At 34.3% G+C, this 142,665-nt stretch overlaps 9 protein-coding genes and 3 long non-coding RNA genes across 16 annotated transcripts; 6 read left to right on the forward strand and 6 right to left on the reverse strand.

The window, feature by feature from the left end:
- The first annotated feature begins 689 nt into the window (after positions 1-689).
- On the forward strand, positions 690-13,490 carry LOC147406889 (serine hydroxymethyltransferase, mitochondrial-like). The gene is made up of 16 exons (XM_086435227.1): positions 690-869; positions 1,003-1,053; positions 1,186-1,272; positions 1,521-1,642; positions 1,819-1,895; positions 2,405-2,529; positions 3,098-3,190; positions 7,652-7,744; positions 9,104-9,301; positions 9,497-9,601; positions 10,110-10,175; positions 10,315-10,392; positions 10,526-10,637; positions 10,751-10,861; positions 10,973-11,144; positions 13,262-13,490. The coding sequence occupies exons 1-15, from the start codon at positions 780-782 to the stop codon at positions 11,119-11,121; spliced, it is 1,557 nt and encodes a 518-aa protein (XP_086291353.1). The 5' UTR covers positions 690-779; the 3' UTR covers positions 11,122-11,144; positions 13,262-13,490.
- Positions 13,491-15,315: 1,825 nt separating this feature from the next.
- LOC147406890 (pentatricopeptide repeat-containing protein At1g11290, chloroplastic-like) lies at positions 15,316-19,567 on the forward strand. 3 transcript variants are annotated; one of them, XM_086435232.1, is made up of 3 exons: positions 15,316-15,496; positions 15,799-18,143; positions 19,201-19,567. In XM_086435232.1, exons 1-2 carry the CDS (start codon positions 15,404-15,406, stop codon positions 17,992-17,994), a joined length of 2,289 nt encoding a protein of 762 aa, XP_086291358.1. In that variant the 5' UTR covers positions 15,316-15,403; the 3' UTR covers positions 17,995-18,143; positions 19,201-19,567. The 3 variants fall into 3 exon arrangements, with proteins under 3 accessions (XP_086291358.1, XP_086291359.1, XP_086291360.1); XM_086435233.1 differs by lacking the exon at positions 19,201-19,567 and adding an exon at positions 19,010-19,190; XM_086435234.1 differs by lacking the exon at positions 19,201-19,567 and adding an exon at positions 18,557-18,986.
- Positions 19,568-20,616: 1,049 nt separating this feature from the next.
- On the reverse strand, positions 20,617-24,665 carry LOC147406891 (ABC transporter G family member STR2-like). The gene is made up of 3 exons (XM_086435235.1): positions 24,012-24,665; positions 22,258-23,003; positions 20,617-21,855 (listed from the first exon to the last, which is right to left on the reverse strand). The coding sequence occupies exons 1-3, from the start codon at positions 24,507-24,509 to the stop codon at positions 20,865-20,867; spliced, it is 2,235 nt and encodes a 744-aa protein (XP_086291361.1). The 5' UTR covers positions 24,510-24,665; the 3' UTR covers positions 20,617-20,864.
- Positions 24,666-31,062: 6,397 nt separating this feature from the next.
- On the forward strand, positions 31,063-42,369 carry LOC147406892 (endoribonuclease E-like protein). 2 transcript variants are annotated; one of them, XM_086435236.1, is made up of 6 exons: positions 31,063-31,358; positions 31,643-31,944; positions 32,088-32,253; positions 40,878-41,122; positions 41,481-41,668; positions 41,774-42,369. In XM_086435236.1, exons 1-6 carry the CDS (start codon positions 31,133-31,135, stop codon positions 41,976-41,978), a joined length of 1,332 nt encoding a protein of 443 aa, XP_086291362.1. In that variant the 5' UTR covers positions 31,063-31,132; the 3' UTR covers positions 41,979-42,369. The 2 variants fall into 2 exon arrangements, with proteins under 2 accessions (XP_086291362.1, XP_086291363.1); XM_086435237.1 differs by having other exon boundaries at positions 31,667-31,944.
- A 2,566-nt stretch (positions 42,370-44,935) lies between these two features.
- On the forward strand, positions 44,936-50,551 carry LOC147406893 (heat shock 70 kDa protein, mitochondrial). The gene is made up of 6 exons (XM_086435238.1): positions 44,936-45,160; positions 47,403-47,479; positions 47,566-47,644; positions 47,725-48,291; positions 48,381-49,001; positions 49,605-50,551. The coding sequence occupies exons 1-6, from the start codon at positions 45,089-45,091 to the stop codon at positions 50,232-50,234; spliced, it is 2,046 nt and encodes a 681-aa protein (XP_086291364.1). The 5' UTR covers positions 44,936-45,088; the 3' UTR covers positions 50,235-50,551.
- A 1,359-nt stretch (positions 50,552-51,910) lies between these two features.
- Positions 51,911-58,804, reverse strand: LOC147406894 (CBL-interacting serine/threonine-protein kinase 8-like). 2 transcript variants are annotated; one of them, XM_086435240.1, is made up of 14 exons: positions 58,450-58,802; positions 56,506-56,568; positions 56,287-56,358; positions 56,089-56,196; positions 55,932-56,006; positions 55,775-55,828; positions 55,555-55,680; positions 54,801-54,890; positions 54,162-54,284; positions 53,874-53,993; positions 53,663-53,779; positions 52,887-52,943; positions 52,667-52,741; positions 51,911-52,437 (listed from the first exon to the last, which is right to left on the reverse strand). In XM_086435240.1, the coding sequence occupies exons 1-14, from the start codon at positions 58,606-58,608 to the stop codon at positions 52,342-52,344; spliced, it is 1,335 nt and encodes a 444-aa protein (XP_086291366.1). In that variant the 5' UTR covers positions 58,609-58,802; the 3' UTR covers positions 51,911-52,341. The 2 variants fall into 2 exon arrangements, with proteins under 2 accessions (XP_086291366.1, XP_086291367.1); XM_086435241.1 differs by lacking the exon at positions 54,162-54,284 and having other exon boundaries at positions 58,450-58,804.
- A 12,476-nt stretch (positions 58,805-71,280) lies between these two features.
- LOC147406895 (uncharacterized) lies at positions 71,281-72,439 on the reverse strand. Its single transcript, XR_015175798.1, has 2 exons — positions 71,686-72,439; positions 71,281-71,568 (listed from the first exon to the last, which is right to left on the reverse strand). It is a non-coding gene; the product is annotated as an uncharacterized LOC147406895 (long non-coding RNA).
- Positions 72,440-84,802: 12,363 nt separating this feature from the next.
- On the reverse strand, positions 84,803-86,053 carry LOC147406896 (uncharacterized). Its single transcript, XR_015175799.1, has 3 exons — positions 85,821-86,053; positions 85,189-85,276; positions 84,803-85,058 (listed from the first exon to the last, which is right to left on the reverse strand). It is a non-coding gene; the product is annotated as an uncharacterized LOC147406896 (long non-coding RNA).
- Positions 86,054-91,982: 5,929 nt separating this feature from the next.
- Positions 91,983-95,204, forward strand: LOC147406897 (uncharacterized). The gene is made up of 3 exons (XR_015176630.1): positions 91,983-92,297; positions 93,101-93,201; positions 94,936-95,204. It is a non-coding gene; the product is annotated as an uncharacterized LOC147406897 (long non-coding RNA).
- LOC147406898 (phosphoglycerate mutase-like protein 1) lies at positions 95,155-103,799 on the reverse strand. Its single transcript, XM_086435242.1, has 10 exons — positions 103,573-103,799; positions 102,053-102,114; positions 101,801-101,908; positions 101,428-101,507; positions 100,310-100,472; positions 97,965-98,039; positions 97,755-97,843; positions 96,695-96,814; positions 95,624-95,668; positions 95,155-95,510 (listed from the first exon to the last, which is right to left on the reverse strand). Exons 1-10 carry the CDS (start codon positions 103,715-103,717, stop codon positions 95,387-95,389), a joined length of 1,011 nt encoding a protein of 336 aa, XP_086291368.1. The 5' UTR covers positions 103,718-103,799; the 3' UTR covers positions 95,155-95,386.
- An 8,891-nt stretch (positions 103,800-112,690) lies between these two features.
- Positions 112,691-114,898, forward strand: LOC147406899 (transcription factor bHLH93-like). Its single transcript, XM_086435243.1, has 4 exons — positions 112,691-113,600; positions 114,102-114,269; positions 114,378-114,545; positions 114,672-114,898. Exons 1-4 carry the CDS (start codon positions 113,025-113,027, stop codon positions 114,756-114,758), a joined length of 999 nt encoding a protein of 332 aa, XP_086291369.1. The 5' UTR covers positions 112,691-113,024; the 3' UTR covers positions 114,759-114,898.
- Positions 114,899-127,429: 12,531 nt separating this feature from the next.
- On the reverse strand, positions 127,430-129,063 carry LOC147406900 (hydroxyproline-rich glycoprotein family protein). Its single transcript, XM_086432800.1, has 2 exons — positions 128,638-129,063; positions 127,430-127,889 (listed from the first exon to the last, which is right to left on the reverse strand). Exons 1-2 carry the CDS (start codon positions 128,866-128,868, stop codon positions 127,695-127,697), a joined length of 426 nt encoding a protein of 141 aa, XP_086288926.1. The 5' UTR covers positions 128,869-129,063; the 3' UTR covers positions 127,430-127,694.
- Between the last annotated feature and the right edge of the window lie 13,602 nt (positions 129,064-142,665).

Raw genomic sequence — 142,665 nt, forward strand, 5'->3', positions numbered from 1 at the left:
TGTAATTACGTTATTGATGCTTTTATAGATGATATATTGTGTTCGTGAAAGGAATACTTTTTTGTAATAATTTGTAAATGATATTTTTCTATTTTATGTTTAAATAAAGTACTTGCATACAAAGAAAATAGAATACAATCATTAGGCGAATTTTTATTTTTTGTATTATTCATTTATTGAGACCCGTAATCAATAAATACTTGTGATTTTTGGTGGTTTCGATTCCATTAATTTTAAAATCAAAATCCAAACTGAGAAGAATCGGAACTGAAAAAAATATGATGATTCCAGTTACAAAAACCTTACGAACCGAAAGTCCGAACCGGAATTGCCCCCATTGAGACCCTAACTGTAATATCATTGTCGAAATCATATAAATAAATAAAGAAATTTGGAAAGGTTGGTGGGGGTAATGGAAGTTCTCTTATTTAATCGGACTATCTGGCAAACTCAATCGACTATTCTGACGTGACAAGTTTGAAAACCGTAGATCTATGTTCATCGGGATACGTAATGCACTTCCGAATAAAAATGTGTATCTCGAGGAAACCATTTAATCCGAGGAATAAAGATCTACGGTTTTTAAAATTGTAATGTCAGGTAGTCAATTGAGTATGCTACGTGGGGTAGTCAGTTATCACGACTCTTATTTATTTATCAAAGCATGACGAGTGGGAGTGGGAGAAAAAGAGAAATTTCAGCGCATTTTTTCCCTTTTAACCACCAACCCACAGAAACAGAGAGAGAGAGAGAGAGAGAGAGAGGTGGGCGAGGGAGAGATGACGATGGCAATGGCGCTTCGCAGGCTCTCTTCTTCCATGAAGAAACCTACTGGAACTCTCTTTAATGGAGGTTCTCTCTATCACATGGTTTGCGTTTCTCACACACTCTCAGATCCACCTTTCTTACTGTAACGAAAAACCAGATCTCCAAATGCCTCTTCAATGAGATTTCTTCTTCTAAAGATTTCGTTTTTTTTTTTTTTTTTGTTTCTATTTTCAGTCTTCTTTGCCGAACGAAGTTGTTTACGATAAGGAGAAAAATCGTGCCAATGTAAGCCAATTGTTTTTTGTTTTTCCGTATCTGATTTCTGAAATTTGTCGATGTTTGTGATTCATAGGTTTTTCTTATTAGATTTTATGATCTTTTTTATTTGGAATCTTACGTGAAAAAACTGGATTTCAGTGGACAAATCAATTAAATGCTCCACTTGAGGTCGTCGATCCGGAGATTGCCAATATTATTGAACTCGAGAAATCAAGGCAATGGAAGGTAATCTCTCATAATTCAGATTTCGTGTAGATTTTGATCTATTTGAGTGATCAGATTCTGAAAATCGTTGTGAATTGTGATTGCTCTTGTAAACTTCAATTACTTATCTATGGATTTACATTTTGAATATCTTTAGTTTGAGATTTTCAATTTGATTCTATTCTGTTTTTTATGGATCTTAAGTTGAAGTTTAGTTTAAAAGGCGCAATTTGTTTTTACTATTGGGAGCTCGTTTTGTGATTTTAAAGGGACTTGAACTCATACCTTCGGAGAATTTCACTTCTTTATCGGTGATGCAAGCTGTTGGATCTGTCATGACTAATAAATATAGCGAAGGATATCCGGGTGCTAGATACTATGGAGGAAACGAGTACGAACCCACCCTTTTTTTTACGTTCATTTTAATACGTCTTATGGTTGATTTAATGCAGAGTGACTCCCTAATGTTTTTTTACTCACTCATAAAGGTCATCCTTCCCTTCTCTTTGTTTTTGAATTTCGTGGCTAAAATTCCGATACAAAACCATGGGACTTTCATTCTTCCAGGTACATTGACATGGCAGAATCCTTATGTCAGAAGCGTGCTTTGGAAGCTTTTCGGTTGGATCCTGCAAAATGGGGAGGTAAAGAAATATGATATATTGATATATGTTCTTTTGTGGGTTGATTTTCTTCTTCATTCTTTGTTCTTGTTCTTTTGGAGGTGAGGGGCTTTTGCTGAAAATATGTCCACAAGTTCAATTAAGACAGTCAGGATTTTCCTCCCCTTTTGAAGTTTTGCTGAAATATGGTCCAACCCATTAGCTTGTTAGTTAATTATACTTGGCATATCAATGTATATACTTGGTAATTAAATCTGAATGCTTAAGAATTTTTGAAATATAATATTTCTGGAGATTCAAAGGGTGAAAACAAAGAAGTTAAAAGGTATAATGTGTACAGTTGCATGATATTGAGTAAATCTTTGGCATTTTTTTAAAAAATAAATGGGGTCTCATTTCTAATTTTGGAGTTATTTATTTTTTAGCCATATAGAAAGAGTTGGTTTTCTAGTTTTCTTTTTCTTTTTTTTTTTGTATCAATTTTAATCCACCCCATTTGATAGGAGTGTAATTAATCTGATTTCTTGCAGTGAATGTGCAGTCGCTGTCTGGATCTCCTTCTAATTTTCAAGTTTACACTGCACTGTTGAAACCTCATGAGAGAATCATGGCGCTTGATCTTCCTCATGGTGGGCATCTTTCACATGGATATCAGGTGCTTACAATTTTCCTTGGTCAAAATTATTGCTGCTAAATTGACTGCTGCCTTCTGCTTATCGATAACTGACCAAGACCGATTCATCTTATGCTACATATGGCATAACTGTTCTTGTACCGCCATTTGTAGCTTGGAAAATTCAGTCCTCTGGGATTTCATGGTTTTATAAAATTAAGTATTTTGTGTACTTTGGTAATATCCCATCAGTAATGGTAAGTATCAACTAGTTTGAAAGTCCTTATTTTTCCCATTATATTTTACTTTCCATATTTATACTCAAAACGCCCTGTCTTGAAAAAGTTATCAAGCTACCCCATTGGTAATGCTTCTAGTGCATCTTTTTAAAGTTGTGACACCAAGGAAATCAAAAATTGATGGCGAGGACTGAATGGTAGCCATGAAATGATTGTAAATCATAGAAGGTTGATTATCTTGTCTTTTGTTTTCCTGCTGCTTTCAATTTGGATGTGGGAACTGGTTTCAAGGATTGATTTCCACAATATTGACTCTTCCTACTCCTGGACTAAAATGTTGTAGGATTCATCATTTCTTTGTTGTTGTGCAGACTGACACCAAGAAAATATCTGCTGTTTCTATATTTTTTGAGACAATGCCATATAGATTGGATGAGAGCACCGGTTACATTGATTATGACCAGGTACTGTTTCATTCTATTCTTTTGGTGGTTCTTCCAGTTAACTATAATATTGTTAAATGATAGTAAGTAAGATCAAGTTTTATTGATAAAAAAGAAGTAAGGTCAAGTTTTTCTATGATCATGGATATCGAGAAGTAAAAGAATCATTTAAGGAGAAGGAAGTGTAAGCCAAACTGTATAACATTCTTGAGATAATGTCAGAAAAAAAAACCACATCATAATTTGATTATGAGAGCTAGAGAACCCGTTAAAATTATTTTGTAATTTATAGTTTTTGCAGTTTCTAGAATGTGATACTATTTTGAAAAGAAATTATAAGCTAACACATGTGACATTCATTTCTCCTTGCCTTTGTTCAGCTAGGATTACCTCCTGGAGGTGTCTCTTCTTCCTCCATTTGACATTTGACTAGCCTCACTGGCCCTATCAGTTGATGGGATGCAGTGAATCAAATGAACAGCAGCTGCCTGGTTTCGAGCTAGCTAAGGCCCCCTCTAGGGTTGAGGTGGCTTCTTGAGAACTGGGGCAATGTTCAACTTATCTTTGGCACTGTTTGTTTTCTTCATTGTGGCATACCTTTTTTGATGGCCATGCTACATCAGGTCCTGTGTGCGATTCTTGAGTGCCAACTATTATTAGTTCTGTGGACATAAACCCTGTGATATTGAGAGTTCCCCTTTAGCATGCGAAGGTGATATTGGTGCCACCACTAGAGATAGGGCTTGTCTTGGTCGCATAGCTGTCCTTTGTCTTGCTCAGTCCACGTGCTTGCTTCTCAGTTGAACTTTTTTCCTGGATGATTTTCCTTCCCCTTTTCTTGGCTTTGGACGCCGTCTTCTAGTTTAGGGCATTTTTATCCTTTTATAACTATGTCTTCAAGTTGATTGGGGCTACTACTCTTCACTAGGGACTATTACAAAAGAGATTCAAGGGGAAGGACATTCCTAAAGGCTAATATGGCTGTCTTATCATCGCAGTTTTCAATTGTTATGGTTTGCCTCCTTGTACCAAAAAGTGAAATTTCACACCATCTTTCCATCTTCACGTATGGGTTGACAACGAATCAATATCCACACTTCGCCGATTACATATATTTTGAACCATAAAGATTGTGTTCAGGTCGTCACAGATTCATAGTGTCCCGGGTGAAAATTTTTAAAACCAGCTTAAGACTTCTCCTTCAAGGCTGGAAGGGAACAAATGACATAATAGCGAGTCATTATTCTCCAATAGTGTTAACATCTGTGTATTGGAACATATGCTCTATGGGATTCTTCGCTCTAGTGCAGATGATGAATCTAGGGGGCATAAGCTTTCGAGGTGGTTTCTACATCAAGATTTCTGAGGCGATGGGCGAGTATTTTACATGGTGCATGGTAGTAGGGGTCAATTGACTTTCCTTTCACCAAAGTTGTTAGGCTCTCATTCTCCTTCTGGGTTATGGCTCTAACATCCTCCATAATGAGAGTCATCTGCTCCTTGCCACTTATGCCTGAAGTTTCCTCCTAACTGATCTCCAACGCCTTAGGTACCTAAGTGAGTCTCTTTTGGACCTTCTCAACCTGTTGGCGGAGATTGAGGTTCTCCTGCGTCATCTCTTTGAGATGGCTCAAGTTCCGTTTTGTTGTTTAGCCATCTATCTCATCTGGTCCATCCATTGTTGGAATATTTGAATTTGCGGAAGTGGTTTGCAGTAATCTTTCCATATGCTTCGCACATCTTGCTATAATGTTTGTCATAGACCTTACAATTCACACCATCTCAAACTTCTTAAATCGAATAGTGTCCCTCAGATGACGCCAAATGCCCTGGTCTATGTGCAAGCTACCATTGCCAAGGTCGTCTTCTCTATATCTCATACTAGTATGCTACTTACCAATTGCACTCTAAACCCCAAGTTCCGTCACGCGCATAGCAAGAAGTATACACATAAGTACCTTCAATTTCTCTTGACTTGTCCTCTCTTCAACGGAGAGATTGGCTCCTTATTTATAACTTTTCCAAGGGAAATTCTTGCCCCTGATTTCAAGGGACAGTATTTGCATGTTTCCTTTGTGGAATCGTTCCAATTAAATATTCTTTAGGTCTATGCCAAATCCCTTCTCTTTTTGGGTCTAGGACATTTACCTTGCCTTTGTTGATTTTTATTCTATGTTTTTGTTTGAGAAGTTCGCATGAACTAGGAATCCCAGTCTAGGTGAGATTTATCCTGAAAATTTAGGAAAAAAGAGATCGGTTTGGTTGATTTGTTAGAAAAAGAGAGGTTTGATGTTCACCACCCCTAGGTAACACACGACACTTAGTGGTGAAATGACAGTTTTTTATCCCACACTTGGCTATTAAGAGGGACAAACTTCCTTTAGCTTTTGCAACCACTCAATGAACAAAAATAATTTCTATTCTTTTAGATACCTAAGTCACCATTCCAAATGTCCTCCCCAAATCTAACTTGGGCCAACCCCAACTTTTTGTCTAATCTTGTACACCAATCATGCCCCCCTTAGGAAACGTCTTCCATGTCAGATCTTACTACTCTTTGTACATCCTAGATAATAGCGTAGCTCATGGGAGTACCACACAATGATATAACCAAAATCAACACTTGTCTCCCACTTTTTTTTCCTTTTTAGTAATTGCGCTCTTCTACAATTTATGGTACATGCGTCATCCCTTTGAGGTACAATTATAGAAGTATGTCCTCCCAGTGTTGTTATGGGCGAAAGGCGCAAAGGCCTCCTAGTGCCTGAGGCATAAGGCAAGGTGCATGCCTGAGTAAAATAAGGCACAATAAAATTAAAAAAAAAAATAGTGAAAGGTGGGTTCTAGATATTTTACAATTATAACATGTATAAATGTGAGCTTTTACGAAGAAGTTAAAGTATTCAACACTTCTAGAAGAAGAACGATTAATAGTAAATGAAAAAGTAGAGAGGAATAAGGAGAATAAAAAGAAGGGAAGAAAAAGTAGAAATAGAAGTAAAAGTAGGCCAACAACATGTGTTGTTGCTACGACAGAACAACAACTATGACTATCAGTGGGCGGGTTCTAGTCAGGCTTGGTTAAGCAATAATCAGACCCTAAAAAGGCAGGCTCAACCTTAGACTAGTCTGATACCCTTATCGGGCCTAAGTCAACTAAGTCCTAACGGGTTTGGGATGAGTAAAAATCACCAAATGTAAAATTCAATATTTTTAATTGTAAAAAATTGAACTTTCCAAATAAATTTTATTTTTTATGTAAAAAGTATAAAATCAAATCTGAAATTAGTGTCTTAACTAAATAAATTAATTCATTTTTAATGAGGTGCACGTCTGGTGCTCCTTGTGCCTTGACCGAGGCATAGTCAAGGCGCGCGCCTTGGTGCGCCTCACTTATACTGCCTCACCTCACATGTATTAAGCGCCTTCAGTCCGGCCAGCCTTGAGGTACGCCTGAGGCACTCGCCTTGACTACACTGGTCCTAACAAACTACTTATGTACATACACTTTGCACATTGGCACATACCACTGATATGAAGAGGAAAAATTCAAGTTTCTTTACCGTGATTTGAAATGATTTTTCTTTCAACAATTTTATTGAAAGAAAAATTCTGTTTTCTTCTGTTCAAATATGATACCTCCGGTTCTATTAAAGCAATTATTCAAACTGATTACAAACAGTGTTGTCAAATGTGGTCGCATATTCACATGTGCTATTTTCAAAGTGAAAATCACATATGTTACAATCGCATACCCCTAAAATGTGCTATCTGTCAATATGCGATTGCATACTATCAAACAGTCAGAAATATGATTGTTGGACACATAATTATTATTATTTTACTTTAAACGTACTTTTCTCTTATAAATACCCCACTTCTACCCCCATACTCATTTTACAACATCTCTTCTACTTTCTAATCTCTTTCTTACTCTCACAACGCCTCCAATTCTTAAATCTCATTGCATTTTCAGATTTTCTACTACATAATACATTCATTTCTCATATAAATATTCTTTACTCTACATTATTACAAACTTCATGTCTCAAGTCACTCTCACTCTCAACTTTCAAGACTTGAAGACAAAGAAAGCTACTAAAAAATCAAGATTTAACTATTCAAATCAAGAATTAAGATTCAACTCAAGTTCAACCTTCAAGAATCAAGATTGATCAAGAATTCAAGATTCAAATTCAAAGAGTTTTTTAGCATTTTTTTCTACATTTCCCCCCCCCCCCTCCTTTTTTTTGTGTGCAACATATGCCATGTGTGAAATCACATATGCGAACAACATGTGCTGGTCACATATGCTATTTAACAACATTGACTATAAATAATCTTAGTGTTCCCTTTTTGCATGTCAGATTGACCACCAGGTTTCTTTCCATTTTTCCCTTTTCTTTTCAGTATCTTTTAATTGTCTAAAAAAAAGTAATCTTAGTAAAATGTTAATTTGTGTTTGGAAATGTTAAATTGCAGTTGGAGAAAAGTGCCACACTATTCAGGCCAAAACTAATAGTTGCTGGTGCGAGTGCTTATGCACGCCTGTATGATTATGCACGTATACGCAAGGTAAACTCCATTAGACTAAGCATTCAACCGCATCATCCATTAAAGTTTTTTTTTAAAGGTATAGTTCTGCTCAACTTTTTTGCTTGTTTGTTTATCTATCTAATATTGTTTTTTACTGAATGAAGAAAGTAAAATAAAAATTCACATTGTTTTGACATTGTTCAACAGTTGTAGTAGTAATTCTGGTAATTTGTGATACATGGATGCTTCAACATGCCGCACAACACTTCCCTGATTCTACAATTCACCTCTATATTACCATATTCTCACTGTTGTGTATGTGAAGACCTTTGTGAAGCTCACTTAGTATCAAACGCCTATTGGGTATTTCACCAAACACCTTGTATGCCACACCTTCTAAGACCTTGTTTGATAATGGTAATGAAGGATGACCCAACTAATAGTAGCAAATGCAAAGAAGATAAACAACCACACAAAGAAAAGAGTAAGAACACAATACCCACAACACGAGATCTTACGTGGTTCACCCGAAGGTTATGTTCAACAATAAGACTACTAGTACGCATGCAAGTTTCTTGGAGATCCTAGGTCTTTTATACCTTTGGTCCAAGCAGAACATAGAATTCTTGGGAATTACTTTTGACGATTTTGTGTTTAGATGGAACTCTTTTTGTAATCATTGATGTTGTAGTTTTCTTTTCGTTGCTCTTTTCGAGGCTTTCTCGGCCTCCTTGTATCTTTTTTTTTTGATTCAATATATTGTACTTATAAATAAAAAAAAGTTATGAGCGTTGGAGCTCGATTTCACTATGAATAAAATAGGGAAAATTGATACAAGGAGTCACCTCTATCACTTAACTTCACCTTCTTCTAGATCTCAATCTTTCCAAACCTCTCAACCCCTCCTCTCTTTTCTCTAGAAAAGACTTAGACTTGGAGTTAGACTGGCAACAAAAGAAAATAAAACCCATTTTAAAAGCACCACATAAGTGGGCCACTTGCATAAGTTACAAGCCCAACCTAAATTGCCTTGCTCCGACCAAAAAACACACATACTTGGATCATGCTTAATTGTTTTTGAGCCATACTTCAACACTCACTTCATATTGTAGTATTCGTTGTCTTTTCAAATAACTGTTAACTTATTTGTTTTACCTACAAAACATGTAAATGATCATCTTATTGTAAGGTGCTTCATAACAAAAGGTTTCATTACATTTGGCATGATATAAATACTATAAATTAATGCTTGAAATTAGTAAAAGTTAAATCAAGCAACAATATCCTCATGTCCTAGATGTTTAGAACTGGAGAGTTTTATCCATGGTCCTGTGCATTTGCTTGTAACAGCATATCTTTCCATCAAACTAATAGTAAAAAAATTCATGTATTTGCTAGGTCTGCAACAAGCAGAAAGCTGTCCTGTTGGCAGATATGGCACACATTAGTGGGTTGGTTGCAGCTGGCGTCATCCCATCTCCTTTTGAGTATGCAGATGTAGTAACCACCACAACCCACAAGTCACTTCGTGGGCCACGCGGAGCCATGATCTTCTTCAGAAAAGGAGTGAAAGAGGTTAACAAACAAGGACAAGAGGTGAGCTAAACCATTAAAGTGCCACTTTCTCTTAACCACTTTAGACAGACCTTTTCCACTACAATCACTGTTTCTGGGCATCTTTTGTTTCGGTTATGAATTTGAGACTGCAATGGTTGACGTGTGCCACAAGAAATACTTAAAAAGTAATTTTGTTGCTACGAGAAAAATTAATACTTTCATTCTGTCCTGAAGGTTTTATATGACTATGAAGACAAAATCAATCAGGCCGTCTTTCCTGGGCTTCAAGGTGGTCCACACAATCACACAATTGCTGGCTTAGCAGTTGCATTGAAACAGGTTTGCATATTGGCCCTGTAATGTTCAGCTTCTTTTGGAGATCTATGTTAATGAAGAGATAATTTAATGTGTCATTGCATTTTTTTCTTTTTTCTTTTTTTCTTTTTCATTCTTTTCCTGTATCTGTGCAAAAGACAATTGTTGACCCCAACATCATGTCTGCCTCCATCAATGAGTAAAATCCGACAACGGTTTTCCTCTGAACCAAATGGATTGACTTTTGTAGCGTTAATACTATGCATATAGTTTTGCCGTGTGTACAAAGTCCATTTTTGAAACTGACCTCTGAGATCATTGATAGGCTACCTCGTTTTACTTGCATACACTAATACATGTATGAGCTATCCGTCATTGATGTCCAACATGGTTGGTATCTCAGATAGAGTGTTTTTGTTATGTAGGTTGGTAGCATATCAGCTTAAAATGTTATTATGTAAGAAATGGAAATCATTATGAGTATGCCGTTCTGGAAATTCACCGTTCACTCCTTTCTGACACATGAATGCAGGCTACAACACCAGAATACAAAGCCTATCAAGAGAAAGTCCTCAGTAATTGCTCAAAATTCGCCCAGGTAGACCTTACAGACACGTTAATGATGGAACAATATGCTACTGATGGCATGGATACTTTTTTCTCTTGGTCACACATTTGTAACTAAATCTTCTCTCGTTAATATAAAGGTTAACTTCTGAAGCATACTGGTTTTGCAGACTTTGTTAGAGAAGGGCTATGAGCTTGTTTCAGGTGGAACTGAAAACCATTTAGTTTTGGTGAATCTGAAAAACAAGGTGAGTGGAAACCGTTTCTTCTTTCTATCACTGTTCTTAGATATCTCTGCTTCAGATATTCCTGTCCGGGAAATTTTTGAATCCCATCACTGAAATAAAAACATCACGGTTTCTTGGGATTTTCATTCTACAGGGTATTGATGGCTCAAGAGTTGAGAAGGTGTTGGAAATGGTTCACATTGCTGCCAACAAGAACACTGTTCCTGGGGATGTGTCTGCCATGGTTCCTGGTGGCATCCGGATGGGTAGAGGCTTCATACTTAGATTTCTGATCTGCTCGTACATATTTGATTCTCACTGGGCTAAGAGTTGACTAGTTCGGTTTGAGGAGCTTTCTTTGTCTTTGGTGATGATTCAGGTACCCCAGCCCTCACATCGAGGGGATTTGTTGAGGAGGATTTTGCAAAAGTAGCCGAATTCTTTGACAGTGCTGTGAAGTTGGCTTTGAAGATCAAAGCTGAAACCAAAGGTAATCCATTACTATTTTTAAAGCATACATAGATATCTTTACATACGTATGTTGTACCATTTCATGTGAACTTATGGAACACATGTACATATTTTGGTTTCCATAAATCAGGAACCAAGTTGAAGGACTTCTTGTCCACAATCCAGACTACAGACCACATTCAATCTGAGATTGCAAAGCTCCGCCACGAGGTAGAGGAGTATGCAAAACCATTCCCAACAATTGGGTTTGAGAAAGAAACAATGAAATACAAGGACTAAGGAGAAAAATCTCATTATGCAAGGTATATGGCTTCCGTAACCGTAATATTTGATCTCATCAGATGTATGAACCATCTTTCTTTAACGACAGGCCATAACACGCAGTACTTTATATTCAATTCTCAAACTTTTGGATGCTCTCACATTAGCAATAAATAATCTTTGCAGATGGGTATGATGTATCTATTTATCAACAACTGTATTCTTGGGTTCTTAGATGTAGGGCTGCAACTTGGGTGGGCTAACCCGAACTCAACCCGATTGATGGGTGAGCCTGGGTTGGGTTAAATGGAAAATGAGTTTAGCCTAGGCTAGGAAATCTCAACCCGAATTGAGTTCAGGTTGAGGCTCCGGGCAACCCAACTCAACCCAAACCCAATGCTATATATTTACATATAAATAAGTTTTTTTTTAAAATATTAGTTTTCTCTTCTTAAATATATTTATAAAACTAAGGAAAAACATTTTAATATAAAAATTAATGGATTTGGAGGTTATGTGCAAATTTATTTACTAGTGATTTTGTTTTTTTATATTATATTATTTTTTTAAGATATAAAATAAAATTTATGTGTTGATCAAAATGAAATTAAGCTTGTTCAATGAGCTCAACCTGCCCAAAATTACCTAACTTGGGCTAACCCGAGCTCATCCCTATTTTAGAAGCTCAATCTTGGGTTGAGCTTGAGTTAATGAGCTCTAACCTGATGGTCGGGTTGAGGGTTTACAACTTGGGTTGACCCTCCAACCCGCCCAGGTTGCAGCCCTACTTAGATGTCATCGAGAAAAAATAATTATTTTTCTAAGTGACCAGAAGAAACCCAATTAAGTCATCATCAAAGCCTTATCCCTAGGTATTTGGGTTTTGCTGAGTGATTCATGTTCCTCAACTTGATTATGTCTAAACCCATGTCTTTTGTTTGTTTAAGTGTGTTCATATCTACTTGCACTACCTCAATCCATGTTCTTTTTGGTTTTCTTCTTGCTCTTTTGGTGCTGTGATCAGATCAACTTCCAATCCGCATGACCAAACCATCTCAATTGACTCTCCCTTGATTTATCAACCATCTATTGAGACTACTATTATATTTTCATGAAGGGTTTTTTTTAACATGTGCTCTAAGGGCACACATAAGGTGCATTAAATACACCTTGAAAATTGAATTTCCTACAAAAAATACCCTCAATTTTTTTCTTTTTACCAAACTACCCTTAAAAGCTTATTTCCGAGGTGTATTTAATGTACCTTAACGTGTGCCCTTAGGGTGCATGTTAACAAAACCCTTTCATGAATGCATTAATTTATAATTTTTTTAGTATCCCCACTCATACATCTCAGAATCCTCATCTTTCATACACCCAATCTATGAACATTTTGTTTCTTGATTGCCCAAATATCATCTCTATAACTTATACCAGGTGTTCCAACTTCAGCTTAACTATAAAGAAAGGTTCTCTCTATATATCATACCAGGTGTTCTGCCATCTTACTAAATTTTATTTTATATTATATTTTACTTTATTATGGAGATACATTGCTCAGATAGCACTCTAGAAGCACACCTCCACTTTAACCATCCAGCTTTAATTTTAAGTATAACATCCTCGTCAATCTCTCCATCTTTGTGGATGTTAGAACCATGGTAATTAAAATGGTCGTTTTTTGGGTATTTTTCGTGTATTTATTGAAGTTGCACTCTGCATTTTCTATCTTGTTTCTACTTATTCTGAAGCCCTTATATTGCAAAGCGGTTCTCCAAAGTAATGATTTTGTGATCCTTTCCAATCACATCAACTAATATGAGTTAATATTTGTTGGTGAGACTAGAGGAGGTCAACACACAACTGTACTTTTATGCTGGTCTGCTTTAGAGTCCAAGGACTTTAAAATAAAGCATCAGCAATCAAGTGGAAATTATAATCCCTTTGTAGTTTGTTTAATTGCTAGAATGTATGTTTTCATGAAATGCTATCAAATATGGTGTTCTTTCTTAAAATGACTGCATTTTAAGTTTTCCTAATTTTATATGGTAAAATAATATTTGGATTTCTGTTGCTTTGCATCATATATTTTGAATGATTTTGTTGCCTTCATTGTTTTCTCTTTGTTTGCAATAATTTGATAGTTTGTGTGGAACAGGCAGTAAAATAGTGGCTTGAAGTTCCGAGTAAATGGATACGAAGCCTTACGATAGAGAACATGTGTTTATCAAAGATGAAAATGTTGTATATCTTACAATTTCTAAATCAACCAAAACCTTTGGTTTAAATCTTTATAATCCAAGTGCTTATATGTAAATTAAGTGATTATCTGCAAAATAAAGCTCTGAATAAACTGTTAATTGATGTTGGGATTGTGATTTTGTCAATTCTGCGTGTGATTGTTGACATTCCTCAGCTTCTTTGTTCCAAAATCATCTAGGATAACTCTTATAACTTAAAGAGAGATTCTATTGGCACACCAATTTAGCTAATGCCACTCCAATTCAAATGTAAATCACCCAAGTTATCACACATCTTGGGGTGGTGTTATTGAAAATTGGTGTGGCAATAGAAGCGCTCGACCAAAAATCAGCCATGTGATCTCTCATAAACTTTCCTTTTTGACTGTATAAAAAGATCATATAGACATCAATGATCAACATGATTTTAATATTCTGGATTCGAGATCTTATGCTTCAGGTTTTTTTTTTTTCTTTCTCGTTTGGACATCTATAGTAAAAAAGCCATTTCAGTATTGTTCATGGCAGACAAAATGTAATATTGAGATTGAAAACCGTGGAGTGATAAAGTGGGGTAAAATTGTTTTTGCTTAGCAAACAAGGGATTAATGGTTAATGAGGTGAAAGTGGGTTCAAGGGGAGTTGAACCTGGGTCATGGGATCAACTCTCCTCAAGCCTTCACCACTTGGCTATGTGGCACATACAAAACTTAGCTATGGAAGCATACCATAGCTCGTGCACGAACACAAAGCTGAGCTGCTCTTATTTTAGAGCTAAGTGCCTATTTGTTAGCTGAAACTTTGTGGGAAAATCAATTTCAAAGGGACTAAAAAAGAGAGCTGCTATTGGTACCCCAATTTGTACTTATTACATCCCATTTTCTAAAAATTTTCACATCCCAGTTAAGATTAAAACACACACTCAAACATTAAAAAGTTGGAAAATGCTGAAATGACAAAAAGTATTTACTAAGATTCTCACAAGTCTGACGTGGGATGTGCACATAATCATAGATGTGTTTTCTCGCGATATGAGTAAAAACCATCTATGGTTATGTATGCGTGTCCATGTCAGACTTTTGAGAATCACAATAAATCTTGTGTCACCCTAGCACGACTGAGAAAAGTTTTGGCTCAAATCATTAGGTCTTCACTTTAATTGCTCAATTGGCAATTTTATTGGATAAGTATTGGCTGTTGGAGAGTACTCACGCTCACGCTCACGCTAACTAGTCTCGCAACATTATAACACTCGTTCAAACAATTTCAGTAGTTGTTTATGGTTATGATTATGATTTGCTTCATATAAAATTTAAAAAAGAAAAAAAATCTAGAAAAAGAAATGAGAGAAATTCTATTGGCACCCCAACTTTTACTTATTCTCAATCATTACTTATTTTCTTTACTTTTAATTGGGATGTAATAAGTAACAGTTGGAGTGCCAATAGCAACTCTAATAAACAGGAAATTTGAAATGTTTGGTTTCCAAAAAAATTGATTTGTTACGAGAAATTTTTTTCTTACCGTCTTCCACTTGTTAGCATGGTTTTAAAATATGCTAGATATCGAGTCTTCTCGGATGAATTTTTTTTGATATGTTTGAGATGTCTTGTTCAAAAATTTGAAAAATGTATGTGAACTATTAAATTTCATTAGAAAAATTGGCTTGTCTGCCCTTCTCATTTATGCTTGATACCAAAATGACTCGGGTGACATGTCTCGGTCTCGGACGAGTTTTGAAACCATGAGTTGTTAGGCCGTGGGATGAGAAATTTGAGCTCAACTGTCGCGTGTGATCAAGCCGCCCTTTAGTAGTAATTAAAATTTAGCATCAATTGAGGTTTTTACATTCGAACAACAAGCGGTTTACCTAAAAAAAAAGTAAAAAGTCAAAAAATAAAAGTTAAAGATGAATCAATCAACAAATTCCTTTCCGTTCACAATTTTATCCAAGAAGATAACAGAAGATAACGTCATAACAGATAAAATATAGAAACCAACCAAACAAAACCCACAATTTAACTTTCTCTTTCTCTCTCTCTCTCCCTCCCCCTCTCTTCATGGCGTCTCTTCCTTCTGTTGCAGTAAGTGGTACTCTGAAGCTCGAACCTGAATTCAGAAAAACCACCCCAAATTCTTTTTCCACAGAAAAGGTAATCCAACTTTATTTGAACTCAATTCAATTTGATTCTAATAACAACCAAAATACTTATGTTCTTGGTCTAAATTCTGAAGGTTTTTGAAGCTTATGATATTTAAATTACAACTATGAATTAAGGATTTTTTTTAATCACATAATCATTTAATGGGATCCAATTGAGTTTCATTACCTATATGTTAGAATTTTTCTGTAATTTGAATCTCTCTCATTCTTCTGTATTAATGGGTTCTTCTTATATAATTGCTTCTATAGTTCCATCATCACTAATTCTGTGTATTTTATATCAAATATCAGAGTGCAAGCATCTCCTATCAGAGAAGTTTTACTGCCACACCATCAGATAGAAATTTGGATCCAAGATGTTTGGACTTCCGAGAAGCGCTTTCTATCCTAAACGAAGGCAACAAGTTCGAATCAGCCTTTTATGTTCCCCTCTTACAACAATGTATAGCCAAGAATTCAGTCTCAGAAGCTCAAATAATTCACTCTTGTATTATAAAAACAGGAACCCACCAAGACTTGTTTCTTATGACTTCCCTCGTCAACGTTTATGCAAAATGTGGGGTAATGGATTATGCCCGAAAGATTTTCGACAAATTGCCTCGAAGAAATGTTGTCTCCTGGACCGCTCTGATGACGGGTTATGTTTACAATTCGCAGCCAGAGCTCGCTATCCAAGTTTTCCAAGAAATGTTGGAATGCGGGGCTTACCCGACAAACTACACATTGGGAGCTGTTTTAAGTGCGTGTTCTTCTATGTACACTATCAAATTAGGGAAGCAAATCCATGGGTATATTATTAAGTACAAGATTGAATCCGATACTAGCATAGGGAATGCCCTTTGTAGCTTATATTCAAAATGTGGTGGTTTTGAGTCTGCATTGAAAGCCTTTCGGAGGATCCCGGAGAAGAACGTGATCTCGTGGACTACGGCCATATCTGCTTGTGGTGATAATAGTGATGCTAAGATGGGTTTGAGATTGTTTGTAGAGATGCTTTCACACCACGCGGAACCAAATGAGTTCACTCTGACTAGTGTCTTGAGCTTGTGTTGTGTAATGCAGGCTTTGGATTTTGGAGAGCAGGTTCACTCCTTCAGTGTTAAATTTGGATGTGAGTCCAACCTACCCATTAAAAATTCTATTATGTATTTGTATCTGAAATCCGGAAAAATTGAAGAGGCACGGAGATTGTTTGATGGAATGGAAACCATTAGTTTGGTTACGTGGAATGCTATGATTGCGGGCTATGCCCAGATGATAGTTCATGCAAAGGATGATCTTGTGGCTCGCCATAGTGGAACAGAGGCACTTAACATCTATCTCAAATTGAACCGGTCAAGCATGAAACCGGATCTCTTCACCTTCTCAAGCGTCTTAACCGTGTGTAGTAGTCTAGTGGCGTTAGAACAAGGTGAACAAATCCATGCCCAAACCATTAAAACAGGATATTTGTCAGATGTTGTTGTCGGAAGTGCATTGGTCAATATGTATAACAAATGTGGAAGCATTGAGAGATCAATCAAAGCCTTTGTGGAGATGCCCACGAGAACATTAATATCTTGGACATCAATGATCACGGGTTTTTCTCAACATGGTCGATCTCAACAAGCGTTGCAGTTGTTTGAAGATATGAGATTGGCAGGAGTTAGGCCAAACAAGATTACCTTCGTGGGTGTTCTTTCAGCTTGTAGCCATGCCGGCATGGTTGATGAAGCAATGAGTTATTTTAAGATGATGAAGAACGAGTATAAGATCAAGCCAGTGATGGACCATTTTGCGTGTTTGATCGATATGTTTGTGAGGTTAGGCCAGTTAGATAAAGCTTTTGATTTTATCAAGAAAATGGATTACGAGCCGAATGAGTTTATATGGTCGATCTTGATTGCTGGTTGTAGAAGCCATGGGAACATGGACTTGGGGTTTTATGCCGCTGAGCGGTTACTTGAACTAAAGCCTAGAGACACGGAGACTTATGTAATGTTGCTGAACATGTATCTCTCGGCTGGGAGATGGAAGGATGTATCAAGGGTGAGGAAACTAATGAGAGATGAGAATATTGGACGATTGAAGGATTGGAGCTCTATTAGCATTAAAGAAAAGGTTTTTTCCTTCAAACCCGATGACAGATCACACCCTCAAAGTACAGAGATGTACACATTGTTGGAGGACTTGATTGACAAAGCAAAGAATTTGGGTTATGTGTCTCTCAAAAGCTTAGAGATGTCCGACGAGGAGGATAAGGAAGAGACATTTTCTTCTATTGTCCATCACAGCGAAAAGCTGGCTGTTTCTTTCGGTTTGATAAACTTGTCCCGTGGTGCATCTGTACGGATTATCAAGAGTATTAGTATGTGTAGGGATTGCCATAGTTTAATTAAGTTCATCTCAATATTGACTGGAAGGGAAATTATCATTCGAGATAGTAAGCGACTTCACCAGTTCAATAATGGGCATTGTTCTTGTGGAGATTTCGGTAGTCTTCTTTGACATTGGGGATTTCTGTTATTTTCTTTCAATTTTGGCTCCATGAGATTGGATTTGGAACCTTAACACTAGGTCCCTCCAACCACTAATGCGTCGAGAAAATTGTATTGGACCACTTTCTGCAGACAATCCTTCAGTATCTAAAAGATCAGGTAACTTGTTTTAGAAATTGAGATTGATTATTTCAAAATTCAATCATGTCTTGAAGCTAAAAAGGTGCTGACTTCACTAGCTAAAAAAAGAGTGCTTTTTGAATTCCTTTGACGATTGGTCACTCTTTATTCCTGATGTAGCTTGTGTATAATTTTCTTATATAAAATTATTAATCACCCAAAAGTAAATGAACTGTTTGGAGTATTGAAGGTTATATTGGCTTGAAGATATAAAATATTTTTCAATTTAATGAAAGCATCAAAATTGGAATTAGTAACAATCATGCAAGTCTTAAATGGACTTCTTGAATTATTGTAGATTCTATTCTGCATGGATAAACTGGTTTAAGTGTGCAATTAATGGATTTTTATTCCCGACCACTGTCGATGTTGTTTCTTGTTGTTGTTTGTAGATCAATTAGATTTTCTAGAAAGCAAATAGTTTCTCAAAGTCATCATATTTTATGGAAGTCCAAAGTAGATCACAGATACCTTCCATTGAGTGGAGTGGATTTTGGTGGGATCTAGAGAGTTTCCAAAGAAGGTTAGTTTTAGTTAAAATTGTGGTTTAGGGCTGTCGTGCAGTTTACACTCGCTTCCGATATGTGCAGCCAATATAATGTCAGAACTTAAAAAAGGGTCTAAATGGATTGTTGACAATGATAAACTTATAGATTCACATCAAATGTTGAACTCCCTTTTAAATTGATTGATGCTTAATTTAATTGACGATCTCTCCCTTAATATGGTATCAGCATCCTTTATCTCCTTATAGAGCATAGTTTTCTTCTATGTATTTATCTCTTATCTTTGTACCTAATTTTGATGGTTGTGATCTTGCACATGGATTCATGCAATCTTATCAGATATCTTGTTTACTTTATAAATACAACACCTGAAACCCTACAAAGGATGTGTTCGATTCTTATTCAATCTCGAAACACTTCATGGTATTAGAGCATTCAATCAGAAGATGAGCCCATTTCACCCCTATTATTGCTTAGACTCCCCTTTCTTTCCTTTCTGTTTTCTCACCACTTCACAATAATCTTTACAGTCTGGAGATCACCCTGCTTCATGGAGATTAAGGGGATTACTCAGCTTCATAGTGAACTTCACAAATATTTCGTGTCATCGCACTGTCTTCTGGTTGACCCTGCTTCAAAGTGAACTTCATAGAGATTTCAAGGATTCCCCCACTTTCTAGTGATTTTGGGGATCACCCTGACATAGGCATCATCCGACTGAAACTTAATGGGAGAATTCGGTGATGGATTACCTTTTTCATCATCCAAGCAAAACTTCTTTGGGTACCATCTATTATCAAAACATGTTGATTCAATAGAAGATTTGCATCCACTTCATGGAAGAGTTTGCTGCAAATCATCCATGGTTCTTGATTATTTATTTATTTTTAGTATCTATGTGAAGAGTTTGTAATAAGGGTGAAACTTGGTTTGGGTTGGTTCGGTTTAAAGCAAAATCATAACCAAACTGACCAAGGTCGGTTCTATTATATGTGAACCAGAACCGAACCAACCCAAACCAACTTTAATTCGGTTTGATTCGGTTCCATGGGTTAGAAATACTAACCTCTTTCTCAAAGATGCTTAAGAATTGGGCGAACCTTATCGTATACAAACGGCAATCCTGTCCAACCATTCTTCCCACTCTCTGGTCCAAACATCGGATGAGTACTATAATCAGTAAAAAATCGAAACATGAATCTAACCAAATTCTTCAATTTCAAAAATTACAGAAATGGAAAGAGGGATTCGAGTTCTTCGACTTTCGATGATTCGAATATTGAAGATGGCATACATAGAGATTGTCGAGAAGAGATCGTTCTCCTGGAAACCTAGTGAGATTTGGAACAACTTTAGATCAAGATTTTGAAGAGCGATCGAGCAAGGACGATGAGAATGCGATGTGGGATCTTCTAATTTTTCGAAGAAAATGGATGTTCTGCCAGCCGTCGGAGTTGAGAGGCAGCCAACAACACCTCAGCTTGCTTGCAAGAGATGAGAGAGAGAGAGAGAGTAGAGGAGGGAAAGAAGAAAAGAGGAGACGCCCTTAGGGTTTTAAAAAATCTTTATTTTATTTTAAAAAAACACGTTAGTTCGGTTCTCAGTTTGGTTCGGTTTTTTATAAAGTCTGAATCGAGAATCGAACTGAATCCATTGATTCTTCATTTTTTAAACCTAAAACCGAACGGTTACTAGTCAAAACCGAACCAATCAACCCAAAATTCATGATCTAATTCGATTCTCGATTTGAACCGAATTAAGTTGCACCCGTAGTTAGTAATGTCATCATGAGCTCAATTCATTGATACAACTAATGCATTGCATTATAATTTATAAGTAATGCAGTAACCTCACAACATTACACAAGTTATGTTCTTAATCCATTGATTTAAGAGAGAAACTTTAATCATTAGTACACCTCAGAAACACCACGGAGCCACGGGCCATACATCAAGAATAGGGAAACATATAAAGCAATCTTTCCGTTTTTTTTATGGCCTTGACAATAAAAAAACATACATCAACTGAGTCAGCTAATTACAGCAAATATCATGCCAAACACTACCACTTCATCCCCTCTACTAGTACCACCCTGCATGTATCTATGTAATTGCGGAAAAACATTAAGAAGCAGAGTTTAATAAACCAAAACAATACTTTTATCGAGCAATTCAAACTCATCATCCCCAAATTTTCAGGTCCTCTGGTTCTTGGATGCGAAGCGAAGGATTAAGTAAAATAGCACCCTATATAGAACTGCCCACCCTAACATTATAAGAACCTTATTCCACTTTTCCGACTCATCGGTGTCAACTTTGAACCCCAACCCTTGTAAGATCATAGTACCGGTAATATTATTTCCATTAAGATCTTTCCCATAACAGTTTGTATTCTGATATTGATTTAACAACAAACCTTCATATGGGTATGTCATTGTTGAGATCTTATTCATCCAACGCCAGTATGGTGGAATGTCATGACTATTCAAGAAATACCCACAGAACAAGAAGAAAAGGGCAGTAAAGGCGATGACTGCTGCGTAACCCAGTATATAATTGGGGACTACTGAGCTCACAAACACCACAAAAGAGTTTGTAGTAAGGAGAGAGACATATAGAACAATCAATAAGTATTGGAATTGGCCATCTAATCTCAAGGCGAACCAAACGATTCCAGAATAAGTTGCAGCCTGGACAGCAAGGAAAGGTAGGTAAGTGATGAGGCCAGAAATTGTGTAGGTGGAAGCTCGATAGGCATTGTGGGAGGTCTCGCGGACAAATATGAAGCGTTCTTGGATGAATGCTGGGACAGCATCATTCGAAGAAAAGAAGAAGAGACACACAGTGAAGATGAAGAAGCTGAGGCGATTCGTTATTCCTTGCAGGTCGGCTTTGGGGTGCAGGAACATGGTAGCCATCATGACGCCCATAAATGTGAGAACCATCTGCCTTGAAAGGAAAAGCTCTGGGGTACGTCTGATATTGGTGAAGTTGCGACGCATGAGGATCCAAGTTTCAGTCAAGAAAGAGTTCACGAACTTTGGTCCAAGGTGATGATGAGCCAAGGAGTTCGGATTGACATTGGGTGTAAGGTAGTCATTCTCGTTGACCGTGTAGTCACTACTATGAGGTGTTGGTGTGCCTTGGAGTATCTCGTTGGAGTACGTGTAGTAGCCCGGAGATGAGCTGCACAACCGATAACAAAAAACATAGAGGGACACGACAATTATAAATTGAATGTATACTTGGTCACAAGTCCTACAATTAACGTTCAAAACAAGTCCATTTTTCCATGACTACCCCTAAAAAACAATCATATTTTGCTTTTTAATATCACCAAAATAGGTTTATTTTTCATCCTAGTGGAACAACATTTTGTAAATATCATAAAGTCTTGAATAGTTATTTACAAAAAATTCATTGCAATAAAACCCTTATCTTTTGTCACTAAAAGATGAACTAGGATTGTTGTTTAAGGGTATTTTTATGGGAAAAATTGGTATGTAAATTGATGGAGCATTGCAATAAGGTGTGTATGCATGAAACATACTAGTCTCATCAAGATTAAGATTAGATTTAGGATTTTACCTCACTGGATTATGCATTTTCCTATCAGTCCGAAGCCGTGAAGGTGTAAACCTTAGTGTCTCCATGACCACACTCTGACTTGCAGTCCAGGACTTCGACGATGACCAAGGGCTCCTTACACTGTGATCATAATCACTAAGCACCTTATGCACACCAGCTGCAGTTGATAGATGGAGACGCTTAACATTAGTTCCCTTGTCACCAGGTCCTTCGATCTGACGACGTATTTGAGGATGTTGTGGTGGTGGTGTAGAAGAAACCATCGAGACTGACAGATCCTCATCAGATATGGGTGGTGGTTTCATCCCAGTAAGTGCAAAAGCAGCGAGTGCCTCAACACCGACCTCCGACTGATCGTACTCTTGTATCACATCCAAGAGGAACTCTATTGGGTTTTCTTCTTTCGGGACTTTTCGACCCATGCGTGAGAGGTGAAGGGTTACATCCCTAGGTGAACCTTGGAACATGAGTTGGCCTCGCGCAAGTATGATGAGATGGTCAAGAAGCATTAGGATTCTCGACGAAGGTTGGTGGATGGTGAGGACTACAGTGCTGCCAGATCGTGCAATGTCGTGAACTCTGTCTATTACACTGTGGGCACTTGTGGAGTCTAGCCCTGAAGTGGGCTCATCAAGGAAGAGCAATGCGGGTCCATGGATTATGTCTACACCGATTGAGACCCTGCGCCGCTCACCACCGGAAATTCCCCTGGTCCCTTCATCACCTATGTAAGTGTTCTTTGATGTCTGTAACCAATGTGGAAAGAAAAGCAGCCAATAAATCATCTAAATGAGCAATAATGTTTCATCAAAAACACCATACTCAATAAGTAAAATTCTATTTGATATATGAGAGAATAATGGCCCTGGCAGAGTTTTTATAGAGATAATAGAAAGAAATCCTAATCAAAGGCAGAATATAAGGTATTGTTTGGCTTTGCTTTTGAAGGTGACTATATATTAGCTTCCTGCCCGGCCCCAAAAACACTTTCCGCTTGGAAAATTTTCGCACTCCACTTTCTGATTCAGCCAAAGCCAGAATCCAAAAGCTGGTTAGGAGCCGTGAAGCTCTCGAGTACACTAGTTGGAAGGTTAAAAAGCAAGGTTTTTTTTATTTATTTATGAAGATGTTCATAATTTTTAAGCTAATGATAATCAAAGTACCCTCAAAATGTTTGTAGGATCTTAAGCTAATGACCAACATATTCAAAAAATTTAAGTTTATTACCAAAATATCCACAACAGTTGTTTTTCACCTAAATGCCCCTCCACAGCTTCTAGGTCCTCAAAATCACTTCCCTATACAGTTTCACCAAATAATAGATGGGTCTTATAGAAGTTATTCAAAGATAAGTGATTCATATAAACACTTCTATTGAAATTAAAGTTATGGCAATGATTCCTGATTAATCTAATAAAATTCTCACTTTCATCACGATCTTCATGAAGATAATCGCTAATAAGAATATGATATGGTTCAAGTCAAGAATCATAAATTTACCTACACTTAAATAAAATAAATTAATAAAACTCTTTCATTACTAGCTAATCCATGCATATTACTGATTAATGTACCAAGATGTACAATGGAAAAATGATGGTCAGATTTGAATTTTGATTATCTTTTGAGTTCAACAAATCTCTAAACAGAATCAAGTGAAGATTAGAAAAAAAAAAAAAAAAAACAAGAATAGGGAGTTCAAGTTGCTAATTAAAAGAAAACAATATAAACAATTAGAGATTTGAATCACATACCATCAAACCAAGCTGATCGATCAACTTCTCAACACGTCGCTTCTTGTCAGCCCTCGATATAGACCCTAGACGAAAGTCTGCGGCGAACATCAACGTCTCATAAACTGTAAGCATTGGAAAAAGACGATCTTCTTGCATTATGTAAGCCGATGTCCTCTTAATCAAGCTAGGATTCATATCTGTTCCATCCAAGGATACCCTACCCTTCAGACTACCACTTGCTATCCTTCCAGCCAAACCATCCAAGAACGTTGACTTCCCAGCACCACTAGGACCCATAACGGCCGTGACACATCCCTTTGGTGCATAACCAGTGATCCTGTGCAACAAGTCCACTTCCTGACTCGTCCACTTCCCTTCAATTTTCTCCTTCTTTGTGACTGTGTAAGTTATGGTAGAGAATTCGAGCCCACCCGTGAAATTCGATGGTGACTTGATTATGTCGATCACTGCATCGGGTTGATGATCATGATTATGATGACCGTTATGATTATTCATTTTTAGTGTGTAATGATGATGATGATGATGATGAAAGGAGACTATTTGAGGATTTTTTTTTTAGAATCTCCTGAGTTGGGTTTGATGGGTTGAAGGTGGACTTAAAGGGAGGGAAGAGTATGAAAAGAGAGGACCGTACAGCTGGTGGTTCCAAGGTATTTTTGTTTTAAGTAACGTTCATTGAAGAATCCGTTTTTGGGGTCGTTTTGATCGAAAAGCTAATAAGGTTTCTTGTTTTCTTCATCGACTGCTTTTAACGTTAAGTCTCTGGCGCAGTATTACTGAATTATCCTAAAAGAATACTTTGACGTCCTTATTGCTTTTTCATGCAATATTAATTAATAAGTATGCATGGATTAAGCCTCATACAGTCAATATGTCCATTTCAACTTAGCTTTCTGTTTAACATATTTTTAACTCCATTATTTCATCAACTGTACGGACTGAATTGAGTCATGAGTTAACTTGAGAAATCATAAAATATAGATCTGCTATTGGCACCCCAAGTTTTATTTATTACATCCCAATTAAAAAATAAAGAAAATAATTGAAGAGATATTTCTCAAAACGTGCGCAACTTATGACAAAATTCTTGTACACTGTTCATTTTAATTCCCAAAACATGTTTTTCTAGTGAATTCGTCACTTTTATGATCAACGAATTCATTGATAAATTATTGGCAAGATCACTGACATGAAAAAATCGATGATTTTTTAGCAGTGAATTTATTGATTATAAAAGTGCTAAATTCACTGAAAAAACATGTTTTGGGAAATAAAATGAACAGTGTACCAAACTCGATAATTCTTCAACGCATGAAATGGAGATTCACTCATAACTCTCCAAATTTCATCCAAAAACTCATATTCAAAAGAAAAAAAATATAATAATTTCTTTTGAGTTTGATCCAAGGTTTTGAAAATGGACGGCTACAAACTTTCACATAGCTCCCAAACTTAAAATTAAAATTCAATGGTGAAAAATATATATTTTTTGAATTTTTTTTTTAAATTCATAGAGTTTTGTTCTCTACAACCCATTGAATCATGTTTTTAGATGCCACAAGGTAAGCCCAAGGACCCTAAGTAAGTGAGAAATCCTTACTAACTTAGTAAGGTTAGTTGGACTCTTTTTTGGGTTTAGGATTTTGCAAAACACTTTCCTAACTAAGATAGCAAGATTTTAAGCCTTATTAAGGGTCATTTTGCTCAAATGGATTACCACAGCAGCAATCCAACACCACTGTCTACTAAATTTCACAGAAAAACTCATATCCAAATAATTATTTTTTTTTCAAAAAATAATTTATTTTAAACTTGATCTAAGGTTTTGAAAATAGACGGTTGCTGAACTTCCACATAACTCTCAAACTTAAAATTAAAATTCAATTGTAAGAAATAACTTTTTTTGAATTTTTTTTTCTTTCAAAGTTCTTAGAATTTGGTTATCTACAACTCTAAAGAACCCTTTTGGATGCCACAAGGTGAGCCCAAGTTGGGCGGAGTCAAGATTTTATTGTAGTGGGGGAAAACTATATTTAGAAAAGGATATTTAGGTTTTTCCCAATTAGTCAATGAGAGAAGGCCTGGTCAAGAGGCAATGTCAAAAACTGAATGGAGAGAGAGAGAGAGAGAGAGAGAGAGAGAGAGAGAGAGAATTGGAGGGAGGTGAGGGGGTGGGGGCAATTAGGGAGGGAGGTGATGGAGTGGGGGCAAATGAGACATGTTGTTAAGTGAAAATACAGAGTTATCTCAAAGTTTTGTGAGGGCAATTTCCCCCACAGGCTCTCTACCAGCTCTTCCATGAGCCCAAGCACCTTTACTAAGGGTCAAATCCTTATTTAGTAAGGCAAGTCGGATTCTCTAATCATAATCAGAAACAACTACTGAAATTTTTTGGACCGAGTGTTATAATGTTTTGTAATTTTTAGATATAATTTGGGCCAAACCTCTCTTGTAATGTTTGAAGAATTGATTTTAATCTTTAATTAGTATATGATAAATAATTTTAGACATTGGGGGTATGATATATAAAAGTTTAGGTTCCAACATTAACATCATCACCATCAACGTTTAAATATATTCCAAAATTTTTTATGTTTACGGATGAATCAATATATATATATATATATATATATATATATATATATATATAGATATTTCGAAAGATAGTTGCCATTGCCACACCAATTGTGTGCAATTCTTTGAGTGATTTATATTGGAATTGGTGTGACATTAGTAAAAGTTGGTGTGGCAATAGTAACTCTCTCTTTCTTTTTTAAAATTATAAGTGGCTTCATATCCATTCTTACTGGCTCACCCACTTTTAAAAAGTTTCGCATTTTAACTTTCTTTTATCAACTGTATAAAATTAGTAAGGTATAAAGATGTTTACAATATATTAAAATTATATGGTTTTTCATTTTAAATGCTTTAATTGTGTAGTGTTTCCTTTACAATACATTGTCAATTCCAATCCCAAATAAAGGAGTGTTGCCAAGGGGCATAGTCAGGACTTTGCCCTTGCGGAGGCAATCAAGAGTAGAAATTTTTTGTGGGGACAAGTAAAAGTGAGAAATTTTTTTTTTGGATCCACTATTAAAATTTGTCACACTAGCTCACTAATTCGTAGAATTAGAAAATTCTTGAGAGGGCAAGTGCTCCCATAGTAAATCTGCCCATGTGTTACGTTAGGTTGGCAATCAATGTTAAAATCTGCTACCTCCTAACATGAATGTGGATCGGATAGTACATTTCATTAATGAATAATGTTGAAGTGACCTCAAGTTGGAATCTTATATCACACTTCTTGACGTTTTACAAGTCAAAAATCATCTATAGATCCTATTCACTTTCACATCAAAAAGTGCGATATGAGATTCCAACTTGAGGTCACTCTAGCACGATTCTTCATTAATTTCATGTCAGGGCAATACTCCAATGAGATGCACCCTAACACATACGAAAGTGATAATGGGAAGTGGGAAAGGGTTGGTTAGGGTGTCATCGTGAAAAGATGACATAGCTTTGGTCATAATTAATTGGAGAAGCTAACCCCAAATCCAAATCTTTAAGATAAGACTTTTGCGAGAGGATGATGATTGTTTACCAAAATTGACTATAATAGACATAGATAACTCATCAGAGAATTTTAATTTTTATCCAATTTGATATGTTTCTAAATTGACTTGATAAATTAATCCTTTAAACATTTACATAAAATTCCTCAAGTTGAGTCAACTCAGTTGAGTTTGAGGTGACTCACCTTAGTTTTTTGAACTGTGGTTTGGATATTTCTTTGTATTACTCCCCAAAAGAAAGGACAAAGATATTGTATTTTGGGTGGCTTGGCTGGAGATGGTAAAGCTTCTTGTCAAGATGAAAGGAGTCCATGGAAAAATCCAAGTGAAATAATAAAAATAATGATATTCTCTTTTTGGGATTATTCTTTCCACAAATCATTCCATGGACTTTATGTACAAGTTAAAATTATTGAAATTGTGTATCATCATTCATGATGTATTATTACTCCAAATTTATCGAAAAATAAAAATTGTATGTTACAGGGGTCCCTCTCACAATGATTATCATCGTCAATTTTATGAGGAAATCTAGTATTGTTGGGAATAATGTTCAATGTAATATCAAAGAATAATCAAAGTAAAAATATGAATAATCAACTAAAATAAATCTCAATCACAATTATTATTTAATCAAATAAGTATTACAATGAGTAACATAATTGAAAATGATAAAATTATGATTAGCAAGAGAATAATGATTTTTTGACACCCCCCTTGACGTGGCATGCGCTAAAACCATAGATTCTCTTCCTTGAGATACACATCTGCACATATTTATGATGATGTATAGTTGTGTATCCTGAGGGAAAAATCTATGGTTCTAACCCATGCCACGTTAGGGGGGTGTATTAGAGGGGGTGTCAAAAAATCACGACTCTTCCCAAAAAGCTTGTAAAGATACAAAACAAATAAAGATAACTTATCTTACTCATTAATGAAGAAAATGAGGAAACTCATCTGAGATCGAGACGTATCACCCGAGTTAACTCGGTATTGGAGCTGAACGAGACCAAGTCACAAAGTCATTTTTTGACCGAGATTTAGGACTCACGTTCAATTTTTTGGTTTGTCTCACAAGACATCTCAAACGTATCAGAAAACTCGTCCGAGATGACTTGATATCGGGTTTGGACGAGACGAGATGTGAAACTGAGTTTTAAAACCATGTGAGGCATTTGTTCAATGTGTTGCAAATAAATTATTAATCATTATAACCTTTTAGGCTTAATTATGAAAATATACCTTCTAAGATTGAGTCCCTTAAGAGATAGCACATCTAATATTTCATTTAAAAATTTCATAGTTATCTACTTTTTAAAATATTCAAGAATAAATTGAGGGAAGAACTTAAATTTTTTATTTTTTTTTCACATTGACAATGTAATTGTATCCTTGATCTTCTAACGTAGTGGAAGTCTATATATTATTTACAAAATGTGTAGTCAACAACCCCAAGGGGTTGGCTCAATGGCAATTTTGAATTGATAAGCAATGAAAATCCATAAGTTGTGAGTTTGATACCTAGTATGAGCAATAATTCTTAGGGCCACCTGTGAGGGCACACCCTCACTTACCCGGCTTGTGTGATGTGCAGATGTTGCATGTACCCCAAGACTAGTCCTTTCCCTTATCTACAGGGATACCGGTTATCAAAATAATAATAATAATGTGTACTCATCTGAAATCTTGAATTTTTCACTTACTAATGCAAATACAATTGATACATACACACACCATATTAAGGGAAAATTGGGGTTTCTTTCTAAATAGTTCCTAAGTTTTGGGCGGTATCTAGATAGTCCATTTAGTAAAAAAAAAATCTTTCTAAATGGTTCGTGTACCTCACATCTCATGTTATAATATTTTTGAAATACTCAAATTACCATTTTTCTCATCTTTTTCACATAATTAGGTTTTCCCATGGCGATTACGATCATTTCCAATGATCTCTAATCATGAATGATGAATGGAAAATGATATACTCTTAATTTTGAATATTTAGATGTATTTTTATTTATTTATTTCAATGATTTATTAAAAGAAAATGAAGAACAAAATTGAGATTCTAATTTTTTTTTTTTTATGATTGCATTATTACTTTTGATTTGCAATTATGATACTTGTATTTTGAGTTTTTCGAGGAGATTTATTTTTGAAATTTATTTTATTTTTTCAAATTGTCATCCAAATTATATTAATGACATTTTTTTTTTTTTTTTGAGAAATAACATTGGAGAGGTATTTGTCAAATATAACATTATTTAACTTTAATATTTTTAAAATTAAAATTAAAAGAGACAAATATAGCATTGCCATTAGAGTTCCTCTAAGGTAGTTACACTAGTCTCACTCTTTACCAAATGTTTAATTATACAATCACCGTTATTATAAAAGTACTTCCTTGGCTAAGTGATATTACATTTTTACAAGTACACACACTTACACACATATATCTATATAATAAAATACAACTATAGGGCCCACATTTGTAAAAACAAACTTCCTTCTAGGTTGTGGGAACAAACTCCCACCCAACAACAATTTTTGTGGGGGTCCATTTTATTATTTTTCCTTTTCACCCTCTCTAATTTTACTATATTTAATATTTTATTCTTTTAATATATTTTATTATTTTTTATTTTTTATCCCTTAATCTTAAAAAAAATTTAATAATACCCTCAACTTTATTTTTCACTTATACCCCCTTAATCCCAAAGAGGATGTTCATGCCTAGAGATTTAAGTAGAGCATAAAATGGGTTGCACTTGATCGGAAATCCGAGTGGTTTGAAAATCGAATTTAGCAAATCTGGATCCTTGGAGTAGTTTGGAATTAAAAAATTGGTCAGATACAGATTCAACCCTAGATCCATTTGGATCCAAATAATACATTGCTTTAGATTTCTCAAAATATGCTTTTATGTTTCTTTTTATTTTTATTTTTTTATGACGTGGATTCTTATAAAATGAAAGGTAATTAATGACTAAATATTGAATAGGAGGAGAAATTGCCAAAAGCAAATTATTTAATAAAACCCGATTCAAGCCAAAATCAAACAATTCGTATCAGGTCGGTACGGATCAGATTTCAGTGAACACAGCATGATTCGAATAAGGTTTATGTGTAGGATCCGACTAAAAGAATCTGAATATGGATCTCTAGACTTGACCCAGATCCGAACCATTTACGCCCGAGATTTAAGAACGGGATTTTAAAATCGAATGGTTGGAGTGATTCGGATCGGTCAAGCCATCTCTAAGCTAGGGTAGTCAATCCTTCCTTCAAACCGATTGGTTATTTGGACTAGCTCAAATTGGTTGTAAATTGATGGTGTTTAACCCCAAATTCAAGCCCATTTCGCAAAATTTAACGGGCCTAGATTCGGACTGGGCCCAAAATGAATCGAGCTAATTCAGCCCATCCATACCTTCTATATATGGGTCTCTTTGTGACCAACGTCAGCATTTTCTTGCTTGTTCTCGACTCTCAGTTCTCATCTCACTCTCTCCTCTGTTTCTACCCAAAGAGAGCAAAACAGGCATGAATAATACCTTTGCTTCTGACCTTTCCATCTCAACTAAAACCTCTATCTTCAAAAATAATTGCTTCTATTTTAATGGATTAATCACCACAACCGATCTCAAAATTCCCACTAAACCCATTAACCACAGATTAAGAGGAAGAAGAAGGATAAGAAACCTCAGTATGGAATCTAAAGCTTTATTCCCACGCCTTAGAACCAGACAATCTCACCCTTCCTATCAAAGTAAGGTCTACACTCTCTCTTTCTCTCTGCTTCTATGCTTATGTACTTGTTTGGGTACAGTGTTTTTTATGTTAGTTTCTTGTGATTTATGATTGATTTTAATATTGTTTTTCACTTCTAATTCATGGGTATCCAATAAAAGTGTGTGCTTGATGTTTACTTGCATTTTCTGGTCATGGGTTCCTGATAAGGACAAAAGATTGGCCTTTTGAGAATTTTATTTTTTGGTTCCTTTTATTGGGTTTTCTTTTTGATTTTATATTTATCCAATGTTTTTGGTTAAGTGGTATCTCCAAAACCATGTTTAGATACTCAAGCAAGAAGCATGGGCACTGCCCAAGTGGCAGAACAAGCTGAGGTTGAAGTTACTGAAGGGTACACTATTACTCAATTTTGTGATAAAATTATCGATGTCTTCATGAATGAGAAACCCCAAACAAAAGATTGGAGGAAGCTTTTGTTGTTCAGAGAGGAATGGAACAAGTATAAGGAAAGCTTCTACAACCGGTGCCGATCACGGGCCAATAATGAGAATGATCCCACTATGAAACAGAAATTGATTGTATTAGGGAGAAAAGTGAAGAAGGTATAAGCTTGTTTCCCTTATAATTCTCTTTGTTTCTTTGTTTTTCATTTCTTTTTTGGTAATTAAATGTTGATTTTTTTCTTTATTTCAGTTTGGATTTGTTATACTTGTTTTTACCCTTCTTTGTCTGGACATGTTTGCAGATTGATGATGAAATGGAAAGACACACTGAACTTCTTAAAGAGATAGAGCAATACCCAACAGATATAAATGCAGTTGTAGCAAGGCGGCGCAAAGACTTCACGGAGGACTTTTTCCGTCACCTCACTTTACTTTCAGAGACTTATGACAGCTTGGAGGATCGTGATGGTAAGCGAATGAGTTTTTCTTTTCATGCAGTTAACATGGTATTTTAGATTACTTGTGGTGGACAATAATGCAAGATTTCTTCAGTTAAGATTCATGCCTATGGATGCCCTATAGATATGACACTTTGAGTACTCATATTAGTGAATGCTTGATGAGGAAGCACCCCATGCTTGAGAGCTTGATTCCGATTTCATAAGGATAACGCCCTTTTCCCATGTGTTTTTTTTGGGAATAAAATTGGAAATGGGTGTTTTTTTTTAATGTTTAAGTTTTTTTTTTCCCTTGTATCGTTTTATGGTTCATATTGCCATTCGAGAGATAGCTTTGAGTATATTATTGGAATATGTTATGATCAGTTTATGTCTTTATGTTTAATTTTTTCTCTTTGTAAGGGTATATATGTCTTTTCACTCTTATTATTATAATAGATACACTTCCCAGCCCTCATTGTGGCTGGACGATTCTCCTTCTATTACTCTTCTTGGTATCAGAGCCTTAGAATCCCATCGACAGCTACTTTTGGGTCCTTTCTCTTCGGTTCTTTGGTCCCTTGAAGCACCATCATCTTACTTTCTTCTCCCCCTACTTTGTCGTTTGATCTTGGAACCAAACACATTTAGCAGCAGGTTCTTTTATGAGTTTCCCCTTTCGGGGCTTTCTTTTCTTTTTATTTCTTTTTGGCCTGGAGTGTTCTACTCGCATGCTGCGATAGAATTAGTTGGCTGTCTTTACAATAATACTACACTGCAGGCTGGTTTCCATGCTGCCAATAGGTCATTGCGAAAGTGTTGTGGGCTGCGATAGGGCTTTTGGTTGTATGTTTAGGGCCGTGTGAAAGTTCTGAGGGCTGTTAGCCTCTTGCCACAGGGATGTGTGATAGTTCTAAGCTTCTGATAGTCTTTTGTGCTGTGAGATAGGGGTGTGTAGCCTTGCGATAGTGTTAAGCAAGTTTGTTAGTGTTGTTTTTTTGCGAGTAGCTGCTATGGACTAATGTTGTCCCCTTCCTCCGTTCATTGGACTACAGTTTGCATGCGACCTCCCTTCAAACCAAATCTTCCGATTTTTTTTTTGTTCTTCCAATTTGTAGAGAACCTCTATTTTTTGTGAGGCTACTGTGAGTTCAATTCTTTGCCTTGGTTTTCTTCTTGCTCTATTTTTTCTTTTATTCGTTTGTCTTTGGAAGTTATGACATCAAATCAAGAGAACAAGGAATCAAATACTTATTTTGGGCTCAATTCTCTAGCCCAACGTATTACTACTGCCCTTTTGGATGGTTGAAACTTTCAGTCTTGGTCTCGGTCTATGAGACTCTATTTGGGAAGTCGAGGCAAATCTGAATGGCTTTTTGGTAATGTTACCAAGCCACTTCCAATTGATCCTAAATTTAAACAATGGGAAATCGATAATTGTACTATTCTCGGATAGTTGTTTAATTCTATAGAGCAATGAATCTACATTATGTTCATGTATCATGGGTCCGTTTCATCTTTGTGGTTAGTTCTCATTCAGACATATGCGCATGCTCAAAATGATTCACGGATTTATGAGTTTTATCGAGATATTGCCTAGACTACTTAGGGGACTTAGAGTGTAGCAGATTATTTTGGGTTCCTTTAGTCTTGATGGGAAGAGCTTTCTCATTATGAGTTTCTGGTTGAGTTGTCTGCAAAAGTAGTTAGATATGTGGTTAAAAGAATTGCTTGTTTTTAGACATACCAGTTTCTCGTGGGCTTACGCCCCGAGTTTGAGGCATTTTAGACAGATTCTTAACACCTCTCCTTTGCCTCCCTTATTTGAGACTTTTGTGACTATTGATAATGATGAGTGTCGTCGTCGTGTAGTTCCATCTCAGACTCAGACTCTGGGTATTCTTTCTACTCTAGCGACAGATTAGATGGCTCCTGCAGCCAATTCGAGCTCTTCTAACTCTTGTAATCAGGGAGTTGGGAGTCGTGGTTGTGGTTGAGGGAGTAGTTTTATTTGTAGTAATTGTGGGAAGATTGGCCATGAGAAGGTCCATTACTTTCAACTCTACCCTCACTTGTTACGATCTATTGCTACTCCGTCTTTCGGGCAATCTACTCCCTGTGCTGCTGTTGTGGAGTCATCACCAGTTTCGACCACTGACTCTCCTATATCTCTTGGCACTATTGATTTGCAGAAACTTCAGACCCAGATTGCTACTATTGTTTGAGATCAGATCCATACCCATACTCGATCATCTTCTACTGTGGCCTTAGTTACCACGCCTCCAGGTACATCTTTTGTATTTCATGTCTCTCAGTCGGGTTCAGCTCCCCTAACATGGGTTATTGATTTTGATGGTTCTGATTACATGACCGGTGAGTTTAGCCATTTTACCTCTTCTATTTTTCCCGCTACTCCTAGGGAGATTCGTCTTGCTGATGGGTTTCTTACACCCATACACAACAAGGGTGGTCGAGGATTGGATAGTTGTTGTGTTATTTATGTGGTTTATGTGGATGATTTTATCCTGATTGGAGATGATGCCCAGGGGATTGAGAGAGTAAAGATATTATTGGGTAGTGCTTTTGAGGTTAAGGACCTGGGTCCTCTCAAGTACTTCTTGGGGATAGAATTGACCCACTCTCATCGTGGTATTTCACTATCTTAGCGTAAATACACATTGGATCTTCCGCAGGATACTGGTATACTTGTCATCTTAATTCTTCTTCTATGGATCAGAATCATCACCTTGATGCCAAATCTAACGATTTATTATCTGATTATTTTTCTACTCATTTTGATGTTGTTTATCGTATTTTTTGCTACTTGAAGTCGCGTTCAGGTCTTGAATTATTTTATTCATCTATTGCTCAAACTCATTTGTCTTGCTCTACTGACGCTGATTATGCTGGTTCTATTACGGATAGGAGATTTACCTCTGATTTCTGTACTTTCCATGGTAGTAACCTGATCTTGTGGACAGAACATGTTCTAGTCTAGGTGGGTGATTGTTGTCTTTTAAGCATTCCTTATTTTTTGGAGACCTTTCTTGTATCCTAAGCCCGATACTTTATGCTAGTTACCTCAACTAGTAGTTTGTCATTAATACATTGATATTTACTTATCAATATATATATATATATATATATATATATATATATATATGGAGGCTCGGTGTAGCCTTTCTCATCAATGTCCCATATATCTTGAGAACAAATCAAGGCCTTCCTTTGGATGCACCAATTCTTATAGTTATCCCTTGTGAGCCGATGAACTAGAAGGATATCATTCTATTTTCCATCTTAAACCGTAGTTCTGATACCACTATGTTGTATTAGAAGGGTTTGAGACATACTAACTCACAAAGTGGAAGAGATGAACGAAAATGAGAAATTTAGATAGAAAGAAAGACGCACAAATAAACTTATTATTATAAATGCTTATACTAGAAGGAAATCCTTAAAGGGGTATATATAGGCACTTGAGGACCTTTATGTACACTTACTTTTCTCATTTCATGAGTTTCCAACCCTCACAACTACTCTTAGAAGAATCTTCATGAATTTGACTCTTCTACCTTTTAGCTTATTCTCTTCCTGAATTTTTTTTCACCTTACATTCCAAAAATTCCCTTATAAACTTTCTACTAAAACTAGTTTTGACCCTTCATATATTTACAAGACTACTCTAATATTTTTCCTTGACATCAAAGGAATTTGAAGCTTATTGTGAAGAACATGAGATTCACCATCTTTTAACTGTTACACGCACGACCCAACAAAATGGAGTTGCAAAAAGGAGAAACAATACTATTCTTGACATGGCCTGATGTATGTTGAAAAGCAAGATGTCTAAAGAGTTTTTGGTAGGAGTGGTAGATTGTGTGATTTATTTGATGAATCGCTGCCCCACTAGTAGTGTATGGAATAGAACACCTCAAGAAGAGGTCAAAGTTTGATGATAAGAGTGTAAAATATGTTTTCATTTGCTATGATGCTCCATCCAAAGGCTACAAACTATATGTCCCAAGTAATAGAAAAGTAATCATAAGTAGAGATGTGGAGTTTGATGAAGAAAGAGCTTGGGCTTGAAAGACTCAGAAAGAAGATCATGACTTTTCTTCTCTAGTCAAAGAAGAAGATGATCAAGTACATCATGAGCCACAAGTACCTACTACACCGATTCCATCCTCTCATGAATATTCATCATCATCGAAAGTAAGTTCAAGTGAAGGGCCAAGACACACAAGAAACCTACAAGAAGTCTATGAGGTAACCGAAAATCGAGGTAACCGAAAATCAAGATAATCTTACATTAGTTTGTCTCTTTGCCGATTGTGAACCTATTGGTTTTGAAGATGTCATGCTAGACAAGAAGTGGAAAGAAGCCTTGGACGAAGAAATCAAGGCAATTGAGAGGAACAACACATGGGAATTTGCTATTCTTCCTAAAGAACAAGGAGCAATTGAAGCAAAATGGGTGTACAAAGCAAAGATGAATGCAAGTGGAAAAGTTGAGAGGTACAAAGCAAGACTAGTGGCAAAAGGATATAATTAAAGACCCAAAATTGATTATGATGAGATATTTGCTCCCATTGCTTGCTTAGGAACTATTAGATTAATCATTTCTTTAACACAAAATAAATAGAGAATTTCTCAAATGGATTTTAAATCTGCATTTTTGGATGGTTGCCTTAAAGAAGAAGTCTATGTTGAGCAACCATTGGTTATGTTAAAAAAATGACAGGAAGATAAGGTGCTAAAAAAATAAAAAATAGAAAAAGGTTGTATCTAGTTTAAAACAATCTCCAAGGGCATGGAATAGTAGAATTGATCAATATTTTCATGATAATGATTTTATCAAATGAACACACTCTTGATGCTAAGATCAATAAATATGGGGATATGTTGTTTCTTTGCTTATATGTGGATGAGCCTACAAAGATTTGCATTGATAATAAATGGACTATTACTTAGAATGTCATCTTCCATTAAAGACTAAAGAACCTTCTTAAGTAACTTCAATTGCATCAAGATGAGCCTACACAGATTAACATTGATAATAAATCTATTATCGCTTAAAATCTCATCTTCCATGAAAGGAGCGAGCACATTGACACTCGTTTCCATTTCACCCGAGAGCATTTGAAGAAGAAAGAGATTGAGATCATCTTCGTCAAGTCACAAAACCAAGTAGATAATGTTTTTATCAAGCCTATCAAGGACCATGTTTTGAACGAGTTAAAGAATGTTGTAAGTTAAACTTAATTTGTAAAGAATCAAATGAAAAATATTAATGGTAGTCTTATAAATATTTGAAGAGTCTATGTTAGTTTTAGTAGAATGTCTATAAGGACATTTTTGGGATGCAAAGGGAAAAGAAAGATCAAGAAGAGAAGAGTCTAGAAGGTAGAAGAGTCTAATTCGTGAAGATTCTTTTAGGAGTAGTTGGGATGATTGGAACTTATTAAATGATAAGAGAAGTGTGTAGAAAGGTTCCCAAGTACCTTTATATACACCTTAAGGACCTCATTTTGTTATAAGTATTTAAAATAATGAGTTTATTTGTACTTTTTCCTTTTTATTTGAATTTCTCATTTTCTTTCATTCTCTCCCACTTTGTGATGGAGTATGTCCCACACTTTGCAATACAACAATACCTGGTAAGGAAGGATATAAGGGCAGTGCAATAGACATACATGGGGCATTGCATTTACTCCCCCCCCCCCCCCCCCTTCCCATTGTGGATTATCTGTTGATCTCATAAACCATTGATGAATTCACACTGCTAAAACCATCATCTACGGTTAGACTAGCAAGAAGACATCTTCTCCTCTTTTTTTTCATAGTAGAGGTTTGACCAACTCAGTAATGCAACTTGTAAGGGCCAATACATATCATTTGCCATAAATAACTCCATTTTGAAAATCATTACAAAAGCATTCTCTCAAAGATATGTGATTGGCTAAATGAATCATGTACTAGCATTCAACTCGATCTAGAGCTACGTCTTCGCCTATTGAAGTGTGTGGAGTTGACTGTTGGTGGCTTAAGAAGCATGATGTAACAAATTGAGGGAAGCAAAGATGAGGATGTTGAGATGGATGAGTGGAAAGATTAGGAAAGATAAAATTGGAAATAAACACGTTTGAGAAAATGTAGGAGTAATACAATAAGCAATAATCTAAGAAAAAGTTGATTGAGATGGTTTAGGTATGTTGAAAGAAGGCCAATTACTGCCCCTATTAGAAAGAATATGCAAGTTGAAGGGTTCTAAAAGGGTGAGAGGAAGGCTCAAAAGTATTGAAATTCGAAAATATTACATATTATTGAAAATCCTTATACTAATATCTCTCTCTCTCCTCCTCCCCTGCCCCCTTCTTTTCTTCTCCTTCATATGGTTTCTTAATCTTGAAGGAAGTAGATAATGTTATATTTATCACTCCAGTTTGATCTCTAAAGGTTGTCACCATTGCAAGGCCCTGGGTTTCTTAGATTTATAGGATTATATGAACTTAATCTTTGATCTAGGCTAGCTATGCATTTCAGCTCAAAAATCCCTTGAATTAATTCCTATATTCCACTTCCATCACATAACTCACCATACTCGTAACTAGGTTGATTAACTGTAGTGGGTTGACCTTTTCAACTGAATAAAGTGATTCTCTTTTCCTTATAGAGAGAGGACGAACAGTTTGGGCATTCCCTAATTTAAATTTCTTATGATTTTTAAAATCTTATAGAGGATGGATCCTCCCAGTTGCGATATATCATATATGTTTTCAGTTCCTGAATTATACTCTAATTGTATTGTCTCGTCGGATCTTCCCATGTATGTAGCGACCAGATCCTCTGGCCTGCATTTCGCATCCCGTTCCTTCGGTTCTTGTTGTTCTAATGCTATTGGGATTTGAATAATGTTTAGAGTTGCCACTACTCATTTGGTCAAGGTGTGAATGGTCACCTTTTTAGAGTTAAATTAAAATGGGTGATTTCACAAAAATTGACTCTGGTTTGGTCTACTTTCAGAGATTATGGGTGTAAACACCCTAATTTTGCATGAGCCCACTCGAGAAAGGTTGGCCAATAAAGCAGTTCTTGTCCATTTCGAGTCAATAAAGCAGTTCTTGTCCATTTCGAATATCTAAATTCAACCCCAACCAATAGCCCATAACCCAAGGCCCAAATTAAATCCTAAACACAAGTCCAAAACATCTTCCTGAAAACCCTCCACCATTTTCTCCACTTTCCCCCAAAACTCTTCAACATGTCTCAATCCTCATTAAAACCCTCCTTAAAATCCTCTACCACACTACACCCTAATCCCACCACCCTACCTCCACCACTCTACTCTACACCCACCACCGTACTCTATACCCTACACTTCCATTGATTTCCTCTATAAAAGGGCAACTTAAATGGAAATAAAGAGGGAATTGAGATTTTTTTTTAAAAGAGGAAGAAGAAAAGTTAAATTGAGAAGCTTGGTTGATAGTTGGGGAAGGTGTTAGGCACTCTGACTCACCCGCTTTCAAGGTTACTTGATTTTGCCACGAATCAAATTGGGTATTAGTGTATCGGTCACACATTTGAATTAAAAGGGAATTCGATGGTTGAGGAGTGTCATTAAGACGGATCAAGTGAGATCCTCGAGATCAGGATCATTAGTACATGAGGACTTTCAGCTCTTGCACCAACACTTCTTTTCATCTCGTATACTTGAATGATTAAGATCTTGATTATCTCCCTAGATTATCTCAAACAACTTAATTTGTTTTGGACGATTTTGCAACATTTCGAGATCTCAAATATGATTTTGTCCCATTTAGAACGTTTTTTCGTAATTTCCAAAAACTTGAATGATCCAAGCATAGATCAGATCTAATTTTGACGTTCGTCTTGTTGAGATTTTCGATTTAAGTGGTCATGGGCTCAAATCCAAGTTGAAATGAGCCTGATATTGCAAAAATACAAAAATCGAGGAAATGGCCCACGTGGCAGATTTGTGATCTTTGCAACTGACATCGAATTTTTAAGTTGAGTCTAGACTATGCTCATGTGAAACACAGTAAGGGAGAGGTCACAATTTAAAGCTCCAAACGTTTTGGAGTAATTCACAGTCGAATCGGGTCATGATCGAAAGAGGAAATTAACTAAAAGGGTATTTTAGTAATTTTCAGTGGATTCAACTAAGCGTCTCTTCTTCTTTTTTTAAAATCCCAATTCCCTCCTCTTCATTTCCATTTGAGCTTCCCTTTTATAGAGGAAATCAATGGAGGTGTAGGGTGTAGAGTAAGGTGGTGGAGGATTTTAAGGATGATTGAGACATGTTGGAGAGTTTTGGGGGAAAGTGGAGAAAATGGTGGAGGGTTTTAAGGAAGATGTTTTGGGCTTGAATATGGGCCTTGGGTTGTGGGCTATTGGTTGGGGTTGAATTTAGATATTGGGTATGGATGATAACTGTTTCATTGGCCGGCTCGTGCAAATTGAGGTGTCTACAATGTACATTGGGCACTATTTTGTTTACTACAGAAATTCATCTTAAACTTTGGACATGAAATCTAGAAAATGGTGTGGAATGGTGATGGATATAATTCACATATATAACTAAACTACTGGGCAGTTTTTCTTACTTGTGACTTCCATTTGTGTGAACAGCGGTGGCCAGGCTTGGAGCTAGATGCCTCTCTGCAGTCTATGCTTATGATAACACTGTGGAGAACACGGAGATGTTAGATGCTGCTCAAGCAAAGTTTGATGATATTCTAAACTCTCCTTCACTAGATGTGGCATGCGAAAAGATCAAAAGCCTGGCCAAGTCAAAGGAGCTTGATTCTTCATTGATCTTATTGATAAACAGTGCTTGGGCTGCAGCAAAAGAGTCCACGACCATGAAGAATGAGGTACACTACATATACAAATTAATTAATAAAAAAGTTTTGTATCTGATTATTACGGATGTGACATTTATCATCCAATGGAGTATAGCTTATCATGGTACACAGGTAAGGTGGGAGATTCTTTCCATTCAATGGGTTTCACTGAGAAGGTCTCCAGCACAAAGAAAAAAATAATCACGTGCCCAATGATCAATATCATCTGTTTTCGTAAAGTTTTTCTATCTTATTGAAGTTTTAAATCCTCTAATCATGCCTTAGCTTCTTGATTGTTAGTCTTTTCCATGTGTGTATGTGTCCGCGTGCGCCATTTCTATCCATTTTGCAATGTGTGTGAAGCTTAAATTTAGAATCATATGTGCAGGTCAAGGACATAATGTACCACTTATACAAAGCCACAAAAAGCAGCCTTAGGAGCATTGCACCCAAGGAGATAAAGCTACTAAAATATCTACTGAACATCACAGATCCGGAAGAGCGATTCTCAGCATTGGCTACTGCCTTCTCTCCGGGAGATGAACACGCAACCAAGGATCCCAATGCTCTATACAGGTAAGAGCTCCCTCTTTGACTCATTATATCTAGAGAGAACTTTTGTGTTTCACAGATACAAAAATGTGAGTTTTGTTTATCTATATCTTTTTATTGACGAAGCAGTACTCCGAAGGAACTACACAAGTGGATTAAGATCATGCTTGACGCATACCATCTGAATATTGAAGATACAGACGTGAGTGAAGTCAAGAGGATGACTCAACCGGTGGTTATCCAAAGGCTTTTCATTCTCAAGCAAACAGTTGAGGAGGAGTACTTGACGCAAAGGCCTGAGACAGAAGAAGAGTCTGAATCAAAGGAGTTGTAAAGTCTATCACTTTAGAAATAGCTAGCCTTCTCTATATGAGCCAGGGCTTACCTTCCAAAGCAGAGGAACAAAAATTTGGAGTAAGAATTCAAACCCATGTCATTGGGAGGTGAAAGAAAACCCATAGGTTCGAGTGAGGGTAATCTTTGTCCTGTTGGCATGTTTTGTAGCTTAGTTGATTGCAAGTAATATTGGGTCATCATGTCATGTATGTTTTGAGTACAACATACTGATGCCAAAAAGATTAGAGAAAGTAAAGGATCATGACCAAGGTTGCTCTTTAATACTCAATCTTGTTTCTACCAAGCTTGTAAATTATAAGAATTCACTATGACGTTACTTGAACTTCCTCTTAACAATCAAATGAATTGCAGTGTTAGTGTTGGGCTTCCGTTGTTGGCAATGTAGGATTATTTCCATGTATAAGTTACTTGGGTGCATAGTTTTAGAATGCAGACAAGTCTCGAGTAGACTTGGGGAGTTGGAATGGACTTAAAGAGGTCAAGAAGTGAGCTTTCCATGTGAGTCGATCACATCATTTTGAATATCGAAAACTCACGTCAATTTGTCATAATTTTTATTTATTATTATTATAAATATTGGCTGGTTTTTGAGAACTTGCATAAGAAGCTTCCTTGAGCTCCTCACGGAAGCAGCTTTGTGAGCCAAAGAGTTCGATGTCCCTCATGTTAGATCTTGTGAAGATGAATTTTTGATGGATTCGTAAACTTTTAATTTGATGAGTGACTTATATTTATTGATCATTGTTTGTTACTTGGATCTAAATCTTTTTTACAATTATAGGTCTAGCAAGGGATGATTAGAAAATCATGACATGGGGTTAGTGGACTCAATTAACTGTGCAATATGCATCATCCAACGTTTTGCATTTATTTATGAAAACTACAGAGGAAAATGCTGAACTAACATTGAAATTGGCATTGTTTCGCACATTGCTGATGTGGATGTGTATACAAAATCATCGAGGTACGAGTGAGAAGTACTTATGGTTCTGTGCACACCAATGTGTGAAACAATGTCAGTTGACTCAAGTACAAATTCAGCAGCAAGTGCATGGTGTTCTTTACACGCTTTGCTTAACTTTTGTTGTGAGTGGAACTCAGCATCGACGACTTTCTCATCCAATCACTTCTTTTTATTCCTCCTCTGTTTTTCAAGCTGATGTTTGCTTTCTATTAAGATTGGTGATCTTTTCTTATTAGCTCACGGATAACAATCCGGACCAAATTTTAACTCACACCAATGTTTTGGTTTCTTGTAAAACTCATTCCAAGCTCTTATTTTGTATCCATTCCACTAGAAGTAGGGGTTGTCAATGCATCAAGTTTGGATTGGATAGGATTGGGGTTGATCTAGTTTTAGGGCGTGTCAACAGGAACCCATTTACCTAGTACTTGAACCCAGGTTCCCTTTTTATTGGAACCGATTAGAGTTGGGTCTAATATGAAACCCAATTGATAAAAACCAGAATCATTAGGTTTTATCATATGGGTATTGGTACCTAGAACCGGTTTGTTTTTTATTTATTTTTTACATGTTTTCATATATTTTAAAATTAATATATATATATTATATAAAGTTATTAAACATTTCATATCAACTAAATAGAGTTTAAAATGGTTCATCTCTTCTAAAAGTTTATTACTTATAAAGAAGATGAATTTTAATTTTTGAAAAAAAAAAAAAAGTTATTATATCATATTTTTAGTGGAACAAATTATAATTAAGTTGATACTTCGCATATGATATATTTTTTTATAGTGATTTTGAAATATTTTTTTTCCCATTCTAATCTTGAGAATTGGAACTAATAGGTATCCATGATTTTTGGTGATTTCAATTCCACTTATCTTAGAGCCAGAATCAAAATTGGCAAGAACCAGAATCGTAAAAATATAGTAGGTATGATTCTAATTTTATTAGGAACCAAATTGGAATGGACCCATTGAAACCCCTATCTGGTATCAATTTGATAAGGATTGGATCAAATTTTGAACTGATCTGATGAACTTTGGATCAGACTCTTATCAAATTGGGTTTTTATTGAATATCGATATTAGGATCCAAACCCAAACAAAAAATAATCGGATCAGATTGAATCCTTATTGGACCAAGATCATTAATTGGTCTGATATATTATTGGATCAAAAACCTTATTGAATCAGATCCTTTTTTTGGAACCCAATCCTTGATCCAGATCCAAAGTTATCGGATTGGATTTTGGGTCTTTACGGATCCATTGACAGCCTTGTATAGAAGTAGGTAATCCCAATCTGGATTATGGAGTAATTATAAAACCACACAAATCCACCAAACCCTAAAATGAAACGGTACTACGGTAGTGGTAATATAACGTATGGCTTAAAATGTCGCACGTGTTTTGTTTCTCGTACGCTAACTTATTAGGTCATTTTGGTAAATTCGGCCTCAACTACAGTATTTAATAAACAAAAAAAAAAAAGAAGGGCAAAATTGTCACTTAGCCTCCACCAACAGCGGCACGTAACGGTCAAAAGGTTCCTCCAACTCTAAAACTTGTAGGCAAAGAAAGCTTACGTGAATATTATCCTGAAATTACAGTTTTGTCACTTAACATACAACCGAATTCCGAAAGATGTAGGGGTAAAAGAGTCATTTCAGTAATAAAATTGACTTAGTCAAGAATGAGACCGACGCGTGCCGGTCGCTTTTGTGCATCATGAGCTTCTGGTGATTTATAAATTTGTTTACTGTTATTAGCGCATTGATTTTTTCTTACAACACACCAATGAATTAAATTAAACATTGTAATTTCATATATAATGGGAATATTTGGTGCGAAGTAAAACATATTAGAAATGCCATTTAAATCTTATTTTTAAAAAGATTAGTGTGTTTCAAGTAAATTCGGTGTGCCAATAGAGACTCTCTTATTTAATAATGACGGCTGAGAAACTGTGCTGTTGCTGAAAAAGAAAAAAAAAATCATTTCTTGCTCAACAGGTCTTTTGGAGCAGTCTTAAACCCTAAAAAAACCCTAAAACCTTTGTTGGTATCTCTCTCTAAAAACCCAACAACCTATCTGGTTCTCTTTCTCCAGAAGATTGTCCATGGCGACTGCGATGCTCCTTAGATCTTTAAGGCGCCGCGATCTTCCCTCCTCTCTTTCCGCTTATAGATCTGTATGTGTTCTCCAAACGATCTGTTTGGTTTTCATTTTTCAGTAATTCTTCGTTCTTCATTGATGAAAGTTTCCCGATTCGAGCCCTGATTTCATTTCTCGATGATTCGAGTGTGTTTTATAAATATGTGCTTGTGATTGATTTGATTTCTTGATATCTTTGATGAGCTTAGGGTTTTGTTGTTAGGATTTTATACGATGGTTTCCTTGGATTAGATTTTAAGCTTGATTATCTTCTTTTTCATCAATATAAGAACAAAACTGCTTTTGTGAAAGTTTGTTATGTGTTTTTTGTGCTCTGGATTGCTATGCTGTTGTATTTATTTTTTTTGCTATCTGGTCCTTCATGAGTTATAATTTGTTGTGTCTCTTGAGTTTCATCATCACTACCACCACAACCACTTACGCCTTATTTCAAATAATGGTTTGTCGCTAGTGTCGTAATTCTCATAAATCTCAATAAAGAACCTGTCTTCATATGTAGTTCTAATCAATGACTTTTATCATCATAGAAAATAACTAGAAGTAGTTTGTTTCATTCAGAACTCCTATTACTTGAATTTTTTGAAAAGCAAAAAAAAAACAAAAAAACAAAAAAAACACAATTGTTGTCAAAAGTTTATTGCTTGGTAATTGAATCACATGATTGGTTCCAGTTAAATGGCAAACAAAAGATAGCTTGTTATGTTTACGTTTTTTTGGAGAAATATATGTTCCCTCGATTGATTTTTTTTTTTTAAACCTTTTCTTTCATTTGAAGCTGACGATATGGATGTATATCTAGATTGATGCTTGTTGTCTTTTCCACCCATTTCCCCTTTTGTTTAATTTCTTGAATTATGCTTTCTTTCTTCATTCGATTTTATAGATGGTCTCATAGTAAAAAAGCGACATATTGTATATCGGTATTTCATTATTCATCTGAGTTTTTTTTTTTTTTTTTTTTTCTGGATTGAGCGATTTATATTCCAGTTAACATGAGAGATTTGATGTGGATTAAGGTCCATGGGCATCATTCTAAATCCTTTCAGGTTTCAGTTTTGATTTACACCTGTTCATTTAACCTGCTCCAATCCCTCCCCCCCACATACACCATACTCCGACCTGACATGCTCCATCAGATGATAATTTGTTGAACCATACTCTGTTGGTGTAGTTCAGAGGCAGACGGATTAGGTTCCAGCAGCTGACATGTGGATCAGCCTGAGACTCTAACCATACTCCGACCTGCTGCATTAGAATAGTCTGTGAGGTCCTTGACAGCCATTTGATTCCCAACTTCCACACCTCAAATCATCAAGTGGGTAGCTCATGTCACTTTCACCACCCAACAGTATTTCAAAGCAGATCTTCTAACCTGGCCCTGTCGTGCTATGTACCTCACCTCACTTGTATTTTTCTTTTCACTAAACTTTTTGTCCCATTGACTTGTAAGAATTTGATACATCTCACATACTTGGGTCCCATCTTTGATGTGTTTTGACAAATGAAGCCAACAAATTGGACACCTTGGAATCCTCTACCACATCATCTCACCTGGTCACCACTACAAACACCAATGGCATTATGCGATGTGTACCTCTTGGAAGCAGCTTCTGCCACTACCTCCAAATTCCATCCAGCAACTCTTTGGCCAATATGACAAGCATCTGGACGGAATAATACTATGCTTGGCTTACTGACTTCCAATGAGGTCCCATGTTCCAAATAATTTAGCGCAAGAAAACACTTATTATAATCTGACCTATCCGAGATAAAAATGACTGGATTTTTGTTGACTTGATTTCATCAGTAATTTCAAGAAGCCTAGGGTGAATGTTTTACTGAAGGGATCGCTGGCTTCCGAAGTTTCGTTCCTTTCTTCATAGAGACTAGCACACCAAATGGAAGGATCTTCCAGAGAAGTCACCCTAGCTTAATGCTTGGAAAAAGGCCTTTGTTTGCCAACCTTCAAAAAGATCATGATTTATATTTTATCAGCCTTATAAAATTTAAAAAGTTAATGGTTCTGATAAAATTCAATCTAGACTTGTTTTACTGTACTGTTCAATATCTGAATGTCTATGTATGTAAAATGATAGCAGGCTAATCAGTCAAGTCATTTTTTCTAGAAGAGCCAGTGCCTTTGCGCAGTTATGAATCATGACCTGAGTTTTATTTTCTAGGACCAAATTAAACATAGGATATGAATGAATTGTTTATTGGAACCTGTTCTTTTTTATTTATTGGGCATCTGATGGCAGCTGACAGGCAATGCCAAGACGTCATGGGCCACCTCGACAGTGGGTCACAAATGGGCAAGTCTGGCAAGGCCATTCAGGTACTTGTTATTTGTTTGGCCATATTGTGTAGTTATCCTCCTTTTTTTTCTTCCAAATAATCAATGTAATTTCTGTGTTGATTCAGCTCAAAGCCTGCTGGGAACGACGTAATTGGGATCGATTTGGGGACCACCAATTCATGTGTTGCAGTTATGGAGGGAAAGGTTTGATATTCTTGGCATCTTGAATGATCCATTTGTTGAGGTGAAGCGCTCTCTCTTATTGATGCTAGTATTTTATGCAGAATGCAAAAGTTATTGAGAACTCAGAGGGAGCTCGGACCACGCCTTCTGTGGTTGCCTTCAACCAGAAGGGAGAACTACTTGTGGGAACTCCAGCCAAGCGACAGGCTGTGACCAATCCAACTAACACAGTTTTTGGGACCAAGCGTCTGATAGGCAGACGTTTTGATGATTCTCAGACACAGAAAGAAATGAAGATGGTTCCATACAAGATAGTCAAGGCTTCTAGTGGAGATGCATGGGTTGAAGTCAGTGGACAACAATATTCCCCAAGCCAGATTGGGGCCTTTGTTCTGACCAAGATGAAAGAAACGGCAGAGTCTTACCTTGGGAAGACTGTTACCAAGGCTGTGATTACGGTCCCAGCATATTTCAATGATGCCCAGAGACAAGCAACAAAAGATGCAGGGAGAATTGCTGGTCTAGATGTGCAGAGAATTATTAATGAGCCAACTGCTGCTGCACTTTCTTATGGATTAAACAACAAGGAGGGTCTAATAGCAGTCTTTGATCTTGGTGGTGGAACTTTTGATGTTTCTATCCTTGAAATCTCCAATGGTGTTTTTGAAGTAAGCATTGTGTTCTATTTATTGATAATTTCTTGTTATTAAATGCTCATGTAGAATCCCTCCTTAATGTCCGCCTCTCCTCCTTTCAGGTGAAAGCAACAAATGGTGACACTTTCTTGGGTGGGGAGGATTTTGACAATGCCCTTTTAGATTTTTTGGTGAGTGAGTTCAAGAGAACCGAAAGTATTGATCTTTCAAAGGACAAGCTGGCACTCCAGAGGCTTCGGGAGGCGGCTGAGAAGGCTAAGATAGAACTGTCATCTACATCCCAAACCGACATTAACCTGCCATTCATCACTGCTGATGCATCAGGAGCGAAACATTTGAATATCACACTAACAAGATCAAAGTTTGAGAGTTTGGTGAACCATTTGATTGAGAGGACCAAAAACCCATGTAAGAGCTGTTTGAAAGATGCTGGCATATCTATCAAGGAGGTGGATGAGGTTCTTCTCGTTGGAGGGATGACACGAGTTCCCAAAGTGCAAGAAATTGTTTCAGAGATCTTTGGGAAGAGCCCAAGCAAAGGGGTGAATCCCGACGAGGCAGTTGCTATGGGAGCTGCAATTCAGGGTGGCATCCTGCGTGGGGACGTTAAAGAGCTTCTGCTCTTGGATGTCACTCCTCTATCTCTTGGTATTGAGACTCTCGGCGGTATCTTCACCAAGTTGATCAACAGGAATACTACTATTCCCACCAAGAAGAGTCAGGTACATTCTGTGTTATGCCTTTTATATTTTCGATCATTGTTATTTGCTTAATTTCTGCATTTGAGAGTCAGAATTTAGTTTAAGCTGTGTACTGTGTATTCATTCATTATGAAATTCTGCCTTGGTTGGTCAAAGTATCTTGGTTCTTGTAAAGTGTGTTAGTAGTAGTCATTCAATATAAAGATAATGTAAGGTTCTCACAGAATAAATCCTTTTGTAAACCTTTTAGAAAGTGAGGCCATTGTTTGGTTGGAGATCTCTTGTTCCAAAATCTTGATTCTAATCATATGATTTGCTTGCAGAGGTCTAGGTTGCTCCTTTACCTGGAAGGATTTTGTCCTTAATTGACTATTTAAGTTTATTGGTTTTCTTGGTGGTGTGTTACCGGTTTCCACAGACATAGTCAGCATGAAGAGTTGCAACTAAATGGGGCAACCCAGAACCTTCACGCATTGTGGATGCTTGAAACTATAGACAATAATACATTTTATTAGGCATCATTGTCATGTAATTTGTGCTTTATAGACTTATTAGTTGGTTTGTATATTTCAACCAATTAACTCGATCACCGCTGCTTGATGATGATGTGTTTGTGACAAACAGGTGTTCTCCACAGCAGCTGACAATCAGACACAGGTGGGTGTCCGTGTGCTGCAAGGTGAGCGTGAAATGGCAACTGACAACAAACTCTTGGGTGAGTTTGAACTTATGGGCATTCCACCTGCTCCTAGAGGCATGCCTCAGATTGAGGTTACATTCGACATTGATGCCAATGGGATTGTGACGGTTTCTGCTAAGGACAAAGCTACTGGGAAAGAACAACAGATCACAATCCGATCATCTGGAGGACTATCAGAGGATGAGATTGAGAAAATGGTGAGGGAGGCTGAATTGCATGCCCAGAAGGACCAGGAGAGAAAAGCTTTGATCGACATCAAGAACAGTGCCGACACAACCATCTATAGCATAGAGAAGAGTTTAGGTGAGTACAGGGAGAAGATACCTGCAGAAGTTGCAACGGAGATTGAATCTGCGGTTGCAGATTTGAGGAAGGCAATGGCTGGAGATGATGTCGATGAGATCAAAGCAAAACTTGATGTTGCAAACAAGGCGGTTTCTAAGATTGGGCAGCACATGGCAGGTGGTGGATCTGGTGGGTCCGACTCGTCAGGTGGTGCTCAGGGTGGTGGTGAACAACCACCAGAGGCAGAGTACGAAGAGGTGAAGAAGTAGAGATGTTTTCGATACAAGATGGAATGATACTTACATTTTCCAAGTAAGTTCATCATTGGTTTTCTTAGATTTTTAATCTCTAATTATTGTAGGGATGTTGGAGTCTCTTGTCTAGAACATCCAAGGTTAAGGGAAGTTATGGATGCAATTATAAGTGCTCTCATGGAAAAGCATAAACGTCAAGTGAGAGAGAGTTGTTGGAAGTCAAATTAGTTTTTTTGGATTCCTTCGCTAGTTCTTTCTACTGATTTGCAATATTACAATATTTTTTACGATGGTATTATTTTGATCATTATAAGTGGCAGGAGCTCTTTATCTTTTTTTTTTTTTTTGGCGTTTAGATCGATGCTTTAAGATATTTTGCTATGACTGCCATCTGAATCATCCATTTAATATTCTTCTTTGATTCTTAGTCATCCAATGTCGTCTGTGTCATTTGGTCCCGTGATATCTGTACTTCCTTTTGACGAGGATTGCCCTTTGTTGCTAATTACCAGAAATTGAGTATGTCTGAACGATTTTCAGAGTTTTTAGAGAGAAAAAAGGGAGTTTGATTGGGAATCAAAGTAGGTTTTTATTATTATTATGAGGACCTCCATTGGGTTGAATTCAATTACACAATTACAGCAGCACGGAGGCGTGGATTTTTTTTTTTTTTGTTTGTTTAAAAAGTCTACTAGACCCTCACTCAGATTTCTCATCTGTAAGTCTTAATCCAGATGAAGCCACAAATGAAAGAAAATAACATGAGAAATCTGGATCTCATTTCTCTCTTTCCAGCAGATGTTTTCTGGGGTGTTCTCAAAGTCGAATAAGAATAATAATAATAAAGTCAGTAGCAATGATGGCCCTAACCATGGTCATGGCTCCTTTCAGAACTTTTGAAGTGAATGTTTGAATAAATATTCAAACTTTGAATGTTGAACAACATATAGAATAATTTTATATAATTGTTTTATTTTTTTTTTTTCTTTAGTTGATATTTTACAGTTGTCATGACCTTTCAGAATACTTTTGAAGTGAGTATTAAAAAATGCCTGATGTTTGAATAAACAACGTTTATAATAATTTTATTTTCTTTAATTGATATTTTACAGCAACTCAGCTAAAATCACGGCCTAAGTTGGACAAAATACAATTTGTATAAATGTGTATGAACCAGGTAACTTGGCATCAAAGCATGAATGTCATTCTGTTTGGGTAGCTTAAATAGTTTTAACCAAAACATTGAATTTAGCAGGTGGCAGTTAGCTTCCTGCCATTATCACCGAATTGCTTACTGAGTGAATAGAAATAAACATTGAATTTAATGTAAGCCTCTTGTTTTACAATTGCCCAAACCAATCAAAGGTCCCATTAAACAAAGAACTACACAAGGAAGATGCATGCCGCATGTGACAATCAAATAATACTACTTATGGTCGTTAAAATTTTTTTAATTTGTAAAATTAATTTTTATACAAGAGATTAGCAAAATATCTTGGTCCAGAAATTACAAGATAACCTCATTGGAGGTATGGAAGACGATGTCATATATTGTGAATGGGGATAGGCCAAGTTTTGAAACCATGGGTAGGATGACGCATTATGAAGATTTTGTATTGGGGGATAAGACAATAGAATGTTTTTGGATCTAGTAAGAAAATTTGTCTGAAGAAAGCAATCAACTTCAAATGTCAACAAAATATACACCATCTATTATGAATAAATTCACTTATATCCCAAAACGTCAACAAAGTTGGTACATTTAGATTTACAGGAAAAAAGAGGAAACAATCATCTAAAGAATTATTAATTTCAAATGTCAACAAACTACTTATCACCTCCCAAAAGATTAATAAGCCGGCGTCTATAAATATACAAACAAACCCAGATCAGAAGAAAATAGAAAACAAAAAAAAGCTCTTTTGTGTTAGGTGACTGTTATAAGAATCCGCTATCTTAAGGTTGCAAGGCTTGACCAATCATCTAATCAAGCCAGGGATCAACCTCAAATATAACTCTAAATTTATATGTATGAGGGCACACAATCAAGCTATGGGGTCAACCCCAGATATTACTCTATAGTAAATATGAGGACATAGAGAGACGTTACACAGGAATCAAATCAACGTTTTGTAGTCTTGGTGATCCAGGATTTACTTGTACCTGATGATGGTTTCCAGATGATCTCGTCGAGATTGGTGCAAAAGTTCTTGTAGAACTGCAGCCAAGTTAACAATGATCACAAATTGGTTAAATCAAACAAATTAAAGAAAAATTTTTGTTTACATTTATGAAAAAAAAGGTTTCGCCAAATAATGATGTTGACAAAATAAATAAACACTTGAACAAATTCAGATTACAATCTAAGAGCTGCAAATTTACCAAGTCAATCTTATGGTAAACCATGCATATAGCTACAAACAAAGAAAAATTAATGGACCACTGACCTTGAGATATTCAACTGCATCTCCAGCCACTTTCTGAACCTCCACCATGAAAAATGCAGGAGCAACTTCAAAAACCTGTAGAATTCCATGCAAGGCGAAATAAAAACAGGTAATATAGATTGTCAATTAAAACCTAGAGAGAGAGAGAGCATTAGAACCAGTCGAAAGATAAAATTCTTCCACTACAGACAAATGGGTGTGGTAAAGGGGGAGAGCTTACTTCCAAAATAACAGAGAAATGTGTTGTCTTGTTTGCTGAAAGGCCTTCCATCCTCATCTGACAATTAACATAAGATCAATTAACATAGCATCTTGGTTCAGATGAAGCCACAAAGTCATAATTCCTATGAAAGCAAGAAATGCACATGGGATCCAAAAGAAGGCAAAATTAGATGGAGTAACGGAACTTTATATTGAAAACTTCTAGGATTGCAACAATATAAGGATCAATAACCCAATATCCTTCCAAGGAGTGCCCAATCCGATGGGCTTCAATCAATGAGCTCCATCTTGGACTGACCATATGATCCTATAGCCATAAAAGAAAATGGGTTTCTTCCAACCATCCAAATCAATTGACCCTATGCGGGAAATGTCCAGGCTTCAGTACCCAATCAGAAGTTCTAACCATCAGATAAATGGATATTCTTTTAGATCTGGCCGTATTTGTGCCAAGTAGGAGGTGTGTATGGGTGAGAAAGAGTTTTCATAAAATGTCTGAAGCATCTACCACTTCAACCACAAAAGCCAGGGAAATTCAATTGGAGAATTACTGGCATTGATCAAGAGGAATCCTCAGAAGAAATGGAATACCGTGGCTTGAGAATCTTCAAAAGATTTCTACTTGGAGACCTAAACTATTTTCCAGAGATTTCAGAAATAAGATTAAATGTTGTACATAGAACTGCTAAACTGGATAAGTTCAAAGGAAGTAACTGAAAGCAAAAGATCAGAAATTTAAAGAGCAAGAAATGCATAGAGAACCCTAAATTCTACCTTGTAATTACGAATATGAGTCTTGAAACCCATTGATTGTGCGACAACTTCCATACTTGACAAAACAACCTTCGCTGGTTTTTGTGAAAGAAAGCGGGTTTGATGCTTCATATAGTCCTGTCAGGAAACAAAGTGCAAGGAACAATTAATAAAAACAAGAAAGACACTTAAAAAAATTATTAAATGAAATGAAAAAAATGGTAACACATACCTGTCCACGATCAAACAGTGCTGCCAGGTTCAACCCTTGAGAGAGGATTATTAGGTCAAATGCGTTTAGAGTCAGAGGACCCATGTCCTCATTCGGACATTGCTCATTAGCCTGCTGTTCCTGTTAAAATTACAGCACAATTAAAAGGAATTAAACCTTAAATTTGGACGATAAATTCGAAGGAATGGCATAGAAACTTAAGGCATGAACGGTAGAAAAAGCACAAATGTTTCACAAAATATCTCTTATTGCTAGAATACTATGATCAACTTGGAAAACTTTACCAACCTCTGGATCATCAAATACAGCATATACATCATCGAGGTTAACATCCTCATACTCAACAAGTCTAACAGGAACGTAACCCTTCTTAAACCACTCATCATTCCTGATCTCTTCAATACAAATGCGCTACAACATGCAGAAAGAATTTATCATTCATCATTGGAATTGAAGCATAAACTGCGAAACTCAGTGTTGCAAACGTCAAGTACAAGTAAACCATATTATACTTTCAACCTGACCATATTCAAGCTTTGCTCACAGATCAGTTACTATGGTTAAAATGTCAGTGAAATAAGGGGAGATATCTTCCCACAAATGTACAAGTGTGGACTGTGGAATTTCAAATTACTATCAGTGTTGCATGTGTGCATTTTTTTTCTGTAAGTATAACAATTTTATTGATAAGAAAAGAAGAAGAAAAAGGAGGCCGAGATAGCCTCCGAACAGAAGAAAAATGTGGGCATGAATAGGTTAGCTTATACTTTTTTTCTCTAGAGCTCACCTAAGGAAGCTAAACTAGAATCAGTAAATCCAAGTTAGCATTTCTAAATGTTAAAGCAAAAATGTGAAATATCTGTATTTTCAAACAACCAAAAAAAATAAATCCAATAAATAGTGGCCAATCATGCAGGTAAAACTTACAGTTTGAGGATTTGGGTCCAGAATTCTTAGAATTAAAGATTTTGCTCCAACCGGAAACCAAGACGGGCAAGAAAAATCCGCTCTGTCAATCTGTTGAAAGTACATAAAATTCAGAATTTTACTAACTGAAATATATGGCTGATGTGATCAATGATAAGAATCTTTTCATACAAATACATAACAAAAGAAAGCATGTCTTAGGGGAAGTGAAAATTCACTAGGAGGTCCATAACTGGGGACCAAAACAAGGACTTATATTTGTTTCATGAAGTAACTCAAAACAAGTAATTGTTCAACCAATGAACTGAACGAAAAGAATATTTGTAGACAAACCAAATAACAGTGAAATTATAAACACAAACACTGAATAAGAGCTATAGTTAACATCTGTGTTAGAAATTCAACCCATGATAGGCTGTGGAGTAAAAGGCCACTTTCATTTGTATCCAATGTAAAGATACATATGGTTGTTTGATAAACTGGATGGTGAGTAACTAAGTTATAAAAACAAATACTTTGCAAAAAAAAAGTTTTAAAAACCAAACACCAGCCGCCATTACAATGTACTTCCAGTTCCTCCCATTAAAAACAAACATCATTTTAAGAGTTTCTGAACACCTAAAAGAATTTGGGAAATGAAACAGAACAAGTTCTTTCAACAGAATCACAAAGCAGTTAGGATACCCATCCAAGTCGTAGTGTCATCTATGTGAGAGAGAGATGACCAAACCATAAAACTGGGAAAATAATATACCTTGCTGTACAGTGTTGTAAGATCCATCTCATCAAATGGAAGATATCCTGCCATCAAAACATAAAGGATGACCCCACAGGACCAGATATCTGCTACAGCACCATCATAACCTTTGTGGCTGAGTACCTAAAGCAGAGCATGCAAGAGTTGAGATGTGCACGTACAGAAATCTAACATGAGCCGGCGTAAAGCTATAAACCAAAGCTACACTTGGGAATACCTCGGGTGCAACATAATTTGGAGTTCCACAAGTTGTACGAAGGAGGCTAACTCCCTAGAAACAAACAGCAAAAAATCAATATGTTCATTATCATTTCTCATAATGGTGATGAGTTTGTAAGAATGAGAGGGAAAAGAAGTAATCTAACAGATCTTACTGGGTCAGGCAAGGCACTAAGGCCAAAATCTGAAATTTTCAAATTGCTTAGGGAATCGAGAAGAAGATTCTCAGGCTGTATGATAAACAAAGAAATTGTAAGAACTTCAAACAACAGTAAATGCACAACAGATTTCCAGATGCCAACCATGGAGCACCTTCAAATCTCGGTGGTACACTCCCCTACTGTGGCAATAATCTACCCCATCGATGAGCTGTTGGAAGTATCTTCGTGATTCGGTTTCACTGAGTCTCCCATGGTGAACCTGCAGAAAATGTGAAAAAAAAGAAAGAAAATATATATTATAACAAGTAGAATCATCCTTAACTCTAGGGGTTTGAGCTAGAAGCCTCACTATTTGATCAAACAATTCACCGCCTGTAATGTACTCCAAGATTATATATATCTTTGTACGGCTTGCCAGAACCTAACAAGTAACAAGTCATTATTAAAGGTCTGAAGGATCTCTTAATTATAATAAACTGGAGAATGTAAATCTTAAGGAGAGCAATGATGCCTATATCAAGCACAAACGGGAAAAAAATCTAAAATTAAAAGTGTACAAAAATCGTGCCTCATGTAGACGGACAACATATGGATGTCTCACAAGCTTCATTATGGATATCTCCCTCTTAATCTGCACAATGGCAGCAAAAGAAATCACTTTGATATGGTATTAAAGATGAACAACAAAAACCAAAGAAAAAATGGACAAAGTATAAATAAATCCAAACAATAGTTAATACATGAAATAAAAATGTATGAACTGAAAAAACAAAGAATGGGAGAGGAGAGAAAAAGAAAAGCCTACCCATTCTACTCATACTTTTTTTATATATAGTAATATGGTTAGTGGTTAGTATAAGAAGTATGGGTTCAAGGGGTTTGAAGTCAGGACGTGAGAACAACTCTCCACACATCTTACCACTTAGCTAGGTAGCACTTCTTACCCATTCTACTCATACTAACAAGTTGCAATGCATTTCCATTTTTTTTTAAACTTCGAAATAAGTCATAAGCATGATTTGAAGTAAGTAACTTAACAGGTTTTAAACAAACATAGTAACAATAATTGTAGAAAACACCTTAACCCTACTAAGATGGATGAGATACAATTAGCAACGACACAATTATGAAAATGTAGGAATATCCCCAATATGTGATAAACTAAACGAAAGCCGATTGAGATGCTTTGGTCATGTTCAACAGAACCCAATAAAAAGCAAGGATAGAGGATCAACAAAACCCAATAATGATAGAGCTAATTGAACATATTTAATGTAAAGTATACTAGTGTATTACTTGTATAGGTGGCTTGATTGCTCTAAACATCACGCTTTTGGGTTACTTAAGCATCAAAGTATGGTCTGATCCCAATATGTATGATGGAATCAATTTGCTTCCTACTTCAGGCATTTGATCTCATTTCTCAGTTAAGAGGGGTCATGAAAAGAATAGGTTCCAAATCACGATCAATTCCTTTTTCAAATCCTGCTGCAACTGCATGGGCCCTGCGAGCATGCCACAAATGACCCACGAATAGGAAGAATCCTAGAACAAAATGAGAGGTAGCTAACCAACTTCTAGGAGAAACATAATTGACGGCATTGATCTCGGTAGCTACACCACCCACGGAATTTAAAGAACCTAAAGGAGCATGAGTCATATATTCCGCGGAACGCCGTTCTTGCCAAGGTTGTATGTCTTTTTTCAGCCTACTCAAGTCCAAACCATTGGGACCCCTTAGAGGTTCCAACCAGGGAGCACGGAGATCCCAAAAACGCATAGTTTCTCCTCCAAAAATGACCTCTCCAGTCGGGGAACGCATTAGATATTTCCCTAAACCGGTAGGTCCTTGAGCAGACGCCTTCTCTTGCTTTTGATATGAGCTCCCTGCACATCTTGTCTAGGGGAAAGGCCCCTGGAATTGGAGTTGAACTGCTTGCTCCTATCTCGAAACGTTCGTTTCTTCCTAGGCAAGTGACACTTCGCTCTAGCTAACCCGCTCACAGTACTGCAGTCTATCTATAAATAGGCTGGAGCTGGACAAAGAAAAGCCCCACACTTCCGGAGTTCCAGTCAAAATAGCTTTAGAGTAATTTATCAATGTATATCTATCGTACCAAAACGTATCAGTGATTTTTTCCAGTAAATCGTGCCTTATCGATGTGTGTTGGATAATTAATCCAAATTGAACTCCAGCTTAGTCATGAAAATTCAATCTTTCAGCTAAATAAATCTATTTGGGGAATCACACAACAAGAAGAGACATTAATTCGAATAAACTATATCAGGAGGATACAAGATTTAATCACAATTCGAAACAAACAGTTAGCATCAAAGACATAGTGAGAGTATTTCATCATCTTCAGACTTCAATCAGTGCTTGCTTATTGTTAGAGTCTTAGATTTTTAAGAGAAATACTTCAAGAAATTGGGGGGGAACTGATGGAGAAACCCTAGGAATCTGGGGACAAAAGAGTTGAGAGTTGAGAGTTGAGAGTAGAAAATTAAAAACCTGATCAACCATTTTGTGTTTGATGATGGTGGTGCGATCGAGCACTTTCATGGCGACGCTTTCACCTGTCTCTGTATTCTGAGCGAACTTCACCTTAGCGAAGTTACCCTCACCGATCGTCCTCCCTATCTCGTACTTCCCAACCTTCCGTACCACCATCTCTCTCTCTCTCTCTCTCTCTGAAATCAGACTCAACGAAGAAGAAGACTGTGACAGCCAACTTTATATATCTATTTGGATTTGGATGGGAATTCAGAATTCCTGGACAGACAAGTTGCGTAAAATTTCTACTTGCTTTTGCTTTTTGAAATTTCTTAAATTTCATTTCAGAAAGCATTTATGTGGGTTATTATAGGTTGAAAAACCTGAATCTGTTTTATTTTGGTTTTTTAGATAGACGATTTGGTTAGAATTCAATTCTCTCAAGTTTAAAGTGGGACCCATCGATTATTCCACCTACTACGTCACCTCAATTGGACATTAATCCAATAGTTTAGTGACACCTGGAAAGGTTTGTTCTCTAAGGGGTCATTTTTTTCTTTAGATGTACATTGTACTTGTAAATTTTGTCATATTAGTTTTATCTCATTGGGAAAAGAAAAAACAAGATGTCCCCTTATCAATTATGTTTGGAGAATTTTTATTGACACACAAACCTTTACTTATAAAACACCTTTTATGAAATCACATATTTTTTCTTTTAAATAAATAAACAAACGGGTCAATGAATTTTAATTTTAAATTCGACAAAGTGCACTAAATATACTTTGACAACTGGAATATGAGGGTATTTTAATAAAAATCAATTTTTTAAATGATATTTTTTATACCAAATCCAATTTCTAAAGTATATTTATTGCACTTTAACATGTGCCCTTAACAAAATCCTTGATCAAAGTGTAACATTTAGGTCTGCCTTAGTAAATATCTCTCTCTCTAGCACTTATCCCCTCACAAGCCTTCATGTCTGAAGTGAACTGCTAAGTCTAAAACCAACTCATACATGGATTGTGGCCAATGTTTTAAAAATTGGACCAATCATTGATTTGTATGACTGAACAAGTCGGTCCAACATGATCTGATTGGTGGGTCTATCGATTGGACTTAAATATGAAATATTTGATAAATATTTTAGATTTCTTCTTAAAATCAAGTAACTTTTACTTCAAAAACATGATCGAGTGTCACATGATGTGTAGATTACAAGATTTTAAGAATTTAAAAAAAGAAGAATTAAAAAGAACTTGAAAAAAAATTACCATTGATTTAAATTTAAAATTTAGTGGATGTTCATTTCAAAGCATGAATCAAGCCCGAAAATAATATTTTATTTATTTATTAATTTATTTTAAATTTTGTCTAGACATAAATTTTAGGGGTTGTCTTACTAAACATGTGGATTCAATAATTAAAATCTTACTAAGTTTGATCATTTTTCATTAGTTTATAAGAAATTACTTACGATCAAAGGGGGCATATCATCAATTTTAAAATACATGAGGTCGTTACTTTCATATTTTGTCAATCCTAAGACTTATGTTGAGTGTCGGATCAGTTTGCATTTGAAGACGTGTGAAGATTCTGGTAAAATCGTTCAATCTCTAGTATCTCGACAAAAAACTCTAAATGTGTGTACACAAAACCTAAAAGATAATGAGACCACTTAGGCCTTTCCCCAATACTTAGATGATTATTAAATCAGTTTATATTGTTATGACCATCATTTTCCCTGACCTATTTTTTTATCGAAACTTCCGAGAATAAAAAATGGCTTAGATTTAACCATTTGACAAGATCTTGAAAATCCCTAAACCATTTGATTATCAGATCTCCCAGGATCTCAAAATGATCCAAAAGGGTATTTTGATAATTTACCCGGTGTCACCAAGTAAAATGATTAAGGCCCTTGATAGTAAGCATTATGTTACACCAGGATCGTTGGTAAAGTCACTCTAACGATCCAAAATTTCAAAAATATGACCGTTAGAGCTACCAATAGGTATTTTTTGTTCTAAAATACCTTTAAAACTCAGCTCTTGAGTTTATTCTTTGGTTAACTCAAACACTAGAGAAGACTTTCTCTCATCCTATATCATTTAAAGAGTCTTCTCTAACCATGGAAGGTCCAAACCTTAGTTAAACCCACCTTCAACCTAAACCCTTCCTTGTTTGACTCTTTCTATCCCTTTACCCATGTCTTGCACGTATATTAGTAATCATAAAGAAGCTTGGAACATCCTCTTGAAGGAAGAAGTACAAAAGTGATTAAAAAGAAATCATCAAGGACATGAAGAACTTAATCACCTAATTAGAATATCAATCAAGTTGAGTCAAGTTCTTATAAGTGTTTTTAATTTTCTTTCATTATCTAAAGGTTCTTAGTTCCTATTCAAAACCAAACTCTTGAGAAGAGTTGATGGTTCTACTAAAGAAAATTAGGTTGTGGATTCCCTAAGGACAAAATTCACAAGTTTGAGGAAGAAACATTTTTCTCAAACCATAGGTTTAGATTTAACTTAGAGAAAAATTTGAGTTGTAAGATTTTGAAGTGAACCATAAACCTCATTTGTTAGTGGATCCCAAGACCCCTAGAATAAGGTACTTGGTAGTGGATGTAGGCAAGTTATCGAACCATTATAAATCTTGCGTCTCCTTTATGATTATGCTCTATGCTCTATTTTGAATGAATGAAATGAATGTCATGACTTGCATATCCAATGTTTGTTAAAATGCAATACATCATATTTTAGAGTTGTATGCTTTGCTATGAATGATTTAAGTTGAGTTTGTGCATCTCTATGTATTAACTTACTTTAGCATAATCTTGAGACTTAGGTTAGCTTCTTGGGTGATGTATTTATCTTGGTTTCTTGATCCCATCAATTGACTTACCTAGATAATCTAGGAGAATTAAAAGATTTTTTTATTTTACCTATTCATCCCCCCCCCCCCCTTTCCCTTTAACTCTAGACGTGGGGCAAAGCCCGAAATTTCAAATAATCTCAAATATTCACTAAATTGGGGTGTGTGAAAAATCACTCAAAAGTTGGACCGGTCCTTTAACAAACCCGGTTGGGTCATTGGTTTAAATGATTGAATCAGACGGGTCAATTGGTTTTTTCAAAAGTGGGTTTTTTTTGTTTGTTTGTTTTTTTTTTTTTTTTTGGTTTGTTGACTCAACCTGTAGAAGCAACTAGGTCTAGTTCAACTTAGTTAGACTGGCCAGTCCGATTTTTAAAACATTAGTAGTGGCTGATTTTCAGGTTTTATAAAATTAATTGATAATTTTTGTTGCCATACCAACTTTTACTTAGAACATCCCAGCATTTGTGTAAATTTTCTATGGGTGAATTTCCACTTCGTTCGTTGATTATGATGAAATTCCGAGTTTGGTACATTGTTCATTTTAATTCCAAAAAATGCATTCATCATTTTTATAACCTACAAATTTGTGGGTTCGTCATTGTTAATATCTATGAATTCGTAGATATACCAACTAATTCATTGATTATAAAAGTGACGAATTCACTCAAAAATCGAAAATGAACAATGTACCAAAATCGGGATTTAGACATTGGTTGCGCACATTTTGGGAAAAATCTCATTTCCATTGATATCATATGAATTGGGATGCTCTAAGTAAAAGTTAGCGTAGCAATAAAATCTCTATTTAATAATTATCATTCCAAAAGTCCTTCACCTATTACTTGATTCATTAATTTAAAAAAACAATTACCACAGCCCAAAGAATGAGAGTATTTTTTTAATTGGGTTTCCTACATTGACAATTGATAGGCCACTCACTCTGGGCATGAGGTCTCTCTCTCAATCATGGTTTTAAAACTCGGTTTCATGGCTCGTCTCGTCCATGCCACATACTAAAGTCGTCTCGAATGAGTTTTCCAATACGTTTGAGACGTCTTGCTCAAAAAAATAAGCATGGGATTTTATATCTTGTCTAAAAAATTGACTTGTCTATCTGTTTCGTCCATGACTGTTACTGAGACGACTCGGACGATATGTCTTAGTCTTGGACAAGTTTTGAAACCATGCTCTCAACTTGGTCAACTCGTATAATCATTAATACATTACATATTCGACGACCAAATGCAAAAGTGGCAATCAAAACCATAGTTGAAAATCAAAACCAAAACAATTAGGACCATTAAATAAGATAGACGTAAAGCCTTCAAAGGAAAATTTCCTTGTTATCTTTTTAAGGATTGATGCTGGAGTGACTTCAAGGGACACCGTGTTCAACACTAACTAGACATGGTAGCATCCACGAAATCATAGATGTTTTTCACATGTATCTCGAGGAAAGCATTATGGTTCTGTGCATACCTCCAAATCAGCTAGCTAGGTTAAGACTTCTGAAAAAGTTGGTTCTTACTTCTTACCAATGGCAAAAATATTGTTTTATTTTATATGATCATAAAAAAATGATATTTTTGAAATTTAAAAATAATAATTATAAAATTTAATATTTATATGAGATTAGGTGAGGATTAATGTTATAATTAATTTAAAATGTTAACTTCTAAATTCTAAATAGATAGCCTAATTTTACAATGAATTGTGTCATTTATTTTATTTAAAAATTGTGTCTTGTTAACGTGTGCCCCCTATTAAAGTGCAATAAATATACTTTGGAAAATGGAATTTGTACCGAAAACGCCCTTTCAAGTACAAAGATGAAAAACAAGGAAATTGACGAAGAAAAGGCACTACTGCTAGAAGATGCAATTGAGGATTTGGAAAAAAACAGTTGATGATCTTCACTCAATGGTAGAAGGAGAGGGAGATATGCTAGCCCATGTGCTTAGAACAAGTGATGAACTCTTAGAGGAAAGGAGATGTCGGGACCAGCCGTGGCTCACATACCTAAATATTAGTAATGAGGATGATAATAATATAATGGATCGTACTCTCTAGAATCTAGATTAGTTGACAAGATGAGTAAAAAATTGGATTTTAATTATTTTTAATTTGAATTTGACTTTAAATTTAATTTTAATTTTAATTATGGGTTGAATTAGTTAATTTTGTTGTATATGTGAATATCTTAGTGAATCTCAATTTGATCAAACACTTATTGGGTATTTCACCAAAGACTCAATACATACATGATATAATTTGATCATTATATCATGTATTAGCTTATTAGGTTTATAATATTTTATTTTTATGTGGATAACTTTGTTGGTTTTGGGATTAATTATATTTTTTTTTCTTTTTATTTATTTAATATTTAATTTAATGTCATGTTAGGGATATCTAGTCTAATTTACTTTCATCATTACGAGCCTTTTTACTAAACTAACTAAAAGTTCATTGCATGATCCAATTGACTGTTTTATTGGAGAGATAATGATTGATTTAATCAAGGAGTTATCAAGAGGTTAACGATGAGAGCGTTTATGTCATTTTCTACCTCTGAAAAAGAGGACTTAAGTCAAGAAATATGTCATCAGTTTGGAGAAAAAAAGAGGCATATTCACCAAAATACAGAGGAGGTCATATTGTGGTAGTTGGAATTCAACAATAATCAAATAGAGGGTTTTCTTTCTAAATACTCAACTCCTTTCAATAGTTGAGATCCATGATTCAAATTCATTGGGAACAACCTTTGCTCCAATTGTAAATTGGTGAGATCAACAAGTCAAGATGTGATAATTTGAATATTTAATATCGAGGGGAGGGGCATTAAAAAAGAGAGATTTCTAATAACTATAGTCATAAAGTTCGGATAATGTGGGGTTCGATTTAGTTAATTCCGATAAATTCAAAAAAAGTTTCCTAAAATAATTGGCAAATTTTCGGAGATCATACAAAATATTTTTTAGATTTGTTATCAAAACCTATCATCCTCAACCTCTCTTGAAACCCTAATCTTCTTAATGCTTGAATGTTGAAACAATTAAAATTTTGGAGGCCAAGAATAAAAAAGTTATTATATTCCACAAATTCATCAATTTGTTGATTTAATCGACTAACTTCTAATTCAGAGAAGTTTAGAAAGGTTGGGTTTTTTTTTTTTTTTTGTTTTTTTGTTTTTTTTTTAAATCAGAGAATTTTGTATGTGACTATGCTACTAACTAAAACCGTGATAATCACAAGAAAAAGATTTATGTTTTTGCGTATCCCGAGGCAAATGATCTACAGTTCTATGGGGGCGTTTGTCAGAAGGGGCGGTCATATTATCACGATTCAATCATAAATTATGTTTTAAAGTAATTTTCCAAAACATTTTTCACATTCATGATATGAAAACAAAGCTTTAATTTTTGAGAGCTTAATTGCTCCCACATACATAGAAGGCTCTCATTTGGATTTCGATAATGATTCAATCCGATAAAGTTTGGAAGCAATATTTTATCATTTCCATTCTGTTTAGATTTCTAATCTAAATCCAATTACTATTGGATCAATTTGGATCCTAATATTGAGATCTGATAAGCCCTAGGTTTGGAGGTTTGGATTAGGTATGGTTAAGCTCTATCCCAAAGTGTAATGAAATTATTATTATTTTAATAATAATTCCAAATCAATTCGTGATTTGTTTACAATTGACTTAGATAATTTTTTATATAGTTTTATTTTTTCAACTAATTTATTTGCAAACACTTTGTAAATATGTATAAACTAAAGAACTTCCTTCCAAGCTTCCAAGAAGTCTCCTTTAGTCATGTCTTCATAGAAACCAACATGACAATTTAGGTAGTTATGAGGTTTTGAGGTTGTAGCTGGTTTGGGTCTCCCTTAATCCTATTGACCTTAATAAAAAATAAAAATATAAAAAATAAAGAACTTACTCTATTTGTCATTAATTGGAATAGATTAATGATAAAGTCGCGCATGTGATTGATGCGGTAAATGCACAGAGTCATAAATCTTTTTCCTTGTGTATCTCGAGGAAAAAGATTTATGATTCTCTGCACTTATCACGATCTTTTTCCTTGTGTATCTTGAAGAAAAAGACCTAGTGTATCTTGAAGAAAAAGATTTACGGTTTAGTGCACTTACCACATCAACCGCATACGTTGTTTTGAGTGCATGTCATAAGTATTATGTGACAGATGCATATTGAAGTTAATATTTTAAATTAACTATAGAATTAATTTTAATTTCACATAAATATTAATTTTTATAATTAATTAATATTTTAAAATTTAAAAATACCAAATGTTTTTTTGGTTAATTATTAAAAGAGGGTTAAATATTTTAATATTTATAAAAAGATTTTTTTTTTTTAAATTACCAAAAACAAAATAAGTTGCTAGATGGTTCACCATTTAAGTAACTTGAGACTGTCCGACGTTTCAATGTATCAATATATTAAAATAGAGTTGTGCTAGAGTGACCTCAGCGGGGGACACACAGAGGACACCTTGACTTGGTGGCACATGCATGTCCGTAGATGCGTTTTACTCGTATATTGGAGAAAATGCATTTATGAGCATGCGCGCTCCCCCACATCAAGATATCCCTCATGAGTCTGCCAGTGTTGTCACTCCAGCATTAATCATTAAAATACATTACTTTACCAAAAATGCTTGACTTACCAATGTTTTAATTGCTTGCTTTAACACCCCAACAATTTAGTCTCCACTTAAAACATAGGATTGTCCAGCGACTTAATTCATTTATGATAATTTAAATAATAATAAAAAAATTATAATTATTAAAATATTTACTTTTTTATAATAATTTTTCCTTCTTCCTTTTCTTTTACAATCTTTTAAAATAAAACAATATTTTTATATTTTAATTCTTTGACATCTAACAAAATATGCAATGGTGCAAGTCTTCACCTAGCATCACTACATGGCCCGTGCCTCTTAACTACTTATTTTATAAAAATAACAAGTAATTTCATCCGGGTATCCTTGTAGACAGTTGACGGCCCGTATCTAATCTTTTGCCTAGTTCATAGACTATGGTCTTGTCCAAGGACTAGTCTCGGTGCACGTGCAATACTCACACATGACACACACCAAGTAAGTAAGGGTGTGCTGTTGCGAGTTCCTTGAGCAATTAATGCTCATACTGGGCATCAAACTAACGACCTATAGGCATTAACCGCTTATCAGTCTAAAATTGCCATTGAACTAACCCCTCAGGTTTTAAGCTCTATTCACTTGCCGGCCGGCTGGGCTGCTGCTTTTAAGCCCTAGCCCAACCCGGATTTACTGGACTGACTAGCCCAATTGACACGTTTAAATTTGACCCGGTCCACCACTTGATCGAATTGTTGATCCAGTTTGTGATTGTGATTTGGTTGTTATGGAGTCTTAGATGGCAAGTTATTGTTCCTTAATAGTCTCCTAAACAGTAGGATTAGATTTGATTAGGAGGTCTATAAAAGAAGGCCGTATAACAAGGAAAAAAGAGACTTGAACATTTCCAATTCCATCCAAACTTCATCAAAAACTACAATGGTGAAAAACAAGGAAATTGAAGAAGAAAAGGAGCCACTGAAATCTATAGTTGAGGATGCGAGAATAAAAGTTGATGATCTTCATTCACTTTCAGAAGCTAGAGGAGATATTTTAGCCGATATGTTGAGAAGAATTGATGAAATTTACTCACGATTAGAGGCAAGGAGACGTCGGCAACAACAATGGCTCGCGTACGTAGATATTAATAATGATGTAATGGATCGCACACGGTAGATTAGTTGATGAGATGAGTAAGAAATTTAATTTTAATTGTGATTTGTTTGAATTTAAATTTAATTAGGATTATGGGTTGAGTTTGTTAGTATCAGTGCTTTATTCATCTTTTATTAGTATTTACAATTTCATCATTATGACTTGATTTAGGATACTATCATTTTTTTATTTATGCATAACTTTTTTAGGTTTTGGGATCAATTATCTATATTTGTCCTTTTTATTTATTTATGTAATATTTAATTTAATGTAATGTAAGGGATATCTTAAAACTCTCTCGATTATCATAGCCAGATTCGTTTTGTCGGTGAAAGGGAAATAAGAAAGATTTTAAAAACTGGTTGTGAAGATATCGCTCGAAAACTAAGGTTATGTTTGGATTGAGAGAAGTGGAGAGAAGAGAAATTTTTTAGGAGAAGAGAAGAGAAACTCTATTTCTCTCCATCATGTTTGGATTGACAGGAAAGAACTTGGGACAACAATGAAATTTTAAAATATCATAAAAAAAAATTTAGGGGCAGAGTTGGAATTATAAAATATTTTATGAGGGTTTATCTCCATTTCACTCCTCTTCTATCCACTTTTGGAGAGAAAGAAAATTAACATTTTTTTCTTTCCAATTCTTTTTTCTTCTCTCCCAACTTAACAATCCAAACAAGAGAAATAGAGATAAACTCATTTATTTTCTCTTCTCTTTTCTGCAGGGTCTGTTAAGTAATTTTTCCTAACCCCTTTTAATTTTTGAAGTCTTTGCCTAAATTGCTCCCACCACATTTGAATTCGATAGTCATCCAATTTGGTCATTACTTGATAAGGTTTCGATCCAATATTCTATCATTTCCATATTCTGTTTACATTACTTTAGATAGAGAAAGGCCATTGCCACACCAACTTTTGCTAATGCTACCCCAACTGTGTGCAGTTCATTGGTGATTTATCATAGGAGTTGGTGTGGCATTAGCAAAAGTTTGTGTGGCAATAGCAGTTCTCTTTAGATATTGCATATCAGATCGGATTTGGCCTGATCCAAACTCCATCCAATTGCTATTAGATCAATTTGGATCCTAATAGTGAGATGTGATAAGAATCCGATCCTAAGCTTATCAGATCGGTCTTGGGTCCGATGCAATCCTTATCAAATTGGAACCAAATCAATGATTCAATCCGGATCCGATCCATTGACAGCCATATAGACTATAGAGAAAATCGAGCAGTAGACATGGTAGAGTTTTATCCCAACCCAAAGAGGGCAGTTGGTACCCGATTTGATCCATAATTGAATTTCAAAGTTAATAAAATTATTTATTTTTTAACAATGATTCCCAAACAATTCAACATTTTTTTTTTTATAATTGACTAGATAAATTTTTAGAGGATTTTAATAATTTCAACTAATTCATTTGCAAACATTTTATAAATATGCATAACCTAAAGAACTTAATCCATTTGTTGCTAAATGGGATATTATTCCTCAAAATTTGCCTCATTTTTTTTTTTTCCTTTCTTACCTTCAACTCTACTCAAGTTAGATTCCACTGTATTAAGAGTTTGATGGTTATAATCGATGTGCATGCCTAACTATTATGGTACAAACCTATGTCACCCAATTTGTTTATACTAGTCCGAACCATGAACCGATACAAAGCAAATCAGTTCATGATACGATTCGTACAGGATTCATAAAATCAAGCGAACCACAAACCCATTGTATTTTGGTTGGGTTTGACGAACCAAAGCATTAAATTCAACGAACCCATCAATTTGGTTTGATGAATCAAAGCATTAAATTCAACGAACCCATCAATTTGGGTTGACGAACCAATTATTTTTTAATTGATTTTTAATTTTTTTTATTGTTTATATTTAAAATGTAGATTATTTTACTAATTTATTTTTATTTAACTTAGAATTTTATAATATTATAATTATAATTATAACTTGTATATTTGAATTATATATAGGGTCCGTTCCCCACCCTAAGCTTTACTCTACACTTTAACAAACGTGTTTTGTCCTACATGGGTTAGAAGTTTTGGAATGGGCTGATTTTTGGTGAGGATGATCTCTATGGTGAGGAAATCATCTTCACCAAAAATCAGCTCATTCCAAAACTTATAACCCCATCAAAAATGATTTACAAAAAATGAATGGTCCACAATTTTTCAACTTGTAAACATGGGGCTAAAAATTTCGGAATGGGCTGATTTTTGGTGAGGATGATCTTCTAATCATAGAGATCATCCTCACCAAAAATCAGCCTATTCCAAAACTTCTAACTCATGTAGGACAAAACACGTTTGTCAAAGTGTAGGGTAAAGCTTAGGGTGTTGACCATTTCCCTTATATATATATATATATATATATATGCCTTACTTGACCTTTATTTTTATTGGAAGGGGCTAGACCAAGTTAACAGGCCAACAAATCCAATTGACAAACTGAAAAGAGAGTCGTGGGAGAGGAGACAGAGTAAGTGAATGAGTGAGTTGGGGGAGAGGAAGAAGAGTTAGATGGGAGATGAATTAATGAGTCTCTGTCACCAAAAAAAAAAATTCTTCAAAATCTTGGCCCAGAATTTTTTTTTTTTTTTTAAAAGTCCTAATAATATGACTCGCTAGGTGAGATAGTCAATTGACTCCTTGACGTGGATAAGTTCAAGAAATCTCTACGCTTTGTAAGAGAATACGATGCATCATATTATGATACATGAGATACATTATATCATATCAATATATCTCACCTCAAAAGGAAGGTAATGTTGGAGAATAATATATGTATTAATATTAATTAGGATATTCTACATTAGAAAATTTTAATAAATTAAAATATTTATGTTAGGCTAATTTTCTTATCTTGGTTGACATAATTCTTATAAATATCCTATTATGGTTCATGTAATATTTATCCAAGAATTATCAATAAAAATCAGATATTCTATAATATTTCTTCACGTCTCGATATACATAGTTCTCTCAGTATACACTTTTGTATGGGAAAGTGCAATCGTGTATCCTGAGTTGTGCAGATCTACGATTCCCAAACTTGTCCACATCAGGGAGTCGATTGAGTATGCCACCTGGCGAGTCATATTATTATGATATATAAATTTTTTTGGCTCATAGATGTCATAATTTGATTTGTTATACGAAGACTCAAACATTGGTGTGCTCCAAGTAAAAGTTGCACTGAGGGTAAAGGCTATCAAGTAAAAGTCATCTGATATGTTTGAGACATTTGACAAATGATCCCATTTGAAATGGACACACACTTCAGTCTCACCATCTTAAATCCTTGAAACACAAGAACCACAAAAAAAATTTCAATTTATTTTTTTTCTTTTTGCTAAGCAAATCTCTTTTATGATTTTATTTAAATTCATTCAAGACTGAGATGACTATCACCTACCCTACCGAGATTCCAAAAGACAGTGTCAATGTAATTGAGTCTCTTTTCTAAATGAGTTACCGCACTTTTTCTACCCTCCACCCGGACTTTTAAAGGAATTCAAGCTCTTACAGCTTATCATCGTAAACTATCTCATATTAACATCCAATATAACTTGTCCCATATTTTACAAGTATCAGATAAATATTTTTTACAAAAATAATCAATTATTTAATAATAAAAAAACATTTATTATCTAACTAGAAATATGAGTGAGGATCTTATCGAATCACCTTATTTTATAAAATATATTATAATTATTTGAATACAAACTACATATTAATGAATAAATTTAAATCAAGTTAAACAATTTATCTAATTCGACAATGTGACTAGGGAAGCCAACTTTATATCTGCGGGGATGAGATTGTGTGCGATAGTCCCACATCGCCTGGTATCATGATCTTGGGCTATGTATAAACTTAGGGCAATCTTCACCTTACACTCTAATTTGGGGAGCCAACTTTGTACCTACGGGGATGAGATCGTGTGCAATAGTCCCACATCGCCTAGATATCATGACCTTGGGCTATATATAAACCTGGGACAATCTTCACCTTACACGCCGGTTTTGTGAGTTAGGCCCAAGTTTTAAAACCACTTGTTTCCTTCTTCCCTCTCTCCCATGATCAATAAATAAAGTAATATCAAAGAAGACATCCCTTACATCAAAACCCATTTGTTATTTTTTCCAACTTTCTTTCCACAAAAATAAAAATAAGAAAATAGTATTCATTCAAGCTCTATGATAAAACCCAAAAGGAAGTTTTCATCCACTAATACGTATCTAATTTAGAAGATGTTTTTAACAATAATTAAAAAAGAAAAAAGATCCCAAGTCTGTTACACAATCACTTAATTCAAATGATATTCTTGGAACACATTAAAACAGTACAATTAAGTAAATATAGGATTCATTTAACATGATCAGCTCACGAAAATGATGGAGGGATCGCAGCAACACTCATCAAGGAGACAGCAGCAACATAAAGCTGCAAGGCTGCATCACACACACACAAACACAAACAAATGGAATTTACTTTAGAAACACAAATCCAGGAGAAAATAATTGGATTAAAAAAAATTAAAATTAAAATTAAATATAATAAACACATACCATCCCTCAAGGAAGCCTGCATCTCTCCTTGGTGGTGCTGGAGCAGCATATTGAGGAGGTGCCATCACAGGGGGGCCTTGATAATAACCTGTTTTTTTTATATATAAAATAAATAATCAAATGCAAAAAATACAATAATAGAAGAAATTCCATCACACCTTTTTTTATATGAAAAAATAAGGAAAAGACATTTATCCAATCAAATGTGCACCCCTAGTGATTTGGTTGTTATGGAGTCTTAGATGGTAAGTTGTTGTTCCTTAATAATCTCCTAAACAGTAGGATTAGATTTGATTAGGAGGTCTATAAAAGAAGGCCGTATAACAAGGAAAAAAGAGACTTGAACATTTCCAATTCCATCCAAACTTCATCAAAAACTACAATGGTGAAAAACAAGGAAATTGAAGAAGAAAAGGAGCCACTGAAATCTATAGTTGAGGATGCGAGAATAAAAGTTGATGATCTTCATTCACTTTCAGAAGCTAGAGGAGATATTTTAGCTGATATGTTGAGAAGAATTGATGAAATTTACTCACGATTAGAGGCAAGGAGACGTCGGCAACAACAATGGCTCGCGTACGTAGATATTAATAATGATGTAATGGATCGCACACGGTAGATTAGTTGATGAGATGAGTAAGAAATTTAATTTTAATTGTGATTTGTTTGAATTTAAATTTAATTAGGATTATGGGTTGAGTTTGCTAGTATCAGTGCTTTATTCATCTTTTATTAGTATTTACAATTTCATCATTATGACTTGATTTATGATACTATCATTTTTTTATTTATGCATAACTTTTTTAGGTTTTGGGATCAATTATCTATATTTGTCCTTTTTATTTATTTATGTAATATTTAATTTAATGTAATGTAAGGGATATCTTAAAACTCTCTCGATTATTTAGTCTAATTAAAATTTTAACATGGTATCATAGCCAGATTCGTTTTGTCGGTGAAAGGGAAATAAGAAAGATTTTAAAAACTGGTTGTGAAGATACCGCTCGAAAACTAAGGTTATATTTGGATTGAGAGAAGTGGAGAGAAGAGAAATTTTTTAGGAGAAGAGAAGAGAAACTCTATTTCTCTCCATCATGTTTGGATTGACAGGAAAGAACTTGGGACAACATTGAAATTTTAAAATATCATAAAAAAATATTTAGGGGTAGAGTTGGAATTATAAAATATTTTATGAGGGTTTATCTCCATTTCACTCCTCTTCTATCCACTTTTGGAGAGAAAGAAAATTAACACTTTTTTCTTTCCAATTCGTTTTCTTCTCTCCCAACTTAACAATCCAAACAAGAGAAATAGAGAGGAATTCATTTATTTTCTCTTCTCTTCTCTGCAGGGTCTGTTAAGTAATTTTCCCTAACCCCTTTTAATTTTTGAAGCCTTTGCCTAAATTGCCCCCACCACATTTGGATTCGATAGTCATCCAATTTGGTCATTATCTGATAAGGTTTCGATCCAATATTCTATCATTTCCATATTCTGTTTACATTACTTTAGATAGAGAAAGGCCATTGCCACACCAACTTTTGCTAATGCTACCCCAACTATGTGCAATTCATTGGTGATTTATCATAGGAGTTGGTGTGGCATTAGCAAAAGTTTGTGTGGCAATAGCAGTTCTCTTTAGATATTGCATATCAAATCGGATTTGGCCTGATCCAAACTCCATCCAATTGCTATTGGATCAATTTGGATCCTAATAGTGAGATGTGATCAGAATCCGATCCTAAGCTTATCAGATCGGTCTTGGGTCCGATGCAATCCTTATCAAATTGGAACCAAATCAATGATTCAATCCGGATCCGATCCATTGACAGCCATATAGACTATAGAGAAAATCGAGCAGTAGACATGGTAGAGTTTTATCCCAACCCAAAGAGGGCAGTTGGTACCCGATTTGATCCATAATTGAATTTCAAACTTAATAAAATTATTTATTTTTTATCAATGATTCCCAAACAATTCAACATTTTTTTTTAATAATTGACTAGATAAATTTTTAGAGGATTTTAATAATTTCAACTAATTCATTTGCAAACATTTTATAAATATGCATAACCTAAAGAACTTAATCCATTTGTTGCTAAATGGGATATTATTCCTCAAAATTTGCCTCATTTTTTTTTTCTTTCTTACCTTCAACTCTACTCAAGTTAGATTCCACTGTATTAAGAGTTTGATGGTTATAATCGATGTGCATGCCTAACTATTATGGTACAAACCTATGTTACCCAATTTGTTTATACTAGTCCGAACCATGAACCGATACAAAGCAAATCAGTTCATGATACGATTCGTACAGGATTCATAAAATCAAGCGAACCACAAACCCATTGTATTTTGGTTGGGTTTGACGAACCAAAGCATTAAATTCAACGAACCCATCAATTTGGTTTGATGAATCAAAGCATTAAATTCAACGAACCCATCAATTTGCGTTGACGAACCAATTATTTTTTAATTGATTTTTAATTTTTTTTATTGTTTATATTTAAAATGTAGATTATTTTACTAATTTATTTTTATTTAACTTAAAATTTTATAATATTATAATTATAATTATAACTTGTATATTTGAATTATGGGTCCCTTTCAGCAACAAACATTTTGGCAAACATTTTGGCAAAACATTTTTCAAAACATGGGTTAGAGGTTTTGGAATGGGCTGATTTTTGATGAGCATGATCTCTATGGTGAGGAGATCATCCTCATCAAAAATCAGCCCATTCCAAAACTTCTAACCCCATGTTTACAAGTTGGGAAATCATGGACCGTCCATTTTTTGTAAGCCATTTTTGATGGGTAAGAGGTTTTGGAATGGTCTGATTTTTGGTGATGATGATCTCCTCACCGTAGAGATCATCCTCACCAAAAATCAGCCCATTCCAAAACCTCTAACCCATATTTTGAAAAATGTTTTGCCAAAATGTTTGTTGGTGAACATTTCCCTTGAATTATATATAGGGTCCGTTCCCCACCCTAAGCTTTACTCTACACTTTAACAAACGTGTTTTGTCCTACATGGGTTAGAAGTTTTGGAATGGGCTGATTTTTGGTGAGGATGATCTCTATGGTGAGGAGATCATCCTCACCAAAAATCAGCTCATTCCAAAACTTCTAACCCCATCAAAATTGATTTACAAAAAATGGACGGTCCACGATTTTTCAACGTGTAAACATGGGGCTAAACATTTCGGAATGGGCTGATTTTTGGGGAGGATGATCTTCTAATCATAGAGATCATCCTCACCAAAAATCAGCTCATTCCAAAACTTCTAACCCATGTAGGACAAAAAACGTTTGTTAAAGTGTGTGGTAAAACTTAGGGTGCTGAACATTTCCCTATATATATATGCACAAGAGAACTAAGTTAACAAATCCAAAAAATGAATTATCTCTACCTACCCCTACGAATCGGGTTCATTTTAGATTGGCGAACCACGAACTCTAAACTTGAATTCGAACCGATGAACCAGGTAACATAGGTACAAACACATATGGATCAAATTAAAAATGTTAATTTTGTAAGACGACAACAAATCAACCTCAACCATATGTTTATGTCACGTTAAATATTGGATGATCCGATCAAAAAAGTAAAATATTGGATGATAAAGAAAATCAGGAAAATAATTTAAATGTAACAGAGATAAGGATACAGATACGGATGGGCACAAAGAATAGGAAAGATAAAATTTAAATGAACACGTTCGAAGAAAAAAAATGTAATAGTAGTTCTAATAGACTATAAACTAAGACAAATTGACATGGTTTGAATATATTCAATGAAAATCAATTGCAATCCTAGTTAGGTAAAAAAAAATTCAAGTTGAAGCTAGTAGAAAATAAGGAGAAGGCCCGAACAGACTATGAATGAAGATAGTGAAAGTAGATATTGAACACTCTATCAAAAACAAAAGACCTAACTCTGAATTTTGAATCAAGTGAATGAAGGATCAAGAATTATTTTGCAAACCACATGTATAATGTTTAATATAAAATCATGATAATTTGATGAGTGGCGGATTTATAGTGGGGGCATTGCCCACACAAAATTTATAAAAACTCACATTATCATCTAGAGAAATTGATATTTTTTTTTGTTTGCCCCCAATAATTTTTGACAGTTGCCCCTACTCCACTCAAGTTTTTGGATTTATTGGAATCTTTCTATTTGGTTAATATTTGGCAATTACCCCAACTCACATTGGTGATATTATCCCTTGATTTAGGTTTTCTCTTATAAACTAATAAGAAATGATCAAAATACTTTCTTCTATAACCTCTAACAAAAAATCTATGAATTTTCGCCTAAAAAATCTTCATGTTCTTCAACCTTATCAGGCATCTATAATTTGCCCCATGACAAGAAAATCCTAGCTCCACCCTAGAATCACAGAACCATAGATCTGTTTCCTAAGGATACACAAGTGCAAATCTCTATAAAAGATGTGTATTTGTGTATCCCAAGAAAATAAATCTATGGTTCCGTCCGCAACACGACATTTGAGTATTTAACGAGTGAAGACTTTCTAATTAGAATATCAGTACTCTAAGATCTTTGTCTTTGTGTATCCCAAAGCAAAGAATCTATGGTTCTGTCAAGGGAGTGCACAAAAAAGAGCATTAGATTAGCACAACTCTTTAATATATTAGGTAGGCAGTTAGACTTGCCTTAGAAGTGTTTACAAATTAATTTTTTTTTTTTTTTTTTTTTTTTTTGGGGGGGTGGGGGGTGAGATTAAGAATCAATGCCTTACTTGACCTTTATTTTTATTGGAAGGGGCTAGACCAAGTTAACAGGCCAACAAATCCAATTGACAAACTGAAAAGAGAGTCGGGGGAGAGGAGACAGAGTAAGTGAATGAGTGAGTTGGGGGAGAAGAAGAAGAGTAAGATGGGAGATGAATTAATGAGTCTCTGTCACCAAAAAAAAAAATTCTTTAAAATCTTGGCCCAGAATTTTTTTTTTTTTTTTTTAAGTCCTAATAATATGACTCGCTAGGTGAGATAGTCAATTGACTCCTTGATGTCGATAAATTCAAGAAATCTCTACGCTTTGTAAGAGAATACGATGCATCATATTATGATACATGAGATACATTATATCATATCAATATATCTCACCTCAAAAGGAAGGTAATGTTGGAGAATAATATATGTATTAATATTAATTAGGATATTCTACATTAGAAAATTTTAATAAATTAAAATATTTATGTTAGGCTAATTTTCTTATCTTGGTTGACATAATTCTTATAAATATCCTATTATGGTTCATGTAATATTTATCCAAGAATTATCAATAAAAATCAGATATTCTACAATATTTCTTCACGTCTCGATATACATAGTTCTCTCAGTATACACTTTTGTATGGGAAAGTGCAATCGTGTATCCTGAGTTGTGCAGATCTACGATTCCCAAACTTGTCCACATCAGGGAGTCGATTGAGTATGCCACCTGGCGAGTCATATTATTATGATATATAAATTTTTTTGGCTCATAGATGTCATAATTTGATTTGTTATACGAAGACTCAAACATTGGTGTGCTCCAAGTAAAAGTTGCACTGAGGGTAAAGGCTATCAAGTAAAAGTCATCTGATACATTTGACAAATGATCCCATTTGAAATGGACACACACTTCAGTCTCACCATCTTAAATCCTTGAAACACAAGAACCACAAAAAAAATTTCAATTTATTTTTTTTCTTTTTGCTAAGCAAATCTCTTTTATGATTTTATTTAAATTCATTCAAGACTGAGATGACTATCACCTACCCTACCGAGATTCCAAAAGACAGTGTCAATGTAATTGAGTCTCTTTTCTAAATGAGTTACCGCACTTTTTCTACCCTCCACCCGGACTTTTAAAGGAATTCAAGCTCTTACAGCTTATCATCGTAAACTATCTCATATTAACATCCAATATAACTTGTCCCATATTTTACAAGTATCAGATAAATATTTTTTACAAATATAATCAATTATTTAATAATAAAAAAACATTTATTATCTAACTAGAAATATGAGTGAGGATCTTATCGAATCACCTTATTTTATAAAATATATTATAATTATTTGAATACAAACTACATATTAATGAATAAATTTAAATCAAGTTAAACAATTTATCTAATTCGACAATGTGACTAGGGAAGCCAACTTTATATCTGCGGGGATGAGATTGTGTGCGATAGTCCCACATCGCCTGGTATCATGATCTTGGGCTATGTATAAACTTAGGGCAATCTTCACCTTACACTCTAATTTGGGGAGCCAACTTTGTACCTACGGGGATGAGATCGTGTGCAATAGTCCCACATCGCCTAGATATCATGACCTTGGGCTATATATAAACCTGGGACAATCTTCACCTTACACGCCGGTTTTGTGAGTTAGGCCCAAGTTTTAAAACCACTTGTTTCCTTCTTCCCTCTCTCCCATGATCAATAAATAAAGTAATATCAAAGAAGACATCCCTTACATCAAAACCCATTTGTTATTTTTTCCAACTTTCTTTCCACAAAAATAAAAATAAGAAAATAGTATTCATTCAAGCTCTATGATAAAACCCAAAAGGAAGTTTTCATCCACTAATACGTACCTAATTTAGAAGATGTTTTTAACAATAATTAAAAAAGAAAAAAGATCCCAAGTCTGTTACACAATCACTTAATTCAAATGATATTCTTGGAACACATTAAAACAGTAGAATTAAGTAAATATAGGATTCATTTAACATGATCAGCTCACGAAAATGATGGAGGGATCGCAGCAACACTCATCAAGGAGACAGCAGCAACATAAAGCTGCAAGGCTGCATCACACACACACAAACACAAACAAATGGAATTTACTTTAGAAACACAAATCCAGGAGAAAATAATTGGATTAAAAAAAAATTAAAATTAAAATTAAATATAATAAACACATACCATCCCTCAAGGAAGCCTGCATCTCTCCTTGGTGGTGCTGGAGCAGCATATTGAGGAGGTGCCATCACAGGGGGGCCTTGATAATAACCTGTTTTTTTTATATATAAAATAAATAATCAAATGCAAAAAATACAATAATAGAAGAAATTCCATCACACCTTTTTTTATATGAAAAAATAAGGAAAAGACATTTATCCAATCAAATGTGCACCCCTAGTGATTTGGTTGTTATGGAGTCTTAGATGGTAAGTTGTTGTTCCTTAATAATCTCCTAAACAGTAGGATTAGATTTGATTAGGAGGTCTATAAAAGAAGGCCGTATAACAAGGAAAAAAGAGACTTGAACATTTCCAATTCCATCCAAACTTCATCAAAAACTACAATGGTGAAAAACAAGGAAATTGAAGAAGAAAAGGAGCCACTGAAATCTATAGTTGAGGATGTGAGAATAAAAGTTGATGATCTTCATTCACTTTCAGAAGCTAGAGGAGATATTTTAGCTGATATGTTGAGAAGAATTGATGAAATTTACTCACGATTAGAGGCAAGGAGACGTCGGCAACAACAATGGCTCGCGTACGTAGATATTAATAATGATGTAATGGATCGCACACGGTAGATTAGTTGATGAGATGAGTAAGAAATTTAATTTTAATTGTGATTTGTTTGAATTTAAATTTAATTAGGATTATGGGTTGAGTTTGCTAGTATCAGTGCTTTATTCATCTTTTATTAGTATTTACAATTTCATCATTATGACTTGATTTATGATACTATCATTTTTTTATTTATGCATAACTTTTTTAGGTTTTGGGATCAATTATCTATATTTGTCCTTTTTATTTATTTATGTAATATTTAATTTAATGTAATGTAAGGGATATCTTAAAACTCTCTCGATTATTTAGTCTAATTAAAATTTTAACATGGTATCATAGCCAGATTCGTTTTGTCGGTGAAAGGGAAATAAGAAAGATTTTAAAAACTGGTTGTGAAGATACCGCTCGAAAACTAAGGTAATATTTGGATTGAGAGAAGTGGAGAGAAGAGAAATTTTTTAGGAGAAGAGAAGAGAAACTCTATTTCTCTCCATCATGTTTGGATTGACAGGAAAGAACTTGGGACAACATTGAAATTTTAAAATATCATAAAAAAATATTTAGGGGTAGAGTTGGAATTATAAAATATTTTATGAGGGTTTATCTCCATTTCACTCCTCTTCTATCCACTTTTGGAGAGAAAGAAAATTAACATTTTTTTCTTTCCAATTCGTTTTTCTTCTCTCCCAACTTAACAATCCAAACAAGAGAAATAGAGAGGAATTCATTTATTTTCTCTTCTCTTCTCTGCAGGGTCTGTTAAGTAATTTTCCCTAACCCCTTTTAATTTTTGAAGCCTTTGCCTAAATTGCCCCCACCACATTTGGATTCGATAGTCATCCAATTTGGTCATTATCTGATAAGGTTTCGATCCAATATTCTATCATTTCCGTATTCTGTTTACATTACTTTAGATAGAGAAAGGCCATTGCCACACCAACTTTTGCTAATGCTACCCCAACTATGTGCAATTCATTGGTGATTTATCATAGGAGTTGGTGTGGCATTAGCAAAAGTTTGTGTGGCAATAGCAGCTCTCTTTAGATATTGCATATCAAATCGGATTTGGCCTGATCCAAACTCCATCCAATTGCTATTGGATTAATTTGGATCCTAATAGTGAGATGTGATAAGAATCCGATCCTAAGCTTATCAGATCGGTCTTGGGTCCGATGCAATCCTTATCAAATTGGAACCAAATCAATGATTCAATCCGGATCCGATCCATTGACAGCCATATAGACTATAGAGAAAATCGAGCAGTAGACATGGTAGAGTTTTATCCCAACCCAAAGAGGGCAGTTGGTACCCGATTTGATCCATAATTGAATTTCAAAGTTAATAAAATTATTTATTTTTTAACAATGATTCCCAAACAATTCAACATTTTTTTTTTTTATAATTGACTAGATAAATTTTTAGATGATTTTAATAATTTCAACTAATTCATTTGCAAACATTTTATAAATATGCATAACCTAAAGAACTTAATCCATTTGTTGCTAAATGGGATATTATTCCTCAAAATTTGCCTCATTTTTTTTTTCTTTCTTACCTTCAACTCTACTCAAGTTAGATTCCACTGTATTAAGAGTTTGATGGTTATAATCGATGTGCATGCCTAACTATTATGGTACAAACCTATGTTACCCAATTTGTTTCTACTAGTCCGAACCATGAACAGATACAAAGCGAATCAGTTGATAATACAATTCGTACATGATTCATAAAATCAAGTGAACCACGAACCCACTGTATTTTGGTTGGGTTCGACGAACCAAAGCATTAAATTCAACGAACCCATCAATTTGGTTTGATGAATCAAAGCATTAAATTCAATTGACGAACCAATTATTTTTTAATTGATTTTTAATTTTTTTTATTGTTTATATTTAAAATGTAGATTATTTTACTAATTTATTTTTATTTAACTTAGAATTTTATAATATTATAATTATAATTATAACTTGCATATTTGAATTATATATAGGGTCCGTTCCCCACCCCAAGCTTTACTCTACACTTTAACAAACGTGTTTTGTCCTACATGGGTTAGAAGTTTTGGAATTGGCTGATTTTTGGTGAGGATGATCTCTATGGTGAGGAGATCATCCTCACCAAAAATCAGCTCATTCCAAAACTTCTAACCCCATCAAAAAATGATTTACAAAAAATGGATGGTCCACAATTTTTCAACTTGTAAACATGGGGCTAAAAATTTCGGAATGGGCTGATTTTTGGTGAGGATGATCTTCTAACCCATGTAGGACAAAACACGTTTGTCAAAGTGTAAGGTAAAGCTTAGGGTGTTGAACATTTCCCTTATATATATATGCACAAGAGAACTAAGTTAACAAATCCAAAAAATGAATTATCTCTACCTACCCCTATGAATCGGGTTCATTTTAGATTGGCGAACCACGAACTCTAAACTTGAATTCGAACCGATGAACTAGGTAACATAGGTACAAACACATATGGATCAAATTAAAAATGTTAATTTTGTAAGACGACAACAAATCAACCTCAACCATATGTTTATGTCACGTTAAATATTGGATGATCCGATCAAAAAGTAAAATATTGGATGATAAAGAAAATCAGGAAAATAATTTAAATGTAACAGAGATAAGGATACAGATACGGATGGGCACAAAGAATAGGAAAGATAAAATTTAAATGAACACATTCGAAGAAAAAAAATGTAATAGTAGTTCTAATAGACTATAAACTAAGACAAATTGACATGGTTTGAATATATTCAATGAAAATCAATTGCAATCCTAGTTAGGAAAAAAAAAAATCAAGTTGAAGCTAGTAGAAAATAAGGAGAAGGCCCGAACAGACTATGAATGAAGATAGTGAAAGTAGATATTGAACACTCTATCAAAAACAAAAGACCTAACTCTGAATTTTGAATCAAGTGAATGAAGGATCAAGAATTATTTTGCAAACCACATGTATAATGTTTAATATAAAATCATGATAATTTGATGAGTGGCGGATTTATAGTGGGGGCATTGCCCACACAAAATTTATAAAAACTCACATTATCATCTAGAGAAATTGATATTTTTTTTTGTTTGCCCCCAATAATTTTTGACAGTTGCCCCTACTCCACTCAAGTTTTTGGATTTATTGGAATCTTTCTATTTGGTTAATATTTGGCAATTACCCCAACTCACATTGGTGATATTATCCCTTGATTTAGGTTTTCTCTTATAAACTAATAAGAAATGATCAAAATACTTTTTTCTATAACCTCTAACAAAAAATCTATGAATTTTCGCCTAAAAAATCTTCATGTTCTTCAACCTTATCAGGCATCTATAATTTGCCCCATGACAAGAAAATCCTAGCTCCACCCTAGAATCACAGAACCATAGATCTGTTTCCTAAGGATACACAAGTGCAAATCTCTGTAAAAGATGTGTATTTGTGTATCCCAAGAAAATAAATCTATGGTTCCGTCCGTAACACGACATTTGAGTATTTAACGAGTGAAGACTTTCTAATTAGAATATCAGTACTCTAAGATCTTTGTCTTTGTGTATCCCAAAGCAAAGAATCTATGATTCTGTCAAGGGAGTGCACAAAAAAGAGCATTAGATTAGCACAACTCTTTAATATATTAGGTAGGCAGTTAGACTTGCCTTAAAAGTGTTTACAAATTAAATTTTTTTTTTTTTTTTTTTTTTGGGGGGGGGGGGGGGGGGGGGGGGGGGGTGAGATTAAGAATCAATGCCTTACTTAACCTTTATTTTTATTGGAAGGGGCTAGACCAAGTTAACAGGCCAACAAATCCAATTGACAAACTGAAAAGAGAGTCGGGGGAGAGGAGACAGAGTAAGTGAATGAGTGAGTTGGGGGAGAGGAAGAAGAGTAAGATGGGAGATGAATTAATGAGTCTCTGTCACCAAAAAAAAAAAATTCTTCAAAATCTTGGCCCAGAATTTTTTTTTTTTTTAAAGTCCTAATAATATGACTCGCTAGGTGAGATAGTCAATTGACTCCTTGACGTGGATAAGTTCAAGAAATCTCTACGCTTTGTAAGAGAATACGATACATCATATTATGATACATGAGATACATTATATCATATCAATATATCTCACCTCAAAAGGAAGGTAATGTTGGAGAATAATATATGTATTAATATTAATTAGGATATTCTACATTAGAAAATTCTAATAAATTAAAATATTTATGTTAATCTAATTTTCTTATCTTGATTGACATAATTCTTATAAATATCCTATTATGGTTCATGTAATATTTATCCAAGAATTATCAATAAAAATCAGATATTCTACAATATTTCTTCACGTCTCGATATACATAGTTCTCTCAGTATACACTTTTGTATGGGAAAGTGCAATCGTGTATCCTGAGTTGTGCAGATCTACGATTCCCAAACTTGTCCACATCAGGGAGTCGATTGAGTATGCCACCTGGCGAGTCATATTATTATGATATATAAATTTTTTTGGCTCATAGATGTCATAATTTGATTTGTTATATGAAGACTCAAACATTGGTGTGCTCCAAGTAAAAGTTGCACTGAGGGTAAAGGCTATCAAGTAAAAGTCATCTGATATGTTTGAGACATTTGACAAATGATCCCATTTGAAATTGACACACACTTCGGTCTCACCATCTTAAATCCTTGAAACACAAGAACCACAAAAAAAAATTCAATTTATTTTTTTTCTTTTTGCTAAGCAAATCTCTTTTATGATTTTATTTAAATTCATTCAAGACTGAGATGACTATCACCTACCCTACCGAGATTCCAAAAGACAGTGTCAATGTAATTGAGTCTCTTTTCTAAATGAGTTACCGCACTTTTTCTACCCTCCACCCGGACTTTTAAAGGAATTCAAGCTCTTACAGCTTATCATCGTAAACTATCTCATATTAACATCCAATATAACTTGTCCCATATTTTACAAGTATCAGATAAATATTTTTTATAAAAATAATCAATTATTTAATAATAAAAAAACATTTATTATCTAAATAGAAATATGAGTGAGGATCTTATCGAATCACCTTATTTTATAAAATATATTATAATTATTTGAATACAAACTATATATTAATGAATAAATTTAAATCAAGTTAAACAATTTATCTAATTCGACAATGTGACTAGGGAAGCCAACTTTATATCTGCGGGGATGAGATTGTGTGCGATAGTCCCACATCGCCTGGTATCATGACCTTGGGCTATGTATAAACTTAGGGCAATCTTCACCTTACACTCTAATTTGGGGAGCCAACTTTGTACCTACGGGGATGAGATCGTGTGCAATAGTCCCACATCGCCTAGATATCATGACCTTGGGCTATATATAAACCTGGGACAATCTTCACCTTACACGCCGGTTTTGTGAGTTAGGCCCAAGTTTTAAAACCACTTGTTTCCTTCTTCCCTCTCTCCCATGATCAATAAATAAAGTAATATCAAAGAAGACATCCCTTACATCAAAACCCATTTGTTATTTTTTCCAACTTTCTTTCCACAAAAATAAAAATAAGAAAATAGTATTCATTCAAGCTCTATGATAAAACCCAAAAGGAAGTTTTCATCCACTAATACGTATCTAATTTAGAAGATGTTTTTAACAATAATTAAAAAAGAAAAAAGATCCCAAGTCTGTTACACAATCACTTAATTCAAATGATCTCCTTGGAACACATTAAAACAGTAGAATTAAGTAAATATAGGATTCATTTAACATGATCAGCTCACGAAAATGATGGAGGGATCGCAGCAACACTCATCAAGGAGACAGCAGCAACATAAAGCTGCAAGGCTGCATCACACACACACACACACACACACAAACACAAACAAATGGAATTTACTTTAGAAACACAAATCCAGGAGAAAATAATTGGATTAAAAAAAAATTAAAATTAAAATTAAATATAATAAACACATACCATCCCTCAAGGAAGCCTGCATCTCTCCTTGGTGGTGCTGGAGCAGCATATTGAGGAGGTGCCATCACAGGGGGGCCTTGATAATAACCTGTTTTTTTTATATATAAAATAAATAATCAAATGCAAAAAATACAATAATAGAAGAAATTCCATCACACCTTTTTTTATATGAAAAAATAAGGAAAAGTAATTTTCCAATATTTTGAAAGAAAAAAAAAAAATAAGCAGCCATTACTAAAATTACATGTTAATGGGATTATAAGGACAAATTCAAAGACTTTTAAAGAAATTAAAACAATAAACAAAAGAAGAGAGAAAAACCCATTAACAAAATCACTAGGAAATCTATAATTTGCTACAAATAAAATAAAATAAAAATGAAAATGAAAATGAAAAGGGTAGTTATCAAATAATGAAAAGTTCCAAAATCATGAAAAAATTATAGACCACTCCCTCCCTTTCCCCATCAACAAGAAGGGAATTTGTATCATTTAATTTAAAATTTAAAATCTTACATAGGGAAACAAAGGAACCAACTAAAGAAAAACTTAAGAAAAAAAAAAAGGGTGAAATACAATAAAAGAAATGAAGAAGAAAATGATTATAACCAATAAAAGAAAATATTTTAATACCTTGTGCAGGGTATGGGTAAGCATACTTGGGGTCGTTCATCATTACAAACAGAAAGACAAAATTAAACTAGAATTTTTGAGAAATTTGAAGAATGTTGAAATGAAATTGGGGTATTTGGCTCTCTATTTCTCGAATATATACAAGTTGATAGGAAGATGAGACGTAAGAAGAAGATTCGAGAAACCCACTTCAAATTCTTCAAGAAAAAATTAAATCTCCCTCTATGTTTATCTCTTACCGCGTTAGAAAAGAAAAAAGTGGTGGCAGAGTTAACAATACAAGAACAACAATTGGCTGTTTCTTTACTTTCTGTGTTTTATTGAATTTTTTACGGATATTTTTGTCATAAAAAATGTTTTTTTTTTTTATTTAAACTTTTGATAGGTGTCTAGCGAGTAAAAAAGCATACGGCCGAGTCTTACGTCACGTACTCGTGGTTGTAGAGAAGACTGGAGGTTATTAATTTGGTCTTTTTTACTTAAATGCCCTCACTAGTTTCAAATGCGAATATGTCCCCTACTTTTCATTTTCATACATTTTGTAGGCCACATATTCTACCAGTAAAATCTAACTGTATTTCTTCTTTATAAGGTTTCAAAACTCGAATACATGGATCAATTTGATGCGTGAGTCATCAAGTCGTACTATTCCGAGTCAATTAAGTATATTTTAACTTTGGAATATGAGTTGTTTAACAAATGCAGGTAAATTCCCGATTCAGAAGAAATGAAGTTTAAACTTTTAATTTGTGAAAGTTAGGAATCCAAATCACTAAAAGTCCCAAAGTCGATTGATCGTTGAACGTTGTGAAGAAATGGGACATTGGTTAAGGAGAGTGGCCAAAAATCTATATAATAAAAAGTGAATAGAATGATGAATGTCCGATGATTTTGCCAATTAATAAGGATATTTTCTTGTATGTAATTTTAACATTTTAGTAAATTGATCATGTAGGAATATCGGACGATCATATTGTATTCGAGGCTTGAGTTGATCAATCGATCATGTAGGAATATAGGGTTTATATACTAAATTCCTCAAAATTCCATAGAGCCTAGTTAGACTCCTTGTTTCCAAGTAATTCATCTAGCTTTAGAACAATTATCTCATAAGTTCTAGCTGGTTTATGCTTTCTTAGGTCGGCAAGTAAAGTTCATTTCTCCATACTTTTTTTGATTCCCTCCTTTTTTTTTCTTCAAAAAAATAAAGAAGGACAACCTTTATCTAGCACAAACCGGTTGAAGACATTATCGTTTTCACATGGTCCATGGATTGCGAAGTTAAGTATGATAGCATATTAGAAATCATATTGATTGAGAATTGGAGAGATTTTTATTATCGGATACTGATATCAGTCAAGTTACCATTTCATTATCCGTTTCTTCTTGTTGGATTAAATATTTTATTTTATTTTTCAAGTTTTTATATCAATTGAGATAAGTCTAGAGTTGTTTTGGGTCATTATCACACACTTTGAATTTTGAATCCCCACTTATTGACACATTGATTTTTTGTTTGATTAAATAAATGGAATCACCCAAATGTACACATGTTACCTTGAAATTAGTGAATGGAGATAGAAAATATTATGACCCTTAGTAACCCAAGAGAAATCGAATGGAGAAGAATCAATCTCCTTCGACACGATCCCATCCCACCATCATGATAGGAGTCCAACAATCAAGGTTGAAACTAAAGATCGCAATGGGATCATGATTGACATGATTTTAACAAAAGGAGTTAAATAAGAACAATTCTTAAACTAACCAACAAGCGTTGGGCCTAGTAACCACGACATCCTCCAAAAAATGGAGAGTTCAAGTCCCCTTATTACCCATCCATAAGAATTTATCCCTACTCATCTAATATGTGTGATTTGTAAGGGCATTACATGTACCCAGAGGATTTGGACGAGATATGGTGGTCTAAGAGACTTGTTGCCTCACTCTTGCTTGTCAAACCTTTGGGTTCGAAACCCTTGTCATAAAAAATGAAAAAAAAAAAAAAAAAAACTTCTTAAACCTAAAGAGAAGATGATGTCAAAAAAGTAATAAGATATATTTGTTTATTTCATTTATACTATATTAAAAAATAAATCGTGAATCTAAGTTTAATATTAATGATGGAGAACTATTTGATAAAGAAGTCGGGAACCAAATAAGGGATATGTCGTAAATGTTTAAAATGCATCCACACGATAATATTTTCGTGAGTGTTTGATAAAAAACCTTATAGAGGCACCCTTCATTTGATAAAACACCCTTTATTTTCTTATCTTATGATAAAGGAGTCGGCTTTGTTGCCTACATTATTCTGACGTGGTTTTTCCGTATTTATCTTGCCTTTTTATGTTCCCCTCCAACTGTAAAGTACAAAAAGGGCAGATAAAAAAAAGTGTCACTCTCACATAAGAAGGCCCTAAAGTCCACGCTAAGAATGTGAAATATGAATTGTTGGGATGGGGACATGTGACGATTGAATTCTAACTACTACACTACCCAAACCCTATGAAGGCTAAAAGAAAGAAATGATAATGGGTAGCCAACGTACACAAATAAGTACATGTCATACCATGGCCCCTAACTCATAATATATATATATGAAAATGCTCAGCAACAAACATTTTGGCAAAATATTTTTCAAAACATGGGTTAGAGGTTTTTGGAATGGGCTGATTTTTGGTGATGATGGTGAGGAGATCATCATCACCAAAAATCAGCCCATTCCAAAACTTCTAACCCCATAAAAAATGGTTTACAAAAATTGGACGGCCCAGGAGATCATCATCACCAAAAATCAGCCCATTCCAAAACTTCTAACCCCATAAAAAATGGTTTACAAAAATTGGACGGCCCAGGAGATCATCCTCACCAAAAATCAGCCCATTCCAAAACCTCTAACCCGTGTTTTGAAAAATGTTTTGCCAAAATGTTTGTTGCTGAACGGGACCCATATATATATATATAGGATCAGGTTCAAGGTCATATGAGAAAACATATGAGAAAAATTTCGTTGTTCAAAATAAGGGTTAGAGGTTTTGGATTGAGCTGATTTTTTGCAAGGATAGTCACTACGATGAGAAGATCATCCTCACAAAAAATCAGCTCAATCAGAAACTTCTAAATCCATCAAAAGTGATTTACAAATTAGTGATAAAAATTGGTAAAAAATCGACGATCCACATTCTAAATCACTTTTAATGGGGTTAGAAGTTTCAGATTAGGCTGATTTTTTTTTTTTTTGGATGATCTTCCCATCATAGAGATCATCCTCACAAAAAATCAGCTCAATCCAAAATTTCTAACCCATATTTTAAAATTTTATTTACCGTCGAAAGTTTTCTCATATGTTTTCTCATATGGCCCTTGAACCTGACCCATATATATATATATATATATATATATATATATATATATATATATATATATATATATATATTTGTTTTGACGGGGTGTACGGACCCGACATCGACACTTGTATAATATTAAATAGTCACCTTTTCAATAGAGGGGTTTATAGAAATTCAAAATCATGCGCTGAGGAGTAAACACAATCAATCTTGCCATCTCTAATAACCCCTGGTGGGTGCTAACCCATAATATATGTAGATAGAAAATAGAATAAGTATTATTAGTGATTCATAGAGGTGGGAATTGAGCACAAATGATTAAATCAGTTAATATGGATCAACTGCCCAAAAATCATCAAATCTAATAATTATGGTTTTAGGGCCACCAATGACGATAAATGTTTTTGTAAGTAGGGCTTAAAACGGGTCGGGTTTGGGATATGTGTTTACCCACATCCATATCACGATTTTTAATTTGGGTCCATAATTGGATCTGACTAGCTCAAGCAATATCTAATATCTTTTACTTTCATTAAATTCATATCTGGATCCGATCCGACCGGATTAATTGATTCAGGTGAGTCGGATAATTTCAAACCATTTTAAAGTAATTCATTAAAAAATGTGACTTCAAGTGATTTGAACTCAAAGACTTCTCCCCTTTTGAAATGAAACTTTGACCATTACACTTAATACTCATTTGTTGATGAATGATAGATTAAAAAATATAAAAATATAACATACAACATACAAAATAATATATCATTCGGATATAGGTGGATATAGGGATGAGTCCGTATCCTACTCGGGTCAAGGGACATCAACCCATATTTTAATCTGGATATACTTGAAGAAACTCAATCCACTAAAAATCGGATTTGGATCACTCAGATTTCAGATAAAATCCGACCTATTTTAAACCCTATTTGTAAGTCCATAAAATATCTACATACAAGGTTAGTAGGCTCAAAAAGTAATCAAAAATATGTTAGAGAATTTGCACTAATAATGGTAGATGGGCTCTCGATCACTTGATTGATCTTCAGTTCTGGCTCCAAGAGTAGAAAAAAAAAAAAAAAAAAGGCTGATATGATAAGTTGAAGAGGCACATTGTGTGTAGATGAGTAACAAATGTTCCTACGTTGACAACTAAATCCCTATATTTACGTAGTTTATAGCCACGGCAAAAAAAAAAAAAAAAATGAACAATTGATATACGTAACTGAACCCTTTAGAATAACAACAAAAAATCGTTACCTTAAACATTATACTCCATTGATTATGTCCAATTAAGTCTTTCTTTATTGAAAGTGAGTTTATATCTATTTTCATTATTTCTATATGCATTCTCTTTGATATTTCTCTTGTTCTATTAAGACCATCAATTTGAATATTTATAAACGATTTTAATTATTTTCTCATAGTTGATTCATCTATTGGAGTTACGACTAGTCCTCCTTTGTTTATTTATAATTCTTGATTCAAAAATAAATAAATAAATAAGAAAAAAAATTGGCTCCAAGAAGACCAGTGTCACAAGAATGATTGAAGTTAATAAAATTAGTAGAATATGATGGCCACAGCTGGTTGAAGAGACAATTGGGCCCGGTGCCCTAATTGCTCACACTTGAAGAAATCATATTGGTCCATCACCTACTCTCTTATAGCTGCCCCTATAGTACTGACATAATGTAAGTAGAAGTGTAGACATTACTTTCTATTGTTTTGTATTTATTAGGATATTCTTTTCTATTCCTCCATTTTTTTTTCTTTTATTTTGAGAACCATACCAACTTTTTTTTAATACAACTCAATCTTAATGGTATTCCAACGTTGAATAGATTGAGACCTTTAACATCCTTTTTCAAGTCTTCTTCTAAAGTTAGAGAGGAAATGATGTTAGTGGTCTTTCTTGCTCTTTTGACTCCCTCCCTCCTTTCCTTGGTGGATAGGGGCCTCTTCACCACATATCTTTTGAACCTATTCTTTTGGTCTTTTCTTTCCCTCCCTCCCTCCTTTATTTTAACTAAAGTGGTGGAAAAAATAAGAAGGTTCTTAACTTACTTAATTGGCCAAAGTTTGTAAGTGTTGGTACCACGACGTAGGTTCAAAATCCTTCTTTAATTACTAATCTTATTTGTTCATGAAAAAATTAACCTTGATTATAATAAATTAAATATAAAAGTGGGGGTATTTATGATCACTCAAATTTTGGTGCTCAAGCACTTCTACAGACTTCACACATTATATTTTGGTGTCACACACACCACCCCCGCAAAAGGTCCTATGTGCAACTGGTTGAGTCGAGGGTCAACTGCACCCTGAAGGGTAGTCTCAGCCAGGAGCGAAAGAGTAGAAAAAAATTTGTAAGGGGTCAACTAAGAGTAAAAAAATTTTGTGGGGGCAACCAAAAATAGAAAGTTTTTTAGGGTAAGTAAGAGTGAAAAAAATTTGTGAGGGGCAATAACGGCAAATTTCTTTATCTTCCAATGTTATCCGTTGTAATAGCTTATTAATTATTAGTAAATTTGAAAATTCTTAATGGGGCAAGTGCCCCCACTCTAACAACCATTGAAACAGGTTGACCTTCGTCCACACAAAGAAAATAGTAGGGGTGCACATTGGATTGGATAAATTCGAGAACCGAACCAATCCGAAGCTTTTGGATTGGATTGGTTCGGATTAAATACACCCACGATTCGGGTACGGTTTGAAAAAAAAAATCCGGTTAATTCGGTTCGGTTCCGGATTAAGAATATAACAAACCGAACCAATCCGAAATCCGAACCGTAATATATATATATATATATATATATATATATATATATAATTATATATAATATATATACTGATTTAAAAAAAAAATTTATTTTCTTAATTTCTCTCTTCTCCTTCGAATGGAATTTGGGGGAGGTCTGTAAATTGAGAAACCTAGCCGCCGTCTTCGCCGGTCGTCTCCCTCGCTCCACCTTGTCGGAAAACATAGAGGACTCTTTCGAAACCTCGCCGCTGTCTCCTTCGCTCACCTTGTCGGAAAACACAGAGATCTCTCTCTTTCTCTCGTGAAACCTCGCCGCCGTTCTCGGTCGTCTCCCTCCCTTACCTCACCTCGTCGGAAAACACAGAGGTAACTCTCTCTCTCTCTCTCTCTCTCTCTCTCTCTCTCTCTCTTGTTGCTGTTGTTCTCCCTCGTTTCGAAAACGACTTCGTTTTCGCTCGGATGTTCCCTTCGAACATAAATTCGAATATAAATTTAATTGTTTGTGAGTTTTGCTCGGATTCTCTGTGTGACATTTAAGAACATAAATTTCTGATGTATTCAAACAAACACAGATCAAGGAAAAATTTAAAGATAGACAAACAGAAGTAAAAAAAAAATTAGTTTATTCGCGGAAAAAGATGACGAAAGGTAAATGATGCTCTATCAGTGTAAGTGTGTAACTATGACAAAATAAAGCTTCATCGGAGCTTTGCTTCGTAGCCTATAACAAATCATCGTCATTTAGAGATCATGTCCACTAAATCTTTACAAGAAACACAATTTAAAAAAAAAGGACACAGTAATTGCTTGGAATGTTAAAACATTGACTCTTTGGAGTTTTGAAAACATATTAGATATATAAAACTCCATAGGAAAACTATGGAAACTGATACTGTATATTTCCAAAAATGAAAACAAATTACACATACAGACAGTGTTACTGAAATCCTTCTGTTCAAAATTCAAATCCTATGATTCAAATTGAATCTTAAGAAAAGATTTGAATCTTTCACATGAGCCCCTTCAGATACTTAATATTTGTTTTTGTTATGCCTTTTGATTAAAATCATTGATGATTGTGAATTTATTTATTTATTTAATGTTGTTACTTTATGATATTTAATATTAATTAGCATAAATGCATAATTGTGTTCTTTATGTTGTTGTAGATTGATATATTTTCTTGATTGATGATGGATTCGACTTTAAATAAGCAACAAGCAACATTTGATTTTAAGCATGCATTTGATCTTCGATCATCCCTTACAAGGTAAGTGTTTAATGAATTTTATTTTCTAATTGCTTTCATGATTTTTATTTTTAATGTGTTAAAAATAATAAGTATTTTGGATTGATTCATGATTTTTATTACTATTAGATTAGTTCATTATTTTTTAATGATTTTTATTACTATTGAAAATATTAAGTATGAGAACCGAGAACCGATCCGAACCAATCCGAACCAAGATTGGATTGGATTGGTTCGGATCTATAGGGTAATTGGATTGGTTCGGTTCCAAAGTTGTAGAACCGATCATGTTTGGTTCGGTTCCAATTTTGCCAAAATCCGAACCAATCCGAACCATGTGCACCCCTAGAAAATAGTGAGTAAAGCCAAGACTACTAGCTAACGTGCACAAAACGCAGACAACACTAATTTCTTAAATTATTGAGAGATTTACCCAGTGGAACCAATTGTTGCATTTTTATTATTAAACTCCCTCAGAGTTCTGACAACTCCAAGGGAACCTTACTTCATCAAATTTGTTATTCAACAAACCTTACTTTATCAACTTTGTTACCTAGCAAACCTTGGAGTGGTGACGCACGTTACAAAACTCAAATTGAGGTTGTTAATTTGTTACTCAACAAACTGTAAAGTGCATCTAATCAGGTAGATTTTTGGCATCCAAAAACATGATCTAGTGCCACAAAGTTATAGAGGAAAAAATACTAAGAACTTTGAAAAAATAATTCTAAAAAAAGATTATTTTTCACCATTGAATTTTAATTTTAAATTTGGGAGTTCGGTAGCCCTCAATTTTAACGGCTTTGATCAAGTTCTAATGTATTTTTTTTAGTTTGTTTTTTAGAATCTAAGTTTTTTTTCCATGAAATATAAAATTTTGTAGTGTTGGATTGCACATTTGATAATTCATGTAGGCCCAACAACCCTTAGTAAGATTTGAAATCTTATAAAATTAGTCAGGCTAGTCTGATTCATAAAGTAAGGTTTGTTAGAGTAACAAACTTGATAATCCAAGGGAGGGAGTTTTTGTAATAAAATTGTAACAGACAGATCTGCTCAGTCAATCTCTCTAAATTATTTATGACACTCCAATTAAAAGATTAAAACACACCATTCAATCTTTACAAAAGTTTGACTTAAATTATTATCTCAACATTATAACACTCCCTCAAACAATTTCAGTAGTTGTTTATAATTATAATTAGACTCATAAAATCTTAAACCCAAAAAATAGGATATCTTGAAAAATAAATAAAAATAAATAAATAATGCAAGAGAGCTCGTATTGGCTTACTTATTCTCAACCATTTATTTATTTTCTTTATTTTTAATTGGGGTGTAATAAGTAAAAAGTTGGGGTACCAATAGCAGCTCTCTACTTTTGTAGGTCGCTGGTCTGAGGTAGCATAAGGGCTGTTCTATTTGCACCCACCTCTGTAAACTCCATCTAAAAATGTGTAATAAGTGGGTACAATGAGCACAAATAGCCTGGCCCTTTGCTAAAACAACAAATTAATATTACTAAACCAAATGAGCACAAAAGAGAAGACTCATTCATGAAGAACTTCTAGCCCTCGTTCATATTCTCTCTTACAAGGATGAGAATAAACATTTGGGGGTTTTCTGCTCTTTATGGTTCATTCTCTCCCTGAAAATCGTCCTTGGACCCTCTCTCCATCTTCTTTTTGTCTTAACTAACTTGATTGTCGTAGTATCTTCTTTAACTAACTTTGATATTTGTAACATCCTTGATAGGCATCACACCAATGTCTTAATGGGATAGCCTTGTCAATGAAGATGTTCATTTCTTACAACTCACAAGGAAGTGAAAAGCTTAAAAGTCTCAACAAGTATCTCAAGGAGTGTTCAACCAAAGAAGTTCCCAACATTATTATTAAATATATATATATTTAATGATAACAGCTACCCAACATTACCTAAAAAATCCTTATAGTTGATTGTAAGACAAATAACTGATCACCCCCATATTTAATTATGATTATGAAATGTACTTTTTTCCAACCTCAATAACATAAATTTGGTTTGTGTATGTTATGCATCTCATAGTATCTCTCATGTAAAAGAAGGAAGCTTGAAATCGTGTTGCATAATTACCAAACATATAAGATATGAAGTCAGAACCTAAACAGACCAGTTCCCAAGAATGATGTTAGCATGAATTGGAGAGATCCAATTTCCTCACGGACTACGCTGGTGAATTGGGTACTCCCATCTCCGGGTGTTTCTCATGTGCAGCTTCATTAGGGAGCCCAGGCCCCGGAGGAATATTTCCTGGGTAGTCAGTTGATGAAGAATCCAAACCTATCATACTGCGGATTCCACACAAAAGAAAATACCAAATTTAGAATTCTGAAAGAGAGAGAGAGAGAGAGAGAGAGAGGAACACTAGAGGGCACTAGGAAGATGCAAAAGACATGCTCACCTTCTATTGACAATGACCATTGAGCGGAGCTCACAATTGGCAAAGCTGCAGGTATACAAGGCAGAATTGGTGAGAACTTGTGATTAGCTATTAAAATTCAAAGTGCACTGGTGGGTGGGTGGGTGCGTGCATGCGTGTTCAGCCCCATACAAAGGAGTCTGGAACCTTTGTGAGGTTCAAGTTTTCACTGTGTTAGGCTACAAAATTTGATTTCTCATATCTCAAGGATAATTGCTTAAGATTTTCCTGAACATAAAATAAAAATATGGTTTCAAATATCTCAAGGATAATTCTCTTTTTAAATGGTTCATTTATCATAATTTTTCAAGTCTTAATATGAACTTAAACAAACAAAGAAAAGCTGATAAGAAGCAAATTAGAATAAGAACACTTAACAAATAGAGATATTTACGAAAAAGTGATCAACTTTTGACAAATTTACGATTCCGGCTAGCTGTTCATCTTAATTACCAAAACGAGAACGATAACGAATTCGGAAAATTTTTTAATTACCAAAGTGACAATTTCACTTTGAACCTGCAAAATTGTCATATCATTCTGAAATTTTTTTAACGAAAATGCGATTGTTCATGTTTTGGTAATTAAAATGAAAAGTGTCTGGAATCATAAATAACTCATTTTCAGCTCACGAAATGGTAATTCACCCTAACGAATAAAGTCCCATCCCATGTTTAGAAATATGTGCGCTAAGCAAGATGGCATGATAGTATTGTCTCCATAATTTTACTGCATGGATATTTCTGAACGTTAAAGATAAATTGGTATTTAGTTACTAAGATATTGGAATTGTTCAAAAAGAAACACATAACCAAATGTCCACGTGTTGTCATAGAGAAGATGGCTCAAGGATGCAATGAAAATAATATTCTATTAGACAAAAATAAGTCTATCCAAGACTTAGAGTAGAAAGGAAGAGGAGACCTCAAATTAGGCAATCGATTTGAAATTGCAGTAAACCACAGTTTTCAAACCAAGAGTATCAAAACACATTATGGTCCATTTCCAGTTGTTCTCTCACATCCAAACCAGAATATGCCACGGAATGCATACCGTTTAAAGATTTCTTCTTTTATCAATGGATGGAAGACATTTCCAAATGCTTTTAGGGTGTAAAATAAGAATCCACTATGGGTCACAACAGCAATCTCCTTCTCTTTACGTGTCCACAACCTGAATGACAAGAAAGGAAGAACTCATTAAGTTGCAAGCTATTCAACAAAAAAAGAGAAAAAAAACTTATTTGTCTAAATAGAGGGTTCTCTGAAACCATTGGCTCTTTGATTTCATGGTAGATACATGTTATAACAAGATGGAACTCTATGAATCGACATTTTATTTTGATTAACTTTGTACATTTGGTAGTATAACATAAGTCCAACCAAAAACTCTATTTTATAAGAAAAATAAAATAAAATCATAATGCAGCACAGTAAGCAATTTAAACGTAAAAGACACCAAAAGGTTAATACATCAATGAAGAGAAGACTGAGTAAAGGGAAGAAACAAAACTTCCAAGAGAAGTTTCATATTTATCTAAATTGAGGGTTCAGGCAAACCAGTGGCTCTTTGAAATCATGGAATATATACATGTTATGATAAGAGGGAAATCTGCAAACACATATTTTCTTTTGATTAAGATTGAGTCAAATGACAAGTTTTCAAGGGGTTTTAAACCTTAGTATGTTTAACGTATAAGATAAGTCCAACTAAATACTGTTTGTTTCTTAAGAAAAACAGAAAATTAAACAAAATCATAATACAGCACAGTAAGCAACTTGGTTTAAAACTTAAAAAGACAAATATCGATGAACTAAAAGACCTTTTCATGAAACACAATGCCTATACTAAACCTCACCAAAGAACCCTGGAATTGATCACCTTTAGAAAAATTTGAGAAACCCAAAGAATCTGGAGTTGAGACACTAGTTTCATGGTAATGCATTAATAATTTTTTTCCTGCCATTTCTGTGATTCATACACATTCTTTTTTATTAGGGTCCAAAGTGGCATTGACACATACATAGTCCAGGATGTTAAGTGTTAAGATGACTTTCTGTTTTACCAATTTTAATTTTTAAACCTATGTTATATTGGTAAAAAAGGCTTTCACCAGTTCATAAACTTCATTCCACGAGCTGCAACTTCTTCATTAGTCTCTCTAACATCAGCCTTCCACAGAATGTCTGCCTCACTTTCTATCTAAACAGAAATTAAGACATAATCAGTCAGCTAGAACCTGAATTAAAAAGCAAAAGATGAGTCACATCAAATGAATTCCTAACCAATAATAGTCCACAGATTATATACATTAGCTACTTGCCAGTGAAAAGTCAATTGCAGGAAAGAGAGGCTGATACTCGCTAATGCTTCTCCTCTTATCACATGGCCGAACTCCCTGTGGTGAAAAGTAAACATCAACAAAGAAACATAAGGCCAAGGTGAAAATCAAATCAGGTCTGGGAAATCTCTATATGCCCTACTTTTCTTTCATTTCTTCAGATGAGAGTATGTAGGCAACTAAAGGAGATAGGTGGTAAGTTAAAAGAGTTCAAAATGTCTCCGTTTTACATAACAACCAGAGAGTAGATTGGGCAACTCAAGCAAAATTTAAACCAAATGCCAAATGTGGCAGGTTTTTCCATGTTTATACCTAACCAAGTTGACAAGACAATAATAGCCTCTGGCACACTGAAAATTGAATCTGTAAAGGAGAAGGAGAAAATGTACAAGTCATGGTATGAGACATTCAATTGATCGAAATCAGCTGATTGTTAGATATCTCATACCAATCGATCAGATATGAGTTCGGATCAATCGACCAGTAATTTCTTAGTCTTTTTTCTTTAGTTGTCTTTGATCCTTTGGACCCACATAGGTTGTAATTAGGGCTTCTACCCATTTAATATAAATATAACATGATAGGAGGTTGAACCAGACTAAGTTCATCTTTTTCCACCATCTTCTTTTTCTCAGCCGTTGTCTTCTCTTCCCTAAATCATCTTCCATTGGTTATAACCAAAGAATTCAACACATCCGTCTGAGCCAAAGCCTGATATGGTTTGTATCTGTCCAAGTTGTTAGCTTGAAGGGAAGTGTAGGAGAATTTAATATTGAAGCACATATTGTAGTACCTTTTGTGCTTGTGTTGAGGGATGGTACCTTTTGTGCTTATGTTGAGGGAAACTTGGGCATACACATATATACCATTAAGGGAACTTATGTACTTTGTCACACACGCATAAACTTAGGCCAGAGAGAAACATAAGACCTCACCCATTTCTCTCTATTATTTTGTCCTTTTCATATTCTTTGCTTTTATTTTTCTGTATATACTAATTAGAAGGGAAGAAAAAATAAAGACGAATATCATATTTATACAAATTCTGGTTCCCAAAGGCTAATGAATGTCAAAGAAAAAAATTAAAAAATGACAAATTTCTTTGATGGGTATGTTGGACTTGAACCCACGACCTCAAAGTTGCGTTGCAATGTGTCAAATCAACCGAGCTATGGGTCTAATAAGCCCAAATTGGATGCAAAGGCAGTAATAATCCTGTTGATACAATTTAAAATCTCCTTGAGAAAATCGAAGAAATTTAATGCAACTCTTATTTGGCCTAAAGTAGTGAATACAAAAAGGGTCAAAAAACAAATAAAAAAGTGATGATAATAAAATTATCTAGGGAGCTTGCAAAATTCAAAACCATATTTGACAGTAACTACTTGATAAATGACCTGGGTGTACAACGACAATGAACGAAATGATATAAGGAGAATATAAACCATATTTCTTTCAACATCACAGTTGTTTGCATTTATACATGGGAAATCATTTTATAGTATGGACAATAAGTTACTAGAATGGCAGACCATGCTAGTTGTTGGATGTGTGAGCCATCTTCTTTTTTTTTTTGATAGATAAAGATCAATTTTATTAAAAGGGAGGTCGAGATGACCAACCTGAGGAAACAAAGAAGAAAAACAGAACAAAACGCAAGCCCTAAAACAGAGAACAACCCAACATCCCGATTACAGCATCATCAAAGATTTATCCCAAGACTGAATGATAATGTTCTCCATTCAATTTTATCTGAATCCATGTCTTTTGTAAATTCAAGTATCCTTAAATAAACTATCACTATCTCAATCCATGTCCTTTTAGGTCTTCATCTTGCTTTTTTGTTCTCTTTATCACGCAAGCTCCTAATTGGGGTAGCTATTGGTTTTCCTGCACTGGACCAAACCATCTCAACCGTTTACAATTTACCCATGTAAGAAACTGATACTTTGACAAGAAACAAAATCCCATTTACAGTTTGTTTAACCATTATGTGTGTGTAATCCCATTATCCAATTATGAATTGCATGTATGTAAGAGGGAATGCAAAATAAGTTTATCTATGTATGATACCATTCAAAAGAACATTCTTTACCATCAAAGGAGGCTCGTAATACAACATAAACATGCATTGAACAAGTCAAAAGAAAGCCATTAATGCAACATCAATTTAAGCAAATATGCAGCTTGCAACTCAAAATAAAAATCCGAACATTTCATCTAAATCGTAGCAAATGTCCATGTAAATTGTAAGAAAAATTTCCAATTTCTCTTGTATGTTGCCTGAAACTCTAAACAAAATCCGATCATCATATCACAAGACGTACCAAATGTTCTCGACACAGCTCTACTGCTATAAAAGGTGGACAATTCAAATTTGAATAAGCACAACGATCACTATTCCCCGCATTTGCCACCATTAGTGGGGGTACATCCATTCCATCCACATAGCTCTCACCACCAAATACACCAACTGCAGTCTGCAATGTCCTGAAATGCAATTGTGAAATAGAACAATTATAAGATGAACTTAAATATGGGTCAAGTTCCATTTTATAGTTTTGTAGAAACACCATTTTGTAGACTAACTTGAAGTCAGTGAAAGCTACATTCTGGCAAACCAATTCTTGAGGTAAATTTCTTATGCTTACATGCATGACTTAGAGCATTGCATAAATATTTGAAACTGAATTAAATATTTTGTGACTGTCAATTTCTTAACTGCTTCCCTTGTCGCATTGCCCAATAAGTTTTCTAGCTACACTCCACCAAAAGTACCAAACTTTCAAGAAGAAAAAAACAAGTATCTTCATTGGCAAGTAAAGCATTAAGAAATGGTTAACAAAAAGTTAACAGAATCGAATGAATTTGACAAAGTGACAGCTAATTTATCTTAACTTACAAAATTAATATACAGACAATAGACCATAGAGGACATATTAAAAAGAAAACACTTTCCCTAACAACCCTGGTTTAAAATCTCAGTCTCGAGTTCTGTCTTGGTAAGTTGAGAAACAAAAATATAATTACCCAAAGAGTATGATTAAAAAACCAAGGTGATCACAAGACAAACCGGTACAAAGCACATGTCAAGCCAAAAAAGATGTCTCGGAAGAGCATCAAAGCATTATCCCAAAAAATTGTGGTACGCTGAACAAGTCCTGTTCCTCAATTGTCCAATACTAGAAATTATAGCATTCAAAACCATGATCATAACCTCTGGAGGAAGAAGAAGAAAGAAACAAGACTAGTTTCAGATGGAAGCATATCCAAGAAAATTAGAAATATGTTTGGTTCACTAAAATCTTAAAGAAAGAATTTGTCAGGACAACAATATATAGCCCTTTCGCTTTGATTATCATGTCAAGTAGAAAAGAAGCTTTCCAAGAAATACAAAATAAAAGGAGATTGTTCACAAGAATCTGAAATGCTGGTGATTTAGTACCTTAATAAAGGAGATGCAATGACTAAATCAATCCTCCTAGTAAGTCCGCATGCATGAACATGCTTACGTAAACTATCAACCTGTTGCAATACCACAAAATCTTCTTGAAACACTTTTCCTTCATGTTAAAAGAAATGGGATAATTTCGGACTACAAAAACAAAAAATAATATAAATATAAAAACTAAAACATGAGAGAATCTATTGCCACACAACTTTTGCTAACGCCACCCCAATTCAAATGTCAATCACCAAAGAATTAGCACACATCTTGGGGTGGCATTAGTAAAAGTTGGTGGCAATAGAAGTTCTCTAAAACATTCATGTTTTTTAAGTTGAAAACCGCATGAAAGCCCAGATTGACCAGCTGTTACCTGTTGCCACCCTAGAGGGGTAAGACTTGCATCAAAATAAGCCGGAGATAAATATGCTTTGTCGTCCTTTTCAGCTTCTACATTGTGAATCCCTTGAGCATGTCTCACCTACGTTATAGCTTTATATGACCATCAATGCATTTAATTACAGGGAAAGAAATGAAAAAAAGGCAATTTTGAAAACCTTTTTCAAGTTAAAATTGACATGGCTATAACTGATCATACGGGGAAAAATACAAAACTAATACAAACCAGGTGCAGAGTTTTGCATTGGTGTAGCGGAAACACACTTGGATCTACAGTGCAATCCATATCTGCCAATGGTCCAATCAAGAAAATAAGACTTCGAGAAATAGGAAAGAAACAATATCAGTACAAGAGAATGTCACGTACTAGGGTTCCAAAGAAACAATATTCAGCAAAATTGACAACTAACCACAACCTAAAATTTATTCAGATTTCAGAGAACAGTAAGCAAAGTCTGAGAACAAAGTTATCTGACTAAGAAGCATTTTAGGTACAAATACAATGGTATGATAGAATCCAGATGAAGAAGGTTGAGGAAGAGCTTATTGATTGTTCTTGGTGGATTCGATCGATCTAAATTCTTTTTATATCATTGACTCCATCTTTTACTGTTTTCAATTGTTTTGATCATCATAAATCGGTTTCAATTGTTTTCTTTATCCCTTATTGTTTTAAGTCAGAAATCTAAATCAACATTGTCTCTGTGGATTGACCCTTGCTTGCCAAGGTTTTACTTTTATTTTCTCTGTGCAATTTTACTCAGTAATTTATGACGAACAATTATTGGTCAACCATCGCTTACAAAGACGAGCCTAACATCAAGATTATCCATTGATCATCGTTAGAACTTAGCCCCTACTAATAGAAAATCTTGGCTCTGACCCTGATTGTGAGTTACTATTTGGTATGGTGCTAACACACATGACCACATGATCAATGGTTGTAATGGAACAAGAGTACTTGAGATCACAAACATTGATGATTTATTGAACCAATTTTTTTTATTCTAACAATTGGTATTAGAGCAAATATAATTATCAGATGCTGGAGTTTTCAAGAACCAGTCTTTGGTTCTCACATATTTATTGACTTCACAAAAGCTTGTTTCTAGGACACTCAACCCTCCCCCTCCCCTTCCCAGGGTCAGAAAGTGTGTGGTTATTGTATGTTTTAAGTGGAATTTTATAAGAATACATTCTTTGTCTTCTTATACAAGAGTGACTGAGTTTCCTTCGTGGATTGATCATAAAATTCCTACATAAGTAAATTCTTAAGTATGAATGAAAATGAAACTCCCCATTTAACATTTTCAAGGTTCATCTTTACAAATTTATTTCAATGGAAATTCATGGTTACTGTCACAACAAGCAACCCAACCTTGATCGTAATAAGGATAATGAAAAATAACAATAAATCAATCAAATCTAACCTAAAAGTCAATGACCTAGATCTAATTTCATTCTAAACTAAGTTACCACGAAGATCTAATCTAAGACAAAAAATGTGACCAAAGCTAACCATTGCAGAATCAACCTAAGCATGATTTCGACACTGATACACTTGAAAAATCAAGAAAAAAATTTTAACTAGAAAACCAGAAATTGTGATAATATCTAGAACGACATTGCAACATCAATCAAAACTAAGAAACACAATTCCATGAATTGAGATCGAAAAAGGCAAACTCAGAAACAGAATGATCCAATGAAGTAGAAACTATCTTCTAATCTAGGGCTTAGGTTTACCTGAGAGAGAGGAGTAGCAAGGAAGAAGACGATTACGAGGTGGTGTTGGTGATATTCTGCTTCTGTTGTTGAGCTTCAACTTGGAAAAAGAAGGGGAAACCAAGAGGGTTACAGAGAGGCTACCTGTCATCGAGAAGGAGAACATCTCTCCCTCCCTCGCTAACTTACGACCACTTTGGACTTTGGACTTTGGGCTCGGACCCACACGCACCTCACTTTTTAAAGCTTTCTTATTCAATTTTAGTCTGCGTGTCTACGCTTGGTTGGTGACACACAATTCATCATCTATGATCAAACAAATGAATTAATGGAATGGAATGATTTGATCACAACCATTGATTAATTGGACCCTGGATCATAGATTTCATTGACCTTCAATGCCCATATGTTTAATCATATGGAAAGAGGTCAAATTGATTATATTGTTTAATCATTGAGTTAAGAAGAATGAGGGGTGAAATCGTTATTTTACCCCCATATGTTTTTCGGTGTTAACTCCTATTATTGACTCTCTCACAAAAGCAATCCCGGCAACGTTTCTCAAAAAACGTAATTTTTGACTTCCCACAAAAGTTGTTGATGTAAAAATCGTTATCAAAAAACATGCTTTACTAAGAGGAGTAGATCCTTATTTGATATTTATTTATATTAATATCCTCTTTTCTTGAACTGAGACAAAGACACATATATCAAAAATTGGGTGTGAAATTTGTTTTAATTGGAACCAAATCCAAACTGGAATCAATAAGACAGTTTTGAGTCCCAACCAATTCAGAAACTAACTCGACAGGAACCAAGACCTATATCATTCAAAGGAAAAAAAATTGTATGGTTTAGAATCTAGTTCCATTGATTTGAGAATCAAAATCATGAATAATTTTCTTTTCTATAAGAATCAAATCGGAAGTGACCCATTGACATCCCTAACTATAACTAAAGCTGTCAATGGATCAGATCAAATTCAAAATCTGATCTATTCCGTTCCAATAACTTCAGATATGCATAAAAGATTTGGCTTTAGATAAGAATCCAATTCAATAATGTGTCCAATCAGGTGAAGGTTCCACACATTCTTCATCTTTGTTAATTCTCTCTAATTTGGGGTATTATCACTCTAAGATACACTTGACCAACCAATACCATATATTGGGATTATTTTTGTATTGCAATTAAAAGATCAAGGCTGCAATTTTACTGTTCTTGGTGTGTCAGCTTTGCTTGAATCTTGAATCTATAAATTTTGGAAAGAAAATGACTGGATTATGATTCATTTTAAATAGAGTATAGCCTTCATGAAAATATTGGATAGGATTAAGACTTTATAACTTCTATTAAGGCACCCACCAGGGGTTAATTGAGATGGTAAGAAGCGATTGGGTTTGCTTCCTACGTCGTGACTTCGAATCTTTATACGCCCCTTTAAAGTAAATGTAATTACTTACCTATCATAACACATGACTAGATCTTTCGGTACTTTGTTCGTTGGTAATTTATCAAAGAATTCGTTGATTATAAAAGTGATAAATTTACTGGAAAAACATGTTTTAGGAATTAAAATGAACAATGTACCAAAAGCAGAGTTTCTTCATATTCAACGCATGAAATGGAGATTCACCCTATATTAGGGGTGTCCATGGATAGTCAAAATTTTGAATCTGATTCGATTTCGAATTCGAATTCGAAAAATCAGATATCAGATTCGAAATTGGATATTTTTATATATTCCAACCCTTATCGGATACGAATTTAGATATTAACATTTTGAATACGATAATATCCAATTTGAAATAATATATATTATTTTATTTTATTAATTTTTTATATAAATAATATAATATATAATAAAAAAAATTTAATAATGAAAAATTAGTTGGATAAGGAAAATGTATACTTTTTTTATATATATACAAATTATTCGAATTCGAATCGGATATTATCCGATATCCAATAGGATAATCAGATTCGAATTCAGATATTAGATAAAAATTCCAGATTCGGATATTACTGCATCCGAACTGATAAACATCCATTGACAGCCCTACCCTATACCATATGGAAGAGTGAGGTGCAGATAACCATTTATTTTTTTCTTATATTAGTGAATTTATTTTTTCTTTTTCATCTTCATCCTCTCTCAACACATAATGCTTCAAAAAATTTACAAAATTACCGGAAAAAATGATAAAAGATTTTGGAGGAAGGGGATGACAATACATAAGAGGATCTCCATGAGAGGGATTTATAAAGCAATTGTCCAACCCTTCAAGCTCTTAGACCTGTTCGGCTTCTAATGTGTTCTATGTAATTTCATTAGTTGGTGTATTATAAAAGAAGTTGGTGTGGCAGTATGATCTCCATGAGAGCGATTGATAAAGCAAATTGCTCAAGAAGTGTGCATTCTTGTCAATCAAAAGTCTTCAATTTATGAGTCACTCCCACCTAAAACTTTTGACAACCCAAAAGTGAGCCCAATTAAAGAATCCTAATCTAGAGAAAAAGGTCTATTATTAGATGATTAAATATATCTAATCTAATCAAGTTATCTAAATAGGTTCACTGATTGATAGTTTAGATTGATTTGAAATCTATAGATGCTCTCATAATTCCTTGGTATTGTAGTACATGAGAGAAATTTACAACCTTTAAGCATATACATCTTATATTATAATGCATCTCTAATTCTATCCTTAAAAACTTGATTAGATATAGTTTCAAGAACTCTTCATCCACGTACTTGAAAAGACTACTTGAAATGGTTGTCACCTATGTTCTTCGAGTCATGATTTTCTGATGTCCCCTCTGACACATGCCCCTGTAAGCCTCTTGATGTGGCATAGGTTAGAACCATGGATTTTCCTTGGGATACACAACTGTACATCTCCATAAATATGTGCAATTGTATATCCTGAGGAAAGAATCTATGATTCTAACACATGGCACGTCAGGAGGCATACAAATAAGTGTGTCAAAAAATCATTGTTCATATTTTTTTTTATAACCCATTTCAAATATACCATTAAAACTTGAAAAATCAACACTTAAGGTTTGTGTGATTGTAAATGAAAAATGGTTGAAAATTTTTGATTTTGAAGAATAGGATTGTGCATTTTCCTCTGAATTTCCTGTCCAAAGTGATTTTCCACCATCATTAGGAATATGTTTTCCTACATATTCCCACCCCACCCCAAAATTTAATTTTTATATTACTATTCATATGTAATTTTAAAATAAATAATATTAGATTAAATGAAAAGAAAATATTATTTTTATATTGGTTAAATGGATTTTTGGTAAGTTGAAGGGTATTATTATGCTAAAGTTGGAAATTTATCTCTTAAAAAATAGTCCCACATGAAAATAGTTACGGTGACTATTTGAACACTTCTGGTCATGCTTGGTACACTACAAATTATTTGCATTTGCAACGAATTTTTTACTATTACTTGGTAGCCTTTGGAAACTCGCTTGCAAAATTATTTTTATTTTTATTTTTGGTTGATATTTGCAATGCAATTTTTTTTTTTTTGGCAGTGATTTCTTGTTAAAATAGAATGTGTAAATAATTTTAATTTACTCAAACTCATCAAAGAATTTATTCAAATTATAAAAATACCCTCAATGCTTGTTGCATTAACATACACATGAATTAAAAAAATTATCCTTATCAAAGGTATAGTCACATACATACTGAAATTACAAAAAATAAAATATAAATAATACTCATTTAAAGAAACTATTCAAATTTCAAAAATACTTTCAGTGATTGTTACAATAACATGCATAAGAAATTACAAAAATACCCTTATGATGAGGGATATTTTATAATAGTATTATTGAGGGGTATTTTTGTAATTTTAATATGCAAGTAAATGTATCTTTGATGAGATGTATATTTTTGTGAGGGTTATTTTCATAAATCTGTGTGCATATTACTATGATAAGTATTGAGGGTATATTTGTAATTTGATTTTTTTTAATAGAAAAAAGTGTTTTTTAAGTAATTTTGATATGCTTAAGTTGGAGTCGAATAATTTTGCAAATGATTTACGATGTTTTTTTGTGTCGCAAATCATTTTCTAAAATTTCTTAAGAATTTAGGTGAACTATACAAATTTTTAGCAATGCAAATCATTTGCATTTTGCAACCAAGCAATAATAAAATTGATTACAGAAAAGGGACCGACTAGTTGCACACCACCCATACCAATTGCAGTCCATCACTTTAAAATTCCCCATTGCACTCCCTTTGGATTATTACACTCCACAAATAATTTTTAAAAGATGTTGCACTCCTCTCTCTCTTTCTTTTTTTTTTTTTTTTTGGGGGGGGGGGGGGGGGGGGGGGAACAAATTATTGCTAGTTCGATAATTTTTGCAAGAAATATTTTTTTCTTTTCAGAATCCTTTTTACGAAGTTATGTTTTCTTGAAATACATAGATTCAATTTAAAATCTAACAAAGATTAGAAAAAATCAATGCCTTAATTAAATTGGAGCTAAAGAGAACACGAACAAAATCAATCACAAAATACGATCAAAGTAGAACACGAGCAAAAATTACAAAACTATAAGTTAAAATAAAGCTTAAATCTTAAAAAGTTAGGTATTGGAGTGCAAGCAGTAGGTTAACCTATAGGTTATAAAAAGTAATGGATTTTTTAAGGTTGATGTGCAACCAACCGTTGGTGGTGTGCAATTAGTTGGTCCTTACAGAAAATTATTTGCATTTTGCAAATAATTTTCAACATACTAAGCAGGACCACCATTGCAAACATACAAACCCAATATTTTGAATTTTTTCTCTTATTTTCTTACATTTGTTCCCAAGTTTGTTATACTTGGAATAAATATTAAATTTTGCATACTTTAGATGATATTAAATGGAGGAACAAGATTCATTTATGGGTTTTATTAACGTGTGTCCTAAGGACACACGTTCAAGTGCATTAAAACACGTTGGGATCTAAATTTTGTACCAAAACTTCCTTCAAAAGATTTTTTTTTACCAAAAATACACCCAAGTGCTTGTTCCCAATGTGTATGTAACTCTAACGTGTGCCCTAAGGGCACATCCTCATTAACAAGACCCTTCATTTATTTACTTCAAAATTTCAAGAAGGCCTTAAAGACCGTGAACACTCTCATGAGTAGAACTCACTCAATTCTTACTAAAAAAAAGTCATGATTTTCTGATGCCCCCTCTAACACACGCCCCTAACGTGGCATGGACTAGAACCATATTTTTCTTTTCTCAGGATCTATAATTATACATCCTCATAAATATGTGCAATTGTGTATTTCGAGGAAATAATCTATGATTCTAATGTATGTCACGTTAGGGGGCATGTGTCAGAGGGGACGTCCAAAAATCATTATTTTAATTAAAATATGAGAAATAGACATGACAGGGTGATGAGAGAGCGCTCTCATCTTAAAATCAAATCTTCTTAAATCTTTGTGATATAAATGTCTCTCTTCTCCTCCCATTGATGTTACATATTGTGTGCCCCCACTTGAATAAGACCCAAACCCATTTGTTACATTGCACCTATCTAGCTATCTATCCATATAAACCTTTCAACCTATGTGATCCCAAGATCAAAACCTCCACAGAGAAGGGCCGATTTTGTTGTTAGAATGATGATCATGTCCTGTTTTTTATGGACTTTTATGGTCCCTTGTTTTCTTCATGACTAGCGATGATTAAGACAGAAGAGAAACTTCAAGTTGGAAGACGAATAGAAAAAGACCAAAAGTAAAGATTTTAGTGATTACGTGCTCCCTTGTCTTCTTTTTTGTACAAAAATGTTGATTCAAGTGTGAAACCTCCAATCTTTTAATTGAAACATTGGAAACCAAACAAACACGCTCTCTCTCTCACTCTCTCTCTCTCTCTAGAAGACTGTTTTGGTTAACCCATATGGGACCAGAGATGGACAAAATGACTGAAAAGATGTTTTAGGGGGGGGCAATTCAATATTATGGGCTGAGTACGAAAACCGCTTTTGAGAAACCACTGCACCACTGTCGAAAAGTCTTTTATACTCAAAGCGAACCAAAAAATAATTAAAAAAAAAGGCTAAAAAGATAAAATAAATGGTTTTTATGAAACAAATTTTATTTCAAGAAGATCTAAAATATCTCAATTGAAAGAGAGTGGCCTAATAAGGTAAGGAGTAGAAAGTGGTGGTTTGACAAAAAATTTGGAATATTTTCCGATCAAAGCATGTGGATTGTGGGCCCACATCTGATGATCGTTCCTTAGGTGCATTTCTTTTAAAATAAAGAAAATAATTTATCATTTTATATCCTACAAAATGAATTTTGGGAGAAAATGAATTGTACAATTTGATTATACCTAAGAAAATATAAAAAAGAGAATTTGTTTTTAACATAGTCGTTTTAAAACTCCTTGAGTTGACTTGAAATTTGATTGAGTCAAAATATTGAATTTTGAGGTGACTCAATCCAAAACTCAGTGGAATCTAGTTAGGAAATTCCTTTGGAGAGAAAAATTATTCTCTAAATTTTTAGAGCCCACATGAGTGCCTTTTTTTTCTATTTATGAGACCCACATGGATACCATGTTGGCCAACACATTCATGGGCCGGCCGAGACGACAAAGGATATTAGTAACGCCAAACCGAATAATTGTTTCTATTAATTAAACAACGAACGATATATAATAAACAACAAAAGAAGGTACATAGGGTCCACTTTTCATGATAATTGTCACATCAATTAATTTAAATAAAGTTATCGTGTTATATAATTTCATACCTCCACCTTGAGATTCACAAAGGGCTTTTTTATTTGAATTTGTAAAAATCCCCAATTGTTAACTATCGGTGTAGTACCTGTCAAAGAAATCTCAATATCTCAATCAGATTCACAGAATAATTTAATTGGAATCAATCAAATCCTCGAATTAATAGGTTTATATCTATTTGTATTTTGAGATTCTTCATACTTTTTTTTTTTTTTTTACATCTTTCCTTTTTTTTTATCAACTCTCGTGTATTTATTTTTTTTGCTTTGGTGGGCCGCAAGTGCCATCCCATCCGACACGTGTACATCATTGAATAGTCACCTTTTGGTGGAAGGGCATATAGAGTTTTGAAGGCACGATTTGAGGAGCAAATCCAGTTAGCCTTACCAACTCAATTAACTCTTGGTGGTTATCAACTCTAGTGTATAATTACGAACGAAAAATATGAGTTATGAAGAAGTGAAGAGTTGCAACTTTTCAAAGTTTGGTGTTCCAAACATGCACTAATTTAACGGCTTTTTAACCAGCCAACTTTCACCCCCCACTCTCTACTTCTAAACATGTTCTAATTAAGTACAAACTAAAGGATACAATTAGAAACCATAGATTTTTCTTTGCTATATGATAATGGGTTTAATCTCATATCTAGATTAGTCTAGAAACAAGCTTGATCTAGCTAATCTTAAACTTAAAAGAATAATAATAATAATAATAATAATAATAATAATAGTAGGTAACTTATATTTCCACACTTTTTTTTTTTGTTTTGTTAATATCACACCAATTAATTAACTTAAAGCTAATCTATGAATTTGGATCACCTTTTCAAACTATTTTTAACGACCACACCATTTCATTTCTTGTTCTTCTCTGAAGAAAATCTTCCATCAAGGTTTAATTGTGCTCAAGTGAGAAAAAGCTCGACAAATTCCAAAGGGAATAGTTATGAGAGTGCGTACTCCAGGAGGAAATCAAAAGTGAGCTTCTATTGGATGTTGCTTCCTTACTCTTATTTCTTTTCTTATTTTTTGACTTTTATTTCAAAATTATTTTTCTTTTATTTTTGGGTAAAATTTTCAAATAATTACAAAAGTTTTCGATATTTTAAAAATGTTAACAAAGTCATTATATAATATTGACAATTTGATAATATTTATATTTATAATTTGATAGTATTTTATCAACATTACGTCGTAGTTGTATCAACATCAGCAACATTTCAGAAATACCAAAAATTTAGGTAATTATTTGGGAATTTACCCTTAATTTTTCATAGTGATAAAAAATAAAATGAATATTCTCATTTTAATCACGACACATCAACATCCAAATACTAGCTAGTCATGTAACATAACAATGGGTAGAACATAGATTGATAAGATGGAGAGCGTTGGTGTCGCGATCATCAATTATGTTTCATTAATCCCGATGTAAAACCAACAGCAATGAAATTAAATTCATGTGATCAACCAAGGCCCAGGACACCATTATTGAAGACGGATTATACGGAGAAAATGACTCGACTGCATCAGCCAAAATTGATGTTAAATAAATGGTCTTGGCATTAGTTTATTGACATCTATGAGTACATAAATTTCATGTCTCTATCATTTTCTTTTGGCTAGATATGGTGAGATATATGGATAACATCTACTAATCCCAAAATAATTAAACAGAAAAGTAGAATGATTTAACTAATGGGCACAACTAGAAACAAATATTGAGAAAATTATTCTATTTTTAATAATATTAAAAAAGTGAAGAAAGAACAAAAATACCCACCAACCCTTTTGAATTTGTGAGCTAAGGTAAAACTGATTGGCATTAGAGGAATGGGACCCAACCATGCCTTAAAGAATCGGATTTTCGGATAACCCATTCCAATTTGATCTGATCGATTCCCATTTGAATTGGCCTAGTCAATCCCTCCCAAATTGATTTAGATAGATTTGACATGCACGATACAAATTAATTTATTTAGATTTTAAAAGAAAATTATTTTTCAGCTAAAATCTAGATCAGTAGATGCTTCCATGGTTTAAATTTCCAATCAATCTTGCAATGTTTCAACAGGGATTGAAACGAAATATTGTAACCAAAATAGTCCCAATTTTTTTCCTGACCAAGAGACATTGTCTCAAAGAGAGATTTTACATTCTAGATGCTATAATTACAAAATCTCATTTTTATGTCAAATAAAACTTAAATACATAAATATCATTTTAAAATGAAAATCTTGATTAAATTGATTTTGTTAAAGTTGTAGAGCTATATGTGAATAGAATCTGATAGGGTCTATTATGCTAAATAAATCAATCCTTTTCGATTAAGACAAATGTGTGAGTTTTTCAGTATGGAAATTAATTGAGTCTGTTTGATTGCAAATTTCTATGAAAAGGACATGGAATCACCCACAAAGAGAGAGAGAAAGACAGAGAAAGAAACAAAACCAGATTCTTTTAAATCTTTTAACATTTGGACCATTAATTTCCACCATATTGTACCATAATACATACTTTAATGCATTAATTTCTAAGCAGAATCATTCTTATGTGTGCTTATAACTTTATATATATTCCTTCAACTTGCTGCAACCTTCATGTAATCAAGGTTCCTTCTTTGATTAGAATTCTCTGATTTTATTTTATTTTATTTTATTTTTCTTATAGATTAGTGAGAGATCTATGGAGCTTAATGGGCATGGTTTGTTAGAAGAATTACTTGGTATAAGAAGAGAGAATAATGGGGAAGCTTTCCCTTCGGGAATGAATGAGTTTTTCTCTAATGGGTGGAGCTTAGATTGTTTCAATGAGAACCAAGATATGGTTCTACCCATTTCATCATTCGAAGAATCCAATATTTCCATCAAACCCAATTTTGATTGCTCATTCAATGAAATCTACAACCCATTTGGAGATGGATTCGTGGTACCGGACATCAATTCTTCATGTCAAACATATGATACTCCTCCAATTTCGATTCAAGAAGAAATGACATCGATGATAGAGGATGAAGAACCCGGTTTACTCAACATTGATCTCCAAAATTTGGAGGAGAGACAGATTGATTGTAAGATGGAGGAGTCTATCATGTCTACTGACATTCCGGTGTTCGACATGGATTTGTGTCTAGAGAGGAAAAAGAGGGTCAAGAAAGTGGAGGGGCGGCCGTCGAAAAATCTAATGGCGGAGAGACGGAGACGAAAGCGATTGAACGAACGACTCTCAATGCTCCGATCAGTAGTTCCTAAGATAAGCAAGGTAAGTAATGGGACTCATTTCTTGATTCATCAATTGTTCATATTTAGCTCTTTAACATTAATCTTGAAGTTGGCCTACTTCATGCCCTTTCATAGAGACTTGATTTTTATTGAAATATAGACATTTTAGAAGCTTTAACATCTTGGGTTTTCTCATGATCAAGGACAGATGTAAAATTTTGGATGTTTTTTACACCAACAATCTTGTGTAAACGGATTGTTTCAATTCCCTTTATTTATTTATTTATTTATTATAAATAGGGATCGACTAGTTGCACACCATCCACTATCAATTGCACTCCATCTCTTAAAAATAATTTCCTCTGCATCTCATTTGGATTAGTTGTTGTAATGAAGTGCAATTGGTAGGTTTAAAATAGAGGCTATAAAAAAAAGGTTATTTTCCGAAGGTTCATGTGCAACCAGCAATTAGTGGTGTGCAACTGGTCGCTCCCTTTTAAATATTTGAAAGTAATGGTTGATCAAAATGGATAAATTACAGATGGACAGAACATCTATACTTGGAGATACCATAGATTACATGAAAGAGCTCCAACAGAGAATCAAGAATTTGCAAAATGAAATTGGCGTCGATTCAGATCAGTTGAACCTAATGGGCAACTTGAAGGATTTAAACCCAAATGAAATCCTCACAAGGAACACACCCAAGGTATGGCTTTCTTCTGGATTATTACGTATTACAGACCCCCGTAGACGAACCCATACTAAATTAATCCAATTTTCCCGAATATATTTTTCCGCCGCTACGCCTTTATAGTTTCATGTGGAGAGAAGGAATATGGATACGAAGATCGAAATTTGCTGCCCAGGGAAGCCGGGATTGTTGCCATCAACCGTAAACACCCTTGAAGCATTAGGCCTTGAGATTCAACAATGTGTTATAAGCTGTTTCAATGACTTTGCAATGCAAACTTCTTGCTCAGAGGTACAAATAACTCAAATTACACACACACACACACACACACATATATATATATTTCATAGGAGTTTTTTCATGTCAAGTGATCACCTAATAATGTTTCCTTTCATATATTCTTGTTATTGGTGATAGGTGTTGGAGCAAAGAACATTAAGAAGTGCTGAAGAGATAAAGCAAATTTTATTCAGAAATGCAGGATATGGAGGAAGTTGTCTGTAGAATTGAGAAAACAAGAAACCTTAAGTGATGGATTTGAAGGTCTCTTTAAAAAAGTGGCTTCTATTCATCAGAGCCATCTCACAATATCTATTTATGTAAAAATATCTGATTCAATTGGAGATGTTTTATTAAAGAAATAAGGGTGCTTTGTTCCTTAACATATATACACCTCTAGAAGCCTAGCCAAGTAGTTTTTAATTTCCTCTAAATCAGTAAGGGAGAGGAGTACAACTGTATAAGTTCTATTTAAAAGTACCAATTTCTTATAAGTTATGCTACTTAAAATTACTATTAAGTTCAAAGATGCAAATCTAACAACTATTGATACTTATTGTTTCCTGAATCTTCAAAGAAAATCAAAAGCATCTCCATGAGCTTGACATGAAAATAAGACAATATTTTATGGTATTATAAGCTCTCAGAGTTAATTCTACTCAATTGCAACATTTGGGACTAAATTGAAAGCTAAAAATGATCAAAATATATCTTTAATGTTAAGAAGTTTTCAAATAATATTAATAAGGAAAATTCACGCAATGACTTTATGTCAAAATAAATTACAAAGAAAACAACAGGCCAATCTCATGAACTATGATAGGCAGGTAAATCTCCGTGTCGTGTGTTTGCTTCTATGCCCGAGAAGACAAAATAAGGTTTTCTGTTCTTCACGTTCACGAAGTTCCATATGCATCACCCACAAACAAATTGCCCCGGATCATCAAACCAACAAGACAACCTTTAGATTGGCCTATTTCTTCACATTGCTGTCACTTAATTTTATACTTAGCTCTCCATGCTTACGATAATTTCAGTTCTTCAATGGACATGTTAGATTACCAATCATCATGACTTGTTGGGCTATTTGCTTATTTCAGATATTTACTTTTATGATCCAAGAGCCTGAAACATGGACATTTGTTTCATCATGTACGCCTATTACGAAAACATTTGTATTCGTTGTGTGGCCAACTTGATAGAGTAGTGTCACATTCTTTTGGGATGGATGGAGAAAACAAGGATCCATCTCTGCAACTCAAGTAGACATATTGTCAAAAACTTAGTAAAAAACAGGAACAATTCAGGGATTAACTACAAGTAGTTCTAGTGCTCCCCTCCAACTTAGGAACAACTTGTGTCGAAATATTGTCTGAAATGAAGCCTGACTCTTGCAAATCACCCCAATAGTAGTTCTACTCCTATCTTTCCAATATAACAGAACAAGAATCAGATTGAGAGATGGAAAAATTGATGCCAGTACACAACTCAAACTCGGTGTTGGGTTTATTTTCAACCAGATGATTCGATAGAGTAACGTTCTACGAAAGATATGCAACCCAATCTCAACATTTCATTTGATGCCATATCTGTATGTGCTAAATAGAACTTAGACACATTAATTTTGTTCCAAAAGAAATACAATTTGTATGTTCTAGAAGCTAGGTTCCAAACTTTGGTTTAGTCCTAAACTTCACCAAGAAAAAAATCGAAATCATTTTGAAGTAGCTTAATTCAACATTGAGAAAAAATGTGACAACTTAAGAGACATTTAGAGAATTATTATTGAAACATTGGGAAAATGCACTCATATTTCAAGAAATGATAGAACTAGCATGACACCAACAATTCCATTGCCGGGGTGGGGGAAATATAGTCATAACATATGCAAGACGAGTTGTGTTCTATTCAAATTGATGCAAGTATCTACGAATAACAATTTTAGAGATGAAATTTAAAAACCTACAAATAGGTTGAAGGCTTTGTGGCAAATTAAGCTCTCTACAAAGCATAGTGACATGATGATGATGTTCCACACTCAATCCAAGAGTGTCATCAGATAAGACTAGGATTTACATATTGTGATACAATAAAAACATGATCCGATAAGGACCCGACCCAATAAGTATTGGATCGATTCCAAATCTTATCTGATTCTTATTAAAGTGGATCCCAAATCAACCCCAATCCAATCCAAATAGGATCGAATAAGGATAACCCAGAACCACGTCACTTGAATAGGAGGGCACGCATGAAGAAATTGTGCTCGAATCCTACATTTAGGAATCACCTCAATCAACCAAAAATTTTATTGTTAAAGGTGTGGATCATGGGTTGGTGGGCCCAAGCAATCAACAGTTCCAAGCTCATCACGGGAGTTTGTTTGCTTTTCAACCCTATTTTTGACTATGGTGTACATCCTTATGGGTAGGGGTCTCAATGGGCCTGACTACTTGGACCTATTATCCCTATCACTCCAAATTAGACTAACTTATGGACCTTACCCAACCGATCTCCTGAAAATCAAAAGGAGAGATATTCCAGCCTTTCAAGTCCAGATACAGCCAACAAAGCCTTACCCCCAAAAATTAAATGAATCCTCTCAAGTTTAGGTTTTTTTTTTTTTTTTTTTTAAGATAACGGGGGTGTCTGGACTTTCATCCAACTAGGTGGAACCGGATGAGCCAGGGATAGAACCAAGGCACATGCAACGCCCGCACATCACACACATCAGATAAGTGAGGGAATGCCCTCGCGGGTGGCCCCAAGGAAATATTGCTCATACGGGGTATCGAACACATTACCTATGGACTCTCACCGCTTATTGGATTCGAAATTGCCAGTGAACTACTCCTCGGGGTTGAATCCTCTCAAGTTGAGATGTGTCTCAATAAAAAAGTAACGCAATTACACAGTTGAGATGGTGGGGGAAGCCCTTAGACCTGATCCATTAGCAGGGAGGCCATCCCAAACATTGAAGATTAACACACGCACGAGACATTTGAATCTTTGATAGTGGTATGAACCCCCAAATCTCAAATGGGAATGAATTATGTCAAACCCATGAAATCATGTTAACTAATGAAGTATGATTGAATTTAAATCTCTAATTGTAGTATGTGTGAAAAATAAAGCAGCAAATAGAACAAAATCGCATACGAACACAAGGATTTACGTGGTTCGACAGTGTGCTTATGTCTACGGATCAGATAAAAAATCCAATCACACTATTTTCTTTCTAGTTTTACAACCCCAAAGATCTCTACAAAAACAGGTGTATAGAGAAAACGTGTCTATCACCCTAAAAATAGAAAACCCTCAAGAAAATATTACTTAATTGCCTTTCTAGTAACCTAAAAAATTTGGTCGGGGGGCTCTGGCATGCTCACAGATCAACGTACCCCTAACAAAATACATGACATTTACACAACAATATGACTCCAAAAATCTTGATAAACATATAAATTCCATGAAATCACGGTAACTAACGAGCATGATTGAATTGATTAATGTCCTAACAAACAGCTAATGATCTCTAGACATGGTTGGAAGTAGTTGCACGAAATCCACTTAGGAAAGCCTTCTATAAAAGAGTAGGAATAAAGAGGTGCAACCTCCGAAATATTGAGGCTTAACTCTCGTGTCGGAGTAAAATTTGCAGGAATCATGTCAAATTATTTAAACAAACATATATGATGAGAAGGCCATCATCATTCATAGTCATACGATCAATGTTGAGCTGTAATATGTGAAATTCAACAACTACAAGAAGAATGAGGAGACAGCATTATATAAAACTTAAATGCAGTTAGGTTTATAATTTTGTGTCTCTTGAAGTACTCTATCAGATTGTGATATATTCTAGCTTCAAAACCAACCACCCAAAATTCAATTTAAAGGTTTTAGAATCTCTGTTAAAGTGGGTGAAAGCTTGCATGTTTATGAGTTCTATATAGAATATCTAAACATGGCTTTATTCTCTCATTCCATTGTTGATTACACAGCCATTTATCATAAAACAAGGATCCCACTCAACCTATAAAAATCGACTCAAATAAAATATCTATTTAAAGTTTAGATAACACTTTAAATGAACATATAGAAAGATATTTTGCACTTTAATGACAAAACTCCAACTAATCTACTAATCTCCTTTATTGGAGCAGTTGATTACCTAGCTACCCTAAAAGAATACAACCCCACCAAAAAAGAAAGCAAATAAATAAAAGCAAGTAAAGTGAGACAAGGATAAGAAATATAATCAAGTATTGTCTTCTCCATGTTTGATCACCACCTCTCTCTACAAGGAATTCCACTAGAAATCATCACAAAACAAAGCACTTGATCATCTTTTATACTTTTACCATGCCACACCATAAACAAACAATACTCTACTGAAAGGAAACCTAATCTTTTCTAATGTAAAAGGTTTTCAAGTGTACTATTGCTTTAATCCAATTCACTCGATTTCGAGGCCCTAAAGAAAGTCAAACATTGTGCCAAACATTTTTCAAAATGTGGGTTAGAAGTTTCGGCATAGAGATCATCCTCACAAAAAATCAGCCCAGTTTAAAACTTTTAACCCCAGTTTCCAAGTTAGATACATCTAAAATAAAATAAAAAATAGATTGATGCAGTCTAGATTATCAGAAAGATTTTTATTTTTCACAAATATGGTGGACATGAACCCATGATAAATCAATGGGCTATGGATGCAGGGTGCAAACCCTACCGACTCGAAAAAATTGATAATTACTGAGGTTTGATTTAACCCTAGATTGTTCTAAAACTGTTGGACTTAGAGAGTAAAGTGCTCAAAAGCATCTGGATGCATTATGCTCTTTCCACTTGTGTTTAAATTTCTATTAAACTCTAATTTCAACTCCACTAATATGTCAACCAGCTTAATTGACTGGTGAATCAACTTGGTCAATAATAGCTTTTTTAACATTTTAAATTTAAAATCATACTTGTTTTATTGTTTTACAATAAACATGTAAATATGGGGAGCATATATTTCGACCCCAGCCTAGGTATCCAATTGATGACAAAATATGAAAATATTGCTAAATGGGGTGTAGATAGTGAATCAAATTTTTAATGACTGCACCCCTTTCAAGTTATTCTTTAAAGAAACACTCCAATCTGGGGTGGTATTCATCAAGTGAGAAGAGCTCTTTGAACTCTAAAGAGATTCATTCTAAGAGTGGAAGGGTGATCGAGAAAGAAATCGATGATTGATTGTTATCATATTGCACCGTACGTAGTTGTTCTTTGTCCTCTTCATTCAGTTCTAGTAAATTGGGTTGGCAAAGGTCAAGCTTCAAGATGATTAATCTACTTTTATAATTATGATCATCATCAATATCACCATTAAGGATTTGGGAAAATCCAGTCTTATACTATCGAAATGGGTTCTATCTATTCTCACTATTTCAATTCATGTTCTTTTGAATCTTCCTCTAGTTGAATAACTCCAAACCATTTCAATCCTTTTTTTTTTTTTTTTTTTTTTTTTTTGGGGGGGGGGGGGGTAGTTTGGCAATTATTAGAGTTTTATAACTGTAAGGACAAGATGTAAACTTTTGATTAATGCTGGAGTGACCTCTGTGAGGGACACATGGGGGACATCTTGACGTGGTGGTGCGGGCATGCCCATAGATGCATTTTCTCCAAGATACAAGTAAAATGTATCTAGGACATGCGTCCGCCACCATGTCAAGGTGTCCCTCGTGTGTCTCCCTTTATCTCAAAATAATTTTGATGGAATGAGTCCTAGTAAAGTTTCTTGGACTAACAAGGAAACTCCTGAAAGACTTTACCATCCGTGTGTCAAATTGTTATCGTGAAAAGAATTAAAAAAATGCTCAAAAGCAAAAAATAGAAAGATGACTAATTAGCAAAGTGTTACATGGAAAGATAAGAATAGATCTCGTCTAAGAAGGAAATGAGATATTTGCCCAAATCTTTCCTAAAAGGGGGAAGATTAGGGGTTGGCAATGGGTCGGGTCGGGTCAGGTCAGGTTGAGGTAAGGGTATTATGAAATTTTATCAAACCCAAACCCAACCCAACCCATTTAATAATCGTCTCAAAAACTTAAACCTAAATCCAACTCATTTATAAATAGGTATACCTGACCCAACCCATATATAACGTATTTAATAAAATTATAATCTTTATTAGAAAAAATAAGTTACATTTTCACCATCAAAAATAAAATATCGTTACTAAAAATAAAGTCACACAACCGTAAACTAAGTTCAATGGTGAAAAATAATTTTATTTTGAATTTTTTTTCAAAATTTGTAGAATTTTGTCCTTTACAACTATGTGGCATCATATCATGTTTTTTGGATGCCTTAAGGTGATGTGGTCAAAAAATTGTCCTTACTAACTTACTAAGGAAAGTATTTTTTTCAATATTATTATTATTATTATTGGCTAAGTAAAGTGTATTTCATTATCACATAAGACATAATAGCTTTACTTGATAAGATCTTAAAATCTTACTAAAGGTCATTTTATCAATATTAAGAATCATACATTACATACCTCTAGATTTTAATGAAAAAATGGAGTAAAAAAATATAAATATAAATAAATAACTTATTAAGAAAAATGTTTTTTCTTTTCCAAACTAAAGCTAAACCATTTGTTAATTTAGAAATATCTTAAAATACTATTTATATTTTACAAAATTTGAAAAAAAAAATTATGAAAAAGTTATAGGAAATTCTTAAAAATAAAATAAAATGAATAATTTATTTATTTTTAAATAATTGTTGATATATTTAAAACTATAAGTTAATGACAGAATAACTAAACGTGTCTAAACAAATTAGGAGGGTTGACGCCGAGAACCCAAACCCAACCCATTTAATAATCATGTTAGATGGGTGGACACTATTATGACTCAAACCTAATTAGGCTTGACCCAAACCCATGAATTTCGTGTCGTGTTGAGATTGCAATCCCTAAAAAAGATCTCGGATCCACAGGGATTTGTGAGGGTGAGGGTGAGGGTGAGGGGGAGGGGGCAGGGGGAATCTATAAAGATAGAATAGTGATTTTCTGACACACACCCTTTGACATGATATGTGCTAGAATCATAGATTCTTTTCCTTGGGATATACAACTACACATATTTCTAAGAATGTACAATTGTGTACGAGGGAGGAATTCTATGATTCTAGCCTATGCCATGTCATGGGGTCTATAGGGGTGTCAGAAAATTACGACTCATAAATATAACCTCATAAGAAGAAGAAGAAGAAGAAGAAGGTATACAACTCTAAAATTTTAGAATCATTATTCCATAAAAATATTTAGTGATTTGATTTTCGGAGAGTTCATTTTTTTAGGGTGACCGAGAATTCATTGAAGATCGAGGATGAGCTAGGGCCGAGGAGTAGAAAATTCCCCGACACAATAATAAGAATTTATCTCATGTAATGTAATTATAAAGAATGATTAAGGGTCCAATCTTTCGCACTATACATGAACATCAATACTGAAACAAAAACCTAAAAAACGTAACATCAGTCACCGGGTACTATTGAGATAAGCCCACTAAGCATCCACTATCTATTGTCCTCAAATAGATCTTGTCACTTGTGATTTGGATGTGAGAATGGGACTAAGCTTGGCGTGCTTATCAACCGTACTTTACGGTCATTTCTTTCTCCTTATATTCTTTCTCAAACTGGCAAAATGGGTCGGATCCTTTTCATGGGTCCATATATATATATATATATATTCTTTTGTAAAGATATAATAAAAAAATAAAATACCAACTATTTTCTTCGTGACACGCACTAATGAATTATCTTGAGGACCAATCATTATTTGGGGATGTGGGTCCATCCAAGAAGTTAACCATTCTATTAAATGTTAATGATAGATTATTTCATGGGCCATGTAAAGTCCATGGAAGATATTGAACTTCAATTCTATTAGAATCGTGATAATCTAACGTCTCCCATCATAGAATCATAGATCATTTGCCTCGGGATAAATAGGAAAAAGATTTATAATTTTGCATATCCCAAGATAAATGATCTATGATTCTATGATGAAGACATACGTCAGAGGGAAGCGTCAAAAAATTATTTATTATATAATAACAAACACCTTATTATGATTAAGATTATGATGTCCATTTAAGTGGTGAAAGTAGATTAAAGATAAAGGTGATGGCGATATTAATTTAGGTATTTAATTAAGTGGGGTTCCATAAAATAATAATTAAAATAATAGAAAATGTGAATGGGAAAGGGCATATATATATACAATTGTACTGGAAACATCACGGAAGGGAGTACTACTACAAGCACCTTTCTTAGTGTGGTGGGTGGGTGGTGGACCCATGCCATGGCCAGCTTTTGGAACAATTTTTATTTTTGAGATTTGAAAAATTATTATCTCATTGACATATTTTGCCTTTTTGTCGTTTCTTAATGTATTTCTTTAGATTAAGACTTTCTGTGTTTTTTTTTTCTTCTTTCCATCGATATGATATTATTTCTCAGAACATGGATTGTGAATATTTCAAATGATAATCAAATTAATATTTGAATCGAAATTTTGAGAGAATTAGTCTTTATTTCTTATTTGTACTCTATTTGTCGGACACATTTAAACATCATATTGAATAATCCAATTGTATATATATATATATATGATGAGTCATTTATACCAAGACAATCATCTTTTTCGAAAGAGTCGTGCTAGAGTAACATTGAAATTGACCTTGTTTGGAACATTGGTGTGCACAGAACCATAGATGCTTCTCACTCATAACTCAATGAAAAGCATCTATGATTTTATAAACATATCCACATCAACAATGTTTGAAACGATGTCAATTTCAATGTTTCTTCAACATTTTTCTTTTCGAAATTCAATCTATTTCATTTGGGTTAGACCAGCCTTACTAAGTTTGTAATGATTTTATTCTTACTAAGGGTCCTTGGGGTTATTTTGTGACATCCAAAAACATGATTTGATGCTTCAAGTTGTAGAGGACAAAACTTTATGAACTTTGAAAAAAAATATATATATTTTTCTTGGTTGAACTTTAATTTTAAATTTTGGAGTTAGGAGGAAGTTCACTATCCGTCTATTTTCTAAACCTTCAATTAAGCCTAAAAAAAAACTGTTTTAAAAAAAAAAATGGATATGAGTTTTTTGATAAAATCTAGAAGACTGTGATGTTGGATTGCTAATGTGGTATTTACCATTTGACCAAAATGTACAATCCTTAGTAAGGCTTAAAATCTTACTAAATTAGTAAGAAAAATGCTTCTCATTTCATTATTACTAGACGTGAAAAGTTGATCAAAATTAACTATTAAAAGTCCATTTTTTCGATCTCAAGACAACTTTCTATTGAAGTGGCTAGAAATATAAAAATAAATTGATCCTTTATGATGGTCTCCATAGTATAGGAAACTCATTATATTATCAAATTCTGCACATGGCATCTATTTGATCCCAGCAAGTGGGACTATAAATAAGGAATAATATCGAAATGCGAATGTCTATGACTTCACGTAGACGGTAACAACTTTCACAACCATGATATTTTTGCGAGTAAATTCTTACAATAAAGTTATTTTGCACTGATAAAGGACCTTTAGTGCAAATGTTTATTGAGGGCATCCATATGTGAAAAATCTCAGGTTGTGGAGGCGACTAATGTTTTTGTAATATATCAGATGTTCACGTACAAGGATGGATTGGACAAGATTTGGTGCTCTAAGATGTCAGTTGTCTTGTTCCATCTGATTGGGCCTATAGGTTCGGACCATCTCGTCATTTAAATATATAAAAAAAATCATTATTTTATCTCAATTATTGTATTTTGTGGTTGGGATTGGTTCTTTGACTTCTTTTCCATGAGGTTATCGGTACATTTAAAAATAAAAGAATAATTGTGATCACGATTTTAAAACTCGTTTTGACATCTTGTCTCGTCCATGAACAAGATTGAGTCGTCTCATATGAGATTTTAAAATATACCTTATAATTAGAACAAACCGTTTGAGACAATTTGTTAACTTGCCTCGTTGGTGGACGATATTCAGACAACTCGAACAAGATTTAAAACCATTGTTGAGATGGTATAAAGTTTAAAAATGTTTCACAAAGATAATCCATTCTACTATTTGCATGAAATAGGCTCATTTATAGTTCTAACTCTCTAAATTTTCAAAATATTTTGTTAGACTTTATTAGAAGATTAAGTAAGATTCACCTCCAAAATCATGGAATAAAGAAATAATGAAAATTAAAAAACAAATATGCACTCAGAGAGAAAGAAAAAGAGACTGATTTGGTGCTTCGCGAGCGACTTTACAGGGTGTAAATGTTCTGGCAGATTCCAACAACGTGGATCCCGCAATCATCATTCTTTGTACCTGCTGATGCAACTAAGAGGCCTTTTTGTTAGTTTTGCTGTCACTGTTCCAACACCATCCATCACATGATCCACTGTGTTGCAACACAATAGACCATTTTTTATTTTTTATTTTTTATTTTTAAATTTCTATTGGAGATCAAGGATCCTATGAATCGTTGATGGATCCGGGGCGGAGCTAGTAAGGAGATTTTATTTATTTATTTATTTTTTGGGTGGGGGGGACGTCATCACCGTCTTGTCTGGATCTTCTCTCATAGACTGATTGAAAATGATCTAAATATCTTTTTCTTCAATTTCCAATAAAAAATCTCTAAATATCTCTACAAGTTCATTCATCTTCAGGCTTTTCAATTGTACCGTTAACTGTATAACATACCCCCACTACAAGAAAATACTGACTCCACCCTGGATAGATCAAAGATAATTTTTGTGCTATATGATCCTAATTTTTCAACTGTCTTGATACTCTCGTTGATAACTATATAAAATTTATCTTCTTAATCCCTTCCCTATACAATATATTGATGATTATAAGGTAGGATGAGGATCATACTTAATTCAAGAGTACACTCACAATCTTTTATTTATCCTAAATGATGATAGATTTGTATAATAGAAGACAATGGTTGTCCCTCCCTTTGAAAAATAAAATAAATAAATAAATAAAAACTGGAATTGGCAATCAAGTGAGAGAAAGAATTTCCACAGCACTTCAAATAGTTGAAGCTACTCCTTCCTATCAAGTATCTTGGGTTGTTCCTCATCTCAACAAGACTCAAAGTTACTGATTGCATGCCTATTATTATCAAGATTACTTGTAGGATCAAGTCTTGAAATGCCCATTTTCTCTCTTTTGCAGTAACGATGGAACTCGTCGTATCAGTGATATGTAGTATGCAAATCTATTGGTCTAGTGTGTTAATTCTCCACAAGAATATGTTGAAAGAAATTGAAAGACTATGTGCTAGATTATTATGGGTAGGGCCAAAAATGGGAAATAAGATGCATTGTGTGAGTTGCAAGATAATGGGTAGGGGAAGAGAAGAAGGTGGGTTGGGATTTCATGACCTCCGTCTTCAAAATAAATTGGGTTTTGCTAGACAAGTGTGAGATATTGCTTCGAACAGGAAAAGCATTTTGGTGGAATGGATCCAAAAGAAAAGGGAACTCTTATGCCACAAAACTCCATGGCAAGTGGCATCTTCCTACCAACCTAGCTATCTCATTAGGAGGGAAATAGGATCATATCAAAATCATGAATGCTCAGAGTCAGATAGAGTCATCTAAACAACTAATCCTAAAGGAACTTACTCCATGAAGTATGCTTTTAAAGCCCTTAAAAAGACCAACCCTCAAGTTAGATGGCACAACTTTGTATGGTTTCCCAACAGCATTAAACGACATAGTGCCACTGCATGACTTTGCCTCAAGAGACTGAAAACTCAAGACATGCTCAAGGCTAGAGGGGTCATTCAGAACTCGTGTTGTTATTTCTGTAGAAGCTATCCTAAATCAGAAGATCACTGATTTTTTTTTTAATATAATTTCTCCCACGACTTGTCGCAAAGAATTGTAAGAAGATCCAACATATCCCATTCAAACAAAAATTAGAAAGTAGAGGTCAAGTGGGCATGCAACAATTTCAAAGGAAAATCTTTAATGCAGTCACTAAAAATTTGGCGTTCAATGCCTTCATTCACCACATGTGGGCTAAACGATGTAGGAGGCTCTTCCCAAACAACTACAACCCATCTAAACTAATAGAGACTATGATAGTCAGAGATGTTCGAATAAGACTTCAAAGCGTCGAAGCCACTGTGAAAGACAACCCATTTTCTAGAGACTTTATGGACTCGTGGAATCTGGCCCCTAAGTACATGGTTAGAGTGCTAGTGAAATGCAGAAGGACCAAGCCTCCATACTGTTTTGTGCTTAATACTGATGGGTCTCTAAGAGGTAACATGGGAGGAGGAGCTATTATCAAAGATAGTGGTGGCGATGAAAGCTCTAACGGAGCAAAATCAATGAGGAATAGTCTTATACCATGAGTTGCAAGCAATGCTTAAGAGAATGATAATAGCAGAAGAGGAAAACATCTAAATGTTAGAGATTAGAGTTGACTCTAAAGTGGCAATCAAATGCATTAATGGGGAGGGAGCGGTCCCTTGGAGAGAGGAAAGGGTGGTTAAAGCCATTAAAGACGAAAGTGAACTACTTTCGAAGAATCGAATTCACCTTATGTTATAGAGAATGCAACAAAGTTGCCAACTACCTTACTTCATTTGATCTATACAATCTCATCATGTCATACCAAAATATAAATTAAAAGTTTTTTTTTTGTTTCAGTCGGATTCCTTCTAAATCGTTCTTGGAGTTGGAATTTGAATCTTGTGTGGGAAACGACAAGGAAAAAAAAAATAGAGAGAATGCTTTCAACACGTGCGAATGTGCATAATGTAGTAAAAAAAAATATCATTCTTAATTAAATACACACTTTTTTATTATATAATATTATTTTTCTTTCTCTAATTTTCACAACTTTAGATTGCCTTCAAGAAAAATAATAATAAGCCCTTTCAAAATTGCACAACCAACATGTCACGACGTGTTTCAATCAAATTACAGCTCACTAAGTAAAATAAATGTTACATAATTTACAAATTCTACTTCTATATTTGGTGTAAAAACGATAATTAACCATTTTTTTTAAATAAATTATTAACTAAAAAGGCATTTTAATTCAATTATTATAATAAACACCAAATCGGGCGACATGATTATAAACAATTGATGGTGGAGGTGGCGGTATTTGCACCTCCACTGTAATTTTTTCGGGCCGCGGAGGCTTACAAGGACAAGGCAGTGCCATGAACTTTGGAATTTGATCTCCGGGCATTATTACTGGCAAGCTATAGTTTTGGCTCTGCTTTGAATCCTGTTTTGAGGCCATAAGAAGAAAAATATATTAGTGGGAGATTTTAAATAGCGATAATCAACTAAAATTAACAAACCCATTATTTTAATCAAATTAGTTTATTAAGACATAAATATTCATAAAAATAATAATAAAACTCGAAAAACAATCAACCTATACTCATGATTTGTCTCAAGCCAGAGTTGACACTCTCTGTCAAACAGATGGTTGAGATCCTTTGAATTCCAAACAAGAATATCCCCATACAAATTCGTACTAAATTAAAATAATTTTTTAACCGTCTGTTTGATGGAGTGGTAGGTTAAGTTAACAAATATTACTATATATATTTTTAGTTAATTTAAAGAAAATTATAGTCTCAATTCGCAAACGAGGTTTGAGGCTCTCTATGAAACAAATGGCTTAGATGGCCAAGGGATTCCCAATGGAACAAATTCCTACGAAACATCTACTGATCCCAAAGGTATCATGTACGTATCCCTAGGAAGCGATGGAGATCTCAAACGCTGTTTGAGGGTAGAAATATCCTTAATCTAAAAAAAATTTCGTAGTTTGTAAATATCACCTTGACTTAAGTCTAGATAAAGTTGAATCGAGAAATTATAGAAGAGAAGATCAAAATATTTGGAAAAAAAATAATTAAAATTCAAAACAAATAAAAGTAAGAGCGATGAATAGATGAAAGACATTTAAATTGAAAAAGCTTTGTAATTAAGACTGACTAAGAGAGAATGAATTAAACTATTACCGAGTACGTAGAGGTGGGCTTGGAGGATGATTGGCTGTCATCAGTCTCGAGATCCGTATGACCCGAAAAAGATCTACGGAGGGATCTAAGTTTGTCCCAATGGTAACAACAAGAGAAGAATCCACTCAAGCTAAAGATGATGATCAATAGAAGAGCCGTACCAAGAGGGAATCCAAGGGACGGTCTAGATGCATCCGCGTGGCTTGATGGTGATAGATCTTGATTCTCCATCTCTTCTCTCTTCTCTCTTCTCTGTTCTCTCTTCTCGCTTCTCGCTTCTCTTCTCTCTCTCTCTCTCTTCTCTCTTCTCTCTTCTCTCTTCTCTCTTCTCTCATATGGGTGAAGGTGGGAGAGTACTCTCAGTTCCTTCACTCTTGGGGAATAAATGCCAGTGGTGACTCTGCTAAGACAGAGAGCAGAGAGCGTGTGTTATGGGCTTAAGGCGAGGGAGGGGTGGGTATTTTATGAAGCATTTTAAGGGTGCTTACGTGTAACGGTCAACCGGATACCGGACAAGCCTGTACTGTCCTAGAGGTGGGGCCCACTGCCATCGTACGGATTTGTGGTAGGTCCCACTTTGCACGGACCAACCATTGAATCCGTATTTGCGTGAATCATAAATAAAGCTTAGGATATAACGTAAGTAAAAAGAAATATAATAAGTTTTATCAAAAGGAGGAAGTTTTGCTAAAGTACAAAATATGCTTTAGTAGCTCCTTTAAAGTAGTGGAATTCACGATAATCCAACGGTGAATAGGAAGGGAAGGCTTCTACGGGAAGACCTATCGCACTAACATCATGCATAGAGCCGCTATTGGCACCCTAACTTTTACTTATTACACTCAATTTCTCAAATTATTTATCACACTCCAATTAAAGATTCAAACACACTCTTCAAACATCACAAAGGTTTGATTTAAATTATAATCTCAACATTATAACACTCATTCAAAAGATGAAAAAGCGTAATGGGGTAAAATCATTAAAAAAAAAAGTTAGAGGGTACTAGGGGCGGATTTACATTGGGGGCAATGGGGGCAATTGCCCCCACAAGAATTTCTAAAATCAATAGGGAGGTACTAATAATTTTTTAAAAAAATTTAACATTCTACTACTTTGCCCCCACAGAAGTTTTGAAAATTTTTCTATTTGTAATTTGCCCCCACAATTTTTTTTAACATTCTACTGCTTTGCCCCCATAGAAAATCAGAAAATTTTTCTATTTGTAATTTGCCCCCATGACAACAAAAACCTGCCTCCGCCTCTGGAGGGTACTATTAAAAATTTTAAAAGTTAAAAAATAATGTCGAATGTTGAAAAACAATGAAGTAGGTTAAAAGGGTGAAAGAGAAAACATAATAAGTTAAGAGTGAAGATTAAAGGAAATAAAATAACCCCTACAAAATTATAGCTCTTGGGCCCTACCGTTGTTATTAAAAACAATTGAGGCTGAGATGTAAAAAATGAAAAACAAAATGGATAAAAGAGGAGACATATTAAAGTTAGAGAGAATGAAGGAAAGACAAAAAAATAGTATGGCATAAGTCAATAGGACATTTTTTCAACTATAAGATTGTAGTTGAGAGGGCATTTATCTCCAATTAAAAAAAAAAAAACACAAAACTATAACAACTCAGTTGTGTTTTATTATGTAAATATATTAAGGGGGTACAAGCTAGAAAAATAAAGTAGGAGTGTTATTAAAATAAATTCAGGCTAAAGGTAAAAGATGAAAAATAATAAAACGAGTTAAAAAAGTAAAAGAAAAAATATAATAAAGTTAGAGAGGATGAAGAGAAAATGTGATAAAGTGAGCTCCACAGAAATTGTAGTTGGATGTATTGTTTATTCTAATCGATGACAATTTGTCTCCTACAAAAGTGAGTCCTACAGTTGTGTTTTATTATATATAGGATCAATTGTGTTTTATCATATAAATATATAGGGAAATGGTAACGTTCAAAATCTCATAAGGATGTAAGTATTGTCCATCAAATTTACTTTTTAATAATATCCTTCATCATTTTATCTTTTAATAAAAAAGATAAGGGTATATATGTTAATCTTTTACATAATAAATACTAAGAGTATTTTAGTTTTTTGATTTACATATCTTTTTTTTTTAATAATACTTAGGTGGTCAATGCTAACATAATAAATACATTTATTAAGGGCATATAAATTTATTTATTATGTAAATGGGAAATGCTAACGTCCAATACCTTGTGAGAATGTTAGCATTGTCCACCACAAATTTTCTTCCCAAAAATATCCTTCTCATTTTGTCTTTTTGTAATAAATATTTTGGCAATCAATGCCAATATAATAAATGTATTTATTAAGGGCATAATAAATGTATTTATTATGTAAAAGACTAACATGTCCTTATCTTTTTCACGAAAATATAAAATGGGAAAAGATATTATTACAAGAAAAATGTGATGGATAATGCTAATGTCCTCATAAGGTCTTGAACATTAGGGTGTTTTATTAAGGACTTTTAGCATAAAAATTTCAGAGGTTCATGGTAATGACAAAAAATAGCCACTTTTTTTTTAATACTCAAAAGATGGGTTATTTTCTATAGTAACTTAAGTTTTTGGATAAAATTGCTCTCACCTATATTTCTTTAATAAATCTTTGAAAAATAATATTCTAAATTGTAACTTTTTCCCTTCTAATATTTTATTTCATAAAGAGAGAGATAGATTTATTTTCTCAACCAAAAAGTCATTGGAGCTCATCAGAGAGGTTTTAAATTAGAGGAACAATGGCAAACCTTGTAGATCTACCCACTATAGTGTTCGATCCATTACCTATTGAAGATTTCCATCAAGATTATGAATTTATCCTCTATTTCCTTCATTTTTTTTAAATCATTTATGTATTCTTATAATCGTGATATATTCCCACAAAGAAATGAATCCTTGGGGCCACCCTCCAAGGTCTAGTTGACCGTCGACTCAACCAGTTGCACGTAAGACTTTTCGAGGGAGTAGTACGTGTGACCGTGAGATTAGTTTTACTTGAAACGTGAGGATACCCACAATAAGCAAAAAAATAAAAAATAAAAAATCTTGATATAAAACTCATCCATACTTATATAAATGAAAATTTGTAACAAAAAATATATATATATATATATATTTATTTATTTATTTATTTCATGGAAATTTCACGTTTTTGTTCACAAAATTTACCTTGCGTCAAACCTACATGCTGAAATGTATTATAGCGTCAAAGCTCAATGGTACCTATTGTCAAACCTCGACAAAATTGTCTAACAGAAATTTATCAAATCTCGATAAAAGTTACTATTGAGGCTCGATGCTTGCTATAATATATTCCAGCATTGAGGGTCGACATTTGGTAAATTATATGAATCATAAAAATTCTATAAAATCAGAAAAAAATTTCGCTACCATTATTCCTTTTTATAATTATGGACAAGAAATGTATCAAGATTATAAGAATATATAAATTTTTTTTTTTTTTTTTTTAAATGAAAGAAATAGATAAGAGATTGACAACATTTTGTGAAAATATTCATTACATCGTGGATCGAATAGGAGAGTGCGAAAATCTACAAGATTTACCATTATTCCTGAAATTTAGAACATCTTTGATGAATTTCAATGACTTTTTTATAGAGAAAATGGACCTCTCTTTATATATATGGTATAAGTTATTGGAAGGAAAGAAATTATAATTTAGAAGATTATTTTCAAAGATTTATTAGAGAAATTATAGGTGAAGACAATTCTATCTAATGACATAAGTTACCGAAGCAAATAACCCTCTAGTGCCTCTTTTTTGTCATTGCCATAAACTTATGAATTTTTTTTTTTTTTTTGGTGCTAAATGTCCTTTTATTAAAGAAAAATTAAAGAGGAAAATAAATAAAGTTGTAATGGGTATTAAAGAAAAATTAAAGAGAAAAATAAATAAAGTTGTAATGGGGATACACGTTGGCTGGCAAAGAAAAAAAATGCCGTCGTACGCTTTTCTTGAGAATAAAAAAAGACCCATTTTTTCCTGATTTGTCGGGCAAATTGTCTTCCCTGCACATGCTTATTTTTATGACTGGTGATCCTGTAGTTGTGTTCAGTTTTGGAGTCAAACTACAATAGTCCCACGTTACCTAGAGAACATTTGATGGAGAACCTCAACTGTGGGTTGGCTAGAAAAAGTCCTAAGCTTTTCCGCCCCTACAAGGGCGGTTTAAACGAGGAGAAACATATATAGGTTTCTTAAAAGTCGGTAAATAAAAAGATTTTGTCAGTATTTTTTTTCTTTCTATATTTATTATACAAGATAAAGTATTCCACTTAAATAAATAATTATTTTTGAAATTTTCTTTGAAAAAAGATCCATTATTCTAGGGTTTCGATAAATATTTGATGCACCCTTTTGGGATGAGAGTAATCCTTACATTTGTATGCTTCAACCCTATAGAAGTTTTCTAACGTAGAACAGAGTAAATGAGGAGGTCATCCAATTTTGAACATACGAGTAGAGGGAGCACACCCTTGTAGTTAGTTTTATTAATGGGACAACGTGAGTTGATTTTTATTTTTTATTATTTACAGAATGATCAAAATGCCTTTGTAAGCAATTTGTTTCCAAAATCCCGTAATTTTTTCCTCCAAAAATCCTTCAGGTATTTCGATTCCACTTGGTATCTATCTGCACGATTTACTCAATTGTCTTTGCTATTTTATTTTATAAATTAAAAAGAAAATAAATAAAGTTTGTATAGTAGATGTTTTTATTAAATAAACCAAAGATTTTAACTTAAAGTAAAAGGGATTGAATAAAGGAGTATTTCGATCAAATTTTAAGTTTTTAATAGAAGACAATAGTCAAGGAGTATATCATTAATTAGTTTGAAATGTAGGGTATCTCAAATATTCAGAAAAATCCTTATTTTTATTATTTAAAAATTTAAAATTCTGAAATGGTGGAGGCCAGTAGCTACATGGTTTAAAGAGAGTTGCTCTTGCCACACCAATTTTTACTAACACCACACCAACTGTTTCCAATTCTTTGATAATTTATATAGGAATTGGTGTGGCATCATTAGTAAAAGTTGGTGTGGCAATAGTAGGTCTATACTGGGAGATACAAACAACATTATCTCAATCTTTTTGTAGAGATGTCGTGTGGAATTTAAATTTGAAAACAATGTAAAAAAGTTGGGTCAAGGCTCCACCAGCTTCCACTTCCCTTCCATGTTATTTTTACACTAAATTCCTAAACTGGAGATCTCTTTTTGACTCTCTTTCTTCATTAGTGTTGAAATTTAAGTTCAAAGAGACTCTTATCTTAAACCACCTTAGTCATTAACACAATCATTTAGAATGCATTGGTGAGTAGGGTATTTAATGATCCTTCACTGGGTCGAAATAGAGGAAAACCAGCCGACATTCACGATGGTCGACTCTATAGGACATTTTGCTTTTGGTACTTCTCTTACCTTTCGTTTGGGGCACTATCAAGTAGTGTTTTTTCCCTAGATCACCTCATTCCACATTCCATGTAGTAGATGATCGATAAAAAAGTCTTAATTTTCATAGATAATAAAATTATAAATCACTAGCAATATATTAAAAGTACAAAACCCGATTGGTTCAGCCAATATTTTCAAAATAAAATCATCTTGAATATCAGACGAGTCAATGTGATAGATGATTTACATTGACTATCTAACTTCAAAGCGTTCGAGATCAGGATGACTCACCCGAGTAATATTGGTTTTCGACAAATTTTATGTTGTGATTTGTGGAGCTTGATAGTAGTGGTTGACAAGGAGGTATTGTTAATCGTGTCCTACGTCCCCATCAGGGTATTTCTATTTCTTGCTTTTGGTGAAGGGGTGTTATCTGTAATTATGAGTTTTCTCTTCATAGTGAAATTAATGTGATCGGTGAATGTACCTCGATCTTGAAGGAAGCATATAAAATTTTTATATTTCTTTGTGTGATTGCATCTAGTTTTGTGTTTATTTCGATTAGTTTCCTTGGTTTGATTCCACCTGTTTTCTTAACATTTTAAAAGCATGCCAAAAGTAGATATGTGTTAATAATGGGGTGGGGTTGTAACTGAAAACATTTGTTATCTCATCCATGTTCAATTGTCCCAGCAAATTGAAATAGACATTGAGGTATTTTTCCAAAGGGAATTAGAATTTGGTTATAAGTGAGATGGTTTGTTCTTCAACTGTCTCTTTCCTTATCCATTAATATTCATGAGTGACAACTAACATTTGCCCCTTTATAAAAGGTGTACAGTTATTGTTGTGGGCCTTATTATGACCATTAATACATGTTTATATATGCCATCTGACTAGCCCTTGCCTTATCCTCTTGAACATCTCAATCCATGAAGCCAAAAGCCATTGAGAACCTTCTTTATATATTAGAAATGTTGGCAAGCAGCCCCTTAGCCTTAGATAAATGCAGCCACTTTAAAGGTATATATATATATATATTATCCAACCAATTATTCCAAAAGACTGATTTGTTGGAGAGGGGGAGAATTATGAATATAAGAGGGTCGTGTGGTTTAATTGGGATATGACATAATTGAAAGTTAAGGTAAAATATACACTCAACACTCCCCCTCATTCATAAAGGTGAAAAGAATCAAACCCGTGACTTATACAAACTTAATGCTCTGATGCCATGTTAATTAACTAACCACCTACTCCAAAAAGATTGATCTATTGGAGAGGGGGAGGACTATGAATATAAGAAGATCACGAGACTTAATTGGGGTATGACACACCCTAGAGTGGAGGAAAATATTCACTCAACAATATGTACAGCATCGATGGTGTAAAACATGAGTGAACATATGAGTCAATTTTCACAAGTCTACGGATCCTGACCCTATATATATAGAGGAGAGAGAGGATTCGAAAAATAGTTATTGTAACGGGTAGTACACCTACTACTTGGTATCATGCTATGATAAGGGTGATATAATCCATAACGCAGTTATTGGGTCATAGTCACAGTAATAAAGCAACACGAATCGTATCAAATGACGCTTATGGGGCACTAGGCGAAGCCATATTGTATTACTATGTCACGTGATGATGGTCTACGCAACTTATGAGCATCCAGTGGCCCATAGCAAGATATACTTGTCTTGTGACGTCCAAGATAGAGAAATCCATCAATTTGACCTGTTAAATGTGACGCACCAGCAATGGACCGACGCAAATGGCATAATGGATCCATATGCATGATCCATGGGAGTCTTCAACTAAGAACAGTTCCGCGGCGAAAATTTCTCTGCCTTGGCACAGTGGAGAGGGGGTAGGATATGATAATTTTGATGGGATAATCGAAAGGAAACAATACCTCTCTAGAAATATGGGTTCACATTGCAAGATACATGGTCCCACATCAAATATATCCTCATCTCAAACATGCGAAAGAAGTGCTCCTTTAGTAGAGATGTCGTGTGGAATTTAAAAACATGTAAAAAGTCCAAAGTTCAATCAAGGTTTCAACGAACTTGTACTTGTCCATGATTGTTACACTTTTCTAGTTTAATACATTGGAAGAAAAATTCTCCCTTTTTTTTTTTTTTCTCTTTGTTTAGTGTTGAAATTTAAGTTACGATATGTCTTATACCAACCCAGTCAGTAACACAATCATTTAGAAAGCATTAGTAGCCAACAATGTATCAAAACCATAAGACCTTAGTCAATGCGATTCTTCCCGCACATAGACTCTGACATCCAAGGTGATTAACATTAGCAGTATTTACGAAAGAGAGTTGCTATTGCCACACCAACTTTTATTAATGCCACAGCAATTCCTATGTAAATCATCAATGAATTGCACACAATTGGTGTGGCATTAGATAGTAGCGCTCTTTACAAAACCTCGGCCAAATCAACCGGTTATGGTGTTTTTTATATAAAATAAATTATATTTTTTTAATGATTTAAATGTTTGTAATCTTTATAAAAATAATATGTTGTGACAGCATTTGTGAATCCACAATATGTAATAATTATTTAAATATAAAGTATAAATATATTTTAAAATTGGGTTAGTGTGTAGTTGGTGTTTTGTGGTTCATCCAGAATCAAGAAGTCAAAGAAGCTTTCCTCTTTACCTAACTTGAATGACGTCAAGTTGGGTTGGGCCTCCTCGACTCGTGTCGGCCAAAACTATTGTTGGCCCCTCGATTTGGAGATAATGACGCCGACAACTTTTTAAATGATAAGGGACTATTGATGGAGTTGACAAGACCAAGGTAAGTAATGGGCCAGGCCTTTAGAAAAAGTAACTTAGCCAAGCCCAATTACATGCCAATTTAAGAGAGAGTCGACCCACCCAAAGGGCCTGCACACCAGCCCAAGCCTGTACCTGCTGAAAGTCATCATGGGCTTTCTTACCTTGCTCAATTACGATCCATTGCAAGATGGGTCGTGACTCGGGCTAACACGGTCAGTGGCAGCTATCATCATCAAAGCTTTATCCCAAAGATTTGGGGTTGCTATAGTAGGATGTGGTTGATTTTTAAATCGCTACAAACTTGACATTGTTGGAAACTTAGTACTGATTTCTAAGAAAAGTGAGTGAAGAAAATCTCGAAAAAAAAATTGGATTTCATAATTGACTATAATACAGAAAAAATACTTATCTAAAATTATGGTTTAACATACACGAATGCACAATCTTAAAGCAAAATTTTCCCCTGTTACGGTATTATAATTTTGTAGGCATCTAATCTCGAAGATACAACAACCCAAGTTCCAAAGGGGTACTCCAATTGAAATGTTACAAACGAACTTGACTAAATTGTGTGATCTCATAATGTAATATTATATTAAGTAGAATGGTGATTAATATGTAAAGAATTGAGAGAGAGGGGTTGTATTGGTTCAGAAGAGACACAAACAGAGAAGGAACTATTACGACACCTGTAAGAGACACTAACAAATTGGGTTTTGAATGTTTTAAAAAATAGTGTAAAATCGGTTTGGGTTTTTTCAAATAAAATTTGAACTCGATGTGCATGTGAAACGCGTAGGATGCACGTTGCTAGCACGCACGCGCTAAGGGTTTTCAAAGGTGAGATCCAAATCCCACTAAAAACCTTACGTTTCTCTCTTGAGCCCCCATTTGCGTGAGTCTGTCCACTACCTTTATTCACTTCAAAGCTAATAGAAATACAAAATTATAAGAGTTGTATTTCACATCTACTTTTATTCAATGTAGGACTAAACCAAATAAGAGAAGGAAAAAAGATACAAGTAAACAAATTTTTTTCCAAAGGAACACAAACAGACATAACCCTCTTCTTTTATCTAGACTTGATATCTGCAATGTAATGTAAAGGAAAAACTATACACTGACTTATTGCACCATTAGCTAATATTTAACTAAAGAAATAACTTTGATCGATCTTACCCATTAAAGTTCTGTTTGAAAGTTCCTGTTTGGTCTGTCTCTCTTAGAATACCACAATAATCATCGTATCGGGTTATTATTTTTAATACAAGTCTAAAAAAAAAAACTTTCCTTCCTATTCAAGCATAAAATTACAATATCTATGCCCCAGGGATTTATCCAAAAAAATTAGCTGGTGCATGTGGGGAAGAGGACTGCATGTACCCGATGCTTAGTCGGATGCTCTGAAGGGCTTGGATACCTCGATTCCTTAATAATAATAATAATAAAAATATGTTATTGTGATTTCAATCTAACATAAAACATAGTTGCACCAGTTTTAATTTTGATATAGAATAGACCAGTATTCCTTCCCTAACAACCCCACATTTTGTACAAGATGATCCCATAGCTATTCCTGATATATATATATGTATTTATATAATTGATGTAACTGTTGTTACCCAGACATAAGACACGTGTCCTACTTGGTGGGTCCACTGATAAATGAACATTGGATTGGTTCATCTCTTCAAGTCTGAATATATTCTTTCCATCAATAAGACCCAGCTGGAGTTTGTAACCGTACAAACTATTGATTTAACAATGGATCCTCCTTATGAGCTCTTTATCTCTTAAATCAAATCAAATCAATCTATCAATCAATCAATGGTGACCATCCGATCTATATAGATCCTGTTTGGTGGTCAACGATAGGTATATATATATATGCTGAAGATCCTCTGGACCATCCAACATGTGAACCATCGATTGGAAATGTACGTCAGGAAACATACTTTGGGACACCAAATGGCCATTATTATTTGGGCAATCTTTGTACCAACAATTCCAATTTGGATCTTTGTTATTAGTCTATCAATTATGATTTCTTGAAGTAAGATTACGAGTTTTCCATTTTATTAGAAAAATATTCTTCAACTCAGACCTCTCCATCTAAATGGTTTTTACCATGGAAAATGCTTATTATAAGAGTAATTATTTTCTAACTAGAAAGTCTTCACTCGGTCAATGCTGGGCTCATGTGGCATGGACATGAAATCATAGATCTTTTTCATTGGGATGCACAGTGGCAATCCTTAAAAAAAATGTGCATTTGTGTATCTCAAGAAAAAAGATCTATGGTTTCATGTCGGTGACACTTCAGAAGAGTATTGACCGAATGAAGACTTTCAAGTTAGAATATCAGCACTCTTATTATTATTTTCTCAAGATTATTTATCCTCAACTTCAAAATTAAAGAAATCAAATCTCTTTTAGGCGTATTACGAGGTTCAATCAAACATTTTTATGAAAATTTATCTTCTAGGGATCATTTTTTGGAGCCCAATCAAATGAACCGAAAGAATGTATCAGACCAAATTTTGAAGTGTTGGTCCTCCAAAATAATTGGGCCGAGGAATGAGGTCTAACATAGACCTATTTTATTTTTTATTTATAGAGTAATGGACGGGACCAAACATTCAATGCGTTCATTCTTTCGGTCACACTCGCTTATGAATGTTTGGCCCATCTTATATACACCAAAAATCAATCTGATTGGTAAATTATATTGATTGGAATCTAGATATTTTGATGAGGTGATCTCCAACTATTGGATTATATTTATTTATTTTTTCAAAGCATACCTAGAAATAACTGATAATTTTTTTGAATCAGAATTTGTGTTGCCTCAAGATTTGTGTCCGAATCTAAGATGGAGTTGATTCATGTGTTAATATTGTAAAGCAATCCAGTATTTATTTTATTTTTTTTGGTGATTTTTGGGGCCAATTTTGAGCCCATTTTAAGTGGGCCAAAGTATCTATTTTGTAATTTGTGTATTGGCTTTTCATTCTAATGTGAGAATATGATATTTATGCATTTTGTTGGGTCTTACCAACATTTGAGCAAACAAAATGGGCCAAAGATACAACCTGGTATGTATATATATATATATAGGAACAAAGAACTGAAAGCTTTTAAGGAGAGCATTGTTTGCGATTCCAATTCCATTAATTTGAGAATCAGAATCAAAGTCGATAAAATGTAATAGTTCCAATTCTGATTCCAGAACCAACCCATTGATACCACTAGAGTAAGTTGTAATATATACCAAATAATCTTCTATAAAGATTTGGATAAAATGAGATTAGGTTAAATTTACTTATACTAGAATTTGTTTCAATTTGGGATTGCTCTTTATTTTCTATCAAAACTCTTTTTAGTCTTCTTTGTAATTCATTTAAGCTATATATTGATAACTTAATTTGGGTACACTTACTTTTTGGTGAGTTAGTCAGCATTGTCACTGGATATTTATTTTTAGCGAGATAATATTGCCACGCCAACTTTTACTAATGCCACACCAAATCCTATGTAAATCTTTAAATAATTGCACACAGTTGGTGTGGCGTTAGTAAAAGTTGGCTTGGCAATAGTGACTCTTTATTCCAGGAAAAAAAAAAAAAAAAAGAGTCAATCTTCATATAAGATTACTCTCTATTTCCTATTTAAACTTGCGATTATCTTCTATTTACAATAACTAATTTGGAGATTGAGTAGAACTGTACTTTCATCCAATATCTTGTTCTACTGATTGTTATCTAACATCAAATACTTCAACATCATAACCGCAAGTATATATTTGAATTTTGACCACTCAATCAACAATGGTACGATGCGTTGGAACAGTAGTTTTGATTGACTCATATCAGGACAGTTTTGGATTGATGTCCACGTGGCCTTCGTACGTACCTACTTGGCTTTCAACATCATTATAGGTTTTGGATGTATTCACGTAAACTGTAAACATGAAACTTAGTCTTCATTTTACTGTGGTACCAAGGACAATTTACTTCTTTGTCTTCATCAATCAACCACAATATAATATAAATAACTGTTTTGGCACTAGTTTTCCACGTGGCGAGCATGTAATGGTTATGATCATGATACTCTAACTGAGATGGTTTGACTGTTTGCAAAGCAATATTTGACTTCCTGAGATCAAGTCCCGCTTACCCATCAAAAACTTGCAAAGATATGCAACTTTACCAGATTCAATGGACTGAAGCCACAGAACAAGCATAGTCACCGTCAAAGTCATGGTCTGATAATATAGGGTCTGGTTAGTGGACAAAGTCATGATCTGATAATATAGGGTCCGGTTAGTAGACAACACTTTGGACAATGTATTTTCTCTTATATGGGCTAAAAGTTTTGAAATGGACTGATTCTTTATGACAATCATTTATACGACGAGAGGATCATTCTCATAAAAAATCAGTCATTTTAAAATTATTAACCTCATTTTACAAGTAGAAGATTCGTGGGCTATTCATTTTTATCATTAATTTGTAATCAATTGATTTTTTTTTTGGGATGATGATCTCCTCACCATAGAGATCATCCTCACAACAACAACAAAAATTCAGCCCATATCGAAATCTTTATGGCATATATAAAAAAATGTTGTCCACATAGTAGGGACCCTTGGGCTCACCTAGTGGCATCCAAAAACATGATATGATGCTTCAGGGATGTAGATGACAAAATTCTATGAATTTTAAAAAAATAATTCAAAAAAATTCACTTTTCACCATTAAATTTTAATTTTAAGTTTGGGAGTTTCGTAGAAATTCAATAGTCGTCCACTTTTAAAACCTTGGATCAAGCTTAAACGAAATTATTTTTTGATTTTTTTTTTAACTGAGTTTTTCAATGAAATTTAAAAGGTTGTACTGTTGGATTAATGATATGGTAATCCATCTTAACAAAACGACCTTTAGAAAGACTTAAGAATTTACTAGGTTAGTAAGAAAAGAGTTTTGCTATCCACTTTTGATATCTTGATTTACATAAATTTGAATTTTTGTAAGGAAAATGCAAAATTGACTTCCTTGAACATTGCATTTGCATGGTAGGATGTAAAGAATCATAGATTTTTCTCATTGTATCTCAATTTTAAAAAAATCTAACATTGTCAATACATTGCCACGTTAACACAATGTTGAATACAATATCAAAGGAAGGCAGATTAGTACGACTCTTTTTGTAATAATTATCATTTGTAAGAGCCGTGTTATACTGACTTCCTACAACAATTATATGGTGGTGTGCACAAAATCATAGATGCATTTCTTATAAATATGAAGGAGAAGCATCTATGGTTATTTACATACTACCCCATCAGCACAGTGTTTAAGGAAGTCCGTTTAGCATTTTCTTAGCTTTTAAACTTTATAGATAGGTGATCAAACGACATGTTGTTGGCAAGGTTGATGATATACCACCTAACTAGCATGCCGCCCTACCCCAGGCCCAATTGGCATACCGAATTAAAAACATTGCACCAACAAGTCCCCTAGTGGTAGGGTGTCGTCCAGAGATGACTGACACGTATGGCGTGCTCTAAATTGGGTAAGTGAAAGAAGAAATGTAGCTTTCGCATTCGCATAGGGTTGCCTAACCTCACAAGAAGGATGGCTTGTGTATGAGGGCATAGCATTCCACGTCAAAAACCCAACTATAGATGTGAAGGGACAAGCATGTATGGGTGACATAGTGTAATGTCAACCTAACCTCACTAAAATGACACTCTTGTACTCCATGGAGGCTA

This window comes from Akebia trifoliata, chromosome 3, assembly GCF_017979445.1.
Source record: "Akebia trifoliata isolate Shusen 1 chromosome 3, ASM1797944v1, whole genome shotgun sequence".
In the NCBI taxonomy this organism is placed as follows: Eukaryota; Viridiplantae; Streptophyta; class Magnoliopsida; order Ranunculales; family Lardizabalaceae; genus Akebia; species Akebia trifoliata.

Bases quoted from the DNA above. Each gene is read 5' to 3' on its own strand.
- LOC147406889 (XM_086435227.1), top strand. From the start codon at position 780: ATGACGATGGCAATGGCGCTTCGCAGGCTCTCTTCTTCCATGAAGAAA. The intron at 10,393-10,525 runs GTGAGTGGAAAC...TTCATTCTACAG, and splicing joins TGGTGAATCTGAAAAACAAG to GGTATTGATGGCTCAAGAGT. The intron at 10,862-10,972 runs GTAATCCATTAC...TCCATAAATCAG, and splicing joins GATCAAAGCTGAAACCAAAG to GAACCAAGTTGAAGGACTTC.
- LOC147406890 (XM_086435232.1), top strand. From the start codon at position 15,404: ATGGCGTCTCTTCCTTCTGTTGCAGTAAGTGGTACTCTGAAGCTCGAA. The intron at 15,497-15,798 runs GTAATCCAACTT...ATCAAATATCAG, and splicing joins ATTCTTTTTCCACAGAAAAG to AGTGCAAGCATCTCCTATCA.
- LOC147406891 (XM_086435235.1), bottom strand. From the start codon at position 24,509: ATGAATAATCATAACGGTCATCATAATCATGATCATCAACCCGATGCA. The intron at 23,004-24,011 runs GTATGTGATTCA...CATTGGTTACAG, and splicing joins TCGATCAGCTTGGTTTGATG to ACATCAAAGAACACTTACAT. The intron at 21,856-22,257 runs GTAAAATCCTAA...TCGGTTGTGCAG, and splicing joins AAAATGCATAATCCAGTGAG to CTCATCTCCGGGCTACTACA.
- LOC147406892 (XM_086435236.1), top strand. From the start codon at position 31,133: ATGAATAATACCTTTGCTTCTGACCTTTCCATCTCAACTAAAACCTCT. The intron at 31,945-32,087 runs GTATAAGCTTGT...ACATGTTTGCAG, and splicing joins TAGGGAGAAAAGTGAAGAAG to ATTGATGATGAAATGGAAAG. The intron at 32,254-40,877 runs GTAAGCGAATGA...TTGTGTGAACAG, and splicing joins CAGCTTGGAGGATCGTGATG to CGGTGGCCAGGCTTGGAGCT.
- LOC147406893 (XM_086435238.1), top strand. From the start codon at position 45,089: ATGGCGACTGCGATGCTCCTTAGATCTTTAAGGCGCCGCGATCTTCCC. The intron at 45,161-47,402 runs GTATGTGTTCTC...ATCTGATGGCAG, and splicing joins CTCTTTCCGCTTATAGATCT to CTGACAGGCAATGCCAAGAC. The intron at 48,292-48,380 runs GTAAGCATTGTG...TCCTCCTTTCAG, and splicing joins TCTCCAATGGTGTTTTTGAA to GTGAAAGCAACAAATGGTGA.
- LOC147406894 (XM_086435240.1), bottom strand. From the start codon at position 58,608: ATGGTGGTACGGAAGGTTGGGAAGTACGAGATAGGGAGGACGATCGGT. The intron at 54,285-54,800 runs GTAAGTTTTACC...TGCATGTTGTAG, and splicing joins TGGACCCAAATCCTCAAACT to CGCATTTGTATTGAAGAGAT. The intron at 52,742-52,886 runs GTAAGCTCTCCC...GGAATTCTACAG, and splicing joins ATTTCTCTGTTATTTTGGAA to GTTTTTGAAGTTGCTCCTGC.
- LOC147406898 (XM_086435242.1), bottom strand. From the start codon at position 103,717: ATGTTCTCCTTCTCGATGACAGGTAGCCTCTCTGTAACCCTCTTGGTT. The intron at 100,473-101,427 runs GTACTAAATCAC...ATTGCATTTCAG, and splicing joins ATTGCATCTCCTTTATTAAG to GACATTGCAGACTGCAGTTG. The intron at 95,511-95,623 runs GTGAGCATGTCT...TGGAATCCGCAG, and splicing joins ATGGTCATTGTCAATAGAAG to TATGATAGGTTTGGATTCTT.
- LOC147406899 (XM_086435243.1), top strand. From the start codon at position 113,025: ATGGAGCTTAATGGGCATGGTTTGTTAGAAGAATTACTTGGTATAAGA. The intron at 113,601-114,101 runs GTAAGTAATGGG...GATAAATTACAG, and splicing joins TAGTTCCTAAGATAAGCAAG to ATGGACAGAACATCTATACT. The intron at 114,270-114,377 runs GTATGGCTTTCT...ACGCCTTTATAG, and splicing joins TCACAAGGAACACACCCAAG to TTTCATGTGGAGAGAAGGAA.
- LOC147406900 (XM_086432800.1), bottom strand. From the start codon at position 128,868: ATGGAGAATCAAGATCTATCACCATCAAGCCACGCGGATGCATCTAGA. The intron at 127,890-128,637 runs GTAATAGTTTAA...GCCTCAAAACAG, and splicing joins AGCCCACCTCTACGTACTCG to GATTCAAAGCAGAGCCAAAA.